Source organism: Punica granatum, chromosome 5 (assembly GCF_007655135.1).
Source record: "Punica granatum isolate Tunisia-2019 chromosome 5, ASM765513v2, whole genome shotgun sequence".
In the NCBI taxonomy this organism is placed as follows: Eukaryota; Viridiplantae; Streptophyta; class Magnoliopsida; order Myrtales; family Lythraceae; genus Punica; species Punica granatum.
This window is the reverse complement of record NC_045131.1, coordinates 28,770,323-28,899,318: the sequence shown is the minus strand read 5'-3', so window position 1 is coordinate 28,899,318 and position 128,996 is coordinate 28,770,323. Positions and strand designations below refer to the sequence as shown.

At 37.1% G+C, this 128,996-nt stretch overlaps 11 protein-coding genes, 1 long non-coding RNA gene and 1 pseudogene across 19 annotated transcripts; 8 read left to right on the top strand and 5 right to left on the bottom strand.

Annotated features, from left to right (window-relative positions):
- The first annotated feature begins 19,076 nt into the window (after positions 1–19,076).
- LOC116208824 (probable 2-oxoglutarate-dependent dioxygenase AOP1.2) lies at positions 19,077–19,848 on the top strand. Its single transcript, XM_031542386.1, has 2 exons — positions 19,077–19,344; positions 19,494–19,848. The coding sequence occupies exons 1-2, from the start codon at positions 19,078–19,080 to the stop codon at positions 19,740–19,742; spliced, it is 516 nt and encodes a 171-aa protein (XP_031398246.1). The 5' UTR covers position 19,077; the 3' UTR covers positions 19,743–19,848.
- A 14,257-nt stretch (positions 19,849–34,105) lies between these two features.
- Positions 34,106–35,857, bottom strand: LOC116208835. Its single transcript, XR_004157133.1, has 2 exons — positions 35,629–35,857; positions 34,106–34,865 (listed from the first exon to the last, which is right to left on the bottom strand). It is a non-coding gene; the product is annotated as an uncharacterized LOC116208835 (long non-coding RNA).
- Positions 35,858–36,733: 876 nt separating this feature from the next.
- LOC116206891 (thioredoxin-like protein CXXS1) lies at positions 36,734–38,280 on the bottom strand. Of its 2 annotated transcripts, none has more exons than XM_031539724.1 (3): positions 38,049–38,280; positions 37,490–37,612; positions 36,734–37,065 (listed from the first exon to the last, which is right to left on the bottom strand). In XM_031539724.1, the coding sequence occupies exons 1-3, from the start codon at positions 38,139–38,141 to the stop codon at positions 36,913–36,915; spliced, it is 369 nt and encodes a 122-aa protein (XP_031395584.1). In that variant the 5' UTR covers positions 38,142–38,280; the 3' UTR covers positions 36,734–36,912. The 2 variants fall into 2 exon arrangements, with proteins under 2 accessions (XP_031395584.1, XP_031395585.1); XM_031539725.1 differs by lacking the exon at positions 38,049–38,280 and adding an exon at positions 37,862–38,005.
- A 6,272-nt stretch (positions 38,281–44,552) lies between these two features.
- LOC116206628 (kinesin-like protein KIN-14C) lies at positions 44,553–51,977 on the bottom strand. Its single transcript, XM_031539407.1, has 17 exons — positions 51,685–51,977; positions 51,273–51,500; positions 51,041–51,164; positions 50,542–50,651; positions 50,334–50,453; positions 50,029–50,232; positions 49,735–49,944; positions 49,582–49,656; positions 49,339–49,485; positions 49,126–49,261; positions 48,642–48,751; positions 48,386–48,538; positions 46,355–46,575; positions 45,931–46,012; positions 45,735–45,839; positions 45,526–45,630; positions 44,553–45,017 (listed from the first exon to the last, which is right to left on the bottom strand). The coding sequence occupies exons 1-17, from the start codon at positions 51,730–51,732 to the stop codon at positions 44,838–44,840; spliced, it is 2,358 nt and encodes a 785-aa protein (XP_031395267.1). The 5' UTR covers positions 51,733–51,977; the 3' UTR covers positions 44,553–44,837.
- An 11,227-nt stretch (positions 51,978–63,204) lies between these two features.
- On the top strand, positions 63,205–64,377 carry LOC116209717 (oxygen-evolving enhancer protein 3-2, chloroplastic-like). The gene is made up of 3 exons (XM_031543451.1): positions 63,205–63,600; positions 63,698–63,993; positions 64,128–64,377. The coding sequence occupies exons 1-3, from the start codon at positions 63,306–63,308 to the stop codon at positions 64,224–64,226; spliced, it is 690 nt and encodes a 229-aa protein (XP_031399311.1). The 5' UTR covers positions 63,205–63,305; the 3' UTR covers positions 64,227–64,377.
- A 1,958-nt stretch (positions 64,378–66,335) lies between these two features.
- Positions 66,336–67,866, bottom strand: LOC116208654 (STOREKEEPER protein-like). Its single transcript, XM_031542191.1, has one exon. It carries the CDS (start codon positions 67,763–67,765, stop codon positions 66,509–66,511), a length of 1,257 nt encoding a protein of 418 aa, XP_031398051.1. The 5' UTR covers positions 67,766–67,866; the 3' UTR covers positions 66,336–66,508.
- A 284-nt stretch (positions 67,867–68,150) lies between these two features.
- LOC116208917 lies at positions 68,151–68,666 on the top strand (annotated as a pseudogene).
- Positions 68,667–69,568: 902 nt separating this feature from the next.
- LOC116206685 (protein HEAT-STRESS-ASSOCIATED 32) lies at positions 69,569–71,976 on the top strand. The gene is made up of 5 exons (XM_031539483.1): positions 69,569–69,814; positions 70,530–70,721; positions 70,821–71,031; positions 71,311–71,534; positions 71,627–71,976. Exons 1-5 carry the CDS (start codon positions 69,692–69,694, stop codon positions 71,735–71,737), a joined length of 861 nt encoding a protein of 286 aa, XP_031395343.1. The 5' UTR covers positions 69,569–69,691; the 3' UTR covers positions 71,738–71,976.
- A 9,687-nt stretch (positions 71,977–81,663) lies between these two features.
- On the top strand, positions 81,664–83,409 carry LOC116206972. The gene is made up of 2 exons (XM_031539815.1): positions 81,664–82,493; positions 82,639–83,409. The coding sequence occupies exons 1-2, from the start codon at positions 81,878–81,880 to the stop codon at positions 83,268–83,270; spliced, it is 1,248 nt and encodes a 415-aa protein (XP_031395675.1). The 5' UTR covers positions 81,664–81,877; the 3' UTR covers positions 83,271–83,409.
- Positions 83,410–98,272: 14,863 nt separating this feature from the next.
- On the top strand, positions 98,273–101,183 carry LOC116208810 (anthocyanidin reductase ((2S)-flavan-3-ol-forming)). 2 transcript variants are annotated; one of them, XM_031542369.1, is made up of 6 exons: positions 98,273–98,708; positions 99,563–99,729; positions 99,851–100,051; positions 100,177–100,336; positions 100,482–100,695; positions 100,791–101,183. In XM_031542369.1, the coding sequence occupies exons 1-6, from the start codon at positions 98,576–98,578 to the stop codon at positions 100,936–100,938; spliced, it is 1,023 nt and encodes a 340-aa protein (XP_031398229.1). In that variant the 5' UTR covers positions 98,273–98,575; the 3' UTR covers positions 100,939–101,183. The 2 variants fall into 2 exon arrangements, with proteins under 2 accessions (XP_031398229.1, XP_031398230.1); XM_031542370.1 differs by having other exon boundaries at positions 98,280–98,708; positions 100,794–101,183.
- A 5,180-nt stretch (positions 101,184–106,363) lies between these two features.
- Positions 106,364–111,152, top strand: LOC116206630 (alpha-farnesene synthase-like). Of its 6 annotated transcripts, none has more exons than XM_031539411.1 (12): positions 106,366–106,839; positions 106,939–106,971; positions 107,186–107,222; positions 107,364–107,415; positions 107,519–107,625; positions 108,256–108,410; positions 108,510–108,795; positions 108,914–109,322; positions 109,473–109,691; positions 109,802–109,943; positions 110,070–110,318; positions 110,521–111,152. In XM_031539411.1, exons 6-12 carry the CDS (start codon positions 108,285–108,287, stop codon positions 110,821–110,823), a joined length of 1,734 nt encoding a protein of 577 aa, XP_031395271.1. In that variant the 5' UTR covers positions 106,366–106,839; positions 106,939–106,971; positions 107,186–107,222; positions 107,364–107,415; positions 107,519–107,625; positions 108,256–108,284; the 3' UTR covers positions 110,824–111,152. The 6 variants fall into 6 exon arrangements, with proteins under 6 accessions (XP_031395274.1, XP_031395271.1, XP_031395270.1 ...); XM_031539410.1 differs by having other exon boundaries at positions 106,939–107,020; positions 107,519–107,607; XM_031539409.1 differs by having other exon boundaries at positions 106,939–107,020.
- Positions 111,153–113,265: 2,113 nt separating this feature from the next.
- On the top strand, positions 113,266–121,374 carry LOC116209142 (BTB/POZ domain-containing protein At3g22104-like). Its single transcript, XM_031542697.1, has 4 exons — positions 113,266–113,380; positions 119,536–119,612; positions 119,734–120,849; positions 120,937–121,374. The coding sequence occupies exons 1-4, from the start codon at positions 113,266–113,268 to the stop codon at positions 121,279–121,281; spliced, it is 1,653 nt and encodes a 550-aa protein (XP_031398557.1). The 3' UTR covers positions 121,282–121,374.
- A 2,659-nt stretch (positions 121,375–124,033) lies between these two features.
- LOC116209141 (pentatricopeptide repeat-containing protein At3g13150-like) lies at positions 124,034–124,676 on the bottom strand. The gene is made up of 2 exons (XM_031542696.1): positions 124,347–124,676; positions 124,034–124,270 (listed from the first exon to the last, which is right to left on the bottom strand). Exons 1-2 carry the CDS (start codon positions 124,674–124,676, stop codon positions 124,034–124,036), a joined length of 567 nt encoding a protein of 188 aa, XP_031398556.1.
- Between the last annotated feature and the right edge of the window lie 4,320 nt (positions 124,677–128,996).

Sequence of the window (128,996 nt, the reverse complement as noted above, 5' to 3'; positions counted from 1 at the left end):
GAATGTGTGGACCACTTCTCTACATTCTCTTAATTATCGATGCAGTAATTTGTTCGTCTTTCTTTTTTCTTTTTTTTCAAATGTGAAGTATTATGATTGAGCATTATATCAAGTGAGGCACCCATCCAATTCGGTCAAATTATTCCTCTTATGTACTCACAATGTGTATCCGGTTCGATCAGCTAACGTGACTCTCCTAGAAAGACAGATTGTGTTGGACCTGGAATCCCGGTTAATTATTTTATTGGATAATCGAAATATAAAGAAATAGTATTATTGCTCCAGTTGTGCAAATGTTGAATACCTTGAAGTAATACTAGGAACATGTATTATTATATTCGATATTGTGCTTGATTATTAGGTCATGCAATTCATGACATTCATTATTACAGATTTAAAAGAGAAAAAAAATAAGATTCTTAGGTCATGTTATCCATGTAAGATCAAAATATAAATAATGAAAAAAAAAGAAGCTAAATGACTGCGCGAGCCATGTGTAGAGAAATCTCATATATCTAATCCAAAAATCTCATTCAATGTAGTTTCTTGCGAATTAAGACCCATTTTCCCTGATCGAGTTGTTAGCCTCTCCAAATAGAAATTCTTTAGTGATAGTATAATTTTCACGTGATGTGAAAAAGTATAAATTAAAATGCAATAAAGAAATAATTGAACTTATAAATATATGAATAATTGACTATAAATATATATATATATATAATGAGAATTTAATTAATTTTTAGTCGTCATGTCACTGTGAAAAATGACCATTCAGAATTTTCTCTAGTCGAACTATTATTCACCGTGTATGGATATTATTTTAACCAGCTGTCTATTTTAAAATATCAATAAATAGATAATTCATGCTCTTATACATTTAGGGGGGCAAAGTCTCTCTCTCTCTTTAATTAATAGACGTATTTTTATGTGTAAAATAGGGGTTTTGGGAAGGATTAGGAGGGGCAAAAAAAAAAAAAGAAAAAAACCCAACCAGCCACTCTCTCAACGATTTGTCCCTCCGTCCCGGCATAATTTAATATGAATTTATTAATGTTATGCATGTCCCTCTTGTATGTGTTAATAGCTTGAATTTGAAGCATCATATCATTGAATTCACCAAATGAAATATACTTTAATAATACGCTCTCATAACAATGAAAGCTTATGGAGATTATTGTAATCTTCATCTTTTTAGGGAAAAAGAGGCACGTTACTGTGGAACTCATTCTTAACAAAAAATCTCAGATTTTGATTTATAAATTTTTAAAAAAATCAATTCAATTCTTCTCAGTAGGATTCTCAAGCTAATTTTATTTTTCACTTTCATTATTTATATCTTCTATATAACAAAAGGACAAAAAAAAAGTAGTCGGGTAATTTTCCGTTATTCTGAAAATACCCATTATAAGAGTAAAAACTGTAAATTGTAAGGGGAAATTTGCCTAAAATGGCCTATGGTTTACTCGTTTTGTCAAATTTATCCCATGCTTTTTTTTGTCAAATCTATCACATGGTTTACTTTTTGCATCAAATCTATCCCGGCATTATCTTTTCCGTCGACATCTAACGGCCGTGCTGACGTGGCGCCCACGTGGCAAGTGTGGTCCACTATCTCTCCACGTGCCACGTCAGCATGGCCGTTAAATGTTGACGGAAAAGATAACGCCGGGATAGATTTGATGCAAAAAGTAAACCATGGAATAGATTTGACCAAAAAAAAGCATGGGATAGATTTGACAAAACGGGTAAACTATAGGCCATTTTAGGTAAAAACCCCAATTGTAACTATTCAACTTATGAAGCAGTTAAAAGGACATATTAGTAATTTTATTACTTTTTTTAACCGCTCATTTCATCATTACACCACTATTTTCTCTAACTTCCACTCTTCCCGTATTATCTCTCCCTCTCTCTAGCCTATGGAGTGGCCATACAGTTATTTTTAGACAAAATTCACATTTTGGTCCCTGAAAGATGCAATTTTTGAAAACACGTCCCTGAAAGATATTTCTTATACTAATTGAATAAGGTGTGTGCAACGTTTAGTCCTTTTAGCCCTTCCGTTGAAGGATGCAGTTCGTCCCTGACAAAAAAATGCTAATATGGCCCGTTATCCTGTGACATGTAACGTTAAGTTCCACATAGGCATTTTTCCCCCGAAATAGCTTAATAAAGAAGAGATCTAGCTCTCCTCCCTCTACTTTCGTCAACCCTCAAATTGAATAGAGGAACCCTAAATCCTCAAATCCTCAAATCCTCTCCATTGTTCTCCTCTCATCCCATCTCATTCTCTATTCGCTCCATCAACTCCAATCGAAAATGAAAAATGCAAACAAGTAACCCATCTCTATCATTCTTTCGATCCATACCCATCATCGATCTGTGACGAGCAGGACAATGGGAAGTGAAGGAGCCATGGTGGAGGGAAGCATCAACTCCATCGAACATTATCAATAGTGGAGAAAAGCACTAGTGCTTCCTCAGTTGGAGACGGGATCAATTTGTGTGGATGTGGAAGGAGACTTTTGATGCAGACATCAACGAAAGAGCAAAGCTATGGTAGGCGATTTCTTGGTTGTCTTTTGTGGAAGAGGAATGACCTTAGTTGTGTTTACTTCCAGTGGATTGATAATGATGAGCAAATTGAAGTCCAACAAGCTTCAAGGTTGCCAAATGAAGGTTCATTTCAATCCTTTGAACAGCCAGCAAAAGATGAACCAGATAAGAAGTTGATGAGGAAGAGGAAGAAGAAAATTCAGTTGTATGAGTAGCAAATAAGAATGCTACAAATTGCTTGTGTTACCTTGGTGTTGATCCTTGTTTTGGTATTGCTTGGTGTTGTGTGTTAGAGTTAAGTAGTGTAAAATGCTTTTATTATGTGTAAAATGCCACACTTTTATGTAAGCATTGAACTTGTTCTTAACTTACAAATGGACAAGGTACCTACTTCTCTATGTAACTTCTATTTGCAAACCCAGAGCTGGAAAAGGGAAAGAGCAAAGAACATAGTTCCATTATCATAACTTCATATATTACAATTGGATTCAACACAAAAAGTATAACCAATATCAATCATTTCCCATGTACAATCTCACGTAACAACCAAACTAAATATTCTATAGTGTCTATGTCACCATGTCGTTCCTATACCTTAACCATATCAACAAAATGAATTTAGTATCCATCACCATACTGCCATGCAGACACAAACACAGTGCCATAAGAATAAAATGAATACTGGTGTCCATATCACCATTACATCAGTAAAGCCATTCCATATTAACAAAAGAACTTCTCACATATCATCAATAGCATACAGAATGAGCTAGATATCCTTAACCCCATCACGGTTACTTGTGGATGATCCCTGATATGAGAACAGTTGAAAAGGCTCCTCAAAAGTTGTTGGAGCTGTTGAAGTTGGTGCAGGTGGCTTGGAGGTGGTTTGTATATACGAGAAAAGGAAGCTGTCAGCATTTATGTTAGTGGCCTAGAGGGGGTCATCCTTGGAGCTGCACTGAATGGTGTTGGAGGCCTCCAAGAATGTGTCATATTAGCAGGCATTCCTATTCCCGAGCTAAATGGTCCTATGCCCATCGAGCAAAAGAAAATTCATATATAGTCATCTAAATTTTAAATACAAGTATTTAACAAGCTGACATGAAGACAAGAAAGTATGATATATACCAGTGATTGTACATGAGAAGCAGATATAGTGATCCTTAATACTCCTGAGCTGGAGCTTACTATTTGGACCTACCAATGATGCCTTAAGTCAGTTAAATATATAAAAGTTTTCTCGCTTTTTAATCTATGTCATTAATAACCTCACATGAGATGGTACATGCAAATCAGATAAATTGACCATCCTTATCCCTGAGCCACTTGGTATTTCAGCCTACAAACATAATAGAGTATGCGTGGATAAAAGGAAGATGACATTGATAAGTAATGTGAGAAGTAGACTAAACAATCATACCTGAGATTGTCAATGTAAATCTCGTAAATTGAGCATCTCTATTTCTGAGCTACTTGCTGGTACTTCAACCTACCAAACAGGAAAGAGTGAAGTAATAGTTAAATGTATTTCCTGTCATTGATGAGTAATGTGAGTCATACCTGAGATTGTCCCTATTCAGTAAAAGCACTGGCAGCAACCATTCTTGAGGCTTGTCCATGTTCAGTAGAAGCACCACGTCCTCGACCAAGATTGGTTCTCGAACTGCGTTTGGTCCTTCTTTTTGCAGTTTGTGCAGTGTTGGTAGGTACTTCCTTACAACTCTTGGAGTTATGTCCCGGTTGACCACCCTTGCTACAATGTGCCTCTCCGTACTTTCTTTTTGCTCTGAATGGATCCCCTTGTCCTTATGTCTTTCCTTTTCTTCTCTTCTTATGCGGCCTTCCACTTTATCTTTTGAGCACTGGTGGTTTAATTGCTGCCAATTCTGCGCGTGGCCAATCATCTTCTCCAGCAATTAATTGAATATATGGGACATAGATTGCCCTCCATCTTTCAGTTGAGTACCATTGATGGACATAGTTCTCAAGGGGCAAATTGTTGTGGGCCATGCAGGCAACATCATGCTGACATAGAATCCTAGTGAGCTACCACATTCTGCAACTACATGTCCTAGCCCTCAAGTCCACTACCTTACACTATGGCATTCTCCATACTTGAAATTATAGCCCTCTACATCACCAGTCCATTCTGGAGTCTAGTTTGAACTCTCTCTTTTTGCCTTTTCCAATCTATTTTGGGCCATTGGAGTTATTGGACCAAAATAATTATGTGCCCTTAACCTATGCTTATTCATTTTCCCCATTATATAGCACTTAATGTCCTCAAGCATGGTTATGATTGGCTTACATCTGTACCTGACTATCTTGGAGTTGAATTGCTTACAAGGGTTATACAACATGATATTATTCTTCGGTTATGTGTCGAATGCAGCCTTGGTCCAAGACTTGGGGTCCAACTTTTTCAACCAGTTATATGCTACTTCGTTCTTCACCCTTATAACCCTCATGTTCTCTTCAAACTCCACAATTGTACAACTCCTTGCACATTTTCATAGTTGCATGCAAGTCATGGTTCTTGAAGTTTTCAGCGAAGTTCCTCCAAATGTGCAGCACACAGTTCCTATGAAGAGCATTATGACATAGTTCATGCAATGCCAAAGCCAATCCCTACAAAAAAAAAATACACTTAATCATCAAGAGCAGTTCATGCAATGCACACAATTCCAGTTGATGCATCAGGATATAGTTCAGTAAAGTTACCTTTTGCCTGTCTGACATAAAGTTCCAACCATTCTCTTTATAATCATCAATATCTTCAAGAAGTTTGCTTAGAAACCACTTCCACACCTCCCTATTCTCTTGGTCTACAACGGCCAAGATAATGATATAGAAGTGTTGGTTGCCATCTTGACCAACAATAGCTAACAATTGTCCTCCGTAATAGCACTTTAGAAAGCAACCATCTAAGTAGATGACTGGTCTACATTCTACTTTGAACCCTTGCACAGTTGCATTGAAGCAAATGTATAATCTATCAAATCTTAGAGCCAACTCTAAAGTTAGTCTTTCCACTTTGACTTGAACTATTGAGTTTAGATTCCTCATTCGCAGTTCTTCACAATAATCACACAACTTCCTATACTGCGACTTTTCTAAACCCTCAATTACTCTTCTAGCCTTCTCTATTGCTCTGTATATCTAAAAGTCATCAACATGGACTCCTCGATACTTTTTTAACCAGTCAAAAGCATCATGGCATGACATGTTTGGGTGTACTTTGAGTTCATCTTCAAGTTGTGCAGCTAGCCACTTCCTATTAACCTGTTTATTCTTGAAACCTCTAACACAAGTATGGGGCTCTATAAATGTTTTCAATTTATAACTCACTTCATTACACCATGAGCAAAAGATCTCCCATTTGCTCTCACCCGATGCTTATCATTCTTGGCAAACTTGAATGCCCTCCCCAAGTGTACGTTGTAATCTATCACAGCTCGCTTAAAAGTAGCTAAGTTTGGGAATAACATGTTGAGCTGAAACTAAACTTCCCCAGACTGAGCATTCTCATCAAACTAAGGATATGTAAGCTTCTCTTCCTCAGACTTGTCATCATCAGAGACACCTATCATGTAGCTCCTCTAAATGGTAGGCTTCATCTTCATCACTTGAAATGACACCAGCAGGATTTGTTGTTGCTGCCGGTCTAACAGCTATACCTTCATCATTAAGCTCTACTTCAACCTTAGTAGAGCCCCTCACAAACTACTCCTCATCATGCTGCATATCCTCAGTAACAGGTTCATCATTATTGTTATTATGCTCATCATCATCACCAATATCCTCATGAACATCTTCACCCTCTGAGTCATCATTTGAATTAGACAAACTAGGTCTAAAACCACTGTCCTCTGCAGAGTCATAATCATCATGGTCATCACTGGACTCAACAGGTTCTTCATCTTCCTCCCCTTCAGACAATTCATCAATTTGGATCACTTCTACTTGTCTAGCTTGGTGTCTCAGCAACTCCTTTTCAGTTACAACCTTAGGATCTCTGATAACAGGATGTACAAAGTACAACTGAATCTCATCATATACCTTGCATGCATCAAATATATCATGTATATCAGAGTCACCTTTCACTTCTCTTAATCCCTCATGCAATTCCAATGCAGGATTTAACTAGTAGCATTTCTCAACACTCGAATAACCATGGCTCAACACTAAATCTGAAATTTCATTCACACTTATGTAGTCCACTTCCACTGTCCATACATTTGTTTCCCCATTAACATATATTAGATCATCACCATCACTTTCGAACCTTCCCCATGGTGAAAAACCAAATCAACAGCTTTGCTCCTACATAAGAAGAAGTAAGCAATAATATATTATTAACCATAAGTATAAAACAAAAGTGAAAGCGATACAAAGACAGCCTATAGTTGTTAGGACCACAAAACAAACAGTCAAACACGCACCAACCCTTCTTGTCGACAAAAGCCATTGCTGTGAACCCTATTCACCAAACATAGTAACAACTTTCACATTTCTCAAAGGGAATATCCACAAAAGCCAAAGTACTCACTCGGCATCCATTTACGATGCAAACCTCCTGCCTTTTTAACATATTGTTCGACTATCTCGCTGCATCTTCTCGCGATCAATCCCCAAACACTGGTTATCAAACGGATTGGAAGGATCGCGAGGAGATACGAATTCGAGATAAGATATTACGGTTATGGTTAGGGATTTGAAGAGAATTGTCGTTTCAATCAATCGAGAAAGATCCAAAGATGTCGAAATTTGGGGGGAAATCGAATTAGGGTTTTTTGATTTTGGGGATTTCAGAATTTGGGGGGAAAAGCGGATTAGGGATTTGAGATTTTGGAGGAAAATTTGCCATCGTCGAACTTAACATTCCAAATCACCACTTAACGGGCAATGTCAGCATTTTTAGTCATGGACGAGTTGTGAAAGGTAACGGAAGGACTAACGTGTTCTAACATTTCATCTGTTGATCATGATTTATCTAATGAAATTCTTTTAGGGACTAATTTGTATAGCTCTGTATCTTTCAGGGACCAAAAAGTGAGTTTTGTCGTTATTTTTATATCAAAATTGATTATGAATTAATTTTTAAACAAATGAATTAATTAATCATTTTGTCAAATGTTATCATTCTTTGATATCTATACTAGATCCCTTTTTTTTTGTCATGTAAATTTTGCGCATAGTGCATTTACTCTCTTAAAAAACCCGTAATTAGTGAGGGCCAAATTACTCGCTAACGAGGCTTAGCGAGGAATTAGCGAGGGGATCCACATCCCTCGCTAATTATGGCCTCGCTAAATCCTGCGAGGGATCCCTTGCATTAGCGAGGGAATCTTTCCGATTCGGTCAAATTGCTCGGTTCGATTGGCTAACATGACTGTCCTAGAAAGACAGGTGGTTTGGACAGGGAATCCCCATTTAATTAATTTATTGGATAATTGATATATAAAGAAATAGTATTACTTCAGTTGTGCAATGTTGAATACCCTGAAGTAATCCTAATAACATGTATGATTATATTCGATATTGTGTCTGATTATTAAGTTATGCAATTCATGATATACATTATTACATTATTACTGATTTAATAAAATAATAATAAGATTCTTAGATCATGTGCTTGATGTAATTTATAGAATAAAATATAAATGAAAAAAAAAATTTCTTATAAATTTGACATTCAGTCAATTTTGATCCTATAAAATTAAAAATTAGCGAATCGGTCCTATATATTTACTCCGAAAGACGATTTTGGATCTTTTAAGTTTTGAAAAAGACATTTTTGATCATATAAATTGGTTTTCAATTAAAATAAGTTTTGAAAATGAAAGATATTTTTGATCCTGTAAGTTACGAAATTGACTAAAAGTACCTTATGAAGCAAACTTATATGACTAATTCTTTATTTTTGAAATTTAAAGAATCAAAATTGATTGAAGATCAGATTCAAAAATATCTTTTTTCTAAATATAAATAATAAAAAACAAAGCTAGATGACTGGCTGGTCGCTCGCAAGCCATGTGCAGAGGAATCTCATATATATATATATATATATATATATATATTATAATACAAAAATCTCATTCAATGGGGTTTCCTGCTAATTAAGACCCGTTTCCTAATTGTCCTTATTAACTTGCAACTTTTGGGTGAGTCTACGGCAGTTGATTGAAAAAAATTACTGTGGTTATTTTCATTTTAGCTGTTAGATTTAGTATATAAAATTTGAACCGTAAGCGTGTTTATATTTTTGTAATACGAATATTTCCTACCTGTACTTTTTCTTTTTATAAATTTGACCACGGGTCTTTTTGCCAGCGCTCAATTGCGCCAGTATATTTAATTGAAAACAATTGAAATCTCGCAAGGTGCATCGGGTCCAGTATGTAGACTCTATGCTTTGTGATGTAATCTCTGACACAAATGATAGAGAAGTTGCGGATTTAAGAGCTTTTCTAGAAAAACTGATGAGGAAGAATCCATTTGCATTCGATCTTTATGTCACAGTTCTGCTCTGGCCTCTCAGCCACGAAATCCATGGAAGCAAAATATCAAACTATCTATCAAATCAACACTAAAAAATGAAAAATAGTTAGGTCACGTTTGATAAATTAAATACTTAATTAATTAAGAAAAAAAATATATAGAAACAATGGATGAATGATGAGGATGAGAATATGTTATGTGAAGGAAAAATGGTACCAATAAGTGAAAAATCACTTATTTCATTAAGTTAAAATTTTTTACTTAACTCATTAAACAGCTTTTAATTTAATGATTAAGTAGTATAGAACCTCATTTCTCATTTTTTATTTTTTCTCCCATTAATTTTCTTTTATAACTAACTGGAACTTTTAAGCACTTATTTTTATTAAGTTGTAACAAACATGTCCTTAAATCACTACAAAATAGCAATAAATCAGTCAAATCAACCCTAAACTGAGACGAAATTAGAGAAGGTAACCACGAAAATGATCAGTTCATAAATCGAGAATGTCCGTTGAAATCAAAAAATTAGTCAAAATTATATAGATTACCCAATGAATTCGACAGTTCTTCGTTCATCATCGGATTCTCCGTCTTTCTTCCCTATTCCTTCGTTTCAAAGCTTCAAAAGGTTAAGAGAAGGCTGCTAATTGTTTGCGCTTTACCATTGCGGAGAATAAGGTCGAGTCACGGAGCGTTGATGATGCTGATTTGCTGGCTTCTCTCTAAATGTTGATGATGATGATTATTTGCCCGATTGTGCTGAATTGCGTTTCTTTTTATTTTACTTTTTAATTGATATGTATTGTTTTTATTTTCAATTTTGAAGGCCATAATCTTTTTTTTTTAATATAACTTTTGATGTATTGAACCTGCCAATTTGGGCTGGAAGTGATACGAACCGAAATCGATTTATTTTCGGACTCAATCAAGCGTCGTCGAAAAGATACGTGACCAAACATATAAAAAGCAGCAGTATGAGAGGGGAATCTCCATGTAATAAAAGTATGGACACGTATTCGATTCATATTTGACCTATTGAAATCTAACTGTTAAAAGAGAAAATAACTACCATAATTGTTTTTTCAACCAACCGCAGTAGAATCACCATATACATATACAGAGGAATCTCATATATATATATATATATATATATATAATCCTAAAATCTCAGTCAATGGAGTTTCTTGCTAATTAAGACATGTTTCCTAATTCTCCTTGTTAACTTGAAACTTTTTATTATAGTAAAAGCATGCGTCCTGGCACTAAACCCACGTACATTAAAATAGAATTACATAAGGAAAGTGACCACCTTTTTCCTCAAAATGTGTTGTGGAGATGTTTGGTCAACTATTTACCCTAAAAATGAAATTTTTCAGTGTGAATCTTATATCTAGAAGCTCAATTGCCGAGTGGGCCAGGGGTATCGCTCTCCCAACATGAATTTTCTCTATTCACAATACTCGATCTCGAGATCTTATTTAAGGAAAACAAATATCCAACCGCTTAAATCAATCCACGTTGGTCCTAAAAATGAATTTAATATTCATATTACTCGAACCACACTACAAAATCATCTTTATTGAAGAGACCTTGCATCTGAGCGATCATATGAAAAGAATTACTATTAATATTCAAATCACTCTTTCCTCAAAATGTGTCGTGGAGATGTCAAAAATGAAATTTAATATTCAAATTACTCGAATTACACTACAAAATCATCTTTATTGAAGAAGCCTTGCAACTGAGTGATCAACTGCAAAGAATTACTAATATCTCGGCAGTTACTTGATTATAAAATTTTAAAGATCTTCTTTAGTTAATCTATTGAGTCAATTAATTATTTTTACGATGAATTTAATTAAATACAAATTTTAAGATTCAATCCTTAGTTAATCTATTTGTATTATAGTAAAGTTGACTCATCGCGCTTGAATAGCGAGAAGCACCCGTTCATTTTATTGAATAAATTAATATTGTACTATCTTCCCTTCTCTGGAATTCTCTCCTTATTGGCCCTCTCATCCCTCCCATCCCAACTATATATAAATCATATCCATGAAATCTCACTGCTTAACACAATCAAGGGACCTAATATGTCACCAAACCCTCCATCCGATTCCTAAAGGTCAAGAAGTATGCTGAGCGAATCGGCGCTTGCACTTCTGTCTACCTCGCCATCGTCCTCGAGTTTTTCGCCGCTGAGGTAAGGATTGACATTCTTCACTTTTGATAATTTAATTTCAACCTTTTTGCGTGGATTTCAATTTGAGATTAATGATTTGATTGATGTACTCGGTTCGAGGTGGAGGTGGCGGCAGCAGTCGTAAGGTCCCGAAGTTGGCGGGGAACATGAGGAGGGTAACATGAAGACGCATATCGTGCCTAGGCACATTTGGTTGGCCGTGAGGAACGATGAGGTGATGATCGCGAAAGATGGCATTCGGCGTTCTGCCGAACATCCACAACATGCTCCTCCGCAAGAAGGCCTCCCTCGGGTCGAAGTGCGACCACGCCGACAACGTTGATTGAGCCCCTTCTAGATCGTTTTTGTTCCCATTCTTTGGTTCTTTCCGCTTTCATGTATGACACTATGGCCATGTAGTTTGACTTAACACTAGAATTAAGAGATTGTTTTTCGCCGTGGATTAATTGCGTGAATTTACTCACTTTTTTTTTTGACATGACAACAAAATTGTCTAATATTGGTGGATCGGGTTAATCATGTGGACTCAAAATTGCTATCGAGCTATCAAACTATAAGATTTTCACTTTACAATGGTATAAAGATGTTGGTTAGTTAATAAATCAGAAGAGTTGAAATATGTGTTATACTTGAATTATTAGGAATAATAATAATAAACTGCGCAAATAATAAAATGTTATTTTCATAAAACAAAAAGTGATAGAATGCTGAAAAAACAAAGAGAATTAATTCTGGATTTGCCTTCTCAAGGGTTGCTGAAGTTATTTCTTCAATTGTTGCCATACTAATTGTTGCTGGGCTTGGCTCTATCAAATTTTCTTATCAATTGCTTACAAAATATTAACTGAAATATGACTCGCGCTGGTTAAAGGACTAATCTATATACATACCAGGGAATGGATGCCCGCGCTTCATGACAAGATAACAACTATTTTCATTAAATATAATTTTAATCAATTATAAGACATTCAACTATACGAATAAGCTTATTGTATATTTAATATGTAAAAGTAATGTCATTTTTACACTGTTACATTATTATATATCATTCTTGCATTATTGAATTATCTTCTTGAATTATTGACTATACTTCATATGCCATATAATATATGTATAAAAGCTACGAAATCCTACTCACTAAATATTAAAAGAATAACTATTCACTTTTTGGGGAGTTCAAATTTAGATCTCAACACCTTGGAGTTAACTGATCTCAACACCTTGAATACCTGGGTCACCTCTGGAATATTAACTGGAAGATAGTTAAACAAAAATTGATTTTAATATAATATAAGAAATAAAAGTCATACATATATTTTTATGATAGAGTAGTAAAATACTATTCATAATGATAATCAAAATATGAGCGCGTTCATCTTTAAAATGAAATTACGATAGTACTCATGCTATATTAAAAATATTAATTAATTACTAAATAATTGATAAAAGACCAGAGAATACAAAGATGACAATAATTAGAAAATATCGACATTTCCACATGATTGTATTTCTTTTACACTTGATCTCATCATTTCCCCTTCTCTCTTTCTTGTTTAATTAAAATAATCTCGCTTTGTAAATGTGGTGAAAGTGGAGAGAAAGAATAGGACTATAAATTTAATTAAAAAATAATAATAACTAAAGATGAGGTAGAAGGGCTAGTTTGGTTATAAAACACCTCCAGAAATTATATAACTGAAATACCCTTCATTTTTGTTTCTATTGTTATTTTTTAAATAAATTTAAAATTACTTTTTAATTATAGTTAAATCATATATACAGTTTATAGTTTATACTGTCTTATATTATATATTAATTAATTTATTGTTTATAGAAATTATCATTTAGCATTTTATATTTATATCTATATGTAGTATATATTAATGCAAGGAAACAAAAAGTCTCTCCATCAGATCTTCCCAAAATTGCCCAAACGCTTATGTGACACATTTTCGTAAAACGCAAAGAGAGCCCTCTCATTGTAGGACACCGAGAGCCTATTTTCAATACCTATAACAGATAGATTGTTAGTGTTGGTTCCAGAATATCGTAAGCAATGGAGATCACCAAGAGCTAGCATCATATGTAAAAGACTGGTGAACGTGCCATTTCGCAGAAATTCTTTAGTAAACGTTGCTGTTGCCCTCAATTTTCAACGTTAGGAAGAGTTGAGCATTGTCATGGAATGTTCAGGGATGAATCCCACAATTTATAACTTCATGTATACATACATATATTATGACAGATAGATGCACGGTGAATTAAATTTTGATGGTTTACGGGGGACAATAACCCACTAATTATTGGTACGTATCACTGACCAAATTAAATTCAAATAATCCTCTCTCATAGGCCGCGCTGACCTAATGCAGTACATGATCTGCATCCTATAAATTGCTCTTCACACCCACTAGCTGAGCTCTCACCCCAAACATATCATCTCTAAGTATCTATGTATCTTTCCATAACACCTTCTCATTTCAAGCCAGGCATTTCGATTTCCTATTAAAGAGAGATATATAAGGAAGGAAGATGAGCAAAATTCCGGTGGTGGAGTTCTCCCACGATTGCCTGAAACCGGGGATTGAATCCTGGCTCTAGGCTACCAAGACAATCATCAAGGCCTCGAAGACCATGGCTACTTCATAGCCGAGTACAAGGACGACGTCTCTCTCGACCTCCATGACCCCATCTTCAGTGTCACTGAGGAGCTGTTCTACCTCCCCATGAGATCAAAATCAAGAACACCAACTTCAAACCCTCCCACGGATAAATTGCCAATGTGAGGACCCGAATTTCGTTTCGTCGGGGCCCACATGCTCGCGTTATCGCACGGCTTGGGAGTGTTCACCTTCCCGTGGGGACACGTGTCGAACACGCGTGAGAAGGAGTCGCCACTTGTCATTTTACGACTCGAAGATTGAGGGTCGGCAAGTTACCCGAGCCTAGGAGTACGGGATACACCTAGTTGCTAAGGCATTGGTCTTACGGAACAGAAAATTCCAGACCCGGGGGTTCTATTAGGTGCGGGCCTATATCCCGCACGTCCTTTCGATACTCTATTTGTTTAGGGTTTGCCGTTTTATTTCATTTACCGCGTGAATTAAGTTACACATTCCTCACCCGTTTTGACACCGTAACTTCGATGAAACACTCAGACCGTCTGCTCACCGACCGGAATCCTTACAACAACTGAATGAAAATACAGAAGACATCCTTACAATGTGCTCTCAAAATACATACGCGATACAGTACATGGACCCGGTCAGTTTGCATTAGGCCAAATATTCCACTCGTACTAACCGCGTGATTTTGAATGACCAAAACCGAAATTAAAGCAACGCGAGCTCAGAGAGCCGGGGGTCGGGTCCAACCGAACCGACAGATAACAGAAGAGTCGTTTGACTCTCGTGATAGCCATGGGATCAGTCGAGTTCCCGGGTCATTTTTGGCCACGTCTTACCTACCCGATCCGAGTCATCTTCCACATAGGCACTACTAGGAGCGAAGCAGTAAGTCGAGGCAAGACCCAATTCCACACTCGGGTTGCGTGCACTCGGTGTGCATGGGCGTTGGACCCTTGATCGACAGTGAGGGACGTTGTACCCCACGTGCATCGTATTCTATGGACCATGTGCATCATATTATATGGACTAGGGCTCGAACCGCGATAAAACAGGTAAAAACGGACAAAAACATATGACTATAGACAAATTGTGTATTAAGCGTCAAGTTTACGTGATTAGCCAATTATATACCGGGATTGTTTGGCAAACAATTTCCTAGTCTAAACAAAACATGAACAGACGCAGAACAATGCTAACTAAGTATGTGTAGGTCTGTTTCAAATTGTTATGCATAGTGACAGTGCGCCTTTAACAGATTATGCAAGGAACATATTTTTCATCTGAAAACCCAAAGCCTAACCATTTTGCCTATTTGCTCACATTTGATTATGCCGAGTGTATGATTAGTCAATTTTACGTTTTATTCAACAGATAAACCCATTCAAAAAATTATCGACGCGATTACCGGTAATTTTTCAATTTCATGCATTTTGCTTAAAACCAAGTGATTCATTTAGCCAAGTTATACGTCCCTTCCCCGTATGTGGAATTCTTTTCGGGATTATTGTCCTATGCCTCGGATACTACGGGTTTATGAAGCGATTTATGACATGAAGACCAAGACGGGTCCCCGAAGGCCAAGGACGCCTGGTCAAATGATGGCTGATGCGCTCTTGGACCTTTGCGGGCCCGAGATAGTCGCCGATATACAAATCCATGCACATTATTTAAAACTGACGCGTTTAACTTACGATTTATCATCCTACCAATGTCAAACAAAAAAATACGGTTGCATGCAATCACAATTATAACAGATATTTTATAAAGCCGACGCCGCCATGATCACGAGAAACACATGCAATCATGCAAGCATACACAAACATAATATTAACGGAATCAATAAAACGGCGCCGACTCATGGAAATGGGGAAACATACAAACACGTATTGCCATTTCATGTACGCATAATAAATGAGACAAGAACTTATTAAACGAGAACATGCGTATTGTCGGTCGAGGATCCAAATGGGACGGGTTGGAAGTCCTTATTATTTTATATTTTTTTCTAAAAGAAATTGTCCAAGGACTGAATTGAATAATTTCAAAAGAACAGGGACTGATTTGAAAATTCGGCTAAAACTCTGGGGACTGATTTGGAACAGCTCAAAAAGTCAGGGATTGCTTTGAAAATGTCAAATTCGACCAGGGACCATTCTGGATTTGTTAAGAACATCAAGGACTGAACTGAAAATGGTGAAAAGCTCTCTGGACTGATCTGAAAAGGTGAAAAGAGTCACAGGGACTGAACTGAAACAGATTGAAAAGTTTTCTGGACTGATTTGAATCACCTGAAAAGTTCAGTGACTGAAATGAAAATGCTGAAAATGGCACAGGACTTGATTGAAACAGATTTGAAAGTTTAGGGCTGATCGAAAAAATGAAAACAGCGGCAGGGACTGAACTGAAACAGTTAAAAAAGTTCTCTGGACAGATTCGAATCTCCTGAAAAATTCAATGGCTGAGCTGAAATTGTTGAAAATGGCCCAGGACTTGATTGAAACGGATTTGAAAGTTTAGGCTGATCGAAAAAATGAAAACAGCGGCAGGGACTGAACTGAAACAGTTAGAAAGGTTCTCTGGACTGATTTGAATTGCCTGAAAAGTTCAATGGCTGAACTGAAAGTTTTGAAAATTGCCCAGGACTTGATTGAAACGGATTTGAGAGTTTAGGGCTGATCGGAAAAAAACGAAAAGGGCAGCAGGGACTGAACTGAAACAGTCTGGAAAGTTCGTAAAACCGAGTTTGAAGTAAATCACAAACGTTTATTTCACGTTATCACCATTTAAATAAACATTAATATATGAAATTGAGGCCCTAAGCGTGCTACTAAGTCAGGATTTATACCTAGCCTCGGGAGAAAAGAAAATCTGGAAGTCGGGTCGGGCACCGGTCGGGTCAAGACAGACCCGACTGAGCGGAAAATGCCCGGAAAGGAGAGCTCGCCCGTCCGTGCAACTCGGGCTTGGCTCGGATGGACAAGGGGGCTACGTCCGAGGGCTCCAGGCGATCTGAGGACCCCTAGACGGGGTGTGAAACGGAGCTGCAGCGACCGAAACCTGAGACAACCGAGAGATACAAAGAAAACCGTGAAAGCCGCAAGAAAACTGAAAACTGAAAACGGAAGGGAAGAGTGGACGGGTCGTGTGTGAGGAGCTGGGGAGAGCGAGAACGAGCTGAGGGGGATTGGGAAGAGAGTGAGCTGTGGGTTGAAGTCGAACTGAGGGCTCTATGGAATCGACCGAGAGGGAGCCGAGGGTATGAGTTTCAGAGGGAACAGAGGAAACGGGTAAGTCGTTGAGCTGTGGGGAGTCGGTCAGAGGGAGTGAGTCCTTGATGACCTGGGACGGGAAAACGTGAGCTGCGGGAAGTGGGGACCTGAGGGCAACCGTGAGAGAGAGTGAGTGATCAGCTGAAGGGGACCAAAATGAGTGAGGGCGTGGTAGTTTGTTTAGCTGGGGGGGATCAACTGAGCTGGAAGAGAGGCAGGATCGATGAGGGAACAGGCGTGAGCTGGGAGTTGAGAGGAAAAATGAGCTGCGGGCCACGATGCAGTCAGCTGAAAGGAGTAAAATCAGAGGGAGTGAGGGCTGAGCTTCCGTGAGCTGGAAGGAGGAAAAGGAGAAGGACCGGCTCAGCTGAGAGTTTTCCGTAAGGGAAAGATCCAGCTGAAGTGAGCTGAGAGAGTCGGTTTTTGTGAGCTAAGGGGAAGTTGGTGAGCTGAGAGTTAAAGGAGTGTGAGTTGAGGGAAAGGAAGAGCCACGTTCCTGAGCTGGGGGGCTCCCGTTGGAGCTGAGGGCAAGCCGGGCCAGTTGTCTGAGGAGCTGGGAGCCCCTCTGTCCATATGTCCCGAGGGGAAGAGAAGCAGAGAGAGACAGCGAGAGGAAGAACGTGAGGAGACGTGATTTCCTCTGTTGTCTGGCTCTGTCTGTTCAGTCTTCTGCTGCAGGTTGCAGACGTGAGGAGAAGGGGAGAAGCTGCAGGTTGCAGACCTGCATCGGAGGAAAGGAAAAGAACGAAAAAGGAAGGGTTGGTCAAAGGAGCCAACCCCTCTGACTCTTTTTTTTTATTATTATTTTCGTACGGGGAGTCGTTTGGGCGAAATTCAACTTCTTGGGATCTGTCGATATCTTCTAAATGAAAGCTTTGAAATTGAGGAATTCATAAAAATAATAGGCTTTATGAGGATTTCAATTTGCATCAGTGAAGATCAAATCTCGACAAAATCGATATCGAGCCTACTGACGCGCGTCGATCGTAATTGTTCGATTATTCCTGAAATTTCATCTTTAAAATCCAATATCCAAAAGATAATCTGAAGTTGTATTCAGAAAAATTCAATGATCGATATTATATGGAAAAATACTTATCAATCCCAAGCATCGGCTCGAATTTTGAAAGAAATTAAGATTGCTGCACGTAAGGCCCGAAATTTTTATCTTTTCAACAAAATACCCAAAAATTGATCCGAGACCATCATTGTATTCAGAAAAATTCAGGGATCAATATTATGAAAAGAATTATTTTTCGGCCTCGATTTTCGTTCAGGATCTTGAAAATTGAAGGTGATGTCCGTGAAATCCAAGCACGTCCCGTAGAATATATATTTTTTTTCTGAAAAATGTAAAATTGGATTTAAATTAAGAAAATGTCCCATTTTCAAAAGTTGAGAATGCTCGAGCAGTGAGTCAAAAATACTTCCTTCCGATGAATGACAAGAAATGGCGATTTTGTCCCTCTGGAACCAGTGTACCAAAATAGGATGCTGACAACTAAGGTCCCTAGGACTCCCCTCGTCGAAGCCCTTAACATCGACCATGCTGAAACCCTAGAGGAATGCCAAAACTTCACCAATCTCATGTGGCCTGCAGGCAACGATCGTTCCTGGTAAGCATTTAAGGGTGCAATGCCCAACATAAGGGGGCACTTTATAAAAGAATTATTCTATGAAAAGGAAAAATAAAAAAAACACCAGAAATAATCGCGTACAAAATCTCTTGATTTTCAATGAGGACGTGTGTGCTACTACATTACAACACCTTTGTCTATTAGTTAATAATTTAAATCGTATCATTAATGTATTTATGCGTCAACAACATAGCTAATTTAAAAGTAATTGTCTTGAATGCCACAGCAAAGCTGACCATTCATACACGGAGTTTATCGAGAGGCTGGAGGCAATGGTGATGAGGATGGTGTTTGACAGCTACGGCCAGAAATGCTACAAGTCTTACGCGGATGCTGCCACATTACTCCTCCGCTTCTTGAAGTACAAGAAACCTCACGATGTCAAGTCAAACATAAACCCGATCGCGCACACGGACAAAAGCTTTATATCGTTCTTGCACCAGAACAACGTGAGGGGACTTGAGGTGATGACTAAAGATGGAGAGTGGTTCACCTTCGAGCCTTCTCCTTCTTCCTTCATGATCATGGCTGGTGATGCATTTGTAGTGAGTCGTATGACCCCTTTCTCTCTTTATCTGTCCCGGTCCGATGTCAGCTGATTCAATGAATAAAACGAGGAAAGAAAATTAACTTTTGTGAAGTTGATCATAATAAATATAGTACTTATTATGTTTGTGTCGTAATGGACATGTAGGCATGGAGCAATGGGAGGATCAAGGCTTGCTACCATAGAGTCGCAGTGAGGGAGGAGAATGAAGTCAGATACTCGCTCGGGGTGTTCTCATATCAGAAGGGGATGATAAAAACACCGGATGAGCTCATCGATGAAGAGCGCCCGCAGCAATTTAAGCCATTTGATCACGTCGATTTTCTCTGCTACCGTGATTCCAGCGACAACCGAGTTAAAGCCCAGAGCCTCATCAAGACTTATTGGGGGGTTTAGGACCCGGCTCGATCCACGTTATGGTTTAGTCGAGAATAAGTTCGAGGGAGTCTTTCTTTCTTTCTTGTTTAGTCCTTCTTATAAAAAATAAATCCACTTTGCCATCTACTTTGCTCAGATGGAAGCCCTCTTATTATGGGAAGATCTTCCCCTAATACCTCTCATCTCATGGATGTACTCTTTTTCCTTTTTTTTGGGTGAATTCGTAGATGTACTCTTTGCCTGCAACGTTGACAAGGAAGCTTGATTGTGTACTCAATAATGACATATTAAGGAACAAATATCTACTATTTATCTATATGTACTACAAGAAAATTTTCTTTTAAAAGCAATGATATTTGCTTCTAAAAGTCATTTATTTACCTTTAAAGGTATTAGAGACGCAAGAGTAAATTGCCCCATTTAGATTTATAGAGGCAAATTAGCAACAATTAATAAAAGTCGCTAATTCATATTTTTAGTATCAATTAAATTTTTCTCCAAGATGAGATATAACAACAAATTTTGTTACTAAATTTATTATTTTCAACAATTGCAATTGTCTCTATAAAATTTTTTCAAAATAAATTTGGTAATTATATTTGATTATTATCTCTCTCATATCTTTATATTGTGACTTGAACCCAACTCGAATCCTTAACCTCTAGGGTAGTATTTTTAGTCTCGCTCCTTTACCATTTCGCCACCAATCTTTGAATTGAATTGCATTTAATTTATATGTAATATTTTTGTCAAGACTTAATAAATATGTAAAATTTTTATTTATATAATTATTTAAAAATAAGAAAACAATTAATATCCATATAATATTAAATCAAACATTGTGCATATATATATTGTTAATTCTCGAGTGGTAAGTTGAAGATTGTTATATTATCCAAACAATTGTGTAATAAATCATATATAAACACAAGGGGTATTTACCTAAAATGGCCCATGGTTTGTCCGTTTTGTCAAATCTATCATATGCTTTTTTTTGTCAAATTTATCCCATGGTTTACTTTTTACCTCAAATCTATCCCGGCGTTATCTTTTCCGTCGACATCTAACGGCCATGCTGACGTAGCGCCCATGTGACAAGTGTGGCCCACTATCTCTCCACGTGCCACGTCAGCACAGGCCCCACACGAGATCTGATGACAGGGAGCAACATCCCATGTTTCTTGCGGACAAGCAAGAAATTGATTCCACAGCAGTTAATTTGAAGAATAATGATGCGTCGACGTCTAGAAGCAGTAATTGCAGCCGCAAAGCGTGAAGAACATTTTGCTTACCTTCCTGTAAAATTTCCACATGGTCTACGAATGATTAGGTATATTTTGAACTCAAAAGTTTAAATCTATAAGCTGTGATACTCAATTATAAACTTCTGATTCTCTCATTAATTTTTCAATATTGGAGAACAGCTGTCGAGGCTTCATTTATTGCTCTATGTATTAAATAGTAACTTAGCTCTATAAATAGAGCTTCGGCAAAGGGCACCCAAAGAAAGGGGGCAGAACACCTCAAGCAAATCTAAGAGAGAGAAGTCACGTACGTGACATGAGGAAATATCAATCAAAACGTATGAAATTAAATACTTGGTACTAATTATTCGGATAATTATTATAATTATTCTTCATTAAAGGATTCTAATTAGTTTTTCCTCACCACATCATTTGAGGTAGAATCATCTAAAATTTTCTCGAAGATTATGAGCCTGTACGTGGGAGACGGAAGTGTTGGTCTAAGTGATTGTGAACTCCACAAAAGAGAATACAGAGCAAGTACATATATAGTAATTGGGGATAGTTTTCGGAGAGTATGGTGATCAGGTCTCTACTTAGAAAGAGCGGTCAATTCCTGAAAATAAGTTTCTAGTCAATTATTGACGGTCTATAGAATAACTGTACGTGCCGATATAACGAGTTGATTACATAGGGGATTATTTGCCCATCGACCTTGTAGTTTTTCCCCTCCACACTTCGAGAATTTTTCAAATTAAAAATCTCAGTATCCTTTTTCCTTCGCTTTACTTCCACCCCAATTCTCTTTTTTACTTATAATTAATATTATTATTTGCCAAGTCATGACTTGATAAAATGTGAATATCCTCCCTGCCCAACATTATTAGTTGTACCTGATGGTGTTTCCATCTCTTTGCCTTGACATCCATGATGTACTTTGAAAATAAAAGTAATGTTACAAAGTGAAGAAACTTTTTTTAAGAACTTGTGTTCCTGAAATTGAAAAAAAAAATGCCATAATCTTCTTATAAAAAGCGTTTTTGAAGTAAAATTAGTAAAATAAATGTTCAAATAAATAAATAAAATTTAGTTTTATATGTGGCTCAATAATACTAAGGATATATGGCTCAATTCTAAAACCTTGAGTCCATTAAGATGAGCAAAAACAAAGTTTGGCAAATGTATATGTATATATTATGTATAGTGCAAGCACAATTATTAATAAATCGTTTCCTAGCACGTTTGGAGACTTTCCATGCCATAGGTAGGTGTGGAAAATTAAAAATCTCGAGAAGAAACTAGAAAGAGCTTCCAGTGTACTTAATGGAATTACATCACGTGAGAAGAAGCTACGAGTGTACAGAATCAAATTCTATCACGTAAATCATACATTATATATTATAAAATGAAAGAAAGAAAAGACACAATTTTATATATAATTATGGGAGAAATTAGATTATCAAAATGGTAGTTTCATACCTTGAAATAGTAAAAAGGGGAAGAAGATAGAATAGAATAAAATATTATTTTGAAGAATATCATTATTAATTTCGGTCCGTAATTCCCTGAATATATATATATATATATATATATTGAAGAAATGAGGTACCGCATGATGAGGTTTAAGGCACACTTATAGCAACTAATATATTTTCATTTAATTAAAATAAGGCCGAAGCTATTCGCCCAAAAAAAAATAATAAAAGGCTGAAACTATTTCTACCACTAATTAAATATGCTAATTTGAGGATGGAATCTTAGCAAAATGGCGCAAAATACCAAATCAAAACTAAGAGATCTTGAGTTCAATCTTCATTAGTGGAAATTATGTGTCCCTTTTATTTCTTATCATTTTACTAGGTCTTAGATTTCCCTTATGATCCAAAAAGAAAATTGATAATCTCAAAACCTCCAATTGTTTGAATTATCAAATGCCTCTAATTTTATAGGCTCTTCGTAATTTATATTTCATCTTGATGGAAAGAGCATATTTATTGTAAAATTTATTTTAAGCACTTTTCTTTTAAGAGAAAAATGATAAAAAGATATGGAATTTTTTATTTTAAAATTATTAATTTAAGTTTTGATGGGTTATGATTTTCAAGTATTTTAAAGTACTAATACTCAAACTTTTGAATAATTATTTAATTTTCATGTCTAATGATATCTAGTAACTAGCATATTCATATAATGGACTAATTTTTCTAATGTGCGATGAATATTTTTCAAAGATTTTAAATAGTAAACTCTTTTTTCCGTAATAATTTTTCAATCCTACTTGTATTTGTCTTTTGATTATTATTACTAATATGAAATTTAAAAAGAAAAGTTAAGATTGAATCTCCTTGATCTATTCAATAGCTTCGGATTTACTTACTTTGAAATTATTTTCCTAGTGTATAGAATTATATAGTAAAATCAGACTTAATCAGAAAAGTTTAGCAATATGAATTGAGTAGTGAGACAACTTCATATTGCTTTCCTTAATTTTCTCCCACTTCCATTCTCTCTTCTCTCTGACGTTCTCTCTCTCTCTCTCTCTCTTTCTCCCCTCACACTCTTTCCCTCTCACTAGCATCGAACTCATTCTTTTAATATTTTAAATTCATTTGATCAATTGAAATTTTCAATTGATAAGATTATTTCAATCCCTTGCTACTAAACAAGACTACTACATTTAAAAAAAAAAATTGCATAGTATAGCTCGGGTATGACTCTTGTATTACAAAACGGAATAAGATGACAGTTAGGACAACTTTTCTTATTCCGAAATTGCTCATATTAAGAATGAAAATTATAAGTTTAAATTACTTAAATTATGAGGAAACTCCTTACCAAAAAAAATATTAGGAAGTTAAAATGATATATGTAAAATAGTAACTTTAATATTGCTTTTAACTACCCATTTAACCACCTGTTTCCAACTTCCCTCTTCTTATTTTTTTCTCTCTCTCCTCTCTCCCTTCTTCTCTTTCTCACGTTCTCTCATTTCTCTTTTCTCTTCATTCTTTTTTTTAATTGTTCAATAATTAACCGTTATAAAAATTAAAAAGATAATTACATTCTATCGAGAATTTTCAACAAAAAGAAATTATGACGGACCGTGCACAACACGGGCATGCATCTTGTACTTACAAACTATGATACTCACCAATCGAATAGGAACTGATATTGGTCCGAGAGATGAGGGCGTCTTCATTCTTTATAACTACCTAACTGGGGTCCCTCACTCAATGGGCCAGTGGGCTCTTGGCCCATTGTTTGGGCTTGAATTGTTTATTTTTTAGGGCCCACTTACCCCCCCACCCCGCCCTCCCCAAACGCCCCGATGCTATGGCTTAACCGAAACAATATTCTTGGAACAAAGAATTTTTTCTTATTATTTAAATATTTTTTAATTAATATTGAATACATTATAATTTATTAATTTCCTCACACGCCCCAATAACAGAAGACCATTTACCGAGTCATAATATCTATATCCATGCTAATACAAAAGCGAGAAGGTGCTTTTGTCTAACATTTCATTTCCAGTAATGGCCATTGTAAATATTTTTTTTTTAAAAAAAAGATAAACTTAGGAGCATTGGATGTCGAGGGTAGAATAGTTCAGTTTAGTCAAGGTCGTCTATAGATTGATAACTTGATTGAGGATGTGATTGATTGATATAACCTTAACCGATCGAACTGACAATAAACATATATATGTTGTCAATTACTACCTCAGGGCATGCCTCACAGGAGACCTTCATCTAACAAGGACCGTGTACCCACTTTCCAGACTGCAACAAGCATTGCATAGATGCCGGGTTTCGCTCTATACTGACCGAAAATGCATGTCCTTGTGTGGAGGACCCAGTGTTTGCTATTGCATTGTACACTTATGAGTAAATCGATTTTCGTCATCCTTAACTTCCTTTAGTTCCCGCAAGGGTTTAACTATCGATCCTTTGTTGTATCGAGAAAGGAAAGCAAATATGCCCAGCTTCATGAATAAAATCACCGCATTATTATGTTTTCTGTATTTACAGTGGTACAATAGATATACAAGCATGTTATCAAGCATCTAATTGATTAGTTTTGTCCAAAAAAAAATTTGAAAATCGGTTACAATTTATTAGTCTCACTCTCTGGCATATATAACCCAATTTAAAAATGAATAATTCCGAGTACAATTGCAACCATGTATATTTAATACATCTGCGTATAACACGGGTGGATCTCTAGTGGTAAAGTATGTGACAGTAACCGATTTCCTCTAACCTTTGAGAAATATAAGTTTTTCTTTATTATTATTTTACGGTAATAGAGAGAATAGTGTACGTAGTATATGTAGCTATATGATAGTATGTCTCTTGAATAAAATATTCACATGGTATTTTCAAAACCAGGTCATTAGATTTACTGTTTCTGTAAATAATCAAATGATAATTGTTTATCGAATTCAGAGACGACCTCCTTCTGGCACAACCTAAAAGTTAGATTGTTGGAATCGGCATCTTTTTTTGGGGAAGATATTTTTTTTTTCCTCGGGGGGTAAGAATGGAATCGGCTTCTTGATTTGTTGATGTAAATACCGTAATAGGCATGGGACAGCTGCTTGAAAAGTTGATTATATTTCCAGCTAAGTTGCTGATATCGATGCCCTTGATTCCATTCCTTTCCTATGTTATTTTGGACCTCTCCACATCTTTAATCTATAGAAACTGTGTGATGATGTAGAGCATTGGAATCGTATGCGTACGTAAAATCTAGAATTGAAAGGTCTGGTGCAATGAAAAATTACTAGTTGACTAGTTTTCTTTCACGTGCGTTGCATGAGTTTATTTTTCATATATTCCTATACCATTTGTTATTGTAATAATTTATATGTTGAAACTTGAAACACAAATTTTCTAATTAAAAATAATTAAAATTATCAATTATCAATTATAATTTCAAATATTTATTGTAACATTTTTGTTAAAAATTAGATAATTTTTTTTTGCCACATAACAAGTTAATTGTTATAATATTATTTTGAAACTATTTATTTCAATTGATATGCATTGTCATATTTTTGTTAATTATCAATATAGATTGACATATATAAAGTTCAGTAAACTAGAATAAAACTTCCTTTCGCTTGTTCTTTTAAATAATATTTATGAGATTCTTAGTTTTAAAAATTTTATATTTTTATTATATTTATGAGTTTAAGCTTGTAATATTTTTCATTTATAAGATCATAACTTTTTTTAAAATTACATTTTTATTTATGAACATAAAACATTTATATATCACTTTGTAACAATTATTTTGAATTTCGAAAAACATATCGGCTTCTTAGAACAATAAAATATTTTTAATTGTTTTAGCTTCTTTCACATGCCGATAGTTTATGGTTTTGTCCTATATATGATCAATTAATTATTTTTTAATATAACTTAAATAATAATATCTATTTAAATATTTCATATTTATATAATGATAAATTGACTAATTTAATGCTACTAAGTATGATCATATTTAATGCAAAGTGGCGTCAACCCACTAAAGAATAAATTCTTCCAATAATGAATTTTCTTAATTCACAAAACTCAACCTTACACTACTAAAAATACTGGGATTATCGAGGGATATCCTCTTATCCCATCCCACCATCCCACCTCTCTCATATTTTCCTTAAATTTTTGAAGTCTCGATCCCAAGACCTCCCACCCCCCATCTGCCCACTCTTCATGCCATCCCCTTAACGATTGAGCTACAGGCATTGTTCTTCTCATTTCTCTACACTTAATTATATTTGTATTACTTGTCTTTATATTTTCAATTTAAAAAATCAAAAACTTGTAATATGAATAAATTTGCATTGATAATATATACATTTAATAATAAATTCAACATTATTTATCTATATAATGCATGTGATATTTAATTGAAAATAACCACATAGTTCATTTGACCGACCTAAATAGATTTAATGTAACATAATCGAAAATTTTATGGATTCTCCCTTACAAGTTCGAACATGCTTTCCACTACTATTTATTTTGAAGTTTATTTCTAATACAATCTATTTCATTCATTCTTTTATTTTTTTTAACTTTTCATGTACAATATTAAAATGGTAAGTAACTATAAAATGCATCTATTTATGACTCGCACTACAAGCATAAACATAATCTTAATTGTAATGTTTACGCGCTCTGAGCATAAACATTATATTTATATACTTATATCTATATTTTTTTCAAAAATTCAAAATTTTAAATATTAAAATTAATTAATTTCATATTTACTATAAATATTTAACATTTTCAATCCTAAATTAAATTAATTTTATATTTAACTTATAAGATAATATTCTCTTCAAGAAATATAATTTATATGTGATATATATCTCTATAGTTGTTATTGCAAAACAAATATTAATTTTCTCATTTGATATTTTATTTTTTAACTTTTTATTAAATAAATTGATACTTTTTAATTTACTGAGGAATTTTTCCCTCGGTAAATCTCTCAGTAATATTATCGAGGGATTTTTCCCTCAGTATATTTTTTAAAAATAAATAAATTTTTAAATTTTACCGAGGGAAAAATCTCTCAGTAATCCATTGGTAATTTATTTTTTAAATTTTTTATTTTACCGAGGGGATTTCCGAGAGAATTTTACCGAGGGACGCAATCTCTCAATAATTCCCTCGATAATCCCAATATTTTTAGTGGTATCGTGACTTTATTTATGGGGAACAAACATCGAACCGTTTAAGCTAAACCACATTGCTAAAAATTACTAGTTCATTCCTTTTTCTTTGTGAACTAAATTACACATGTCATCAAATAAGTGGTCCGGAAAATAAAAGGTCTCTGTAAAATACCAAAGAAATTATCGGGTATGTCATCCACTTTTTTTTTGGTGGATTATTTTTTGGTGGATAAAATTGTACAAGATATTACTCTCGCAATTCCAGGGGATCAAGCATCAGAGATTATTCATTATCCCAACAAGTGCGTTTATCGGGGCTTAAACTTATGCACTCCTCCGTATGGAGACTACAGCTATTTATTACTCACCCAACACTTTGTTAGTTGTCATTCACTTATTTATTTGGCACATAAAGTGTCTTTTCTTTTTTCGATTACAAATGGTCCATGTATGGAATATATGGATCCCTTAAACTGATTAAATGAATTAAAATAAATGCACACAAAAAGTGATCTTATAATGAGAGTCAATCAAACCTGAAAATTCTTGATTTCAAGTGAAGCGGGTGTCATTAAAATATGCACATAAACAAGTAACTAAATATGAAAGTGAAAAATCCTATTTTCTCTGTCTATTTTATTCAATTTGGGCAGTTGACGATATATATGATGTATTTGTTTTCGTCGGCAGGTAACATAACCATATATAAACACCTCAGTTTGCCTAAGTTAGGAAACCTTCGATTCCAATACTCTTCCCATTTCAGCTACAAAATTTAGGATATAATATGCTGGATATTATTGCTATAGGTAAGATTACTATGTATATCTTCAAAATAATTTTACCAAAACATACATTAATTTGACCAGTTATGCAAATTTCAATGAAATAACAAAATTATTCGGAGATTACCATCCCATTCATGTAGTGCTGTCACACCCAAAAAAGGCTATGTCATTACATGGTGAAATATTTTTCTATCTTGTAATATTGTAATTACCAAACAATAAACACAGAAAAGGTAATATAATCTACAATATTGCTGTTGATATATTATTTATTAGTAATATATTTTTGTATAAATATATCAACCCTGAATTAGAATTTTATCACATCACTAGTCATCAAAAGAACAAAGTCGGGAGAAAGAAGGTGAACCGATGGCTTCATCGAGAAACTTCGGCCTGAAGAGATGCCTCTTGATTGGATTTCTATGTGCCGCTTTGCTCCTCAGTGCAGGCAAGTATGCTTCTCTAGCAAGCCAATTAATATTCATATATATGATCATACATATAACAGTCGTTCGTGTATTATAACTCGTTCGAGACTTGATGAACAGTGAAGGTTTTTATGTAGTGTGTATATTTTAATAAGATCCACTTGTGTCGCACTCTTGATCTAGTCTACGGACATAATATCGATCATAAAACAATTATTCAATCGAGCTACATGACCAATACCACCAAATATGTTACTAAATTGCGAGAATTATACTGCCAGTTTTTATATTTCGACAAAAAAGGATGCGGCTTGGGATAGTTTTATTATTAATTTGAACCTCTTATCTTTAAATTAACTGATTCATCTTGCCTATGCAGGGCATGTGGAAGTGGCAGCCGCAAGGGAGATTAGGACCGACGCAGAGGTGCACTATGCATACCTAGGACCGTGCAAGCAGTACGTGAATTGCAGTGAGCAATGCTTCAATCACGGATTCGTAAAGGGAGGGAAGTGCATGACCCCTCAGGCTGGAATGGAAGTTACCTGTTACTGCTTCTACTAATGATGCTTTTTGTGGCCTTCATTTAGGCTTCTTCGGTTACATACATTAGTTCAGCTACCACATCTTGTTATAGCTTTGATCATTTCTGTTGTTTCATTGGGTGTCTCATGGAATACTGCTGATGTTGAATATCAATAATGACTATTTTAGACGCATGAATGTTTTCATATGCATGTTGATTTGAGCTACTCTTTTCACTTGCAAAATCTTCTTTGTCAGAGTGAAATAATTAGTGTATTTGGAGGAAATTCAAAACTGATGATGGAGAACCGACATTGGTCCGTTCAAGTTCGGCAAGTCTTCCTTTTAAATTAACTAGGTCTGGTTCGATTCTTGCAAATAAAGAAAATCCACTGTTTAAGGATTTTTACGCTATCCTGGGCCATTCTTGTGAGATTTTGAGGTGATACGACCGTGTAATCTAAAATGTTAATCTTCTTAGATATAGGGTGGAGTATTTATTTATTCGCTCATACGCGTGAGCTGGAATAGTTTTGAAGACCAATCGCGTGGAATTTCATTAAATAGGGGGGGTAAATACATGCGCAGTCTCGAATTTGTACTCTGATACCATATGAGATTGTGAGGTACCACGATCATCTAATCTAAAAGGTTAACTTTATTAGATAAAGAAAAAACTATTATGACAAAACAAGGCCCATGCAATATGGCAGATGTAAATCAGGCCCAACGAGGCCTGTAGACCCTAGCCCCGAGAAAGTGATGGAGAATCGGTATAACAAGACCTGGTGTGACGAGAAATTGAGCCCGGCGAGGATCGTGGCTCTGCAAGTCCTGAACCCGGAGTGGCCCTGTGAGCCGAACTTGCGGCTCGGATTGCCAAACCCCATCTCCTGGCAGGGAATTGTCAAGTACTGGCACCTAGAGGGGGCCCACCCTTTTTTCGTTATAGGCGTCAACCGGGCCAGGACTCATGGTCCGACTAGGGTAACCTCGGTTACAGCCCGCCCATTGGAATGGCCTGCTCGATCCAATTATCGAGATATAAAGCAAACCTACAACTTTCCAAGGATATTTTTCCTGGAACTATTCGATGCTTGGGAATTATGCTCGAGTCTCCTATTGATGTTTTTTTCCCACTTTGATCCATGGTTCAACAATATCAAAGACTCTGCTGATGAGGAAATCGTTGAGTATGTTTTAAGGAACTGTGATATTCGTTATGTTGATACTGCTAAAAAATATTAAAAAATTTCTCATGTTTTTTTCCACATGAACATGTCAATATGAAATTTTGACATGAATTATTAGTCACTTAAACAATTAAACTAGCTTTCAATCCCCGTGTCTTTCACGGGTTTAGTTACATATGGTAATTATTCAAATCTATAAAAACGAAATTACTTCTTATGAACGGTAAGAAATTCATTAATTAATTTCTATTTTTAAAAAATAATATCTAATACGTTAAACTTTACACTAATTTTAAATGATTTAGTGCTAGTTTTCTGACTAATTCTCATATCTAATTTGCTTTGTATATATTTATTTAATCATTTGTATATGATCTGAGGTCGTTATATATATTTAGTTCAAACATAGAAATTTGATTTTGTAATATTATGATATAATGTTTTTTAACAGTTTATCGTGACGTTCCCATTTAATATACTTAATTAAAATATATCGAAATTTTTTTGATAGATAATAAATGGCTTTTTATTTAATCATTTATTTATTATCAGAGATAATTATATATATTTAATTCAAATATAGAAACATGATTTTTAAATTTTTTAATATAATATTTTCTAATAGTATATCGTGACCAGTATTATCAAAATCGGACCGGATGATGAACCGGAAGGGGTATGAGGTCATGGGTTTATGAGTCCAACCAGGTGTTCGATGGGTCGGACCGTACGTTTAATTAAAATAAAATAGATATTCATATTATTAAAAAATTGTTATAATTAAGATATAAGTATGATGATTTCAAAGAAATATAAAATAGTGTAAAAGAATATCTATATTTAATATTTCTTACTCCAAAATAAATATTGGATTTTAATAAGTACTTAAAAGTAGAGTTTAAATAACAAGAAAGTAGTGGTGGCTTGGCTGGTAGTATATTAGTATGGAAAGCAATAAGTCATGAGTTCAACTCGTTATGCAACCAAGCAATTTTTACACTAAATAAAAAGGGTTAATTGCACCATATAACTTAACGTTTGAAGGAATTCTTAGTTCTAGTTTAAAAGTTCCTTCAAACGTTAGGGTATATGGCGCAATTATCTTAAATAAAAAACTCATAAAACCGGCCGGTTCAATGGAATTTTGCTCAAAACCGACCGGTTTAATGGGACCGAGGGTTCAAATTTGCAATTTCAGGCGAACCAGACAGGACATGGTACCGGTTCCCGATCCGACCAATCGAGCCAGTCGGTTCGGTCCGGTCCAATCCGATTCTGATAACAATGATCGTGACGCTCTCATTTAATAACTTAATTTAAATCTTTTGATAATTTTTTAATAAGTAATAAGTGATTTTTAGTAATTTATATTTCAATTCTATATGTGGAGTTGTATGGATAATAATAGAATTTGCTGTATGATATACTTACTTTTACCTACGTAAATTAATTATAATAGCTATACATATATATATATATATATAAGAAAGTAAGATACGAAGTGGGCCTAGCCAAATAGCATTAGAACACTCCGTTTCTGAATGAAATTTTCTCGATTTTTTAATTTAAATTATCTTTTATTATAAAATTAGCAACAAAATCTTCCGAAATAATTTTTTGTTATAATATTTCACTTCAAAAAGACCAAAAATATCATAAAATCTTTTGAATACTATGACGGTCTCCAATTGAATGCGATATAAATTTTCTAAATGGAATTTTCTGGGGGTTTATTTTTTATTTTCGAAACTATTTTTAATAAAAAAATATTTTTTAAAGATATCTCATCATAAAATCTAATTTCTTGATTTCTTTAATTTTTATAGTATATATAACATAATGTACTTAAAATAGATGAGAAGATTTTATTATATGTATAGTATTATTTACTACTCTTTAATTTTTTCAAATAAAATTAATATTTCATCACATCAATATTAACAGGAAAATAAGCATGTATTAGTAAATATATTTATACATAATATAAATATATTAACATATGGCTATGTGGACAACCTTCAGTATATATAGAAAGAAAAAGTATCTATAAATTATATGTTTTTATAGAAATCTCTTTTTAAAAAATACATTAGATAATATTTTATAGATATATATGAACTATATTTTCTTTTCAAAAAACAATTAGATTTGTTCATGAAAAAGAAAAACAAATCAGATTATATTTTATGTAGATTTTGTATGATAATTATAAATAGGAATTATCATACACATATATATGAGCTTATTCAGCTCTCAAACAATACATTTACAATAAGATGCGAGTTCTCAAAACGTATTTCTCGAAACGTATGTCTATCCTTAAATGCTAGTGAGTTAGTGAGTTCACTAAATTTATACTTTGATTTTCTTCTTTCATTTTTATCGTAATTTTTCATTTTTTAAAAATTTTTCTCTATTTTTTCTTTTTTCTCATAGTCTTTATCAATATTGGTGATGTGAATTTCATCTTTTGAAAAGCTACCCCTATACGTAAGCTCTCAGAGTAAGTTCTTCTAGATTGTTTGTTTATTTTATTATTTTTGTTTCACTTTTAATTCTAAAAGGAATTTTTATTTTTATTTTTTAAATATAATTTCCTTTCAAGTTGGTTTATTGTTCTGTACAACACATGGGCTCCAGGACTAGTATCTATGAAAACGAAGCACAAGCCGAATTCTCACGCCGCCACCTCATCAAACAGAGCTCTCTCATTTTGTCATGTCGTCACTTACGTATTGGAGAAATTTTTTATGTTTAAATTATATGGTTTCCTTATATAATAAGAATCAATATATCTCAAGATTTTGTGTGTGTGAAATTCAACGTGTATATATATATATATATATATATCACAAAGATTCAAAATAAACAAAATAGTATGGTTGAAATATATATATATATATGGACTAGCAATATTAATTGTTCATTACTGCGATGACTTTTACACCCCCTTTTTTTTTTTACAATTTTACTCTTATCATGATGATAAATTTGGGTTAGTCTGATAGGACTTCCGCTTCGGGAGAATATAAGGATCAGATATTCAATATTCTAAAAAAGACAAAAAATAATATATTTTGAATATATATAGATTAGGTTCGTATACATGCACGTAATATTTATACTTCCTAATATGTTAAAAAGAATATTTCTGTTATTTTTCACTTTAATGTCCAAACTCGATTCTATAAATAAATCTAGAGTTTGGTTAATTATGTACCTTCAATTCAAAGCTTAATTACTCATAAAAAAAACAAGCATGCATATATTTTCTAGGGTTTAAAACCTTCTTTGCCCCGGTCAGTCTAGGTTTTCTTGCAAATTTTTAGAAAGAATGCAGAATCTCACCATGAGGATATTGTTTTGTGTGGTTTATGTAGTTGGACTTTATTTATATCGTGGGAATCTGAAATGCACTAAAAACACCTTCAGAACAAAATCAAGTCGATTAGCCACTAAATTCACCTGTATCTCCCCAAGAAAGAAGGTTAGGATGTTTGAAATCAGAGTAGCGGGAACCGGAATGAATATTACTTAAGAATACCCATTTTCTGAAATTAGATGTATACACATTTATGAGAACTGTTTTGAGTTGACATTTATAATGAAGCATAATATTTTTTTCCCCTTTATATTCACCATCAAACGTCCGAAAATCCAATAAACCATAACTAATTCAAATTCCATGTGAGTCGGTCCATTAATAGTAAAATTTTTCTAATCCAAGATCTTTTTTTTTTGGTCCCGTTGGTTATGGAGTATGTGTATACATCTACTTGCTACCTCCCTTCTGAAACAATGAAATGTATCCTCCTACAAGAACCGACTTCCTGTCCCATTCTTAGTTATCGTGCAACAACTAAAACAGTTATCAATCATAAGAGGTCAGAATTTCATCGGACTTCAGTTGGATAGAGTATTTGGGACAGAACAGGAACCAATATGTGACAGCTTTTTACTTCATACCTGCAATGTTTAAGCCTAATATGGAAAGATCATGTTGATATAATGTGAGCGACATCACATGAACTAATCAAACATCAAAACACAGCATACCAACATTAATCCATTAGCAAGGACAGATTTAGGAGAACACTGGCAACGTATTGTAAGGGCAGGTAGAACAACTAACCTCTTCCATTGTGGCAAATGATCTGCGGGTGTATGAGGGGGAGTTGCGGTAGCACCGGGTAGGCCATCATGAGCCAATTCAGAGGAAGTGAATTATTTACTTTTCGGATGAGAAGTGCAATGAATATTTTAGAACAGCTGAATATCAAAGACAAATCAGATGGTATGTTTGCCAAAATTAACGAACGTGTTTTCAAAATAACAGTGTAACATATATATTTTTTATCCTGCAGGTGAAGTATACATGTCTTTTATGTAACGTAAACCTATTTAATAGCAGCAGCCTCTCAAAAGGAGTCGGACTAAAACATAGGAAGAGGCAATTCGAGCATTTTCTAGAAACCAGACTGTTTATTTTCTGCTCTGGTAATTTCAATTTAACAGCTTTTCCTAGATGAAATTAACATGGCACATGATGTTAGAGGAATAGTCCGATATTTGATGCTTGTTCTTGGTTATCATTGTCTCACTTTCATGTTCATGCGTATTTCAGTATTCTATCCTATTTCTATAAACAAAAAATTCGACCTTTCATGTGGTAATCTCTGGTGCTCTTTCAAATGCTCTTAAGAGCCTCTTATTGTCAACAAGATGCAATCGACCTTTCATGTTGTCAAACTGCAAGTCATTCGTACCTGGAACTGTCAGTTTCTAGTGAGTGCATAAGGATCCCCAAACCCGGAAGCCATTGCAAAAACCTGGAGAGCCTACTTAAATAACCTATACTCTTGATTGTTCGGCAAAATATGCACCGGAATTTTCTTCTCCACAAAAGTGATTCTCCTTTTGTCCAATGGCCATCTATGCTATCAAATTTCAAGCATACTATATCTAGATATTGATTTTTATTTTATTTTGATTTAACGATTAATACATCCACGGGATTTTCTGAAATTCTTACCTGCAGACATTCTGCGGATTAGCACTTGCACCCAGCACGGCACTGGAGAATCCGATAGACCAAGAATTCTGCACAGGATGTCGACAACGACATCCTCCGGTACAGCCTCGAAGAGATCCTTGCCCCTTTTCGTGAAGAGATCCATTTCTGAATAGATAGAGGACAGCCAGAGGTTGCTGAGAAAGAGAGGAAGAGCGACTGACAGAGAGAGTAGAGCAGCTTTAAGGGGCTGTTTGTGTTATGAGGATTCCAGGAATCTTTCCAGATTACGCATGTATATAGGAGCCAACTATACATATATGTATGTATGTATATATGTGGTGTAGTTTTGCTATCTATACATACACCTTACATTTAATTTTCTCAATCCAAAATGAAAATTGGAATTTCCAAATCTCATATAATAATGTCAAGCAATAGTTGATTTCCTAAAGATGGTACTTTCTTTGTACGTTCGACTTCTCTGGACGATTAAGGAAATCACAGTGTAAGAACAAAGTCAGTAGAACAAATAGAGAATCTCTGCGACCGCCATCATTTTAGATTGTAATTCCAAAAGCTTGTCATTTAAGTAAGCACTCTCATATACAGATTCCTAATTTTTGTTCATTCCGGAAAAGGCTGATTTCAAAAAAGTTAACTTGGTCGGGTAGGTTCTTCGCGCTCATTAGCTCTTGATTGGAGCTCGCAGTCCGAATGTAGCATGCAAGACGAAGGGTCAAGCCTTCATATGTTACTTCCCCAAAAAAAAAAACAAAGAAAGAAAAAAGGCTTTCCTCTTGTTATAAATCTAAGCATAAATATATATATATATATATATATTTGTTTACAGATGATATAAATTCAATTTAGAAAACGAATCTAATCAGTGGTGAAGCTCAAGATCTGCTCCCAACCTCTCTATGGCTGGAATGACCATGTCAAAGTGCGAATCTTAAAGTTTGAATGGACTATCAATCCCTTTTCATTCTTTTCCTCCACTGTCCCTTTAATATGTAAAGTCTAATGGGAGGTTTATCTATTGAAACAAGATGGATGTTTCCTTCTTTGTGTGAGCATGAAGCCCTTGCAATCTTGACAATTTTAGCAGTCTTCTCAATTCACATGATTGAAAACCAATTAACAGGTACGCATTTTCAAGAGATTTGTTTGAACAAGATCACACCCACAAGGGAACAATCGCCGACCTATTGTTAATTTGGTATTTCTGGTAGAGAAGGGAACATAGAATGCGAAAACTTTGCAAACCCAAGAATGTACACAAGTCTCTAGAAACTCGATAACTTAAGCAATGTATTCGCGAGTGGACTGGACAAAGGAGTCGATCCGTTTCCTGATCTCGTCGGGGTTGGCGCCTACGAGCTTGTCCACGGGAGCACCGTTCTTCATCAGCAGGAATGTTGGCATCGCCTTCACCTCCATTCTGCTTGCAACTTCCTAAAACAATCAGAACGAGGAGTAATCAATCTCGTATTCTTCTACAAGAACAGAACCTCGTGTCCGATTCTTAGGTTACCGTGAAACAACTAAAGCAGTTACCAATCATAAGATATGAGGTCTGAATGTCATGCTGAGTTTCACTTGGAAAGACTATTTGGGACAATTCAGAAACCAATATGTGACAGCTTTCAACTTCATATCTGCAATATTTAAGCCTAATATATAAAGTTTATGTTGATATAGCGCCACGGACTCTAAATGAACTAATCAAACATCGAAACAAGCATAACAACATTAATCCATTGGCAAGGACAGAAAAAAGAGTATGGTCAATAGCACTTGATTGAACCAAACAGTTTACCATCTGTTCTATCCTATACAGGGGACTCGGAGATTGACTGAGGTGTTTCGGTCTCTTTACCTTGACATCATCAACATCGACCGTGAGGAACAGAACATCCTGGTAGCTCGAAGCAAGCTCCTCGAAGAAGGGGTTCATGGCCACGGAAGGTATGCACCACGATGCAGAGAAGTGGACCACAATCTGTCACACCAACACAAACATTAATTTCAATGTGAGTGATAGATTTGCCAAGAAAAAAAAGGTAAAACTCCATAAGAAGGCAGATTTCCAGTTCATGTATATCATCAGCACAAACAATCATCACCAATTGCAAACCCGAACCAAACCAACATGCCGATTGATCATCAGATAAGCAGAACCCGCAAACAAATGAATCTTTACTACTAACACTTTATATCTTGAATTACAAGAAATAATAACAGCCACTACCTGATTTGGCTTCTTGAAATGAAAAGGAAAACAGAGATTGACCCACATAGGATCCTCACACCCAGAATCCGATTTCCATCGGAAGTAGACACCTTTAATTAGTGGCAGAGAGCGACTGGCCAACGGATTGAATTGGAAAAGACGGGGGGGAAATCGATGCGGAGTAAAGGAGGAAAATTGGACTTACTGGGCAGCCTTCATTGACATAGGAATCCCATGTTTGGGCAGAGTCAACCTTCACGACCCTTGACTTGCTCTGCTGCTCTTCTGCACCCTCCATCTCAATCAAATCTTCGACGACCTTCTTCTTCTTCTTCTTCTTCTTCTTCTTCTTCGAGAACGAACCAGAAAGGCTATTGCAGCGTCAAGCCCAATAGCGAGAAGAGGATGGATATATGAAATCGGGAAGGAGACTGTGCCTCTGGGACCGACCCAATAATTTTGCGGACAAGATATAGATGAAACTGTCAATTTGGTACACGAGGTTTGCCCCAACATTCTACTCGATACATGAAAATAATTTGCTTTTGATTTGATACTTGAAGTTCTATTCCATCTATCAAAATGATCCGCATTAGACTCCCATGACCACGCTGCTTAACGTCGTTAAATCGAATCAAAACGATACCGTTTTTACACTAAAATAAAAAATCAATTTAGAACATTACGAGAATGAGAACTGCGGACGCACGAATTGAACCCTTAAATCGGAAAACACACAAAGTAAAAACACACCAGTCAAGTGCACCTTTCTTTATATGATTTAATTTCACGGTACACAACGATATTTTAAAATTTTTCACCACATAACACATATCGTTTTAATTTCACCAAATCGAGCAATATTTTGAAAAAATTTCACGTCATAGCACGAAACGCAATAATTCCACCATATGACATAAAATTTCAAAAAAATTTCATGTCATAAAACGACGTTAATTTTCCATCAATGACCTAACGGAGTTTTCTCCACTCTCTCTCTCTTTCTCTCTCAGACACACACAGAGATATATATATATATATATATATACACCGTTAGGTCATTAACAGAAAACTAATGTCGTGCTATGACATGAAATATTTTTGAAATTTCGTGTCATATGTTGAAATTATTGCGTTTCTTGCAGTGCCGTAAAAAATTTCAAAATATCAAGTGATTTGATTAAATTATAACAAAATGCACTACGTGCTGAAATTTTTCAAAATACCGTGATGTAGGATGAAATTAACCTCTTATTTTTTTGTATAGAGTAATAATAGATTTTTGACAAAGAATCGAGAGAGAAGCTAGCGATGCTGCTGGAAGGCTACGAAGAAGCGAGAGGGAAGCCATGGAGACTGCTGAAAGCCTACAAAGAATCGAAAGAAGCCAGGAAGGTTGTCGAAAGGCTATAAAAAAAGGGAGAAAGAAGCCAGGGAGGCTATTGAAATGATTCAAAAAAACAAGAGAGAAGCTAGGGAGGCTGCTTAAAAGCTATAAAGAAATGAGAGACAAGCCAGGGAGGCTACTAAAAGGCTACAAAGAATCAAGAAAGAAGCCAAGGAGGTTGTTGGAAGGCTACAAAGAATCGAGAGAGAAGCCATGGAGGCTGCTGAAAGGCCACAAAGAATCGAGAGAGAAGTCATGGAGGCTGCTGGAAGGCTACGAAGAAACAATATAGAAGCCATGGAGGTTGTTAAAAGACTACAAAGAATCAAGAGAGAAGTCGGGGATACTACTAAAAGGAACGAGAGAAAAGTCAGGGATGCTGTTGAAAGGCTTCAAAGGAACGAGAGAGAATGTAGGGAGGCTGTTGAATGGCTACAAATAAAAGAGAGAGAAGCCAGAGATGCTGCTGAAAGACTACAAAGAATCGATGGAGAAGCCAAGGAGGCTGCTGGATTGCTATAAAGAATCGAGACACAAGCCATACAGGTTGCTGGAAAGGCTACAAAGAAATGAGAGAGAAGCCATAGAGGCTGCTGAAATGCTAAAAAGACTCGAGAGAGAAGTCAGAGAGGCTGTTGGAAGGCTACGAAGAAGCGTAATAGAAGCCATGGAGGCTGCTGAAAGGCTACAAAGAAAGGAGTGGGAAGCTAGGGAGGCTGTTGAAAGGCTTCTTTAAAGCTACAATGAAAGGAGAGAAAAGCCAGGGAGGCTGCTAAAAGGAACGAGAGAAGCCAGGGAGGCTGCTGAAAGGCTACGAAGATTCGAGAGAGAAGCTAGAGAGACTGCTTGAATGATACAAAGAATCGAAAGAAAAGCCATGGAAGCTGCCGGAAGGGTACAGAGAATCAAGAGAAAAGCTAGGGAGGCTGTTGGAAAGCTATAAAGAAACGAGAGAGAAGCCATAAAGGTTGCTAAAATGCTATAAAGAATCAAGAGAGAAGCTAGGGAAGTTGCTGAAAGGAACGAGAGAGAAGCCATGGAGGTTGCTGAAAGGCTTCAAAGAAACGAGAGAGGAGGCAGGGAGGCTGCTGAAAGGCTACAAAGAAAGGAGAGACAAGTCAGGGAAGCTGTTGAAAGACTACGAAGAATCGAGAGAAAAGCCACGGATGTTGTTGGAAAGGCTACAAAGAAAGGATAGAGAAGCCGTGGAGGCTGTTCAAAGGCTACAAAGAATCGAGAGAGAAGTCAAGGAGGCTAATGGAAGGCTACGAAGAAACGAGAAAGAAGCCATATAGGCTGTTAAAAAGGATAAAAGAATCGAGAGAGAAGCCAGGGAGGCTGCTGTAAGGCTACAAAGAAAGGAGATGGAAGATAGATAGGCTGCTGAAAGACTTCAAAGAAACAAGAGAGAAGCCAAGGAAGCTGTTGAAAGATTACAAAGAATCGAGAGAGAAGCCAGGGTGGCCACTAAAAGGAATGAGATAGAAGCCAGAGAGGCTACTGAAAGGCTTCAAAGAAATGAGAGATAAGCCAATAAGGCTACTGAAAGGCTAAAAAGAAAGGGGAGAGAAGCCAGGATAGCTGTTAAAAGGCTACAAAGAATCGAGAGAGAAGCCAAGGAGGCTGCTAGAACGGCTACAATGAAAGGAAAAGAAAAGCCATGGTGGCTGCTGAAAGGTTACAAAGAATCGAGAGACAAGTTAGGGAGGCTGCTGAAAGGCGATGAAGAAACGAGAGGCAAGCCACGGAGGCTGCTGAAAGGCTACAAAGAATCGAGAAAAACTAGGGAGGCTGTTGAAAGGAACGAGAGAGAAGCCAAGGAGGTTGCTGAAAGGCTTCAAAGAAATGAAAGAGAAGGCAGGGAGGCTACTGAAAGACTACAAAGAAAGGAGAGAGATGCCAGGGAGGCTGTTGAAAGGATATGAAAATTGAAAGAGAAACCAAGCAGGTTGTTGGAAGTAGGCCCGTGCAAGTCTAGGTACCATGTTTTTTTATGATAACCGGACCCTACCATATAAGTGACAGGTTCCAAGATTTTGGAACCGGACCTTACCTTATTGAGTTTTAGAACCGGAACCTATACTATACCACAAGTTCCGGATACCCTATTGAAACCTATAAATTTTTTTGTCTCGCTAAATAAAACCGAAAATATCTCATTCATAATAAATAATCACGTAAAACAAAATGTCCATATAAATTTAGATTAATCCATAATACATTTATAGCAAAGAGTAATATATTTCATCAATCCATCCACAAAAACTAAGTATCCGTTATACGATCTCATACAACAAAACAACACAGAGAAGACCACAGAGCACCACATGACACTACAGAGGCACAACCACATCACTCGACAACTCACACAACAGATAAACAATACACCATAGACCACACAAGAAGATGCATGCAGTCGAATTGAACCTCAAAGAGAAGCAACAGTCGGCACCAGCCACACCACACCACAGACCACAACACCAGCCTCGAATCGAACCTCAAAGCGAAGCTACTACCGACGCCACACCTAAGGAGAAGAAGCAGCGGTCATTCGAAGCTCAAAATCTTGCGAATAATCAAAAGGAGAAACAACAGATGTCGCCGCCAATTAGAAATTTGGAACAGAAGGGGGACGGGAAAAGGAGAAGGGGAGGGGAATCGTACCGTACTTGTCGTCAACGGAAGGAGAACGATGGAGTTGAGTCGAGGACAGTCCCAGGGGAGTCGTGCAGCTCATGCTTATCGGAAGGAGAACGATGGAGTCAAGAAAGGGGGGAGAGAATGGAGAAGACTGAAGAGACGAGAAGAAGAACAATAGGATAGGATTAGGTTTCACATTTAAAAAAAAATTAATGACTATATTATTCGAGTCCGGGCATTGGTTTCGGCTCCAGTTCTGGATACCTGGTATGCAAAACCGGAACCAATTTCCATGTGTTCTTTATCTCAATCCCGAACCCTACCATATTTTCAATGAGGGCTGCCCGAAGCCTATCCTAATGGGTAGGTTCCAACCAGTTTCGGGTATACTTGGTATCCACACACACCCCTAATATGGCCATTGAGATCAAACAAACAAGCTATTAGGGTCTTGGCTGAGCGTTTATTGTAGTGAAATTCTTTCCTTGTTAATTTGTATTGAGTTTTGAATAAAGATACCATCCTTAATCAAAAAATTCAAAAAAAAGAAGAAAGAATTATCGTCATCTGTAGTACTTCAGAGTACAAATTCTTGTTTGAGGGTGTGGAACTCCAAACCTAGATGAACCTGTTAATGTCATAATATAGATGCATATTTGAGCTCTAATCTCGCATCTAAATTAGTTTTTACAGCAAATTTAGAAAGGATGATAATATATTCTTTCATTTATAATCTTCACTTTCCCATCACGAACATGATATGAATTGTTTTAAAATATGCAATATTTCTTAAATAGGATAACTGCAAATTCTAATAGCACTTTAGGGAAGAAATACAAACACAGGGCGTTTATAAGTTTCAGCAAGATGAGGATTTCCATAAGCATATAATTTTTTTTTTATTCATCATAATTGACTATCAAAGTATTATTATGATTAACAAAACTTTTATTGTCTTGTTGTCTATTTAATCGTATGTAGCTGAATACGCGGATTTGAAAAAAAGATATGCCGTGAAATTTATACATATTCTCCACGTGCAATGCACGTGGGTATCTTACTAGTTTAATAAATAAGTGCATGCTTAATTTTCACTAGTGTCAATAGTAAGATTAATAAAATTATTATTAAATAATGTTTAAAACGTTAATATAATTGATAAGTTGTAAACTTCGACCATATTATGTAAGAAAAGAATCATATTAAATATTGTAGCTTAAGACTATTTAAAAAAATGCCAGAAAAATCTTAATGGTAAATATTCTCTAATTAGAATACTTTAATTTTTTATTGTTCTTTGAAAAAAGAAATAAAGGAAATTTGACGTGCAACAAAGTGCGAGTCTCTCATCCTAGTTATTATTATTATTATTATTATTATTATTATTATTATTGGCACTATTTGGAAAACAGTTTGGTTAGGAACCCAAACAAAAAACAAAAGATGTTTCAGAAGTGGCCTCTAGAAACATATTTTTAGACGCCATTAAAACATACCACATCTCGTTTATTACTTACTTTCTTATTTAACATATAGTTCCAGTTGTTTATTGATTTTCCGCATGTGATGTTCGATTTTTAAGTGATCTGCCTTGAAAATACGTCTTAATTTATAAGTTATTGATATTCAAAATTTAGAAACTATTTTTTAATTGATTTTGATAACTTCTTTCATCAAGTAAAAGAAATAAATCTTTTGAGCCCAAAGATTACACATCTTAGAGCCAAAGATTTTGTTGTCCATTGACTTTGCTACGGTCAGGACTCAACTGTACCTTAAAGAATGCAACTTTTTCGCTTCAAAATTAACTTTTAAAGAGTGAAGAATATTGTCATATCCAACTTAAAAAAATTCTCTTAATTAATAAATCCGGATACAAGCATTAGTTTATACGATCTCAAAAAACTATTTGAAAGTGTAATTACGCTTGGATAAGTGCTTATTTCATTGAGTTTTAAGTAAAAATAGTAATTAGTGAATTATTTCAAACTATAATATGGTTAATTTCAGCTGCTGAAAATATGATTTTCTCCAACATATTAATAGATACTTTTAAAAGTTGTTTCTGTTTATTCTCTATTTTAAGTATTAATTTAAATTTTAACAATTTTAAATATCTTCCAAACGTTTGTGTTTATTATACAACACTTATTTTTCAACAATTATATTTCAATACATTCGTTCGACAACTAAACCCTCAAACCAAGCCTTAGTGTAAAGTGTATTATTTAGCATAATTTCGTTCTAAACCTATCGCCCCCATAACATAAATAACCGAATAGGCTCGGACTATTACATGTATTTTTACCTTTTGGGATTAATTCCATTTTACCCCCATTCTTTTCCTTCTACCTCAATCTCCTCAATTAATATTTTTCTGTCTCACTGTAACCCTAATTTCAACCATATGAATGAATAAACTTAAGACCAGGAATCCTCGCAAGGCATTGCTGTTGTCAGAAGAAAAATCCTCATCGTGAGCAAGAACTTACTGTCGAGTCTCTGAACCTTCACCTAATCAAGGCCGAGCACAAGGCCAAAATGGCTCGACATAAAAGATGAATTAGGTGTCTCAGCAAAGTCGAGCCCCAAACGAATGTTAGTAGGGTAATTTTAACTCACCCATGGCTTCCGAGTGCATTTCCAGGAGATCATCCCGGTACCACGTCAAGACACTTGAAATTAATGAAACTCATCAGGCATTAGATGAAACAATTTTCAGTAATTAGACCATATTTTTGGGCCACCACCAACTGGAAAGACCCTGAGGAGTAAGCAAATACTATAAGCAGCTGAACACCCTTCCTAAAGATATTATTAATACAATAAGAAAAAGGCACAAAAACCTTAAAACACCTCACTAATGCACAACCCTCCCCTAGAGGATAGGGGAGGCCAAACACTCTTTCAACTCTCTGTTACAGACAGATTATCACATGACTACTTCTGGCATTTCAACGGGCCTTGTTACCCGCAGCTGAGGCGAGAGTCCATGGGGCGCATGGCGGTCTGCCTCCTTGGAATCCCAATCTCGCAGGCGTTCACCCTTGCTGCGAACCGAAGGGAGCATAGGGACTCGCCGGTGGAAGAGGGCTCAGGGGAGATGTTGACAAACATGAGCGTCTTTGAGTCCCCTCCTAGACACGGCTGTCGACAGATTACATCGAACTAAGTCAGACAAGGTATCATGGTGACATCCGGTTCCCCAATTATGGGATTGTTAGCCCGGCCATACAAATATTTCAGTAACAAAAGGTGTAATAGTTGCATTACATATATTAGATATGAGTTTTTGCTGCAGAAAACTGTTCGAGTTTTTTGGTTTTTTAGCTCAGAAACATGCCATTTAAATTCCTTCATTCTTCAAAATTTTCGAAAAAAAAAAAAAGATGGATAAATATTGTCATGGTTTTATCACAAAACATCTATGAACTGCAAAAATCTGATACGTCAATGTTTCATCCTGGAAAAGTAATACCAAGAAAACTGAAACAAGGAACCATTTCCTAAATGAGACGGCACCCTTAATGCATTTACGGGCAAGAGAAAAAAGGCAACTGTCATGTTCTGAGTACAGCTTTATCAGAGTAACTGCAGTGCTGAAGAAGGATTCATAAGTAAAATAGAACGAGTAACTGAGTAACAAGAGCATTACCTGCAGTAGATAAGTGAGCTTTGAATTCCTAAAAGGCACATGGTCCTCCTTCTTGGCCAAAGCAAAAATAACATCGGCCAATGATGATAGGCTCTTATTTATAGCCTGATTGTGACAATTCAGACATAAAGATGATAATCGTACTCTGATTCTAAACACCGATACTCAAAAAGGTTAGGTGAAGAAAAATCCTTGACATTTGAGGGTACCTGAGTTTCCTTTAACCGTTCTCCAGTTGCTCCACTCCTCGATAGTCGCTCGCTTCCAGCTAAATCTATCAAATTCAGGACACCTTGCACTTGTTGCTCAGTATTCTGGAACAAAGATTGCAGTAAGCAACAAAGATAGGAGAAAGATGATTAAAAGGTAAAAGGATAGAAGTTGCGCAAAAGTTGAATTTTCTACCTCGTTTACTCCAAAAATTCGCAAAGTAAAAACAAAGTGGCTTCTTGACGACTGTTCATTCATTTGGGTCTTCCCAACAGACCTTGCAACACAAGAAGAAGAGACCTTTAGACAATGAGTGAACTACCCAAAGCAATACAAATAAGCGTCAATTCACCGGTCATACTATGCTAGGTTATTATCACAGGCAACACTAATAAAATTGTTCTGCACATTCTGCTGAGTACTACTACATACATACAATTATAAGGGAGAAATAATAATACATCAGTAATTTTTAGGACTTGCATTGGGAAATTCACTAGTAAAGGACAGATATGATACGCAAAAGTAAGTTTCCACTCGCCAAAATAAAATAAATAGGGGCAAAATATCTTTAGCCATGACTAGTTTTCAGAATGTAACATCTACTGAGATGTATTACCTGCTTTGTGCTGCCTGCTCTAGCAATGAGGAGATCTCCCTGACACTGCAGACATCCACTAAAGTTAGGTCCGACACGTGTGTGTTCCCATTCGCATCGTGCTTGATGGAGTATTGCTTTCCACCCACCCCACTGTCACTTCGAATCAAGTCCAACCCATTCGAACTTCTAGGAAGCAGCAAATCACGAATTGTCTCGTTGTAAATTTCCAACATAGAAACCTACATCACAGAGAAAATCAACCATTTGTAACAACTTCTCAAACAAGGAAAAAGAACCAAAAAAAGAAAAAAAAATTATATAGGAGGATGCACTTGACACGTTTTGTTGCCGATGATTTCATTGTATATTCTGATGGAACTCCTCAGCCTGTTTATCTATTATTAGAGGGTGTTGGAAGCTACTTATCAGCTTTTTAAACCTTAATTCTGAGAACAAATTGAGCACCAAATCTTTAAGAGGATTCAGACAGGGTTTTCTTTTCTTCTCATAAGATGCCAGGGTCTTCTTGTGACAGAAAAGATGTCTGATAAAGGATTATGGTGAATACAATCATAGCTAGAATAAAGTGTAATGCAGCTAAATGACTCGCACATTCTGCTACCCTTCAACTTCTTGATTCTGGTTTGTTGCATGGAAAATTATTGGTGTGCTAGTTTCGTCCTAACTAAGAAGCCAATCAAACTGGTTAAACAAAGATGATGTTCCCCTTTCTTGGGAAGGCACTGATTCTGTTAAAAATGGGCTACAATCAATTAATCTGATCTTTGTATACCAAAAATAAAAAGGCATTAGGAGTGTGAAGAACTAGAACTTTGGAAAAATAAGCACATTTTGAGGAATTTATGGCGCTCATTCTATCGAATCAGAATACTTATGGGTAGCATGGGCTAAAGGAATCGCTTCAAAAATAGATGCTTTTGGCCATTGAAACCACAAGCCACAGTTCATGACATTGGAGGAATGTATTGAAACTCAGAAAGATTGTACGAACTTATTAATCTTCGGTGAAAAAGTTGGATATGTAATATTGAAAGAACTCAATCTATATGGTAAGATAGTGTCCATTCGAGCTGGCGATGATCCCATTCTCTATTATGAACAAAAGTTGATAGCTATAAAGTTTGTAATGGAAAGAAAATCTGCTTTTAGTATGACATTTTCCTCTATTCAGGGCCCCTTGATGATAATTGCAAGAGGGGTTTGTAATATTTTCCTTATAATAAATATATGTAGAAGGTGAGTCAAGTATACAGGTTACGTTCAGGCCCGAAAGCTATGAGTCACTGCCCAAGGGGATTCATCACTTGGTTACTTCATCTGCTAAATTTGCAGAAGCAGATAACATCGGGGAATTCTCAAATGAGATTTGGTGTTTGTACAGATTGGGAGAACTAAAGATCTTCTAGGCAAGGCTGCAAGGGTGCTGTGGCACAAACTCTGGTTCGCAAGAACTTCCCTCGTGCATCTTTATTGTTCCTTCTCTTCACTTACAGTTTCCACCACTATAAAGCTAGAAATATCTACCTGGGGATGTTTCAAAGGATTTGTTGCCTGTGGTTTTGATAAGAAAATGGGACTTGGGACCATTTGTTTTTCAAATGTAACTTCACCAAGGATGTCTGAGTAGCTTTTTAAAGGAAACCTGATCTTATAGGAGGGAGGCAACAGGTATGAAGAGGTGCAATTTGGTATTTTGAAGGGAAGGGAAGGAAAAGGAGTCAAAAATTAAAAAGTGGTCTCATTTCCTAATTTTACTAATAAACACCAGACTCTTAACTTCCAGGCTTAAGTCCCTCGAGATAATCTGAGGTTTCATTTTCTATTTGTATCATATTATCATGAGCTTGTGTTTTGCCTATAGCTCTGATAGTCCCTTTTTTTCTGATACAACTGGTAGCCTGTGATGCATCCTCTCTACTTATTTTATTGGGCCTTTTCATCGATGGTAATAATGAAAATTCACACTTATTCCAAAAGGAAGAAAACGGAGAAAGTTGATAAATTTGAAAATATGCACATAACTGATACCTGCAATTTGTACTTCCAACCTTGAGCCTTAAGAGCTTGGCTAGTTTGGAATATCTGTTCTAGCGATCGAGGTATCAGACCCTTCTGGTCATGCTTCCCCATCATCGTATAAGTTTTTCCAGAGCCCGTTTGACCGTAAGCAAATATGCAGACCTGCCACAGACCAAACCATTAAAAAAAAGTGACGATAGATGGGATTAGACCATCGAAATTGACAACTGCATGTAGAAGAAAAGAAAGATATGAAAGAAATCACCTTGTAACCATCGAGCGCACTCTGAACCAGCTGGGATATTTCCAAGAACACATCCTCCTGAGAAGCCTCGTGGTTGAATACCTTGTCAAATGTGAAGGGATATCTTTGTCCTGCCAAAGTTCATATATCAAGTGAGAGACATAATAGTTAAGAGATTGATATCCTATACACAGCCAAATGTAAACTGATTTCCCTGCTACATTTCAAAGTTGACGACATACAGAAAAGCAGCATAAATCTAGAGATCTAGTTGGGTACAACATCATCGAAGAAGGATTTTTGTCCTGCCAAAGTTCATATATCAAGTGAAAGAAATAATAGTTAGCAGATTGAAATCCTATACACAGCCAAATGTAAACTGATTTCCCTGCTACATTTCAAAGTTCAGGACATACATAAAAACATCATAAATCTAGATATTTAGTTGGGGGTACAGCATCATCGAAAGAAGGATTGCAAAACAGAGATGCAAATGTTTTTGTACCGCTTTGCATCAGATCAATGCCTCGGCCAAGAGACTCAGCAGCAGTAGGATAAGAGACAATGGCTTCACTGCCAATGCCTTCATCCGGTAATGATGGGCGAACTCGGCAAAAGACACGTATATTCCCTTTCAGTTCCTGCAAGGACAACCGTGAATAACTATCCATCATTAACTATACACATGGTTCGCGATTTAGGAAGAAGTATATATTACCAAGATAGTGTTGTGCAGTTTCTTCCTTAAGGTTTCTCCATCAATGACCTGCTGCTCCAGATCTGCCAAATGACCTCTTAATTCACTTATAGTCCTCTCATGCTCTTCATGTTTCATCTTGTTCTCTACTACAGAGAGATCAGCCATCTGAAACAAGGCATAATGGTGTATGTTTAAGGGGGTCCCATTAAAAAGCTCAACATGAAGAATGTTGATAATGAATTAGTGAATCAAAATCTCCACCTTTAATTTCTCATTTGCAGCAGCAAGTTGAAGCTGCAAAACACGTATTTGTTCTGCCTGGGAAGAACATGTTTCCTGCAAAAGTGACAGTATAGATCACAATTTTTCTTTAAATAGGCACCACTAGTTGGGTAAGAAATGGTTGCAACAAACCTGTAAGGCTTGTGATTTTGCTGCCAAGTTATCCAGCTCTATGATAGACTTCCCCGTTGCTTCTTTGTACCTAAGTATGTCAGTTGTTAAACCTTGTACTTGCGTGACTTGACGATCCCGATCCTCTCTAACCTTTTGGAGTTCTTCTCGGAGGCACTTTAGTTCGTTCACTAATGATTCTTTTTGTTTTACAGCATCATCCAGAGCAACCTGAATTATTTATAACAATTTCCGGGGTTACCTTAAGGACAGAAAGCAGATGTTTCTGTTAAGTAAAATCGAACAAGGACTTACTCTGGATGATGTTAACTGATCCTGTAAGCTGTTGTAGTGACCCCTCAATGTACTAAGGTTCTCCACAATAGCCAACTTTTCCTTCTCCACCCGAGTTAGTGACTCATTTGCTGATGACAAATCTGTTTGAAGTTTGGTATTGTATTGCTGTAAACTTGTATTATACTCTTGCAGTCTCTTGTAAGTTTCTTTTAGTGAGACAACCTGCATGTCCCTTTAAACTTAGGCACCTAAATGGATATACATTTCCGAATGTTTGCCAAAAAAAACCAACCCGGTGTATGTATGAGATCTTCAGAAATAACCTGCTGATCAGCAACTTGTTTCTCCTGCCTGATTTTTTCCAGATCTTCTGAAAGAGAGGCTTGTAGCCTTTCAGCAGCAACCCTGGCTTCTGCTTCCATTCTATGAAGATCGAGTGCATGCTGATAGTCATCCACACAAATATTAGATAGGAAATGTTACAGGGCTTAGTTCACATTCTTGAAGCCTATAACTGAGTAGCGAGCTTACCAACTTCTCTGATGATTCTTTTGCAAGTCTCTCATCCAAAGAAGCATTCTCATTCTTCAAATTAGCGAGATTCGAGTTCAATTCCAGCACTTTTTTCTCCATTTCAGTCTCTACATGCAGCAAATGGATTTGCATTAGAATTGTTCTTGCACCAAAGTTTTTACTTAATCCCAGGCTAACAACAATCACATGGGACATGATGATAATGGTACGTGTTCTATTAACCTACACATGATGCAATTTATAATCCTAATTAGATATCATCACAGGCCACATGTTCTAGGTTAAGGGCAAAGAAGAGAAAGATTATGCCATAAGCTAAGAATGCAAATGTGTTATATTGATTCTTATAAATGCTCCATAAATATATCTAATGGATCTTCAGTATCAACAACAATCCTAAATGCAATGAAGTGCCATGAACCAGAGCTGCTCTCAGTGCTTTAAAACAGAATCTCCACATTATGTATATTAAGAACAGCATGTCCAGTGAGTTTACCAGTATCTGCACACTTCTTCTGAGTAGATTCCAAGTCCATTTGCAACCTTTCCTGCTCCTGGAAGGACCATTTCAGGCCAAGCTTCAGCCTCTTATTCTGGTCCGTCATCAGCTGCATATTTCCCTGCCAAGTCACTAGCATCAGAACAAACACTGAAAGCCCAATAGATAAATTCAAAGCCACAACAAACGAACGAAAAATCTAAGTGTCAATGAATGTAGATAAAAGAACCTTGGCATCGAGCTTCTTCAACTTGAGCACTTCATTCAACAAGGCCTCCACTTCCTCCTTCGTGAACACAATGTTGGCATTCTCTGAGGCCTTGGCACTGGCCGCGTCACTCCCACCTGCCCCATCCTTCTTACAGTTTGCCTCCACGAGAGGCTGCCTTCCCGTCGTTCGACCAGCACCAATCTTCCTACGTTTGTCCATCGGAACTTCAACAGCACCACCCTTTTTCTGGGAACCCAAAAAACAGAGCGAAAACATTAAAACCTCGACAAGAAACAGGAGCCATAAAATTTCAAATCGACCCGAAAATGGAGAAGACAACCCCAATTTGGGCGCATTTCTTCACAGATTTCTACACTAATTTACGGCGCACTAAAACAGAAAGCGGAAGAAGGGAGGATTTGAGGCTTACACCGGTGGGACTGCGAGGAGCCCTGTTCTGATTCCGAGTAGACATCATTAGGCAAGTACAGAGCAGAGAAACCTCTGAATCTTCACTTCAGGAAGCAAGGCTAGGTTGAAATCCGAAGAGCAACCCCAGTGAAGTAGCTTGAAGAGATGAATTGGAAGGCCAATTGGGGGAATGGATCGAAGGGATTGCTACTCAGAAGACTGGGAATTGGAAAATTAGGGTTCGGACAGAGAGATGGAGAGAGAAGGAAGAGAGAGAGAGAGATTGAAAATTTGAAATGAGGAGCGGGCGGGGTCTCGTACGAGGGGAGGCCACGTCGGAAGAGAGCCGTTGGAAGGTATTGGGCCATTTCGGCCCATTTCGTCCGGAAGATGGAAAAGGTAAAATTTCAAAAATTCGATCATAGACTTTTTCTCTTTTAGTAGTAGTTAAGTCAAACATTTTGTAAGAAGGTAGCCACTTGAACCGAGGATAGAATTTAAAATCGGGTCGGTTTACATCACTACTATGTATAAACTAAATGTCGATCGGTTACATACATCACTAGTACAAAATCCGTGCATCTAATTTTACGAGGTATATAACTCCATTTGAAATCTCATATTGTACTTAACTGATATTACTCATTGTGGGACCATTTACGGCCCGTTTGATTTTGCAATTAAGTTTTTAAAATTTTAATTTTAACTTTAATTACACTCACTACATAACAAAAATCAACAACACAATTATTATATTTCCTTTTTTCTTCAATTTTTTTAACCATTCAATTCAATTTTTAATACTAAATTCTTTCAACTATCCATTATTTTTTCTAAAATTCAATAATACAATCATTACTTTCCTTTTCTCATAATTCGACAACACAATCATTACAACCCAATTAAAATCAAAACTCAACTCTAGTTGACTCTAAATTAGGAGGCTTCCTTATGTTCTTAGTCCCAATTACATGTCAGTTTTTGGATACATAGAGTTACTACAAAGAGGACCAATAACGACCAATCGAAAAAAGAAAGAGTATTACTTGCCAATATCTTGTTTTGAGTGCGGGGTAGAAATGCTTATAGAGGATTATTATACAAATTTGAATAATAACCTTCAATATCAATACTTATCTCTCCATAACTCTTCATACTCCGCAATTCAAACAAACTATAAGGGTGCAACTCCAAGCATAATGACTTGGTTCTGACATGAGCTGCGGTCCTTGCTTTGATCTTGAGATGGGAGAAATGGCGTCATTGTGATTATCTTTGTCGATGACAAGTTTTCTCTGTGAAGTTTTGGGCCTTGAGGCCCATTTGTGTAGTGATTGGGCTAGGCCCATTTGATCCGTACGATGGTGAGTCCGTTAAATAGATCAAAGACTTTTTCTCTTTGCAATAAGCTAAAATCGGACTGGTTTATATAGCTATCATGAAAAAGTAAATGTCAATCGGGTTACATAGCCCGTCAATCCAAAAATCCATGCACCCCTACAATTCTTACTGATATTTCGTGATTATATCATGCTCTCTCATATATGTGCATTGTGGACCTTGCACCCTCTCTTTTTGGGATCCAATCAATTTGAAAGGTTTCTAAGTTTTTAGATGTCAAGGTGCACGTGAAAAAGGAAAAGGAAGAGGATTCACTCACTGTGGTTCTGGCTCAAAGCATCGTACTTGGGTGTAGACACGAGCCATAATGGTCTCAGCAGTGCTCTAGAGACGAGAGAGCTGGTCTTACTATGATTATCTTTGTCTTGGTCAATTTTTTTGGTTAACTTTTCGGTCAATAATAATGTTTTGGTGAATTTTTTTATGCAATATGTAACTCGTCAAATTTATATATAACATATAATTATTGCAAAAGGAGAGGGAGGATTAATATTGTTGCTTCAATCTCCAAACTCTCATATCCTCCTACATCATTAATCAATATCAATATATATAGTGAAGTAGAATTGGCACATTAAATGTGCATTAAAATTAACCCTTATTTTATTATTAAATTAAATAAGATTAAAAATATATAATATATATAATATCCATATAGTATTTTAAGTATTTACACTCCATAAATCATGAGAAAAAGGAATTTATGGCCCTAACAATATATTTTTTATAGATTGATTGATTAAAAAGTTAATATATTCACTTATTTAATTAAAATTCGTAATATCCAAAACATTTAACTAAAAAATGCATGCAATATTTAAAACATGTTATATGCATTAATATTAACCCTTATTTTATTATTAAATTAAATAAAAATATAAATATAACATGTGTATAATATGCATTTAGTGTTTTAAGTATCTACACTCTATAAATCATGAGAAAAAGGAATTTATGTCCCTAACAGTATATTACATATAAATTGATAAATTAAAAAGTTAATATATTCACTTATTTGATTAAAATTCCGAATATCCAAAGTATTTGACTGAAAAATGCATGCAATATTTTCAAACGGGTTATATTTAAATAACTAAATCAATTGGATAATAAAAGTTACAATTTGTGCCTCAAAATTATAATTTTGACAAATTAATTTATTGGAATAGCAAAATATTGTTGCTAACTAACTTAAAATCGAAATACACAAGTACTTGACCTTGCAAATATCTAATATGCTAATTACTTTTATAATTTATATGATTTAAGATATGCATGTCTATGTATATCAATTGCATTTATAAAGTGTGTGGTATAGGTAGAATACGTATACCATACATAAATATATGTGTTATATCTATATCAAATGAACCACGTTAGAAGAGTTTTTTTATATTTATAAAAAAAATATTACTAAGATAATTATTGAAAAATAAAAAAGAAAAAACTTTGTAATAATAAAGCTTAAAATTTTTCTCTATTTTATTATATCTATATAGTTATAAATGAATTCAAGTTAATTATGCATTGGAAGGATAGAAAAGCTGCTATAGAAATTAAATCATGTCCAAAAAAGGTTCATGGGCATAGTATACGAAATCAAGCTAAGAAATTATATAATAGTATTATAAATATAATTATTTTTACTAATTTTGTTAGTAACTTATATAAAACTTTCGGGTAAACACTAGTTTAGCATTATATAAATAGAGTGAATAATTATTACATTAATCACCAAATTAATAACCCACAAATTACAATAAAACATTAATTAATGTTTTTGCCTCCAATTAATTATGTGTTGCGGTGACACCCATTAACCTGTATCTGGCATTCAATTTAATTTAGGTTGGGAAAGAAAAAATAAAACAAAAACAATTAATGTTTTGGCATCCTTTTTTTATGATTAAAATATTTTGATATTTTAGACCAATCTATGTCTGTTCGAACTCCTCCAATGGGAGCTTCGCAATCGTGAGATAGAGAATTTTCACATAAACTGTTTGGCTAATCTCTCAGGCTATAATGGACCTACTCTTCGTGTCTCCAAAGTAAACATATACATTGATTGTTTCAAATGTCTCATTTATATATCTACATCAATATATATATATATATATATATATATAAACTTGACAACAAGATAATAAATAGGGTTAGAAAGGTAAATATTTAAATAATGTAGGGTTAGAAAGGTCAATACATTAATAAATACTATTTATAAGAAAAATATAAGTTCGATATTTGATAATGCATTAAATGCAAAATACTAATAGAATATTGAAAGAAAATAAATATATGAAAAATTATTTTAATATAATATGCAATTTCATTTTAAAATAAATAATAATATATTGGTTAAAAAGACTCAAACTTAGGATTAAAGTAAACACAATATAGTCAAATGTTTTTAAAAATTTCACCATATCTATGTATCAATAAACATATATAAGTTTTACTTCCATGTAGTTAATAGGGGTAAATATTAAAAAGATTCAAACTTAGGATAATATAGTCAATTGATTTTAAAAAAAATTTCGTCATAAATATATGTCTATCAATATATATAAGATTTACTCCTATGCGGTTAATAGGGCTAAATCTATATATATATATATATATATATATATATATATGAAGTTATAATCAATGCATTAAATAAAGGTAGAAAAACTGTCAAAATAGTATAGGGGTAAAGTGATAAAATATTTACTAATTCATATGTTAATATACTATATATATTATAAAGAAAATATTCAAAAATGTATGAAAAAGTATTTCAATAACTTATTATCATATCGTTAACAAATAGAAATATATTCATCATTTTGAGAAAATAACCAATGCATTAAATGAGGGTACAAAAGAAAATGTCAAAATAATATAGGGGTAAAGGGAAAAATCTTTACTAATTCATATTTTAATATAATATACATATTGTAAAGAAAATATGAAAAATATTTCAATCACTTATTATCATATCATTAACAAATAAATATATCCATCATTTTAAGAAAATAATTAGGATGTGTTTGATTTTGAAGTAATATTCATGACTCTACTCTATTTTAACTTCATTTATATTCAATTCAGTAATACAATTATTACTTTTTTATTTTTCTTCAATTTTTTTTATCTTAACTATCATTCAATTTAATTTTTAATACTAAATTCTCTAAACTATTAATTAATTTTTCCACAATCATTACTTTCTTTCAACTATTCATTATTTTTTCCAAAAATTCAACAACACAATCATTATAACATCAAATAAATATAATTATTTATAGTTGGAATGGAGTTGAGTTTCCACTACATTCCCAATCAAAGCCTAATCAATTATACTTATATAAACTTAAAATTAATTTAAAAAATTTAAGCATTATAACTAATCTTATAAAAGCTTAATTAAGTAAAACTCTCATCCCAATATTTGGGTCATTTTATCTTAGCGTTGTCAAATTTATAAAACTTAATATATAGAATATCAATCATAATATAGACGCACAAGCACATAATGAAGTTTAAAAGTTTTGATAGATTCTAAAATTCTTATTCATTCAAAAAATAAAATTAACGTTCTTATTTAATAGTATTCAAATTTTAGATTAATTTTTCTTGGAAATTAATTTGATAATTGCAGTGTATATATTACATAAATACCTTACTTAAGAACTTTTGATATCTATTTAAGGATTTTTATACCGTCCACCGTCAGTGATAAACCAATTCTTTACTACCAGCTTCTCAAATTGTGCCACATATCCCATCTAACTTCTGAGACTAACGGAAGTTAAAGGCAATTTTAGAAGACAAAATTTATAGTTCGTTTGATAATGAAATCAAATTAATTCAACTTCATTTTACTTTATTTTTTCATAAATTCAATAACATAATAATTACTTTTTTATTTTTTTTCAAATTTTTCTCATACTTTTTCTTTCTATTATTATAATTAAATTTTTTCAACTACTCAGCATTTTTTTCCTTAATTCAAAAATATAATCATTAATTTTTTTATCTTCTTCTTCAAGTTCTTTCACATGCTTTTTCCAACTATATTTATCTTTATATTCTCAAATCAATGTAAATCAAATTAAATCAAACTTGATTTCGTTATCAAAAGTGACGTAAAACACTTCAACGAATAATTTTTTTAGGATAAGTAGTCTTGTCAAGGTCTTCATCGGTATATGAGAAGAGAATTCGAACCCACTATCTTGTAGATTATTTGTAAACATGCACTATTAGTAGCATAGGGAATTGAAACCTTGCTGGCAAGGCTGTCGAATTCGAGAAAACACCTGGAAAATAATTGAGAGCAGTGAACATTGGATTTACGTGAAAACTCTATCACAATGAGGGAAAAAATCACAGGCAAAAAATGGATTTATTGTCGAAAATAAGAGATTACAGCCTTAACTATCAAAGAAAACTAGAAAAGTCTTAAAAATCATTTTAATTCTCACACTCAACCCTCTCACTTTACACTTGACTCTAAGACAGTAATCTAGATCTCACTCTGATCACATCGCATGGTGATCACGAATATTACACTCTCTAAATCTAGAGTAAACTCAAACATCTATTAATCTATCATATTAGTCTACGGAAAAATTATCATATTAATAAATATATATTGTTGATGTATATATTTCGTCATATTCGATTGTTGCCTTAGTGAATTGTGGTTGAATTAGAAAGTTAATATTGTAAGTAAGACAATTAGTATATAATCATAATTAAAAATAAGAAAATAAAGAACTAACACCATTAGTCTTAGAAATTAGATGGGACACACGGCTCAATTTGTGAAGCAGACGAAGGAGAATAATTGATTTACATCGTCCGAGAACGGTATAAAAATTCTAATTTGAAAATCTCTCCATATTCTAATATGATAGTAAGTTTATCCAATATGATAATAAGTTTATGATAGTAAGTTTATCCAATTTGAAAGTCTCTCCATATTCCAATATGATGGTAAGTTTATCCAAATGGTTTTACCCAAATTACATAAAGTTTTGAGAGTCATATAATTATTAATAAAACATATAAAACGGGTCCCTCCATTTCCCGAGGTGGACACGTGTCGCAACAGCAAATATTTTTCCTTTCTATTGTTTATGCTATTAAAATCCATGAAAGGAGGAGCATTAAACACGAGTTTAGCCTTGGAGCAGTCGAAGAGGGAAAGCCTCATTAATATCTGGTCTCAAGTTCGAATCGCCAGCTCTGACTTTCTTCCTTCTTTTTCTGTCCCCTATTTTTCCTTTTTTAATATAAAAATAATTAAAATCTCTTCATCCTTTCTCTTCTTCATGCATGATATTTTTACATATTTATATAAAATTAGGTACAGATCCGCACATTACGCGGTTGCTTGACCTCGTAAATTGGAACAGCATGCTAATGTTTAATTTGGTTGTCTTTAAAGACATGAAAGTGATCGAGATTCGCCATTAAGAAATTTCAAATGCAGTTCCATCTAACAAAACTACATAGAATCCCCTTCGAGTCCTGCCATGTCTCTCCCTCCGAGTCCTGCGTTGTGAGCAGAGAGCTGACTTGCCTGGACAATGTCGAGAGGGAGGGGGTGAGAAGAGGAAGAGGGAAGACTGAATAGGGAGAATGGCCTCTCCAGGGATTGAATAGGAAGAAGTCGATGCGTATAAGTATATACATAGGTGCATGCATGCATTATGATGAAGATATTTTTTACATGCATGTATCAGGCTATATTCTGCTCGAAAAATGCGCCGAAGTCTTTTCAGTATCTTAAAAATATAAAAAAATAGATTCAATTAATATATCATATATGGCGGGAATACGATATACATAGAGGGGGAATTAATAGCCAGAGATGATTAAATACGATGTTTTGAGCCAGGGGCGGAGCCATTAAGGCTCCAGGGGGCAATTGTCCCCCGACTTTTCCATTTGTTGAAAATTTAACATACAAATTTATAAAAATTTCAACTTTTACTCTTAAAAAAAACAATGTCCCCTGAATTATTTTATTGTTTGACTTTTGCCCCAAAACTTTTACTTTATCCCCCCTAAATATTATTCCTGGCTCCGCCCCTGTTTTGAGCATAAATTAATACATGAGATTGTTCAAAACGATGTTTCGAGCAGGCGAAGAGTCCACGTGTTGAAGGTTTTCAAATGAGAGTATCACGGAAGTGCTTTTCGGCTTATATATATATAATTTATTAAGTGGATTAAATTTTGCATAGCTAAAACCAATCTAGGTCAAGTGTTATTTATAAAAATAAATATGAAAGATGATAACAAATAATACAATAAATATGTCAGCTTGGTTTATAATGACTAAATAAAATCATTTCACAATATCAATATGACTAATAAAAATTACATCACTATCCATATTATATTTATATTATAAATAAATTATATGTTTACCATTAATAATCATCTAAATTAACTTTTAAAATCTCAATTTCTTCACGCATTCCAAAACATAAGCCTATAAGATTATGAATGGCCTTTCCTCTTACATATTATATTTAACACTCGGTGGAAGACCCACACTTTTTGGCAAACAAATTTAAAATTTATCACTCATATTAAAATGTGTCTGTATAATTATTTTTTATGTGTTGACTGAAACTCAAATAATATGATTGTAGCCTAATATGAAGTATGACATAGTAATATAGAAATGATTATAATAGTCTCAAATATAATGAAACTATACGCAATTTTTTAAATATAAGAAGTCACATGAAATGTTAAACGAATGAGGATAACAGTTTAGTTAGAAATCTAAATTAATTTAATCAAATAATTTTCCTTTTGCTTACATATTTACTCCTTACTTTAATTTTAAATACATATATTTCAGAGATACTAAAATTTTAATTATAGAATACTTTTAAATTCCGTATGGGTCCCTTAATTTAATTTTGCTTACATTCTCCCAAAAAAAAATCCCAAAATTAGCATGTCTTACCTAACTTTGCAATCAACTAAATATGTCACTTATAGAAATCATAATTAAAATTTTAAAGCACATATAAATATAAATAATATAGCAGTATTATTGACGAATCTTTCACACATCTGAATCTGAATAATTAATAAGATAGCATCATAATATATCGTTTCTCTAACATTCACAAAATAAAGCATGTTTGACAACTTAGAAGGACACCTGAAATAGTTGAGGGATGATAATGCAAGTTAAACTAGAGAATCTTATATTAATTGATAACATGGCAGTTTTACGTTCTGCATATATGTGGTATTGATTGCAAAACTTATATTTTTAATATACCATGAGTTTTTTTATAAATTATTATATGGTTAGTAATCTTTGGTAATTCTCCTTGGATCATGCTCTACAAAGCAAATTTCTTCCATTCATAATTGCATAAAATCTTCAAATAATCTATTTATTCTTGGATTTCATCAAGAATAATAAAACCACGGGTCAAAAAAAAGGTTACCATACTCCTATATATAATCAAGACCCGACCCATTATCAATAAACCAATTAATTTTGTATATGTTATTTTTCAGAAATATAATGGTTGTCAAGGACAATCTGAAAAAAAAAAACAAATGAACATCTTCTTTGGTGGATATAAATTGATAAATCTATTTCTTTTGAATGAATTGATAAATGAAGGGGGAAAAAAGGGGGTGCCATGAGGTATGATGGAAAAGAGACATGTGAGAGAAGAGAGAGATAACAAGGATGGACCCAAGATTCAGATTTAGGGGGCGAGATTTTTGAGTAGACGAACTATATGATAGTTTTTTCGAGTTAGGAGATGCATATGAGATATTTTATTAAAATTTGACGGACTATATGTATATTTCTTTAAGGCGTGAAAATTATAGGGGACGACTACCACTCTAACCACCCCTCGGTCCATCCTTGGAGATAAAGGTTTAAACGTGAGCAGGGCGATAAATGTAGGGGAAAAAAAGGGAATGCAGGAAGAGAAAAAGAGAGAATATTTATATATACTAAAATATCCTAAATTAGTTTATTTTTAATTGATGATTACTTGCTTTTTAAATACTCTATTATGTAAGCATGAGCGTCTCCCACTTTATTATAGTATAGATAGATAGATATAAATAAAAAATGGGACATCTATATTTAAAAATTACGATATTATTATATAATAATTAAATGTATTGCTTTCAATTTTGCTATGGACCCGCGCGGCCCCGCTCCCTATCGTACAATAAAAGCGGAAGATATAATTATAAACTAGTCCTCCTACTTTTCAATTTTGCCATGGACCCATGCTGGCCTTTACAAATATATTTTTTCACTAATATTTTTTAAAATATATTTTTGAAATACAATAAAATTATGATTTATGATCTTTGAAATACATTAGAATTATGATGTATAATATTTTTAATTGATGTTTTGTAAATTACATTTACGAATTATAATTTTCGAAAATTGATGAGAATAAATTAATGAATATTTCTTTTTTCGTTAATTAGTTACTTTCATAAGTCTATGTACGCATTGGGAATGCAAAGAGACGAATGACCATGAGCTAAGGATTACCCATCGAGCCTATTTGGAGGCTTATGTGGATACTTCTCCTTAAAAAGAATGGAGAAATCTCCTTAACCTAGTTTAAATGAATATATATATATATATATATATATATAGATTGTACAAATTATAATAAGAAATTTTTTTAAGCATGCATAAATCACATAGTTTGATTAAGTGTTGGTTATTTTTTTAAAATAATTTTAAAATCCTATTATAGAAACCTATAAAAATATCAATTATATATCATAGTTTGATTAACTAACATGAGTTAGTTCAAGCGGCTCGACGCGTGTTCCTCTTAAGCAAGGTCTCAGACAAGATTACTAGGATCGCCATTCTAACTAGAATCAGTCGAGGGTCGTGGAATCGTGAATTGTAAAATTGAATAGTGATTTGTAAGATTATACATGTAATTAAATATATATATATATATATATATATATATATATATCAAATCACAGTTCATAACTCAAGTCTCGAAATAGAAATAAAAAGCAATAATATGAGATGAACAAACAAATCAAATGTCAACCAAATGTCCATAACCAACACCAGCATCATCAATGCACAACAGAGCAGCAACAGAGAGCTCGAAGCAGACAGCAACACACAACAGTGCTCGAAGGATGACGATTACAATCGACAATTTCAATAGGAGAAGGCAAGATTTGAGCGATGAGAGAAGTTAGGGCTGGAGTGTTTTCTTTCTTCGAAATTTTGATAGAGTTCAGAAGTCAGAAGTCAATTCTCCATTCATTCGTCGATTAGTAGAAGAGGTTAAAAAAATCCAGTTGGGCTGCTCTATGGACCAAACAATTGGACTGGGCTTGATCCAATTTTTAGTTTTGAGCCTAATGTAGGATTAGTTGAATTGCACCGATTCTACCATTTTACGACTTTGGATGCAATCCTATCACGATTCCAAGATTTTGATTCCTAGGGTGAAATCAGAATCGCTAGTCCCCCTATGAATCGTAGAATCGTGGAATTCCACAATTCAACTCGCGAGTCTAATAACCATGGTCTAAAGTTCGAGTCATTGTGAATGTAGAAAATCCATACTGAGAGAGATTTATCTTTTAGTGGGCCATTCCGACTAGACTGAATTAGTCAGTGCCCAATTAGGCTTTCGGATACTAGGGTTCACGCCGAAAATTCTATAAAAATACGTGATTTTAGGACAGGGAGGGTCGGACGATTTTTAACCCCTTGGATTTATCCCTAACGTGACCATGTAACGAACTAATTCGAAGCAATTCACTGGGTTTGCTTACGCTCCTATGAGCCTATAATAATAATTCATCTCGAGAAAGCTCGAATTGTGAGAATGACAGCAAGCTTACGCAATGCAGCAAAGCAAGATATCGATAATTTTGATGTTTCGGCCCAGGAAGGTGGTCCCCCAAGTCCACGTGTCAAAACCAGAGCTGCCCACAGTAACACCCAATCCTACTTGTCCCGCGCAGACACACTCTGGTCACACGTGGCAGCCTCCCAGTGGCCATGGCCATATCCAGCTTATCCGACGATAACATGTCAGATAAGGTCTCAACCCCAAAATTAGCTTCGCACCACATAACCACAACCCACCAAAAAAAATATATTCCCGACAAAACTCGATACCAATAGAGTAATTTGATTGCCAGTGATTGCGCTTCCTTGAGGCAGTTCATAGAAGGAAGAAAATGGCTCAGGCTATGGCTTCGATGTCGGGTCTACGCGGCTCGTCCCAGGCGGTCCCCGAGGGCAGCCTCCAGCTCAGCGGATCGACCCGCCTGGCCGTGCCGAGCGGCAGCAGCCGGGTCACCGTGAACCGGGCTGGATTCAGTGTCAGGGCATCCGCCGAGGCAGAAACTAGCCGGAGGGCCGTGCTGGGCCTGGTGGCCGCTGGGCTCGCCTCGGGGTCGTTCGTCCAGGCCGTGTTGGCTGAGGCCAAGTCCATCAAGGTCGGGGGACCTCCTCCCCCCTCGGGCGGACTTCGTACGTACTCTCTCGCATGTCATTTTTTCGCATATGATCTCTCATGTTTGATGGCAACCCGATCGAACGTATAATCGGGTTTTGGAATTTGTGACAGCCGGGACATTGAATTCGGACCAGCCGAGGGACCTGCAGCTGCCCCTGAAGGAGAGATTCTTCCTGCAGCCGCTGACCCCCGCGCAGGCAGCAGCGAGGGCAAAGGAGTCGGCCAAGGACATCATTAACGTGAAGGAGCTGATCAACAAGAAGGCGTGGCCTTATGTGCAGAACGATCTCCGGCTCAGGGCCGAGTACCTCCGCTTCGACCTCAACACCGTCATCTCTGCCAAGCCCAAGGACCAGAAGAAGCCCCTCAAGGACCTCACCGGCAAGCTCTTCCAAACCATCAGCAATGTAAGCCCACACATACTTAACTCCGAGTTCTACCAACTGGCCACTTCACATATTTGATTCAGTTACGGGTTTGTGTCTTGCGAGCGGTTGGAGTCTAATGTAATGTTATTTGCCTTTCTGTTTTTGGTTGGCAGTTGGACCACGCAGCAAAGATCAAGAGCACTCCTGAAGCAGAGAAGTACTATGCCGAGACCGTATCTGCCCTCAACGATGTTCTTGCCAAGCTAGGCTAAACCAAGAGACTCTGTGTATTAATTTTCTTTGCAAGTCTTTTCTGTAAGGATATCCATGAGACCCCGTGTTTTAAAAAGCTACTTCGTATTCGACTCAACTCTTGCTGCACAAGAACGATTATATCGACCCGTTCCTTAAATTTTATAAAAACTCCCCATCCCAAGGGATGCAGTCCTTATGAGTGGCATACCATAATAAGTGTTTTCCCGAGCTTAGGCTAAATGCATACAATTATCGAAATGCTCAACCAGAGCAAACCGATGCAGGAAGAACTTTGAAAATTTTCCTTGGCCACAAGTGCATCCACTCCTGCAAACGGTGCTTCAAAGCACACTGAATATATCCACGGAAAAAGAGGTCCTCACCTCCGCAGTTGTACTTCAAATCAAACCTTAACATTTATGAGCAGTTCACAGAGTATCTAACTACCGATGAAACTGACTTTGCTGGGCCAGCTATAGTTAGTAATCGAGGACAATCAAATGTCACCGACACTAATAAATCCTTACCTCACTCGCGTACAATATAATCAGCTTCTTGAAACGTGATGTTTTTAATCAAATTTAAGAAAGTTCATAAATCAAGTTTACAAATTTTAACAACAGGCAAGATTTCAAAATAAAACATACTGCCCATTCCATTCCTGTAAAGAAGACCAACTCAATCTAGCAACTAAACAATGAAAATGATCACCGTACAGGAATTATGCGACCAAAAACACGAGACACATCATTTCCCAAACAAATTTCACACAAAAATTGTGTGATAAAGCCACAGCTAGTAGTAAGTAAGCAAGCAGAAGAATGCAAGATAAAAAACCGTAGATTACCCAACATTTAAACAGAGAACCAGACATGCCATTAACTCTGCAAGATAGTATCTCCAAACCATAACCTTAGGTGACCAGTAAACAAAACATTGATTGTACTATACATTTGTCGAGAGTAACATCTCTGTTGAAATACTACGTACAGGATCCATATAACTCATACACAACAGCAAACTTAACTATCCTATATTGCTATGTATGTCCAACACTTGGTGAAAAGATAAGGATGCTTGAGGTTTGCTAGAGGACTAGAATCTGCCGGGCTCTCTCCACTACATAGTTGACGTCTTCTCTTTTCACCTAAGCTCACAAGACTGAGTCTTCAGGTTACAAAATCTCCTGACATACTAACCTTCCTACTCAATTGGACAATATGCTTTTATCTTCAATTAACACAACATTCACTGATTTGAACAAAGGAATTAACAGAGAATAACAGTCTCACTCCTAGTCCCTTCCCTACTTTTCACTCCAACTAGCAATAATACGATGTGAGCAATAAAGGAAGTCCAAACTTTTAATAGCAGAAAAGGCAAGAATTCAAAGAATCCACACTGCCTGTTTCTGTAATGAAGACCAACTCAATCTGATAACTACACAATGAAGAATGATCTCTGCCCAGGGATGATACGACTCTCACCACGAGGAAAGACATAACATATACAGCTGCCCATGGACTGCAATTTATGAGAAAAGGATATCGAAGCTCAAAACCTCCGTTCAAATGCACCAGACATAGCATTTCCCAAACAGATTTCACATGAAAATCGTGATCAAGCCACAAAGCTAATAAACTAAACAGACTGCAAGATCAAAAGCATGGATGATAACCAACATTAAAATTGAAAATCAGACATGTCATTAACTTTACAACTAATATTTCCCAACTATAACCTCAGTCCACTGGAAAACAAAAACATTGCACTTAACAAGCTATACAATTCTAACGGGTAACATCTGTACTGCAATAATATGCAGAGGATCTATATAACTCAAACATGCACTAAAAATTATATAACATGTTTTTGCTATGTCCAAAATTAATACAAGGATGTTTGAGGTTCAGTAGAGGAGCTAGAATTTGAAGAGCTCTCGACTATATCAACCTTTCTACTCAAACAATGTCAACTCACAACATAGGCAAAGGATAGTAATGTTTCTACCTATGTTAAATGCAACATGTCGCTTGCTTGAATTAGCCAATATAATTAGCCATACTCCTGACAGGAAGACAAGAATGTGAGCAATAATAAAGTGAGAAATCTAGCAGATGGACAAATTATCAAAAAAACAAGCATATTAAATTAAAGATTCAAAAGTACATCGATAAGATCATCAACCTCGGATAACCGACACTATCCACATGGTTCATATAAACTGAGACGGAAATACCGAACAGTGAGAGGCACAGAGTAAACCTTTTCAAGCAAAATCTACTAACCAACTCGAACATTACTGATCAGATTTATTGTACGCATTCATAATCAAGTTTGTATGCTCCTGAACCAGCCGAGCCCGATTTGCTTGGAGATGCAGCTCAGCGACTTGCAGCTTCTCCCACTCCTTTTCCATCTCTTCCCTCTTTGAACCGTTGATCGACTCCAGCCCTCTCCTCAAGAAACTACAATTCAGACGGCCGCCCGAAAATCGAGACAGCTCAACCTCGCAGAGGGACATTGAGGTGGCATCACCGTGCTGGGTCTCCGCCATCTCATCCTTGCCTTTAACCTTCGTCGGAGGCGAAGGGGGAACAACCATGGCAGCCGAGGTGTTCCCTGCAGTCTTCTTCTTCTTCTTGGTAGCAGTCCCATTGGCCTTGGGGACGCTCTCTCCGATAATCCCCTCTTGCGAGTCCCAGAGCTTCTTGGAGAGATCGTAAGCCCTCTGGTCGTTGGGCCTCGAGAAGACCCGATCCTTTCCAATCTTATTCATAAATTTCTTCTTGCAATTCCTAATCTTGGTAACCAGTTGCCCCTGAACAACGTCGAAACGGAGCCTATCCTTGATGAACTCATGAAAGCTGTTGATATTTGTGGAAGGATCGACGCCCCTCTTCTCCGAGAACTCGATCATGCCCTCGAGGAGGGCTATCTCATCTTCCTCACTCCAAACCCGCTGGAAGAGCGTCTTCTTGGACGACTCCTCGCCTGTGCTGTGGCTGCTCCGAGAAGTGGCTGTAGACTTCTTCGAAGGGGTCTTTGCAGCATCCTCTGCTGCAGAAGTCGTCTCACTCCGCGGCCGCTTCAGGTTCAGTTTCTTGGACTGCGGGGTTCCCTGGATCTCCACAGGCTTCGCCGCAACCACAGGCGTGACATCGGAATCGGACTCCGAATCGCTTTCAGCCGGCTTCCCCTTTGGCTCGTCGGACTCGGAATCCGACTCGGAAGAAGCAGCGGACTTCTGCTGTTTAGGGTTTGGACGCGCAATGAGTTTAGCGGTCGGCTCATCTTCAGACTCGGACTCCGATTCGGACTCGGAAGAAGAAACGGGCTTCTGGGGCTTAGACTGAGCACGCGGCGGTAGAGCGGAGGAGGGTTTGGGTTGTGGACCCTTCTGTTGGGTCCCCTTCGGCTCGTCGGAGTCGTAAGACTCATTTTCTTCGTCTTCTTCTTCTTCTTCCTCGGACCTTACGGACTCAGAGGACTCCTCGTCAGAGGAGACGGCCGGTGGCGGCTGCTCGTCGGCTGGAGTGGGACGTTTTGGTGCCATGGAATTCGAACCCTAATTTCGCCGCCGGAGAGAGAGAGAGAGAGAGAGAGAGCAGAAGTCAAGATCCGGTCGGTGGCGGCAATGCGTTTCATTTTCCGTTCGTTCTCCCAATGGAGGCAGCGGATCGGAATAATTTCAATTTGCCCCCTATAGTTGTAAAACATATCAAGAATGACCCCAAACGTTTGATTTATCTAAAAAAAAATCACCGATGAAATCAAATTGAAAATTTCGATCGAACGTAATCTCTCGAGGTTATTTTTGCTAATTCTCTCATATAGATCATCTCTAGCAAATATAATTGTTTAACGCAATCAAATTGCCTAATCAGTCGTCAAAGCCTCCACTAATCAGCGCCATTAATCACTAACCTATCACTTCTACAATGGCGAGAAGAGGGAAAGCCCTGAGCTGCACCGCCATAGTGGAGAAGGGTGGGTCCCAGAGCAGCAAGGTCGGTCTCCAGTTCCTTGTCGGTCGCATTGCCTGATTCCTCAAGGTCGGGAAGTACACCGATTGGATCTGCGTCAGCACTCCTATCGACCTCGTTGCCATCCTCGAGTACCTCGTCGCCGAGGTAAGGATTGACATTTTCCATTTTGATATAATTTCAAGCTTTTCACAGTGATTTTGATTCGAGATTGATGATTGATTGATGTTTTCCTATTAGGATCACTCCAGGTCTTGGAGTTGGCGGGGAACGGATCGAGAGATACACAAGAAGATGCGGATCGTGCCAAGGCACATTCAGCTGGTCGTGAGGAACGACTAGGAGCTCAATAGGCTGCTCGGGGAGGTGACGATTGCGAATGGCGGTGTCCTGTCGAATATCCGCAACATGCTCCTCCCAAAGAAGCCTCCCCTCGGGTCGAAGAGCGGCCACGCCAACAACGATGACTGAACCGCCGTTCGTCTTCTCATTCTTTTGTTCTTTCAACTTTCATGTCTGATAGTGTAGTTTGAATTAACATTACAATGGAGAGATTGCTCTTCGTTGTGGACTAATTGGGTGAATTTACTCTCACTTTTCATTTTTCGCGATAAGACCACAAAATCGTCTAATATTGGTGGATCGAGTTAATTTCATGGACTCAAAATTACTATAAACCGGGCTATTGAGCTATAAATTTTTTCGTTGCACCATGATATAAAGATGTTTGTTAATTGATAAATCAAAAGAGTTGAAATTTGAAATGATTTATATAAGATGGAAATATAAGATTGTTATATATGGTAAATGTGATGAATGATTAGGAATGTAAACTATGTAAGTGATAAAATGTTGTTTCCATATAAAAAAAAAGTGATAAATGTGGTGCCTATTCATAGTTGTAATTTGCGTTAGGTCTTCTACAATCACATGCCATATCTGTTAATCTGGAAAAAGTGATCACAAGTATTCATTTGAAGCACCAAGTATTCATTTGAATTACCTTTAAAGCAAAAAAGATTACAAGTACTCATTTTTCATAATAATCATATATGATGAAAAATTCGAACTGAAACTAAATCAGTGGCTCTTAAATGTTAAATGGAAAACACTACGGTTTGTATACCGACTTGTTCAAATAGACCATTCACTGGATCGGACCATTAGATGACATTGATTCGACATAGGGTCGTATACGATATTACAATTTGCTCAGCTCATGAACCTTTAGAGAGTAGAACTCTCGCGTTTGATCCATAATAACCCGTTGAACCCAAAATCTAAAAAAGAAAAAGAAAAAAAGAAAAAGTTGAAATGGGCCATGATGCCACGTGGCAGGAGATATAAATTGGTCAGCGCATCGATCCCTTTCTAGAAGTAGCTCGAAAGAAACCGGGAAATGATACTAAACTACAAATTAATTTGATCGGAACATCACGTTCGTTCTAGAGGTTTTGATCATCGTCGTCGTCGTCGGGAAAATCTCCGTTGCGAAAATGTCAGCGTACCGGTGGAAGAGCTTCGCGGAAGACGAGGACCGGCCGGAGAAGCCGCGCCGGTACGGCGTGACGGAGATCCGCGGCCCTCACTACTCCCTCTTCAACCAGAGCCTCCTCGAGGTGCGCTCTCGCCTCTCATCTTCTCTCACTTCTCCCTTCCTTGTTTCGGAGCTTATGTTGCGAAAACATGGAGCAGAGCTCTCAAGTAGAACGTGGATATAGGTTGCTGATACAATATTTGCTAGCGAATAGCGACGATCATGTTCGTTACTTTGTGAACTTCTAGGTGGTGTAGTGTGTGATAATGTCGACGCATTATGGTGTAGTTGTCACTCTGGTTAGAAAGAGCTAAGCCAGCAGTTCGAGTCTCTCTTTGATTCCTTTTGCTTAGGTCTTCATCAAGTAGCTGCAGAGCATTTCCCCGTTCTTCTGAATCCTTCCTGCCCTTGAAAGTCCTCGCTATATGAGTGAAGTGATGAATTCGTTGAATCAACCAGATCGAATGAGCTTATCTCTGCGGTTCGCTTATTTCTAGTTTTGTAGAAATTGATTAACCGGTTGAAAAGTAGTTAATGCCTGATGGAGGTTGTGCAATCCATGGCTTGTGCTTCTCTGTTTGAACAATATGCTTCTGCTGATGGATCGTGCTCCTTAACTCAAGTGGAGACCTATATGTATCTCGATCTGGTTTTGAAGCACTTTTACTGTGATTTAACAATTCCATGATTAGACTCGCAAAAATCTTATGGCTCTGGATCAATCAACGAGCTTTGATTATCGTGCAGATTGATAGATTTCCCTGATCATGTCTACATATTTTTGGGATGGAATGCAGGATATATTCGAGTCTATGGGACAATTTGTTGATGGGTTGAAATTTTCTGGAGGTTCACATAGCTTGATGCCAAAGTCCTTTATCAAAGATGTGACTTCTATTGCCCATGGCCATGATGTATATGTTAGCACCGGAGACTGGGCTGAGCATCAACTGAAGCGAGGGCCATCAGCCTTCAAGGAGTATGTCGAGGTGAGTCAAGCACTTCATTCTTGCCCTGCTCAATCTTTTCCTGGATGATTATCAATCAAGATGATTCATCCTGCGTTTGTTCAATATTCATTTTCATAGGAGTGCAAGCAACTGGGATTCGACACGATCGAGTTGAATATGGGGTCCCTTGAATTACCAGAAGAAACTCTTTTGAGATTTGTGCGCCTGATCAAGAGCGGTGGTCTCATGGCCAAACCGCAGTTCGCTGTGAAATTTAACAAGTCAGATATTCCGAAAGGCCAAGATAGAGCTTATGGGGCTTATGTAGTACCGGAGCCTCGAAGTTCTGGTGAGTAACAGATAGTTTTACTAATATTCCTCGTGATTCTTAGTACTCTGACCTTGTAATGCTTACTTTGTTGCTTGAGAATAAACATCTCGTGCATGATGCCAATAGCCACATAGGAAGGAGCACTGAAACAGGTCTGATCATATAGTTTCAAACTAATAATGAGCATTGTTCATATAGTTGTTTCTGAAACTGATCTTATTCTGTTTGTTCTTGAATTGTGGACCTTAGTAACATCGATTCTCATGCCTATGGATCTTGGTACTGCATTTTTTGCAGAATTTGTTGAAGATGTTAATCTCCTGATCAGGAGGGCAGAGAGATGCTTAGAAGCAGGGGCAGACATGATAATGATTGATGCCGATGATGTCTGCAAACACGCCGATTCCGTCCGGGCTGACATAATTGCAAAGCTAGTGGGCCGTCTTGGCCTCGAGAAGACCATGTTCGAGGCATCAAACCCTGGAACCTCTGAGTGGTTCATTAAACGCTATGGCCCTAAGGTAAGCAGCTCCCCTATAAATAATGCTCCTGGAGAAAGCAATGAGAACATCCTGAATTCATCCTTATGATGAAATTGCGATTGCATCTTCAGGTTAATCTTTTCGTGGACCACTCTCAAGTCATGGATTTGGAGTGTCTCCGAGGGAGCAACTTGGGTAAAAACCACGCTTCCGTTCTCAGCTCTTCTTACTTCCTCCTTTGAATTGGAGCAACCATCAACGTGTACATGGTTTGGGCTTCAAGATTCAGCAGTATTCATGGTATTGTGCTATCTGTATGTTCACATGCTAAATATGTTCTCAAATATATTAGAAACTGTGACATTTATGTGAATGTAATCCGTGTCTAGGTCGACATTCCATCCTGGTAATACGATATATGGATAATGTAGAACGGTACTTTCTTGAGTAAAATGGAATTCCAACGTGTGCTTCCATGTTACAAAATGCCTAGGCAACATAAATAAGACAACCATAAGCAGTTCTGTCATTTGCAAAAATTAATGAATCCTCGCGTGGGAGGGAACAGTACCGCGTGCGTGGCATTCACGCGATCGTAACATCCATGCTAGCCAACCAGCTGGCCAATCTGAAGATCGGCTAGCTGCAGCTTCCTGAACCATCAGATTTTCGAAATTATTTTTAAAATAGCCCATGTATTCTCGATATTTACGAAAAGTCTCTTATCTGCCCTTTGTCTATAAATCGAGGGTCATTTTCAGTATTCAAGGGTTTTCGGCGAATTCATAAACTGAAGTGATGCCAAAATTGACCAAAGGATTCGAGCTTTATAATTTGGGTTCGAGCCAATTTTACTTCTATTTCTTCATTTTTACTTGATTATGATATATATAGTGAAATCCCGAACTCTCCTTTCCATTACTTTCCTCTAATTTTTGAGTTAAATAAATGCTTAATGATAGAGTAATGACCGCGAGGTGCTTAAATCGTCCCCGAGGAGACCTCTTGATGCCAAATTTGGCAAAGGATTAGAGACAGGGATGGTTTAAGTAGCTTCGTTATATTGTTATGCGTGTGTTAATATAATGATATCCATGGAATTTATTGAAATATTTCCACGTGGACCTCTTGATGTCGGGTTCCCTAACATTTAACTTCCCAAAATATCCATTATAAAAAAAATGGAGCCATTATAGAAGAGATTGGAGTATTTACAATAAATTCATTTATTTCATGTGTTTACTTAAACTTTGTGTTAAATTATGTGGAATGGACATGTATTGTGAATAGACTCATTCGCCAAGTACTTAGATTTTACTTTTCCATGCCTAATTGGGGTTAGACTTGCTGAGATTAGGCTTAAATTGATTTGCTTAGCTTCGGGTCTTTAGATAGCCAAAGAGTATTAGGTGTTTAATTGGTCCGAAATTGGTTAATTCTTCTTGATGGCTCTCGGGTCTGAGGGTCTAATGTAGTGGCCGAGAGTGTTTGGGTGTTAATTGACCAAAATTGCTTGAAATTGGATGTAGAGCTTGTTTGATAACCTAAAGTAAGTGCTGATTGACACTTGGCGGAATTGTTTTTTAAAATTCATTAATTGGTCTTAAATTTGCTTAATCTAGTCGATTAGCTTTCCGCCATGCGTAAAACAAAAGTCAAGATTGACTAACTCGTCCTTTTGGCCTTAAGGATAAAAATGATCAAATCTGTGAAATGTATATGCATGTGACCGAATTGAATTTTTGTGTCTAAGTGTCAATCATGGGTTTAATTGGTTAATTGAAGTCCAAAATCGGTTAATCATGCATATTTGGCACTTAATTCACGGGGAATCGGGTTTAATTCATGCACTCAGATAAGCGTCATAGGCCTAATTGGAAAGGTTCGAGTAATCTCGAGGGATTAGGACTCTTAGAGTAGGGAAAATGAATCGGCCAAGTCCTCACTTGATCAAAAATGGAAACTCGATTAATTAAGTGTCTAATTTAGTGATTAATTAGGATTAAAATTAGCTAATCACTTAAATTTGACATTTAATTCCATGGATTTGGGGTAATAAACTCACTTAAAAGTCCTAGGGAGAAATTGAATAAGATCTTTTTGAGGTCTTGAGAGACGTAGTATCTTTTTAGATTTTGGGGGCATAAATTGGATAATCGGGTAAATATGGTCTTAATAAATTGAGAAAAATGGAAAAGATAAAATCTGCTATTAAAATGTGTAGACTTAGGAAAATTGACTTAGTATTTTCCAAAATAGGGATTCTAGGCTCACTTTCTCATTTTCGAGCTTATGCTAAATGCATACCTCTGATCTCGGACAACCCACGGCCGACCATAGTATCCTGAGTCCTGGACATACAATAATAACGAAAGGCTCAACCGGTGCAAATGCATCCACTATGCAGATGGGTGCTTCAAAGCACCTCCTATGTCAATGGGAAAAGAGATTCCACCTCTGTAATTGCATTTCAAGCCTTTATGAGCAGTTCACAGTTTATCTAACAACCGATCGATGAAATTGATAGTTGGTGTGTGCAGTTGCCCCCAAACTCCATTCTCGAGCCTTACTTACATCACAATCGTAAATTTGTTCAAATCCAAATGCATTTTGAAACATCTCTTCCAGCAATAGTTAGTGTGTGCAGTTTCCTTTTCTTAAGAAGAAAATAATTAAATGAATTATTATATATAGACATATAATTAATTTAAGACAAATACAACCTTGTTTTGTGGTTTCTTCACTAGTAGGCCCAAGAGAAATTAAGGAAGCCTATCATAAAGAATAACTAGTTATCTAGTCCGCGTGTTGCACGGGCATTGCATTATATATTTTTAATTAATATTTTTTTAAAAATGAAAGTCGTGAAAATTTATAGGATATAAATCTAGACCTGAAATTGAAGAGTCGTGGGATGATCGTTCAAGTTAAAACATACAAATTTTCGATCCTTGTAAGAAATTAAAATGAAGGATCATCATAGCGAGTTTGAAGTCAAATTACCTAATTATTTTTAATATATATATAAATATCAAGATAAAGTACGAGCTGAATTTTTGCACCGCCTCATTATCAAAAATAAAAAACAGAGCTCTCTGATGATCGTTCATGTTAAAACATACAAATTTTCGATTCTTGTAAGAAACATAGCTCTCTCGCTTTGCCACGTCGTCACTTATGTGTCAGAAATTTTTTATCATTAATTATGCAATAGAATATATATTATTTGTAGAATTGCCATTCATATATCATAGTAATCGAATTGTTGTTCATATAGATTGCAGCAAAATATAGAGTAGGAAACCAATATTAACGATGGCTTATAACATTTATAGAGTTGCCATTGGTATTATGGGCAAATATGTTCTTATAATATTAACTACAATCAAATTGTCGTTTCTATAATATTGTTTGCTCATAATACTACCATTCATATTGTTTCATTTGTGTGTATATATATATATATATATTGTATATATACAGCACGAGTTGAATAAAGAGAGGCACGCAAAGGGAGAAGCAAGTGCACTAAGTAAGTAAACTCTCAATTTATGTGTTGTATGAACTAAATATACTTTAATTTGAGTTTGGTGCATGTTTTTGTTTTTTTTCCCATCAATATTTTGGTTGTGGGTCAGATGTCCTCTCTTCTCTCTTTCCTTTTCTTCTCATAACGCAACCTCAATCTTTAGTAATCGTCGGAGCAACCCGCGGCTTTTCATCTAGTTTTTATATAAAGTTAACCATTTCTAATTTTGTTTACTAAATAATTATTCGTACAAAAGAATCTATAAAATTTTCTGCACCAAAATAAGTATAAGTTTTCATAATAAACCTGTGCTCTAAAATATTCAAGATGTTGGGTGCAGGTTTTATGCTCTTATTTGTATTGTAGTAATTTAAGTATATATAAAATGTATACTAGTGTTTCAACGATAATATAATAATGAAGAAATTTGTATGTCTTATAATATATTTATTATTGCTTTTATCATTTTAGAAATTAGAGTAGTAATAATTTTCAATAGAAAATATATATATAAGAGGTGGTATTTGAATATTGAGGGCAACATTCGTTATAGTTTCCCATATAGCATCTCTGGAATAATTTCTGAAAATCACATATCTATAAATATTATTGTATTATAATCATTGATTAGAAGAAATTAATTTCATAAAATTTTACAATATATTTCTGTATATTTATGATGATACTAATTTCAAAAAATAAAATATAGCAATTCATATGATAACTGGTTTAATTAAGTAAACATGTTTGATTTTCAATTGAAAGTACTTTATATTCATTTGAGAAATTATCTGGTAGAAGAATTAAAAGTATTTTTACCGTAATAATATTTTACATATGTACTTTATTTTAAGTTCTTAAAGCACTCATATAATTTTTACTTTTTATTAAAACAATTGAAATACGGATTTGTTGAAAATAAAAGCTTCAAATATAGTATTCATCTTTTAAAGATATTTTAGCATGCTATTTATTATCATATAATAAAATTATCCTAGATATTTACATAACGCATTAATATAGGACATGTGAAGGGACAATTCATCATAAGCCACGGAATTGCTCAAAAAGACTATGTGGAAGGCTCTTGTTGAACGGATGAAAACTTCTCATTGCACGATACTGGGGAGTCTAAATTAATAACCTATAATATAGATTTAGAGTTCCATAAGTTTGGGTAGCTATCTTCATGTTCTATATATATACGTATATAACATGAGTAAGGAATATATTACAAATTATTTCAAATTAACTCGAAACGCACTTGACTTATCCGATCGGAAAAACACATCTCGATGTGTTGTACACGATTGTTCTTTCCTTTCCTTTGTTTTCATTACAAAGCATGATGAAAAAACTGAAAATTGCTTTGGAGTTTTTCGAAATCAAACAATTCTTCAATTGGATGGTATACAAACAAACAAATAAAACCATTTTTCACAATGTACAAAATAATAGTCTAAATATAGTCATTAAGAAATAAAAAATATATAATAATTGTAATTTGACGGTTACGAATGCACGAGACGCTTCCGTTCGGATAAATGGGAGTACGTGATGGAGTCCGGTTGTGGACAAAGAAATTATATATTGTATATTATATATAGATTCATTAAACATTAATTATAGTCATTAAAAAATTATTTAACAATAATTATAATTTAAAAATTTCACGACATGATATTAATTATTAATCAAGAATATTAAGTAACATATTAAATGTAGTCACTAAATAATATTATGTATAATAATTGTAATTAATCAGTTACGAATGCACTGTAATTAAATATTATGAATCATTAGATAAGAAATATTAACTAACAAATTAATATTGTCTTCAAAAATATTAAATGTATAATAATTATCATTAGACAGTTACAAATGCATGAGATACTTCTGTCTGCCAAATGGGAGCACGTGGTTGAGTTTGCTCCAAAACAAAGAAACTATATATTGTATATAGACTAGGAAAAAAACTCCCGCTTTGCCGTGGATAGATTATATGAAATAATTATACCTCAAATTTACATGTAGAATATATTACCTTAGAAATTATTGTAATTTTCACAATATAATCTCGCCAATATTTATTTTTGCAATTTTCACTTCATCTTCTTCGAAGTCAGATGTGAAGAAGCTAGCTACTACAGAACAATTAGCTGTTGTCATTGAACATGATCAACCGAGCGTTATTAGCGCTTGAGGGGTGAAAACTAGCCCTGTAGTCATCGCTCGTGACAAATGGTCGAGCATCAAGAATGCCCGGGGGGTGGTAGCTAGTTCAGTATCCGCTGCCAGGAGTAATCAGTCGAGTGTCAATAACACTCGGGGAGGTTGTAGCCGGACCTGTGGTTATTGCCCAGTACGATCAGTCGAGTGTCAAGAACGCTTGGCGGGTTGCAGCTGATCTTGTAACTGTGACAAAAAACCATCAACCAAGAGTCAAGAATGCTTGAGAGGCAGCGTCTAATGCTGTAGCCATTACCAAAGTTGAGCACTTGAGCGGTCAGAACGCTCGGGGGGTTGAGGTTACGTCTGGATGATTATGGTCCAGCTGAATCAAAAGCAGTTGAGTAGGTCGTAGCCGGCTACTCAAACGATTCTAGTTAAGTCGCGCTTCTTCGTCCCACCCACCAATGTTTCCACCAATCAATGGACAAGGTTGCTTCATCCAAAGAAACTACAACCGCTCACAAGAACACAAAAGCATCGTGAGCAACGCCGCCGAAGAGCGGAGAAATTAACAACTGGCAAACCTTCAGCTAATCAATCCACAGCTGCTCAGTCTCCCGCTAGCCAGACTTCCACTATTTGGTCTCCATGTGTTCAGCTACCGCTTGTTCATGCTAATAAGAAGCTACCGGCCGAGCAGCTACAGTTGAAATCCCCACCAAAATCTAAGTGCGAGCTAGCTACGAGTAAAGGGGCTGAGCGCACTACAGCCATCGGCTCCATAGCCTGCAAGATTTCCCGAGCACCACGACTAGCTTTGAAGGTCGATTTCTAACTGAATTCGACTAATGGCCGATTTACGGCCAAATGCCTTAAGGCCGAACGCACGGCTAGATGATGCGCTAAATGTACTAGCTGGCTACATAGCCGCTAGAATTATCACCATAAGAACATCCAGCTTAGGAGTCCAATGGCCAAACCCACGACTATCACATTCCATACTTTTCAAGGATCAAGCTAGGTTCCTGTGACAAATTATAATTACATGTCTAGCCCCGCTCGATATTCTCCCACGACTAGACATGCAGGGATATTATTTACACTCATTTTCCACATTTCGCAGTAAATATGGACTTTGACGTGTAATGGACTTAATGGAGCCCACAATTGAACCGATTCAATGGATAGATGCCAAGGCCCATATCATGTTGAGCCTATTAGCTCGCGGCACAACCCGGTTTGGTCCGCTGAACGTGCGAATATGGCAGCTGGAGGAGATGGCATTATTTTCATACTAAGAAGATTCAGACAATTGCAAGTTTCCGGGACTATTGCTTGATTTTGCTTGGCTACTAAGTAAATGACGATGCGTTGCCACAATAGGAGTCGAAAGAATCCATTGATCAACCAGTTCAATCAGTCATTTGCCCTCGCTAGCATGGTTGAAGAATCTCCAAGTGGTAGACGTCCATGGTATTAAAGGAAAGGAGAATAAAAGATTTTCATATGGAATGGCGAGAAGATGTAGACGGCTCCTAGAAGGGTTCGATCATGGGTGACTTTCCTCATTTATTTATATTTATTGCTCCTATTTAGGCTATTAAATATCTAAATAAGTGGAAATTATTTCCACATAATCCTAGGATTAGCTAGTTACTAAGTTTAGTCAGTTATTTCCCTTTTCTTCTATGTTTTGGGCGGTACATGTGTCTAACCCATATAAGTCGTGTCCTTTTACTGTATTTTCTCCCCTCGGCACATCAATCAAACTCGCACTTATCTCTTTCTATCTTTACTTTTATTGCATGACACTTTCAATATCTAAATTCCTCGCACCCTTTATCTCTCATGCACTAAGATGCTTTTTGAAGCAACCTTATCGACCTTCTGGGGTCACCCTACCGCCGATCAGTCGGCTACCACAACAAATCTTGGCTTCCGGATCAAGGTATTCTCCGAGCTAAGGTTCCGGCCTTTAGCTCAAATCTCTCGGTCATCCGTAGCTGAAACCTAGTAGCTCACAAGCCTCCTTGGACCGCGAACAACTAGCTTCAAGGCCGGCTTTCGGGGCGTCTCCTTTGAAGAGTTGGGCTACACAATCACGCGCACGTTGGGAGAACCAAAGCTGCCTTTCCCTCGTGGCCGCAACATCATCTGACGTTCATCCAACCATTACGCACCCCGACCTGCTCATCTCCGAGGAAATCCAACCGCCAGCTAATCCTTCGGACCTCAAGGACCGAGGCGCCACGCACTAGACCGGTGAGGACGGTTGGTGGTTCCGCTATCTTGGGACTGTACCTTAGCACGCTTGACATCCTGATAACTCTATGAAAATAGAGTTGTGGTCCACTTTTTATGGGCATAATTGTGGCTAGTGTATCGAGTTTAGGTTTCTTTTGGTGGTATTTAGTTTAGTTTTCGTTCATAAGCATTTTGATAGGTTTTAGTACTTTTTATTAGTTTCGGCCCTTTCGGGTCATTTTATTCGATTTTGAGTCATTTAATTGATTGGTCATTGCAGCCTCTTATTTCACTATAGCTTTGGACAGGTTAAACTTGATGAATTTGGTGCAAATTGCATATGGTAGGAAAGCTTGTCCAATCAGGAGCGCAAGGGTTCAAACGGTTCATCATTTCAAGCTCGAATGAGAAAGATATAGCAAGTTGAAGCTTAACGTGTGGAGTTGGACAGAACTGCTGATGCTTAGGCGCCGAGTCTGGAGCTGCAGCGCCATTGTTGCTTGTTAAAAAGATTTAGGAAAATATGGTCATATAAGGAAAGGAGATCTGAGGAATTTTGGGGATTGTTTTGAAGAGTGGAGAGCTGGACGTTTCAGAGCAGAAAGAAGCGGCTAGAGGAAAAGAAAAAGGGATGAAGAGAGAACAGGAGATCGAGAACGAAGAGGAGCTTCGAGTGGCTGGGCTCGACTCTTGTTTACTTGATGTTCATGTTATCTTCTCGATCTAGAATTATGTATTTTATTATTTCTAGCATGAACTAATTTCTTTTGCCTAGGGTTAAGATGGATCTTGACAAATAATCGAGAATTATGAACTTTCTCTTGATTTTATCGAATGAATTTCAGTTGTTTATTCCTATTCATGCTTAAATGTGTTTCAATTGATTGGCCACCGATTGAGATGATTTGGTAATCTAGATGAACTTGGGCGGGGAATTCTAGGTTTAACCGTGATAGGAATAGTCTAAGTTAGTCTTGGTCGGAAGACGGGATTATTAGCGAAAAGGATAGGAATATACTTGCTCGCCTTAGGTAGTCGAATTAGGATTGATTCGTAAGGGGGTCTCACTAATTGTCTTGCCTAGGAATAGAGTGAGCAATTATTTACAAGAGAGTATGTTCCTATCATGATCGGGAAAGGGATAGGAAGACGTAAGAATCCTATATTAACAACTTGCTCATTCGATATTATTAGGAGAGAGGGATTGATTTGAGATTAATTGTTACGTGAAAATGTATACCCTAGGTCCATTGTCATTGATTTTTTATCTCGATTAATTTGCTTGCTTTTAACTAGCTTAATTAGTTTAGAAAAATCATCTGAAATTCGACTGTTTGGATAAAAATCGGCTGACACAATTTTAGTACTCGATAGAAGTCTAGTAGGTCTTTGTGGGAACGATACTCTTGCTCTCACTTTGTTTCTTGAGCGATAATGTGCATTTGCATTGATACGTTTTTATCGTAACACATACTAACCGTCATGCCCGTATGCCGAAGTGTTCCCGCAGAACATTTCCGGCGGACCAGGTTCTATCTCGAATAAAATGGAATTCCGACATGTTCCATCTCACAAAATGCCCGGGGCTGAACATCAATAAGACAACCGTAAGCACAGATTTATAATTAAAGATCCAAATTTGATTGTTTCTTTTAATATTTCAATTCCCATAAATCAATGGCCAATATTCACGGGAATGTCTCCGATGATGCCGTTGATTACGAGAGCAGCAACCGAGCTCGATGCAAGACTCATGTAACTTTCTGACTGTTTACTCATCGAACCAGTCCAATCGAGGACTAGATTATAAACCAATGTGTTCGGGTCAATATTTCGTGCTTTGTTTAAACCGAAGGTATTGGGGTTTAACAACCACGTCCTTGACGTTTTGCTGGAGCAAGTCAACAGCGTGTAGTTATATAATCAACTTAATTTGGCAAATGTGTATAATTAAGTATAATATCTTCTAAACTCTAAAGGGTTTGGTCTAGTGGTTAAGGAGGAACTCCAGTATCCACCCGATCCCGGGTTCGAAACCCCTTGGAGTCACCGGAGCGCCTTTGGCGTGATTACGTACTCCGTGCATCACCGTGAATTCACGGAGCCCCAGGGATTAGTCGGGTGAAATCTGGATAACCTAGGTTAGCAAAAAAAAAAGAGTATAATATCTTCTATGAATTAGACCATATAATAAAAAGAAAAAGAAGAAATCTCTTGTATTTCCCACTGGTCCCTTCTAAGTTTGCTCGTTCCATTTATCCCAATCCATAATTCCCTGGATTCATTTTTTCTTTCGTCAAAGAAAATTTCTAATCTAAATAAGATTATAAAAAGAAAAGAAAAATCTAAGGTTGTCTTTTGGATCAGTCAGACCGTTGCTATAAGGTCGAGTCTGCATTTTCATACAGTGATTGATTGTACAAGTAGGAAGAAAGAAATGCGTGCGGCAATTTGGTTTGCTCTGAGGAGATCATTCCACTGCAGTACCGACCCGGCGGAGGTCTCGGGCCCAGCGAAGCATCAGAGGACTACCAAGTCGAAGGCCCGTTTGAGAAGTTGCGGCTGCTCGAGGTCGATATCGACCCTGAGGGATGTCGTTCAGGGCAGCAGCAGGAGGCACTCGGGGAGGCCACAAAGCTGTAGCCCGAGATCGATTGCTAGCAGCGAGTTCATGAACACGATCACACACGAAGTCGTCTTCAAAGACTCCAAGTGCGAGATCAAGATCCTCAGCATCAACAACGGCGGAGGGAAAGTGAGGACTGGGAGTCTGGGTTCTGGTTCTGGCTTTGTGGGCTCTCTCACGCCAGGGACTCCCGGGCCAAGAGGCCTGCATATAGTCCCAGGATCGGGTTATGATCATCCTCGAAAGCAGACTGTTGGTACTCCAACAAGGAAGGGCAGGAGGGGCGCTTCCCGGAAGACAAAGGAACGCCCTGGAGTCAGGTCGGAGTCCGTTGTTGGGAACTCTTTGGTGCTTACGTGCCAGAAATGCGGTGAGGAGTTCAAGAAGTTGGATGCTGTTGAATCCCATCATCTTTCACAGCATGCTGGTAAATATCCTTGCCGATCACCAATATGTTCCAGTAAATGTAACCGATTCTAATGGAAAGGCCAACATTCGACTTCAATGATTTTGAATTTCTCTGGTTATTGTGATATTGTCTGCTGAGACAATTCTGTGTCTCTATTGTGCAGTCACTGCACTAATTGAAGGAGACTCGTCGAGGAAGATAGTGGAGATAATCTGCCAAGCCAGCTGGTTAAAATCCGACACTCGGACTGGCCACATTGATCGAGTACTGAAGGTCCATAATATGCAGAGGACCCCAGCCCGATTCGAAGAGTACCGTGAAATGGTCAAGATAAGAGCCAGCAAGCTCTCCAAGAAACATCCTCGATGTCTCGCCGATGGGAATGAGCTTCTGAGGTTCTACGGAACGGTCCTCGCTTGTTCACTGGGGTCCAAATCCTCGGGCCTGTGCGGGTCCGAGAACTGTGGGGTCTGTCGTATCCTGAGGCGCGGGTTTCCCTCCAAGAAGGAGCTGAATGACTCCATAGGAATATTCACAGCCTCGACAAGCGGAAGGGCCATCGAATCGATTTGTCTCAGAAAGGAAGACCAGTCTCTGAGGAAGGCCCTGGTGGTTTGCAGGGTGATCGCCGGGAGAGTCCATAGGCCTCTCGAGAACTTCCAGGAAGCTGCCATTAATCCATCAGGGTTCGATTCTGTGGCCGGCAAAGTCGGCTGTTTTTCAAACATCGAAGAGTTGTATGTGTTGAATCCAAAGGCGCTTCTGCCTTGTTTCGTGGTAATATGCAAGCCGTAATCGAGCAAAATCCCTAGGACATCACATTAGTAAAATCTGTCTTCCTTGTTAACACTTTCCTTTGTAAAATGTTCTTCTTGTCAGAGATGCAATAATATACACTGTCAAGCCTTATATGTGTATAGTGCATGGTTATGTTCATCAGAGTTTTACTGGCTTTCCAAAGCGGTCAATGGCCATTGAATGTAGACTATGGCATAGAGCACAATATTCTTTTAAAAAGGTTGGTAGGTAATTATTTAAGTGGTCATAGCTGTTCCAGTCATTGTCAAATTGACATTATTTTTCGTCAAATTATGTGAACAATAAAATGGGATTTGGACCAATAATTTATTTGGGAAGAAGAGACTAGGGACCATATTAGGACCAGTAAGGGCAGTCTATAAATCGTGATTTAAAAAGCGGTATGAAATTAAAGATTCCGAGGTCGACTCCTATGGTAAATGAGTTTATTATCATATATATATATATATATAGTCTCGAGTTTGAATCACGTTAAGGGGTCAAGGAAAGTTGCTTACTTGTATAAGCTGGCACATATGCCCTGTCCGGCATGTTACTAATATCCCTGGAATATTATTCACTAATTGCTGTAATTGACTGGGTTGATATTTCATTCCACTGATCTATCCCTCGTCTCTTCCCGTCAAATCGGTAGACTGTGTTTCTCTAAAATTGCGATGTCACGTATCCTCCTCGTCTATTGAAGAGGATGATCATCGGCATATCTAGTAAGTTCAGGGGATCACGGGTTATAAGTTTACAGTAAAGTGCAGTTCAGATAAGATTAACCAAAATGGAACAGGTTGGCATTGATAGTCAATTGGGGAAGAGTTTCTTTCATGGCAGCTACGTACCATGTGACCTAACTCCAAGAGGCCATTGAATGAAATGAATAGCATAGGGGCGGGGGACCATTATGTGGATTGGGGCATTGAAGCATACAAGAGAAGAATGCGCAGGGGAATGATATTGATGGGAAACTGTAAATTTTAGAGAAAGGAATACTCTATATTCTCTTGTCGCTCTGGTTTATTGTACATCCATGACTTAATATACACCAAAATTGTCTAGAAGCTTAAAATAGGAAAGACCAAATATAGCAAGCTAATTCCAGTGGATATGGTAAGATACAGGGTAAATAAAGATACAGAATTAATAAGCAATATATCCGGGATTGACTTCCCTAATACTCCCCCTCAAGTTGGAGCGTGAAGATCATGAATGCCCAACTTGTCGAGAAGAAATTTAAAACGATCTTTTCCAAGTGCTTTAGTGAAGATGTCAGCTAGTTGTATCCTAGTAGACACATGAGAGGCAATGATGGTTCTTGACTGTAGATGTTCTCGGATAAAGTGACAGTCGATTTCAATATGCTTTGTCCTCTCATGGAATACCGGATTTGCTGCAATGTGGAGAGCAGCTTGACTGTCGCAGAATAACTGTACAGGTTCGGAGTGATCAATCTTGAAGGACCGAAGTAGACTCTTCAACCATAATATCTCACTTGTAGTAACCGCCATGGAACGATATTCCGCCTCAGCAGATGATTTGGAAACCGTGGTCTGTTTCTTGGTTTTCCAAGAGATAGGACAGCCCCCAAGAGTGATAAAATACCCGGATAAAGAACGGCGAGTCATTGGACAGCTAGCTCAATCTGAATCGCAGTATGCTTTTAACTGGAGAGATGATGGCTTGAGTATTATTCCTTGACCCGGTGTACCTTTGAGATATCGAAGTAATCGCATCGCAGCATCCCAGTGCGGTTGTCTTGGATCTTGCAAGAATTGAGACAAGATATGAACCGGATAACTTAACTCCGGTCGTGTGATAGTTAAGTATACTAGACGTCCGATGAGCCTCCGATACTTTCCAGGATCCGAAAACCTCAACCCCTCTTCAGTAGACAACCGGAGCTGTTGCTCCATAGGAAAAGTGGCAGGTTTAGCTCCTAGCATGCCAGTCTCTGTCAATATATCCAATGTGTACTTGCGTTGACAAAGAAACATTTGGCCTCCTTTACGAGCTATCTCAATACCGAGAAAGAACTTTAGATAACCGAGATCCTTGATGCGAAAATGACGATTGAGAAATTCCTTGATGGCTGTGCAACGAGCTGGACTGTTTCCTGTCAAGATAATATCATCGACATAGACAAGAATGGCAACAAAATCGTTGTTCTTTGACCATGTGAATAATGAATGGTCTGCTGCAGATTGTTCAAAGCCAAAACCGCGTAATGCAGAAGTGAATTTGGAAAACCAATTACGGGAGGCTTGTTTCAAGCCATATAGAGACTTTCGAAGACGGCATACACGGTGTCGATCAGTCAAGTCAAAACCTGGGGGCAGCTGCATATAAACTTCTTCCTCGAGGTCCCCATGAAGAAAAGCATTGTGGACATCAAGTTGATGAAGATCCCAACCTCTAAATAATGCCACTGTTAAGAAGCATCGAACTGTAACCATCTTAGCAACAGGAGCAAATGTCTCATTGTAATCAATTCCTTCAACTTGCGTGAACCCTTTAGCAACAAGGCGAGCTTTGAATCGCTCTACGCTTCCATCGGCTCGACGCTTAATTTTGAAGATCCATTTACATCCTATCGGTTTCTTGCCCGGTGGTAATGGTTCAAGAGTCCACGTATGATTACTCTCTAAGGCACGTATTTCATCAAGCATGGCTGCTTTCCATCGTGGATCACGGATAGCTTGCCTATACGTGCTCGGCTCAACGTCAGAGTCTAGTGATGCTATAAATGCTTTATGAGAGTTTGAAAAACGATCATAAGAAACATGATGCTTGATATCGTAGGCCATACCTGAGTGAGATGAAGGAGCAGCATTCTCCGGGGGGGGGGGGGGGGGGGGGTGTGTGGCACTCGAGCATGACATATGTAATCCTTCAATCGAGTGGAAACCTTTGTTACCCTTCCTGACTTCCTCAACAGTTCCCTTGTGCCATCAGGTTCCACAGACTCCTGCAATTGTTCTCCATGTTGAAGTACTTGCTGAGATGGTTGCCCACCGAGTTGATCAGTATGAGAAGAGCTACTGCCTCCTATATAGTCTGCAGGCCGAACTTGCTCCTGTGATTGTTGATCAGAAAGCGCACCAATATTGAACTGTGACTCCCTGCTTGAGTTATCCCCTGGTGGAGTTGTACCATCACTCCCCCTCTCGTTGAACTCAGTCTCTTGCTCATCATTATAACTGTCAGGATGTCCACTTGCAGCTTGAAAATAAAAATATTCATCTCCACCATCAGTTGGAGGAATTAATCTCGCTGAACTCTCCTTACTTTCCTTGACCGTTGCAGCAAAAGGAAATACATCTTCATAAAAAATTACATCCCGTGAAACAAACACTTCTTCGGTGGCTAAATCGTATACTTTCCATCCCTTCTTTCCATAGGGATATCCAAGAAACATACACTTTCTAGACCGATCTGCAAACTTATCTTTATTCTTCGGTTTGTATAATGCATAGCATAAAGACCCAAAGACACGCAAGTGTCCAATGTTAGGACATCGACCAAACAATAACTCATACGGACTTCGTCCTCCTAACACTGATGTGGGTGTATAATTGATTAAATAGCTTGCAGTCAGCACACACTCTCCCCAGAAAGTTATAGGAAGTTGTGCTTGAAACCGCAAAGCCCTGGCCACATTCAGTACATGTCTATGCTTGCGCTCTACCCTGCCATTTTGTTGTGGGGTCTCAACACATGTGGTCTGATGGAGAATGCCATTGTCAGTGTAAATTTTTTGCATTGCTCTTGAAAGTAATTCAGTTCCATTATCTGTCCTTATCACCTTAATCGACTTTTCAAACTGTGTTGCCACCATACGATGAAATTCAAATAATTTGCGCTGTGTTTCAGCCTTCTCGCGCATTAAGAACACCCATGTGGCTCGACTATAATCATCAACTATTGTCAAGAAAAAATGTGCTCCTGATAGAGAAGGGGTATGATATGGTCCCCATATATCGCAATGAATAAGATCGAATATCTGCGTGGCGTTATTGGAACTATAAGGAAAAACAGCTCGAGTTTGTTTGGCTCTAAAACAAACATCACAAGCCTTATTCTCAGCACTAAGTAGTTTTATTGCAGGGATTAAAGACATTGCCTTCCGTGACGGGTGTCCCAAACGCATATGCCACTTCTCGAAGTCTTGTCCTTCGAAAGATGCCAGAGCTGAGTGAGTTGCCACACACCCGAAACAGTAGAGTCCCCCAAGTAATTTAGCCACTCCAATCACCTTCCTCATGGTTTGGTCCTGCACTATGCAAAAATCAGAAGAAAAAGTGACAATACAGCTCATATCCTTAACCAAACGCCCAACGGAAATGAGGTTGCAAGTGAACTCAGGTATGTAGAGCACATCCTTCAAAAACAAATCAGGTCCTAGTTGAACAGTCCCAATTCTCTTAGCGTAAACAGACCTTCCATCCGCAACCCATATTGGGTATGGCTTTTCAACTGGGAATGATTCGGTCATAAAATTTATATTTCCTGTGATGTGTTGTGTAGCGCCTGTATCTAGTATCCAGTTTGAGCCTCCCACAGCCAAGTTAAAGGACATACCAGAGACTTGTTCAAGAGTAGTCTTGCTGTTCTGTCCTAGCATGGCCAGTAAATGCTGAATCTGTTGGACTTGTTCTCCAGTGATGGTGGCAGCAGCTCCCCCTTTCCATGAGCTTACCAGAGGATTATCATTGGCCAGGTATCCAGTAGACCGTGCCCCTTCTCTCAGCTGGTTGTCTGCCTTTGATTGCTTCCATCCTTCTTGCCTTCTTCCTTGATAATTTGTGTCTTTCCTGCCAACACCATTTCTTCTTTCGCCCTTATCAGCTGGATACCCATTCAACCGATAGCAATCTGTTCTTTCATGCCCATTCTTCCCACAATAACTACAAGACATTAAACGATAACATTCAGCCCTCTCATGACCATTCTTCCCACAATAACTACAGCTTTTCCTTCTCGGTAGGTCACTGCCCATTGCTGCGAGAGCAGTACCTTCCATGCTAATATCCCGATTTCTCGTGGACATCTTTTGACTCTCCTCCAGGATCATCATGTTATAGACCTTTGCCATTGATGGTAAAGGATCATATGTCAAAATCTGGGATCGCACAGTCCCAAATGTTTCTGCATTCAGCCCCATTAAGAACTGATGAATCTTCTCTTCTTCCTTTTGCTTCACAAACTCAGCCACAGCAGTACATGTACACTTTGGTATTGGCGAGTAGTCATCCAACTCATCCCATAACCCTTTCAATACAGTGTAGTATTTCCCAACTGTGAGTCCATCTTGCTTCAGAACACTCAATTCTGCCTTAATCTGCTGAATCCTTGTTGCATTCCCTTGAGAAAAACGTTGCTTCAGATCATCCCAGAGTGCCTTAGCCTCACCTGCATAAGCAACACTGGCGTGTAGACTCGTATCTAACGAGTTAAAAATCCAAGCAACAACAGTAGCATTGCAAATTTTCCATGCTCCATACTCCTCTGCTGTCTCTATAGGTTTCACCAGACTTCCATCGACAAAGCCGAGTTTATTCTTGGCTTGTAAGGCGTTCAACATGGCCCTTGACCAGGTCGAATAATTTGTGCCCGTGAGCTTGCAAGTCACGAGTACGGCTCCCGTGCCATCTGCTGTACTGAGAAAATATGGCGAGGTGATATCAATCATCTTCCCCTTGCTGCTACTCATTATCTCACTCTTACACAAGTCTCAGAGATCCCTTTTACTCTGATACCATGTAAATTTTAGAGAAAGGAATACTCTATATTCTCTTGTCGCTCTGGTTTATTGTACATCCATGACTTAATATACACCAAAATTGTCTAGAAGCTTAAAATAGGAAAGACCAAATACAGCAAGCTAATTCCAGTGGATATGGTAAGATACAGGGTAAATAAAGATACAGAATTAATAAGCAATATATCCGGGATTGACTTCCCTAATAGAAACAAACAATCTCTTGCCCCTGAATAAATTGTTCTACTTGAGTGTCGGATTATTACAATGCAATATTTACATTTACGGTTACTAATTCTGTGACTGTTTGGAAAGTTCTTAAGATGTGATCGTCCCCTAGAGCAGAGCGAGGTGACACCACCCGAGTGTGTACCGATACACGTCCATGATATGCAGCTATGATTTTAAGATGTGATATGATTTTTCTCTAAATAATTGAAAAGATAAAATGAAAGCATTCACTTTTTTGCTCAGTTTTTTTTTCTTAATCTTCATTTGGCAAAACTTTTCGGTACGACTTATTTCATTACTTAGCATGTGTTTATTTGGACTTAAAATTAAGTATTGAAATTTTAAGCACTTAATAGAATAAGTGTTTAATTGGTTGAATAAAAATTGTTTGGTAAAATAAGTAGCCAAAAATGAAAGTTTCTTTGATAGTATATATATTTTGTGTATTTTTACTTTGACTGCCTTTTATTTTTACAAAAAAATAAAAGAAAATTAAAAAAAGTTTGATCAGGTTTGTGATTTGAGCTAGAGGTGGTGGATTGTCGGTCTGCCACCACCGTCACAGATGAGGTCATCGACAAGCATAGAGCCCGCCAGTGACCTTGTCATGAGAGGTGGTGGTCGGCTGACAAGCCACCACTGCTCATATCTCTTCCCTCTCTATGAGAGAAGGGAAGAAGATTCGAAGAAATTCTCAGCGGTGATGGTTTAATTGTCGGCCAACATTCCTTATGCGAGATTGTGGGATCTAGGCGATCTCACTCGAGGGGTGGTGGCCAGTGATTAGGCCATCAACTTCGGGAATTTTTCCGGATCTCCTCTCTCTCTCTTTCTCCACCACCCCTGCGACTTCGCCCGAGGGGTGATGGGCAGCGGTTAGGCCACTACCGTTGGGAATCGATGGTGGCAAGGCGGCGGGCACTAAGTCGCTTCTCCCCTTTCTCTCTCTATCAGGTCTGGGTGCATTAGGGTGGACTAATTTGAAAATAAAAAAGCTTTTGAGGGCACCAGTGTAATAAATGAAGAATAGCCCCATGCTGAACGAATTAGTAATGTTGCGTTTGGTTTTAAAGTAGGATTTTAAAATCAGATTTTGATTTTGAAAAAGAGTGATATAAATGGTTATGTATGGGGCTCACCCTTTGACTTTGTATGAGTTATTTTGTTTTGTTGTGGAAAAACTGTGGTATAAATGGGGCCCATCCTTTGACTTTGTATGAGTTATTTTGTTTTATTACGAGTAGAATTAAGTTAAAATGTGATTTTAAAATCACACTTTGAAACCAAATAAGCCATAAAAAACTGATTTAATGATTAAGCAAATCCCCACCTACATCATTTAAGGTGCGTTTGGTTTCAGAATTAAAGTAACTTTAATTTTGATAGTGGAAAAGGACAAATATTATATAGTGTGTTGAGTTAAAGTTAAAGTTCAAATTTTTAACTTGGGAAATGCGTATTTTTATTGTGTAGTGTGTTGAGTTAAAGTTAAAATTAAAATTTTTATGATTTTAACTATGAAAACAAACCGGCCAAGCACCTTTTTGACTTAACTCTATTAAGTGGTGTCATTTTTTTTATTGTATATCGCAAACTTAATTTTATTAAATGTTGAATGACTAAATTCAACACTTATTTTGTGTTATCAAATACATGTTTAGTTTATATATTTGCAAAAAATTAGATTGACATAAAGCAACATGTTTTTCTCTAGCCATCATTGTGTTTTGTAAATGTAATTGTACTGATCAACTTTTTGGAAAGAGAAACATCCTTGGGAAATGAAAATTGGCAACGGTTCATTCATGATTCCACAGTAATTTTGGAATACCCAGACCTTCTCTTGTAAAAGACCTGTTCCAACAATATGGAACCGAGCCTACCCTGCAACTTTAGATACCTAGAACCTATACGGAACCTGTGAGATACCGTCAGTTCCGGATACTTTTGTGTGTGTGTGTGTGGTCCTTTGCTTAGTCGAGCTCAGAGGAGAAGAAAAAACAGAAATGTCATTTGTAGATCAAAGTAAAAGAGCTGTACCATCTCAAGCAAAAGAAATTGATAACTTCACTTAATCGATCGAAGCAAAATCGTTTAATAAAAAAGCGGCAATTTTCTTTAACCTACATAAAGAAGAAACAACACCAAATTTTTCGAGACAATAGCACAAGCAACTTTGATTCAGTTGGATCAAGAGTTGGAGAATAACAGAAACAAGAAAAAGAGCAATTGAAACGAATTAAGTTATAAACTTATTTAATTTTTAAAGAATGTAATGGTGAGAAATTAACAGTGAAGAAGACGAACTCAATAAAAAAAAAAAACTAAGAAGGCGGAGAAGAAGAAGCTGAGAGAGACCACAGAGAGGAATGATGGAGGAGAGAGAAGGGAAAATAATCGGATTGGGGAAACGCAAGCCAACAGTGACATGTATTATTATACACAAATAATATAGCGAGTTCGACTTTTTTTTTCCAGTTTCGGTTCTAGGTACTCGGGATAAAGAACCAGCCGGAATTTCTCAGTTCTTGGTCTTGGGAGTTGAAACCTACCTATTTTAAGATAAATTATACTCAGATCCTACCAAAATGAGTAGGTTCCAATCGATTTCGAATATACTTACTATACACACCCTTATTCCACAGCCCAAAACATTACTAAATGGGTTCATTGTCCAGATGATATACCACAACTTTAAGTGGGCTTCATGGGCCTCCATTAATTTCCTCTCCTTAGTTTCTTTGACCGCTCTAATATATATATATATATATATATATATGTATAGAGGTTGCCCGTGTATGCACTGAAAAACTAATAAAGAAAATCATACACAGTATATATATATATAAAATATATATATAATGAAAAGTATTCATTACCTATTTCATAGTTAAATTCTACTTTAATTTAATATAATCATTATAAAGCATTTGAAAATTTGACAATTCAATAGCTTTACTAAAAATACATGATGTATTCTTCGACCAACTTTTATTATGTCATTATATTGATGTATCTTATCCATAATATTGTTGGTTTATTCAAGTTTCATAAGTAACAATCTTTATTTAAATACTTTATAAATCGGTCTATAAGACTGAATTAAGAACAATTGTATTATATTATATTATATTATATTATTATTTACTTATTTAATTCATGATTAAGTAATGTCTATATTTATATTAATTTATTCGTATTTTTTTTATTATATTATATTATAATTACATTTTTAATAAAAGGGAGGTCTTTCTGGTCATTGAAGATTCCTGAAGATTGTTCTTGGAGCTGGAGGAAGATATTGCAACTCAGACAACAAATGTTTCCTCTTCTCCAATATCAAATAGGCTCAGGAGAGAAGGCTTCATTCTGGGCTGACCCTTGGCTTCCTATGGGTCCATTGGTAAGTTAATGTTACCAAGGTTTTCAATTTTTCCCCTTTATACCACCGAATGCTGCCGTGAACCATGTGTTGAAAAATGGGGGTTGGATGTGGCCTTGAACCTCTGACCTTCAAGCTATTGAAGTAAAGAACATGGCTGAGGCTTTGTAGCTTTCTGAACAGTATCAGGTGGTTTGTGTGGCCCATAAGCATGGTAAGTTCACCTCTCATAGTACTTGGGAGCACGTCAGACTTGAAAGTGCCAAGGTATAATGGAGTAAATCCATATGGTTTGTCGGAAATGTACTGAGAGCCTTGTTTATCTGCAGACTGACACTAAGAGATATGTTGAACACAAAGAATAGATTGGCTCGTTGGGGAATCTATGCTGGTTCGATGGAGTGTGAATTTTGCGGTTGTAAAACAGAGACAACGGAGCATCTCTTTTTCACATGTGTTGTTATAACGGCCATCTGGTTAAGCTTGCTCAACAGGATTGGTATTCAGAAATTAGACGAGGATTGATTTTCTGAAATCGGATGGGTTGAAAATCTGGAAGGCAGAGGTTTGGATGTCACCATTCTCAAATTGATGTGGTCTAACTATGTCTACCACATGTGGCTTGAGAGGAATACAAGGGTTTTCTAGAGGGAGGTCTCACCAGTTTCAGGAATTATAAATAGAATATTTGAAGATGTCAAGATGAAGGTTATCACACTGGCTAATCGCTCTTTTAAGATTACTTAGTCTGAACTGGTTTTTTTCTTTAATATACCAGGAAGTTTTGATGTTTAGTGCTCTTTGTTTTTAGGGCTGTTCTTGGATAGGTGGATATTTGTAGTACGTTTGAAGTTTTGATCCAATGAGAATTACCACTTATCCAAAAAACAAAAAATATATATTATATTATATTATTATTTTATGACATCATTTTACATTATTATTATTATTATTATTATTATTATTATTATTATTATTGTTACTTACTTACTTACTTCATGGTTAAGTAATATCTATATTTATATTGATTTATTCGCATTTAAAAAAAAAATAAAGTATAAACTCGAGAGTATGAAAAGAGAACGTACTCTACTCGAGAATTTCCGAAATGTTTTCGGTTTATCTAGATATCTAGATACACATATATTTTAATTTCGATTACATGAGAGATTCATGTGTCTAATATAAAAAATAAATCTAAAACATTTAATTGATGGACACGAATAATCCGAATAGCAAGAACTGAATCCAAAATCTAAATTTTAAGTAAACGCGTGTCACTGCACTACATTTTCTTTCTCTAATAAACTTCACTTTTTTTGTGTGTGTGTGCGCACCATTGATAATTGAAAGTCTAGGGGAGTACGACTAATCCATGTTTGAGTCCGATCTGTGCACTAAAGAATAGCGTAAGAATTCTGGAAATCTCTTTGCATTTAATAGCCAATTACTTAAATTACTCACCTTTTTTTCTTTTTCTTTTTTGGGATAAGTTAAAACATGTGGGAGATTGGTCACATTTAATAAGAGTATAAGACCGTCCATTGCTACCATTCAAGATTGTGACACAAGTATCCCAACAGATATATTGATTTTCACCATCAAGATTTAGACCTGTCTTATCATAGATTAAAGAGAATCAGTACACACCTATCTTTTTTTTTTCCATTTTCTTAAATTATAAGAAAATCTCATGGATCTATTTTCTAATAAAAATAAGAGAAGAGAAAATAAAGAAATACGAAAGAGAAAATAAAGAGAAAATAAAGAGATACTCAAAGGATCAAATTCAAAATCTCTACTTCCTTTTTAAATTTTTTCTTTTTTATGGATATAGAATTGAATAAAAATATTAACAGTGCCTTGTAATGGAGGAAGACAATCTTAGCTGGTTGTCGTTTGTACATTTATGTTTAACATTATCTGCTCCAAATACTTGGTTTAACAATACTAACCAATTCACTCACACTTTACGTGAAATTGTAATTTGTGACAGAATTTAGTATATTCTATCATTTAATTTGATTATAAAATATTAATTGGTATATAATCATATATAATTTACTTCTTGATAAGTTTCAAATTAAAATTGAATATAAAATATTTATTAAATACAAAAAATTGAACTAATTTTATTAAATACTTAAATAGCTAAATTTACATATTTTCTAAATAAATTAATATAACATTGACTAAGGTTTGAACTCAAAATATTGATTTACCTAGAATTTTAACAAAAAATTATTTACTCTTTTAATAATGATACATTTTAGTTTCTCAATGCATTTAGTTTTTACATGAAAATTGGAAATGTTATTAACATTTTTAAAAATATTAATTAGTTTATGATTATATAGAATTTACATCTTGATAATTTTCAAGGTAACATTGAATATAAAATACTTATTAAATATAACGCATTGAACTAACATTATTAAAATGATTAAATAACTAAATTTATCTATTTAAAAAAAAACAATGTAATCTGCCCAAAAAGTAACACCAGTAAGAAGGACTTTCGGGAGAAAAGAAATCAATTCGCCCAATCAATCCATGTGAGGAATTCGGACTTCCTATTCGTAACTTGTTTGGCCAATGAATCTGCAAAACCATTAGCTTCCCTAGGAACATGAAAGAAACTCAGCATGGTTGTCAAACTCGAGAGTTTACATAAAATTGGTGAAGGCCCCCTAAACTCGTATTGTAAACTCGTAGAATTTATGTTTTAAGTAAATTTAACTATAAATATTTTATTCACCTGAAGAGACCATGAATTTCTCTCACTAAAGACCTAAAACCATAAATTAATTATGACGAATATATTCTCATATAATAGCAGATAACATAGTCAAGTCCAAATTCACAATCAACCGTCAAGTTCAACCATCCATAGTCATACTCCAATTCTCCAACTGAATTACACGTCATTCCCCTAATTTTATCAAAATTATAAACTGTTTGTACTATGCTGAAATAATTTTGAAATATTTTGTATCATCAAGTAACAAAAAAAAAAACATTTTGTACCATATTGAAACATTTGTAAAACTTTATGGACTTACCCCCTCTCTCTCTATATATATATATTCATATTCTATCGAAATCATGTAGTATTCTCGACTAATCCTCAGATGGAAGTTAGACTAGTTGTTTCTAATAAGTTTTGAAATCTTCAATTATAGATAAAGTTCATTTACCATATATAGAACGTAACTTGTCAATTACCTAAATTTTTCGATGTGGCGGATTAACGCAGAGTGATAAAAGAATTAGGAAGTGGTAGGAGTAGGACTCACCTACCCAGCTCAGTCTTCCACGTGATAGGCTACCTGCTGCTGCGTGTAGCTAAACATCCACTCCTAATTCCCGCTCTCAAAAAATAAAGAGTCGACCAAAGAAATAAAGACACAAGTAAATTTGCATTTCCATATGGAGGGCACATTATTGTCAATTGCTTTTTAAAGCACTTTTGATTGAATCTGCTATACCCTCTACAAAAGAATAAACCATGTTCCCGAAATCTCTAGCCGGTTAGGTCGTCAGACCATTTATCTAACCGGTTTTCTTTATTTTTTCTCTTATATGAATCTTTTGATTGTACATGCGCAAAATGCAACATCCCATTCACATGATATAATTTGGACTCCTAACATCCATTCCAACTATTATTGTGCTGCACCTTCAACGATGGACTATAAAGCGGCAAACTTTTACATTATCGGGTCTTTCCGCATGTTGGCCATTACCACACACTTTCGGTGCTGGCATCAATTAGAACTTTATTTACATAGTTTTGGCATGATAGAGTAACCACTTGATCCGAAAAATATTCGTATGTCGCGATTAAAAATTCTATGGGATAAATAGTGGAGTGACATGCATGCTTGCTGTTACTGCAACATATGATTATTAGGTGAGATCGATGTACTTGACACTGACATCTTTTGACAATAAATTTTGTAACCAAAAAGGACGATTGCATAAATTTTAATATTTTTCTATCATTTTCCCAAGTAGAGAAGTTTATAGAGGGTTTTTCTTTTTCTTTTTCTTTTTTGTTCTGTTTTTCTTCTTATTTTTCCGGCAAATTATTAGATTCCACGTCCACCTTTCCTGTTTTTCTTCTTTTTCTTTTTCTTGTTTTCTGTGGTGTGTGACATCCGGTCTATTTCAGTGGCATCTAATGACGAAGTGAGGAAAAAATCGACCAGAAGAACAATTATTTATTCTAAACTATGCCAACAAAGATAATAGACACATTCATTCGGGTTTGATAGACCATAATTATTACGGTTCTCGAATATTCTAGGATATCTTGTGTATCTTGTAATTATGTACATTATCCACACTTTAGGCTAGTTTTTCTATTTTCCTAGTTAGTTACCGATTTATCGGGATTTTTCCTTTTGGCTGATGATGTATTCGGCCCTAAGAATGGTATACAATAAATAATTATTTTCACAGATCATATGAGATGCCAAAGTATTTATCTTCTTTAATTTAAGAAAAAAACATGTCTACACCATCCATTAGAAATTAAACAGTGACGATCTTCATCTCATATTACTTAAAAGATCAAGTGAAAATCACCCTGAATATACATATAATGAATTTTGGCCACAAATATAATTGATGAGATGAATAAGATCATAGGTTTGGTCAAGTTTGGTCAAACGGAATGGAATTGATAGGAAAAATAAAAAAGAAGAGGTTATCCACCCCAAAAAAAATTTCACCGAAAAAAAGAGAGTTTAAAAATAGTATTTCATGTACCATGCTCGCGAGAAATAGTATTCGTGATAGTCTAGTACTTAATTTTGTGTGCTACATGACCCACAACGTGCTCTTTTCTTGCCGAACAAATCAGAATTAAAGTGAGCTAGAATGATGTCATTGTTGAAGGGTCTTGTGGTCCCTGCCAATTGAGCGGCCCAACCATCGATATTAAGTTAGCAAATGATAAAATGTCATTTCATTTGATCACATCATAGAATTTCATATAAAGAGAATTATTGCTTATGAGCAACCGATATTGCTCTCTTCTCAATTTACGGAATGAAATCTTTAACATTATTTTTCTTCCCAACTAACGTGATTCAATAGAAATTGATGACACTTCTCACTCATCTTATAACTCGTTGGTCAAGACGATTCTTTTCCCGTGTGATCTTGCTTGGCCTATTTAAAGTCCGACTAAAGCCCAACAAAATGAGCTCAACTCATCCTCAAAATTGGAGGGATAAAACCAACACATTTCACATATTTACTTGAATTTCGAGAAAATTACTAGAAATTTTGTTCAAAGAAATGGGAACGTGTCAATCTCTCATTGATTGGAAAGAAACGGTATTACACGTCCTTTGAGGCAATTGTGTCATAGACTTTGGGCACCAGGGACGATCAAATATCCAGTGAGTGTTATTTAGCCGCTTGACTCAGTAACATTTAATCAGAATGGTGATAAAAGGGGTCCACACGGTCGTACTACATATTCCCCACTTACGGCGGGGGGACAGGAGGACGAAAAGGACAAGAACGGAGACGAATGACATTAGGTTGAGGTTTGAGTCGCTGGTAGTGAAAGAGGGGTCACGTGCCTACCTTCTTCGTCTTCTTCGTCTTCTTCCCTTCAGTTTCAAGGAGAGCAATCGAAGTAGATGGACACAGTCAGTGGATATGGAATAAACTCCCCCTCCTCAGTCCTCAGCGATCACACAACAACGCTTCATCTCTTTTTTCTATTAAAAAAAATTAAATCAAATTAGATCATATCCCCGACCCTTTGAATATATCTCCTCCTCCTATTTAAGGCGCCCTTTCTTCCAGAATTCTTTCATCAATCAACAATCCCACAGAAACCCTAATTAATAATATTAGTCCTCCTGTCAGTTGATACAGATTATTCATATATATACATCGATGGCGTCGGGGGACAATGGTGCCGGGAACAGGAAGGCCTGCGTGGTCGGGGGGACTGGGTTCGTGGCGTCGCTGCTCGTCAAGCTGCTGCTCGAGAAGGGCTACTCCGTAAACACCACCGTGAGAGACCCAGGTAGGATTTGATCTCTCTCTCTCTCTCTCTCTCTCTCTTCTTCTTTATTCCGCGACATGCTATTGCTTGTTTTTGAAAGGGGAAAATGGGATGGTGCTGATGAGGAGGAGATGAAGGCTTCTTGTCCTGTCCCTACAGACAGACAGGAAGGGGGCTGTCGAAGGTTTGTTTGGACGATAATCTTTTTTTTTGTTTTGTTTTGTTTTTGTTTTAATGGAATTTGCTATTTAGTCCCTCAAATATATATATATTTGATTGAATAAAATATAATGAAACCTCAGTCAGGTCCCGTCACGGCCGGGAAATATGGTCACAGTCCATTTCCCGGACAATTGTCTCGGTCATTCTCGGCTGTCAGATCAGCTCCGATTCCATCCTCTACTGCTGATTTGATGATCCAAAAATTGGTAGGGACCGTCAGGGAAATGGATGGGAAGAGTTCTAATATTCTTAGCCTTTTATTCTTAAAATATAAACTAAAGAGCTCACTCATTTCGGTCGATGACTGATCCGAGAAAATCGGAAAATTTGTGTGATTAGAGTGGATTCCTAAGACGGGTATTTACATAGAGAGGTATACGTTTGAGTTACAAATGATGAAGGGTACTGAAATGAGATATTGTCTTGAATTTTCCATTTCTAACCTTAAAGGGTTGTCATGGTGTCCACTAAGTGGACATGTTTTAGACCATGAGTACAGCCCATGAATATATATATATATATATTTCCAAATTTTGGCAATGAACTCTGTTTCGCCTTCCCAATAATTTTATGAAAATTTACCTTTTTTCCAGTAAATTTTGTTGTGGTGTCTCTTATAAATTAATCTTAGATCTTTGGTTTTTCGGGTGCAGAGAACCAGAAGAAAGTGGCTCACCTTGCCGAATTACAGAGCCTCGGCGACTTGAAAATTTTCCGGGCAGATCTAACCGACGAGGACAGCTTTGATGCTCCTATTGCGGGCTGTGAATTCGTCTTCCATGTCGCGACCCCAGTCAACTTCGCTTCACAAGATCCAGAGGTTAAAAGGAAAAAGAAAATTCGGCCCAGTCCATTTTTCCCAAATTACTATGCTACAGTCTGCGAAAAAAAAAAAAAAGAATTTAACATTTGCTTTTGTAATTATGCCTCTCTGGATTTAGAATGACATGATCAAGCCTGCAATCCAAGGAGTCGTGAATGTCCTAAAGGCCTGCGCGAAGGCGAAGACTGTCAAACGAGTGGTTTTAACGTCGTCAGCAGCAGCTGTGTCGATCAATACGCTTCAGGGGACAGGTTTAGAGATGGATGAGAAGAACTGGACCGATATCGAGTTCTTGACTTCCGAGAAGCCCCCAACTTGGGTAGGAAGACAGCATGGATACTAATTCATGAATTGTGGAGGGAAAGCTGCGTGTGATCTCTTTATCTTTTTAATGGAATTAATGGAATACGGAATGTATGACCAAGTTCGTGATTCTTTCTTCAGGGGTATCCAGCTTCCAAGACACTCGCTGAGAAGGCGGCTTGGAAGTTCGCGGAGGAGAACAACCTCGATCTCATCACTGTTGTCCCAACTCTCATGGCAGGTCGATCCCTCACTCTCGACGTCCCCAGCAGCGTCTGCCTTGCCATGTCTCTGCTTACAGGTCCGTAACTTGTTAGGAAGCACTTTTAGGAAAATTTTCTGAAAAATAGGAAACTGAGGAACTTCTCTAGAAGAAAATGCACCCTGAACTACGTCTGAGCCACCGTTCTAACATCCTTATTCGAATGCTCCCAAAAATTTTGCAGGGAATGAATTCCTGATAAACGGTCTGAAGGGAATGCAGATGCTGTCAGGATCGATCTCAATAACACACGTTGAGGATGTCTGTCGGGCACACATCTTTGTGGCTGAGAAAGAATCTGCTTCAGGTCGGTACATCTGCTGTGCTACCAACACCAGTGTTCCCGAGCTTGCGAAGTTCCTCAGCAAAAGATACCCACAGTACAAAGTCCCGGCAGAGTAAGTTAGCATTAGCGCTAAGCCCTCGAGTAGCATTATGGTTAGGTTTGGAAATCCAGTACGCACATGACTTATCTCCATTGGTGATTCCCTAGCAGGTTTGGAGAATTCCCCGCAAAGCCCAAGCTTGTATTATCGTCGAAGAAGCTAACCAAAGAAGGATTCAGCTTCAAGTACAGTATAGAGGACATCTACGATCAGTCTGTGGAATACTTTAAGGAGAAAGGGCTGCTTCTCGACTGAAGCGTTGCTTTAACTTCGGGTTCGGCAGTTACTAGCTAATGGCTTGTGGGAGGTCTCAAGTCTGGTTCTTGCTCACTGTCTTGTGAGTAGCATTTCGTTCGAAATCATAAATTATGTAGCTGGCCTAACGTACGCTCCTTTGAGCGGAAATGAAGGGAGTGGTACTGTTTTAAGATGTTAAGGTCTATGTTATCTCTGAGATGTTTGGTCAGAGGAATGAAGAGATCAATAATTCATGTTTAGAATCTTCCATGCCTCTTCTATTATAAGTATTTGTCACTTAGCTAAAACCGAAAATCAAAGCAAAATAAATAAATAAGTATATAAAATGTATTAAAATAAAACAGATGAATTACCTTCATAATTTTCAACTTACTTTTACAACTATGCAGTGTATTATTTTCCCATGGTTATCCTTAATTTCCACAAAAAATCATTTGAGTAAATAGATTAAGAATATCACGTGGTTGCATGTGAAAAAATAAAAAAGATATATAAATAAAAATGTTGTATCTCTTGCAAAGTTGTCAAAATCACGACTCTAACTATAATCAATCGAGGGTCGTGGAATCGTGAATCGTAAGATTTTATCTATAATTAAAAAAATAACATATATATAGAAATCAAATCACAATTTATAACTCAAAGTCTCGAAATAAAAATAAAAAGCTAATAACATAACATAGGATCAACAAACAGATCAAATGTCATCCAAATATTCATCGCCAATACCAACATCATCAATGCATAGCAGAGCAGCAGCGGAGAGCTCGAAGCAGATATCAACACACAATAGTGCTCGAAGAACAACGATTACAATCGGCAATTTCAACCGAAGGAGGAAGGACGGCGATTATAATCAACAATTTGAATGGGGAATGAAGGCAATTTCAACAGAAGAATGCAATATTTGAGCAATAGGAAAAATTAGGGCTGAAATCTTTTCTTTCTTCAAGAATCGAGACTTCGATAGAGTTCAGAAGTCAATAGTCAAATCTTCATTCATTCGTCGATTAGTAGAAGAGGGAAAAAAAATCCAGTCAGGGCTGCTCTATGGGCAGAACAACTGGACTGGCTTGGTCCAATTTTTAGTTTTGAGCCTAATGTAGGATCGGTAGAATCGCACCAATTCTACGATTCTAGATGCGATCCTACCACGATTCTAAGATTTCGATTCCCGGGGTGAAATTGGAATCGCTAGTCCCCTATGAATCGTAGAATCGTGCAATTCTAGATTCGACTCATGATTCTGACAACCATGATCTCTTGGCCATAACAATTTCTTTTTATCATTCAAAGGCACATTCAAGGTCAAAAGCTTGATTCTAGGATAAGATATTAACTTAATTCACATGGGAGGAGAGAATGTAAAAGCTCTTGATGCTAACACAATATTGACAATTTACAGTTCTGATTCCAATACTTTCATAAGCTGTTAACACGTAATTCTAAAATATATATACGGATAACGAATAGTAAATTTATAAGTGAATCACCAATCTATACATTGGGCCATGTTGGGCCGGAGTGGCACCGGCCTGTTATCCTTCCACTGCCAGGAGCGGCCCAATGAAATGAAGCCCATGTTACTGAGGTCGGGGAAGTAACCTTTAAGAGGATTGGTTTTGCTGACGTGGGATTGCTTGGTTGTATTCCTGGGAAAGGAAAGTGTGACAAAATGTTTCTTGTGACAGATCAGAACTAGTTGCAATTTTTTCATTTTTCCCTCTTATTAGGCCAAGTATGTACCAAAGTGCAAAAGCATGAAAAATACAAATATTGACACATCCATTAGGAGGAATACACCAAAGAGACCTCTGTCGTCACTTCTCTTGACCTTAAGCCAAAGTAATGCATAAAACATTTTTCAAGCATGGACAGTTACCTAACCATATTGACCACATGAGCTGGACCACCAAGTTGGATGATGATTCAAAATGTACCTGGGTTTTTTAAGACGATTCAAAATGTATCTGGATTGCTTAAGACGATTCAAAATGTATCGTGATAGTCCGAAAATGTATATATGCCTGTTGTTGTTATTACCTCTTGCTTTCCAAATTATTGACTGTGCATCTGAATAAAAATACAACACATGTGGACCTGTGTCTTGCCATCACATCTAACCCGATATGCGAAACCGTTATGTACGACATTCGCGTGAAACACATATATAAATCTGTCCGCGTGATCACATTGTGACGTTTCAGTTAAGCAATACGGGTGTAGAAAAATATTAATGCTTATCGCATCGTGATAATGTGGACAGAATTATGTATGTGTACCTTACTTTTAGGTACATTAATGTTTTGGTAGAAAAATACGTGTGTTTCATTCATCATATGTACTGCGAGTTTCTTTCTTGATGATCTCTCTTGAGTACTGTCATCTCGTCTACGTGCAATGCGGATATATGGTTATTCCAAGGATACGCGCATGAAAAAAAACTACGAATTGAATGAACTTTCTTCCTCTATTTGAAATTGCAAAGGAATTGATACAGTTCAAAATACCCAGAAAAACCAAATTATAATCAAAAGTATGGAGAGAAAGGTTAGAAAGGCAAAAAAAAAAAAAAAAAAAGAGGGCAAAAGACAATCAAATAACATCTTGGAACCAGGTACTATAATATTAAACATAAGTACCATGTATTTATCAAAAGATTGTGTAATATAATGGCATACGTTCTCGCTTGGTAACCATGAAATTCCAGGTTCGATATCTAATGAGACCACCGAACCACTTTATTAGATATTAAGATTTTTACTTCTTTGTATTAGGCTCATAAACCTCTTTTGTAACCGAAAGAAAGTACAATATATCCTAGATAGATTACTTATTTTTAAAATTAAATATACATGCTAATTTTAAGTTAATGTTCACACATCTAAAAATATTGATCGAACCTCCCGAGTCCCGAGAAATCGTCATGATCATCAACAGGGACGGACCCATGATTTTTAAAATTTGAAGAATTATATATGAGTTTCCGTAAAGCGCAGAAATTTAGGAGGGACCTGGCAAATATCTATTCCTGATCGTTGGGAACCGCAGATATGACTCTAGATGAGCTTGGGTTGATGACCGATCGTGAGCCATTCAAAGTGATGAGCGAAAGTTTTTCTCGCTTTCAAACAGTTGACGGGCATATCGCACTAATGTTTATTTGGAACTTTACATAAGTAAGACAGATAATAATACGTGAGGGTCAGTGATTGGGCCACGTCTCACGTGATACAAGAGGTTGGGCTCACAAGACGATGAATTACAGTCAAGGTGGGGCCTTCTGTCGGGCTCATCCTAAGTTTCCCCGAAGCACCATGGGAGATGAGATGGCCCACTTTTGATCGATCGATCCTTCCAAAATTTAATTATTTTTCTCTTCTGATTGGCGCGATTACAAAGGAGGCATGAGTGAGTGTAACGAATATGAAAACGAAAAACTTGAAAAGAATAATTGCTCAAATAGTTTAGCGCTTATTGTGTTCAAATAAAGTATTGTATTCGAATTTTGTAAATAGAAAAAATATTTGATTGAGAGAATTTTATCTTATGGTGACTCAATTTGACTAGAACTGAATTAGTTATAACCCATTGAATTTTTGAATGCAAAAGTATACGCTAAAAAATGTGAGAAACAAATTTAGAATATCTGTTTCACGGCGGAGGACAGTGTCGCTCCGCTAAACTACTCCATTTTCTTTCTATCTTCTCAAAACTGTTAAGACCAATTAATTTGCAAGCATATCGACTGGCCTCGTAAATGGTGCGTATTTTAGATATTCTTGAACACTACAGCCGACCGCTTTCTACTTCTTGGGTGGTCCCGTAATAAGCTTAATTGTCATCTCAATTAATACCCATGTGCTCACCATACCGTGATCACAGGCCGACCTTTTTTTTTTTTTTCCCCTTACTAAATTCAAAGATCCTGGGTTTGAATTCGATGGAAGATAAGAGATTATGAGATGTTCTCATAAGACAAAAGAGGCTCCGTGCCCGTAATGTAATTCTATCTTCTCAAAACTGTTAAGACCAATTAATTTGCAAGCATGTCGACTGGCCTCGTAAATGGTGCGTATTTTAGATATTCTTGAACACTACAGCCGACCGCTTTCTACTTCTTGGGTGGTCCCGTAATAAGCTTAATTGTCATCTCAATTAATACCCATGTGCTCACCATACCGTGATCACAGGCCGACCTTTTTTTTTTTTTCCCCTCACTAAATTCAAAGATCCTGGGTTTGAATTCGATGGAAGATAAGAGATTATGAGATGTTCTCATAAGACAAAAGAGGCTCCGTGCCCGTAATGTAATGGACTACATGGAAGCAATTTTAATAAGCTTAATTGTTATCTCAATTAATACCCATGTGCTCACCATACCGTGATCACGAGCCGACTTTTTTTTTTCCTCACTAAATTCAAAGATCCTGGGTTTGAATTCGATGGAAGATAAGAGATTATGAGATGTTCTCATAAGACAAAAGAGGCTCAGTGCCCGTAACGTAATGGACTACATGGTAGCAATTTTAATAAACTTAATTGTAATCTCAATTAATACCCATGTGCTCACCATACCGTGATCGCGGGCCGACCTTATTTTTTTTTCCTCACTAAATTCAAAGATCCTGGGTTTGAATTCGATGGAAGATAAGAGATTATGAGATGTTCTCATAAGACAAAAGAGGCTCAGTGCCCGTAACGTAATGGACTACATGGTAGCAATTTTAATAAACTTAATTGTAATCTCAATTAATACCCATGTGCTCACCATACCGTGATCGCGGGCCGACCTTTTTTTTTTCCTCACTAAATTCAAAGATCCTGGGTTTGAATTCGATGGAAGATAAGAGATTATGAGATGTTCTCATAAGACAAAAGAGGCTCAGTGCCCGTAACGTAATGGACTACATGGTAGCAATTTTAATAAACTTAATTGTAATCTCAATTAATACCCATGTGCTCACCATACCGTGATCGCGGGCCGACCTTTTTTTTTTTCCTCACTAAATTCAAAGATCCTGGGTTTGAATTCGATGGAAGATAAGAGATTATGAGATGTTCGCATAAGACAAAAGAGGCTCTGTGCCCGTAACGTAATGGACTACATGGAAGCAATTTTCATCATTTGTATTATTTGCTTGAAAAGACTTGCTATGAGAGAAATTGGTCTAACAATGTACGACATAGTTATAATGACGTTACGATTTCCTAGTGCACATAGGGTCTTCGAACCTATATTGCCTTTCAAGATTGTCAGGATCGCGATTCTAACTAGAATCGGTCGAGGGTCGTAGAATCATTAATCGTAAAATCGAATCGCGAATCGTAAGATTCTACTTGTAATTAAAAAAAAACATATATATAAAAACCAAATCACAACTCATAATTCAAAGTCTCGAAATAGAAATAAAAAGCTAACATAACATAGTATGAACAAACTGATCAAATGTCATTCAAATCTTCATCGCCAATACCAACATCATCAATGCACAACAGAGCAACAGTGGAGAGCTCGAAGCAGACAGCAGCACACAATAGTGCTTGAAGGATGACGATTACAATCGACAATTTGAGGGGGGGATGAAGGCAATTTTATTATGGAAAGGATTTCTTCGTGTTCCTCTGGTTCGACTGCTTTGAGCTTGGATATCCATGGAGCTGGTAGCAGGTGGCTCAGTGATGCTCGTTTCGCCCACAGTAATTGCAAAAAGGACAACCGCGAGACCTGAAGTCGCCTCTGCTCGAGTCGCCAAAATTAGGGTTAATACTTCCCCCCTACTTCATTAACGGTTTTGGCTACAAAACTGATTGCTTCATTGTTGGAATCCCTGCCTTGAGCAATAGACTGCTGTGCTTCATCATGAGCGGCCATGGAATGCGCTCTGTTCATGTTCGGTAAGGGGTCCACGCTCAAAATTTGCGATCGAATGGTAGAAAACTCATGATTGAGCCCGATTAGAAACTAATAAACCTTTTCTTTTTCTTTGAGGGCAGTAAGTTGAAGTCCAACATCACAAGTACAAATCGGTAGGTCAAGATACAAGTCCATTTCATCTCAAAGACTCTTTAGCTTCGAGTAATATTCTGAAACTGACCTTTTATCTTGTATGAGCAAGCAAATTTTGTCCTTAAGTTGATAAATTTTTGTTTCATTACCTTGAGAGAATCGCTCCTTAAGATCGTCCCATAATGTTTTTGCAATGTTTGCCCCTGTAATTGAATTTTGTAAATCTTCATCTAGGTGGTTGAATATCCAAGAAACCAACATTAAATTGCAGGTAATTCACTCCTCACAGTGTAGTTCTCCTTCTCCTGGCTGTGCTACCTTGCCTTCGATAAATCTGAGCTTGTTCTTGGCTTGAAGGGCTGTTTGCTTAGCCTGGGACCATGTATTATAGTTCCTGCCATTTAATTTGTAGGAAATAAACTGCGTGCTTGGACCGTCTGAAGGAGAGAAGACAAAGATCGGAGGTAAGTTTCCAGCTGAATTGCTATTTTCTATGCTCTTTGATATTTTAGCAACATAAGAAATCAATGGAGTGGTTGATGACGCTCAGAATATAATTACTGGCAGGATGAAGCTCGACCAATTTGGTCGGCAGAAAGAGTTGCCCTCAAGATCGATGCTTTGATACCATGTCAGATATCGAGGGAAGAATACCGGTAGGAGACAACAATTAGGTAGAAGAACATAATTTCTTATTCAATTGTCTGGTATGTATACAAGAATTCTAATGAATAAGAAAGAAAATTGCTATCTACTTCTATACTAAGGCTATCCTATGTATAGTACATAGAGATACATGCATAAAATGCAATGGTAAGAAATAGGAAGAAATCCTTTCCAAAATAAATTTCAGTGGCCAGTTTTCGTTTTCATTATTAGATTATCATTAATATATATATATATATATGTATGTATGTATAATGCCGTCTACGGATTCTAAAACTGAAAATATGGCGCGAGGAGTTGACCAATCTTAGAGATGTAAAAAAAAGAAGACACAGGAAGGACCTAGACCAACCTCGTCCACTGATTCTTTCTTTGTCGGGCTAGAAAATGTGAGGAACGTGAACAAGGACAAGTCAAAAATTGTTGCTTACCATAGTGCCATGAAATATCTGATGCGTTTTTGTGGTGATTATTTCCGTTATGAGGTCGACATTTCCAAAATCGTTGGGGTCCATGCAAAACAATCTGCCTATATAAGAACGAGGTCATGTTGCCCCGTAAAGGCATTGGTATTTCCATGCAATATAATTTCTTTTGCATGCATTAATTTAAATATTTATAACCACTTAATTTCTCAGCTTCGAGAGACTTTACTACATTCAATTCGATGGAGTCATTCGAGATGAACAACTCGGCAATCGATAAGGATTCCTCGCACCTGAGGCGATCAGCCAACTATAAACCAAACATATGGAAGTATGATTTTCTTCAGTCTCTCCACAACAAGCATGAGGTGAGATTCTCAGTTGCTTTTCTCATTATCGATTGGCTCTGCATGCATCTAGCTAGCTTAAACCTAATGATTTTCTCTCTTTCTCTTCTTTCTTGGAAGAGTGAAGGAAACGCTACTCGAGCGATGATGCTTGTTGAGGACGTAAAGCAAATGCTCATAGAAGCTGTGAGCTTAAAGGCCAATCTAGAGCTAATGGATAACATAATGAAGTTCGGCTTAGCAACATTATTCGAGAAGGAAATCAAGGAAACCCTTGAAATAGTGGCCATGATGGAGCCGAACGATGAGAAAAGTCACGGTGATAGTACGATTGAAGAGCATGATCTCTACACCATTGCATTGCGCTTCAGGCTCCTCCGGCAGCATGGTTATGAAGTTTCAGAAGGTATATATATATATATATATATATATATTTTCAAATCTTTTGTTTCTCTTGTTCTTACTTATTTATGTACATTACTCCCTATCACCTTGTTGGTTATAATCAATGTATGTGAACTCAGATGTATTTAGGAGCTTTAAGGACAAAAATGGTGGTTTTGTAAGAGCCAAGTTTGGAGATACCAAAGGGGTGAGAGAGCTATTGGAGGCAGCACATTTTGGACTAGGAGACGGAACCATAATGGAGAAAGCCAAAATTTTCTCTATGGAATCGCTTAAGAAGATCTGCAATAATTCCGTTAATAATTGTGGTGGTATTATTGAAGAAGTCCCCAATGATAATCAAGTGGTCCATCATGCACTGGAGTTGCCATTGCACTGGCGGGTTGAGTGGTTCGATGCAAGATGGCAGATCCGATTTCACGAGAAGGAAAAATCTGGGGACGTGAACTGCAGTATGGTCAAGCTGGCTAAGATCCACTTCAATGCGGTTCAAGCTACCCACCAGAAGGATCTCAAGGAACTCTCCAGGTAGAGTGAAACTGAATGAGAATGAAACATGTATATAAATATATACACACACACAGACACATTCATATGTGCATTAATAATTCCATATATATTGATCACTTACATGCATACGCCTAAGGTTGATATCTTGTTTGTAATGCAATTTATTAGATGGTGGAGGGATTTAAGGCTCGTAGAAAACTTGAGTTTCACCAGGGATCGGCTGGTTGAGTGCTTCCTCTGTGCTGTAGGGCTTGCGCATGAGCCGAAACACAGCTCCTTCCGAAAAGCTCTCACGAAAGTCATCATCTTCGTTCTTGTGATAGATGACGTGTATGATCTTTATGGTTCCTTGGAGGAATTACAATGCTTCACTGCCGCTGTCGATAGGTCCACCTTGTGAACTCTCCATGAACTAATCTGTGCACATTCATGAACAACAATTAATTGTTATTTCTTATTTGGTTACTGATATTATCTCTTTTTTTTTGGGATAACAGATGGAATTTGGGGGAAATGCAACACCTGCCCGAGTGCATGAAGTTATGCTTCCAAGCCCTTGATGACGTTACAAATGAAATTGCTTATGAAATTGGCGCAGAAAAGGGATGGATGCAAGTCTTACCACATCTAAGAAAAGTGGTAATCGAAGAAAAGGCCCATTTTACCCTTTATAACAAAAAAGGACCAAAAAAGAAAATGGACAATGTTGATTGATCAATTGTTGACGTATTTTTTTTGCTACTTTTTTTTTGGTTTAAATTACAGTGGGGAGATTTCTGCAAATCATTACTCGTGGAAGCAAAGTGGTTCAGCTTGGGTTACACTCCATCACTGGAAGAGTATTTAGAGAATGCATGGGTTAGCTCTTCGGGTCCTCTGATTCTGACCCATTCCATATTCTTTCATGCCCATGAAGATTTAGACGGGGCAAAGGACTTACTCGAGATGAACAAAGATCTCGTGTACAACTCATCCCTCATAATTCGACTTTGCAACGATTTAGGAACCTCAGAGGTACTATTCTTTCTCATCGACATATCTGGGGATTTCATATACCCCATTTCCTCTTATGCCCTTCTACACAATGAATTGTAAACTACTTGGCTTCTAGGAAATTAATTATTTACTCTATTACCTTCTTAAAACATTCGAATACTATATGATGACATAGTACGTATCAAATAAATTAATTGAGCATAGTTCTATGTAATTACAGGCTGAAAGCAACAGAGGAGACGCGCCATCGTCAATCCTATGCTACATGCAAGAGGAGAATGTTTCGGAGGAGGAAGCTTTGATGCACGTGAGAGGGTTGATAGTCGAAGCATGGAAGAACATCAATGGAAGATCCATTCTCGCGCAGCATTCTCCATCTCTCCAGTCACTTATCCGTCTCTGCTCCAACGCGGCGCGTGTTGCCCACATGCTGTACCAGTCTGGCGACGGATTTGGTGTCCAAGACGGTGACATTCGGCAGCAGATCCTGTCATCCCTAATTGAACCGTTTGCAATGGGCTGATTAATAAGCCATAGATCGATATTTATAGCTCTAGTTGGCTCTCTCGTTCCCTTTTCGGAATAATAAATGCATGTTTTGGGACTAGTACTGGAAAATGCGTTGGAATCTGAAGTAGAACATATGCAGCACATATTGTATGATGGCAATCGAATTCCCTTTTCATCCCACAGTTGGACTAGATGACTCGAGTACATAAAATATAGCCTAGATTATATTGTGTAGTGTGGTGTGGTGTCTCGCACACGACCTACAATATAGTTGCACCACTGTTTGATTTGAGGATTGATCCTGGATTTTCCAATCAGCCTCGATAAGTTGGCTAGAAAAAATAAAAATGATTGGCATTGTACTCCCATTTGATAGATTTATAAGTCTGATCACTTTGAAAACGTGCTTAGAATGACACATGATGGTTAACAACCGATGAGAAAATTCGATTGAGTTTTATGTTATTGAGGGAGTATATTAGTTAGGCCCACCATTGACCCAATTTTAACTGGGCCTGAGCCTAACAGCTGAATTGAGGTATTTGGTATTGTTAAGTTCCCCACCTTGGCCGCAACATGCCAATGTCATCAAACAATTTTTGTGCCTTTTCTCAATCTTATTTTGACTATAGTTTCAGAGGTGGAGCTGAAGAAGAACATTTCAAAGTAGAGAGTATAGAGATGCATGAATCTAACTCAAAATTAGATTTTAGATCCCAGAATTACATCGTAATTGCAACGACATATCAGCCTACGATCTAAAGCAAACGCAGGAGCAGCCCGCATGCTCTATTGGCACAGTGAGACTATGTCAGCGTACAAGAGAGGCGCCGCAGAAAAATCCTATTCTACTCGATTGAGGCTTTTTTATATGAACTTGATTTTTACTGGTGATAACTCTATTTTTTGGCCTTAATTTGTACGTTTAATTGGGAATTTACAAGAGGTAATAGTAAGTGGTCCTACATTAACGAAGGGTTGTCAATCATATTATTAGGATGCCAGACATAACTTTAAGTTGGAATCCAACCTTTCTCCAATCTGAAGAAAGAGTGACAGACTTTCCATTTTATCCATGCCATCAAATATACGGAAGTCTCAACCTTGATGATACTAACATTTATCAAAAAGGGATTAGCACAGTGGGCACGCCTTCACATGTAATTAAGAAATTTCAAATTCAATACTCATTATGAGACTACTCTTACTTCTTTATTAGTTTAAACAGTTTGGTTATTATTCTCCTTAAGTAAGGTCTTGGATTTGAGTATTGTGAATAGAAAAAATCCATGAGCTTTAGTGCTTTAGTGTGCCGATCCAGTTCGAATTGGATTAGTTGGGACCCGGTGAGCTTTCGAATACAGGGTATACATCGAAAAAAAAAGTCTATCAAATTACGAACTGGTCTGGTAATTTTGAATGATATAAAAATCAAAATTCGTTTTCTCCTTCTTAAAATTGACAATATGACATGAGAAATTTCCCGGAACAATACATTGTATAGAACTCAAAGAACGAAGACAAAACAAAATATCATCCTCGTCCTACCCTTCTTTTGTGTGTGTGGGGCCGTGAAAAGAGTAAAATTTCTCATTTTGCCATGAAACATCTAATCGATGAGTTCTATGATGACGTTTGCTTAAAACTTTTTGTTATAACGTGATTGGATGGTCTTTTTACAACGGAAGGGAATAGATGTACTGATTGGCTAGTAAATTATGCGCTCTCGCTTTCTCTCTACATTCATAGTTTGAGTAGCTACCTGTCTAGGCTTGATATCTTGTTATTGGTTATATCGTAGGGACATCGTACCTCACTTTTGTGTTATACTTGATCATTTTATTTAATGTAATTGGGCCTTGGCCTCGTAATTCATGAAAAAAAATCCTAATAGCTATTATGAAGGCATCGATAATCCCATAATTAAAATTGAATCCGGATGTTCTTGACTATTCCTATCTCTTTGGGGCCCGTGCAAACAATATCTGCTTAAATATAAGTACGAGGTTCCTGTTGCTCCCGTAATACACTATCTTATGTATGTAATAATAATATCAGAGATTTACAACTGAATTTCTTTGCTTCAAATACCTTTATAGCATTACTAACGCGAGTTAACTTAAGTGGTTTGCCGTTTATTTCACTTAATCAAGACCTCGGATTTGAGTCATTGGTGAATGCAGAAAATCCATACTGGGAGAGTTTTACCCTTTAGTGGGCAGACCCGACTCGACTGGATTAGTCGGGGCCTAATTGAATTTCAAAATACTAGGGTTTACACAAAAAAAAAACCGTTGCAATGTAATTTATTTTGAAGGATCGTGACAGCATATTTCTGGCATTCGAGATGGATGAGCGAAAGGGCCAAACTAGAGCTAAAAGACAACATAAGTAAGTTCGAGTTAGCACATTATTTGAGAAGGAAATCAAGGAAACCCTAGAAAGACTGGCCTTGATGGAGATGAAAGAGGAGAAGAGTAACGGTGATAGCATGACGGAAAAGCAAGATCCCTACACCACCGGATTGCGCTTCAGGCTCCTCTGGCAGTATGGCCTCGAAGTTTCACGAGGTAAATATGAGTGTGTGTACATATTCTTTTTTTTCAAATTTCTCTCTCCACTTAAATACAATTAGATTACCCCCATCACCTTGTTGATTATAATTAATGTAAGTAAACTCAGTTGTATTTAGGAGCTTCAAAGACGAAGATGGTGGATTCAAGTTTGGATGTACAAAAGGGGTGACAGAGCTAATGGAGGCATCACATTTAGGCAGAGAAGACGAAGCCATACTAGAGGAAGCCAGAATTTTCTCTACGGAAACGCTCAAGAAGATTTAAAATAATTCTGTTAACAATGATGGCGGTATTATTGAAGAAGTCCCTGATAATAATCAAGCAGTCCGTCATGCACTGGAGTTGCCGTTGCATTGGCGGGTTGAGTGGATTGATGCAAGATGGCAAATCCAAGCATATGAGGAGGACAACGTTAGGGACTGAACTGCAGTTTGGTCGAGCTAGCTAAGATCCACTTCAATGCTGTTCAAGCTAACCCCCAGAAGGCTCTCAAGGAACTCTCCAGGTAGATAGAGATCAATTCCACATAAGAAACACTTACATAATTAAGCCTAGCTGACGGTTATATATTGTTTGTAACGCAGTCAATTAGGTGGTGGGGGGATTTAAGGCTCGTTGGACACTTGAACCAGGGATCGGCTGGTCGAATGTTTCCTCTGTGCTGTAGGGCTAGCCCATGAGCCGCAATACAGATCCTTCTGAAAATCTCTCACGAAAGTCATCATCTTTGTTCTTGTGCTAGACGATGTGTAGGATATTTATGATTCATTTGAGGAGTTAGAATAATGATTCACTACCGCTGTTGATAGGTTCGCCTCGTGAACTCTACATGAATGAAGCTATGCATATTTATGAAAACTCTAATATGTAAGACCCAAAAAAAAAAAAGAACAATTATATATTCGTTCATTTAATTACTGAAATGGAATTTTAGGGAAATGCAACACCTGCCCAAGTGCATGAAGCTTTGCTTCCAAGTCCTTCATGATGTTACCTATGAAATTGCTTATCAAATTGGCGCACAGAGGGAATGGATCCAAGTCTTACAACATCTAAGAAAATTGGTATTTCTAGAAAAGGCCCATTTTACCCTCTATAGCAAAAAGACAAAAAAAAATAAAATATATATATCCACTGTTGATTGATCAATTGTTGAAGTAATTTTTTTCCCTTTTCTTTTGGGTCAAATTGCAGTTTAGGGAGATTTCTGCAAATCATTACTCGTGGAAGCAAAGGGGTTCAGCTTGGGTTACACTCCATCACTGGAAGAGTATTCAGAGAATGCATGGGTTAGCTCTTCGGGTCCTCTGATTCTGACCCATTCCATAATCTTTCATGCCATGAAAAAGTAGACGGGGCAAAGGACTTACTGGAGACGAACAAGGATCTCGTGTACAATTCATCCCTCGTAATTCGACTCTGCAACGATTTAGGAACCTCAGAGTTACTATTCTTACTAATCGGCATTTTCCAGAATTTCCTATAGACCTCTTTTTCTCATCCCTTTCCCTTCTAGCTAGACAGTGAATTATATACTTGGCTTCTAAGAAATGGGTTAAGTACCACTTTTTCTTCGCTTATCACATAGCATACCGATGATCAATATGGTACAGTTTTCAAGAATAATTGTGTAAAACGTCCTAATGTTTGGTTTCAATTGTAAATAAATTCAAAAACTTCAATTGCTACACGAAAGACTTGTTGTTCTAATGTTTTGTTTATCTGGGACTGTGTTAATCCTCGATCAATCTCTTTTACCACTTCTCGTGACATATCAACAATACAGGACAGTACAATGTGCAAACTCTGAATCTCTCTAAATTAACTATTGCACGTTATTAATATTGTATCGATTGTATAAATAATTCATGGGGATCTCGAATTTATAGAAAAGGAATCTAGGCACTGGACTTTGATATTGACCTCCATGGAAGCCAGGGTCGTCGAAACTGACCAGTCTGAATTATTTAAATATCCAAACTTGATCTGCAAGGGTTAGGGGATTACAAATGGTATCTGAGAGTTCCATTTTGATTTTTGAAACCATAATTTTTTTTTTCTTGTAGTAATTGAAACGTTGGAAAAACTTTTTAGTTCGCTTAAAGTTCTCAGAATTTCTTTTGCAACTTTCTCATGTTTTTTTATGTATGTACCGAGTTAATTAATTAAGCTCTATTTCTATAAAATTGCACATTGATGGAGAGTTGAATACATGCTGGCTGAAAGAGACAGGGGAGATGCTCCTTCCTCAATCTTATGCAACGTGTGAGTAGAGAATATTTCGGAGGAGGAAGCTTCGAAGCACATAAGAGGGTTGATAGTTGACGCATGGAAGAACATCAAAGAAGATCCATAGGCTTGCAAATTTCTGATCAGTCTCTTCAGTCACTTATCAGTCTCAGTTCCAACATGGTGCCTGTTTTCCGCATGATTTACCAGTATGGGGATGGATTTAGCATCCAAGACAGTGACATTGGCCGGCAGATCCTGTCATCCCTAATCGAACCGTTTGCTTTGGATGGATTAATCAGCCATATAGATTGATATAGCGCTACTTAGTTTGCTCTCCCATTCGTCAATTGGAATTGTAATAAGTGCTGGCAAAATTACAGCGGAAGTCCGAAAACTACGTGAAATTTTGAAGTTCAGTTCTAAATGTATAAGCTTTGCTCAAGCAATCCTAAACATCTACTTTGTGTCACATTCTTAGTCCAAAACCTGTGGAGTGTTAATCAGGTACATATTGCCGCAACAATTCCTTCTTTGCCTAAGCAACTATCAATTTCCCGCAGCGACATGCCTTTTTTGCCGCAGCAACCAGCCCCTTTGCCACCGCAATGTGTCCGCATCAGCTTAATTTGTCACCTGTTTAAGACTCCGCTAGGCTCCATTAGGTTCTTGGACTAAAATTATGTGTTGGAGTAAACGTTTATGACTTGTTGAGACAAATCGATAGTGCAATTCAATTTTTTGCATAATTTTTTACAACTTCTAGTGCGATGTAGCCACTCCTTATCTATTTTAGATCCAAAGCAAGCGCAGGAGCAGCCTAGATGCTCCAGCACAAGTACTGTAGACTACGTTGGCGAATATTAGGGGTACTGTAAATAACCTGAACCGAGCCTGAATCTAGGAGGCTCAAGCTCGGCTTGTTTATTTGCTCCTGAGCTCGGGCTCAATTGAGCTTAAATATCCGAGCTCAAGCTTGATTTGTTTAACAAGCAGAAGGCTCGGGCTGGGGCTCCATAAGGCTCGCCCTAGTGAAGTAGAAAAGCTTTGGCTCATATAGGCATGGTTGAGCTCAAGCTCGTATAGACTGAAAAAAAAAAGAAAAAAAGAAATTCAATTATTATAATATTAAATGGGACAACACTTATCCTTATGGACCTTATATTGTATGGTTTGGTTAGGGCGTGGTGTGTTTTGCTTTGTCACTTGTGTTTATTTTCATTTTGTTTGGTGACCTTATAATAGTTTGCAGTATGTCTGCTTTGAATATAATGGATGACTCTTCAGTCATCCATTCTTTTTCAAAAGATGTCTCTTCAGGCATTTATTTATTTGTAACAAATACCTCGTAGGCATTGTTCATTTGTAATGGCTGCCTCCTGAGGTAGCTTTTTTGCCGTTGTATTATCTGATGGTCCATTAGGCAACTCTATGTATATTATGCTTGATTTTCAATAAAAAGTTATTGTTGATAAAAAAAATTATATGAGCCTATATATATATATATATATATATTAAAAAAAGGCTTGTTTAAGTTCATGAGTTTGTTGAGTTGAATATTATTGAGCTTGACTTGACACGCTCAACTGGCGGGTTCTAGCTCAGACTTGATAAGTTCAAGCTGAATTCGAGCTTTCATCAAGCTGAGCTCGAACCATTTGCAAATAATCTCGTCTCACTTGCACCCCCATTTGCAGTGCTAGATGGGCGGCGCCTACATACAAATTCTGCTCCTCTCGATTGAACCTTTTAATCTGAACTAGATTCTCACAAATAATGAGCCTGTTTCTTGGCCTACATTTCTATGTTTAATTCGGTAATTACAGGAAATAATGGTACGTAGCCATATGTTAGTGAGGGATTGCCAGTCATATTGTAGGGCAGACATAAGCTGGGATTCAAACTTGCCCCACTCTAAAGGAAGAGTTCGGACTTTCTGATCAGCTCGGTCGACTCGGGCCAAAATAATAAGTTCATATTTGTTAGACTTTGTTGACTCCATTTCATTCCTCTGCATTAAAGTCTCAAGCAAGATGCTTTGCGATTTATTTTCAGTCGGACCACAGTTTTATTGAGCGGCCGAAGTACTGTTTGTTTTGCGTAATTGGTTTTCAGAATGTGTGGTATCGAACAGGTCAATTGTTTTAGTACCTAGCCCTCCCCAAAGGCCATAAACTAGTTTAATTTCGAATTGAAGTTAACCCCATTGAGTTATTGCTACCGTTATATAAATTAAATAGGCTGCCTCCACCGACGAACTTGGACCTTATTTGAGCTAAAATTGTCCAGTTAGCCCATTCATAAATTTCCAGCCAAAATGGTCTGAAACTGAAAGTAATGTGATTATAAATTGCAAACTCTAATTAATTACAATGATCAATACGACTGAGTTTTGGTTCATTGTTTATGCTCGTGCAGCCAGTCGAGTGAACATCAGATCGGGGTCCGGTTACAAGAACAGGTTAGACTCTATAGTACAGACTGTAAGGATGAACCATGCGAATGACCTACTAGACCAAGACGAACCGAATGTGTAAATTTACACGCACTAAGTACATGGATAAAATTTCCCTAAGACTACAGATTTAAGACAATCCCGGGACACGGGACATTAAGGGCACAAATGTTGGTAGCTATGCTAATAAAGAGCAGGGGGACTACGTCATTGTTACTACAGCAATCGGACGGGGACGTGGGCAACCATTTCTCAAGATATGCAGATATTTGGCAGTAGCCAGCATAATTGGTCGATTTTCGTTATATAGGTCGGTTTTTCCTTAATATACAACACGTGAGTTTTCAATCATCAAATTTGTCAAGATCAATTCACAATGATTGACTAATTACAGTAATATTTCCTTATGTCTTGAAGTCAGCTCCTTCTTTCCAGAGTCGTCCATCGCCGAAGAACGGGAGAGAACTCAGAACTTTTGTTCCATAATAAAGATTTTTTTTCTATTTTCTCTTCCATGGTGGGATTTGATGGGAAAGCTTCCATTAACTGGTAAGCTTCCCGAAGTCAAAACCCCCTATAAGACGTTGGCGCCATAAGTAACGGGGAAAAGGTAAAATTTGGTCAATCAATAAGATGGGCTCTACTCCTCCAATTATCCTTTGATGAAAAAGTTCTCAGTAATATATATAAGGTATCCTACTCTATTGGCAGAACCTAATCCTGATCGAGCGTCGATTTGGTCTTAGCCAGATTGTTGACCGTACCATTTTAATGTAGAATAATAGATTTTCGTTAGGTAATCGTCAAATCAATAGTTCTTGTGAAGTAAACTACAATGTGATAAGTTCTATCTGGCATCCATTAGTTAGCATTCAGACGGTCCAACTTACTAGAGCGGATTCCTAACAGAATTCCACATGAGTAAGATCCACGAAGAATCCCTAGTCTTTAAACTGGTATACATAAAATGAATACACCTCCTCTAACCGACTACTGCCTATAAGAAAAAAGAAGGAAAAATGCTCCGCAGAAACCCGAATTTTGTTATGTCAAGCACAAGAAAGTGTGAAAATCAGAGGGAACGAATCCCTGTACTGCATAGCCATAATCGTATGGATCACAAATGGGTTCCATTCCGATCGGCTCTATCGATCAGACCATACTAAGCACATGAACTCGAAGAAAGTACTTGGCTAAGTGCTTTATTTTGGAATCGAAAGGGCTTCCCCAGCATCAGATTTGCTCATTTCCAAATGATATATGTAATCCGTGCCTCTGTTTTAAATTAGGCCTTATCTCTGCTTCTTATTCCCTCCTCTGTCTCTCTTCTAACGCCCACTGTCAGCTTGGCATATAATATTCCCATCTTGCCCGAACCAAAACCTCAGATTCATCTCTCTCTCTCTCTCTGTAACTTCTTCAATGGAGCTTTAAATTAGTTGGGCATTTCTGTTGGCTTTGGCAGCAATGGAGGGATTGGGAAGCAGCTGCTGCGTCCTTGAAGTAGATGTCAATGGCCAAGAAACTTTCCTGGTGGACATGGTAAAAAGTCGAATCTTTCCTTTTATTTCGTACTTTCACCATTTCCAAGTGCTTCTGGAATGACTTTCGGAGTCCTCCTAGCGTAGCTGAGCGTCCATTTCTGTTCCCGACCGATTCGCAGGAAGTCGTCTCGTCTTTCTCGGGGAGATTTGCTAGATTGTTCGGTGCGAAATCTATGAGAAACTCCGGGAAAGTAAAGGTGATATTCCATGATTTCCCAGGAGAAGCGGAAGGCTTCGAGCTGATGTCCATTTTCTGCTACAACAATGGGAAAGTTCGCATTACTCCCGATAACGTAGTTTTACTAAACTTGGTTGCCCACTACATGCAAATGGAAGACGATGAGACGAGCTGTATGACGCCGAACTTAGTACATCAGACAGAAACTTCTCTCAGAGGAATCAGCTACTGGTCTTGGTCCGAGCTCTCGTCGGCTCTGAAGCAGTGCCAAGATTTGTTCCCTGCGACTGATTCCTCGTTTGTTAGCCGGAAAATCACAGAGTCCATCGCAGAGAGGCTTAGTTTGCCTAACATTGCGGCTTCATGTACTTCGTCCTCGGACAGCTCGAGCTACCGACTCTCTATCGACACACGAAGCACCGAGAGTAGAAGAACTGATTGTCTGGGTTCGAAGAGCTGGTGGTTTGAGGACCTTGTGATCCTGAATGTTGATTGGATCAAGAGGATTGTCAAAATGATGCTTTCCGAGGAATTCAATCACGCTGTGATCACTCGGTTCCTAATCTACTACCAGAAATCGAGATTTGTCGGGGCCACTCCATTCCAGAAATGCGGAATCATAGAATCTATTATCGACCTGTTACCGTTGTTGGACCAGAGCTCTCTTTCTTGGAAGTGTCTATCTGAGGTTTTTCGGGTGGGTTCAGGATTAAACATCAGGACAAGCCATAGAATACTGTTGGAGAGACTAATGGGTTCAAGGCTCGATCAAGCCTCTCCGGATCATCTTCTATTTCCTTCTCCAAGTGGAAAACGTTATGCTTATGATGTAGATCTGGTTGTTCGTCTCATCGAGGCCTTTTTGGGCGAAGGACGCTCTTCATTATCCCCGGATCGACTGATTAAGGTCGGCCATTTATTGGACTCCTTCTTAGTGGAAGTCGCGTCCGATGTTGACCTAAAGCCTTTGAAGTTCGAATCTTTAGTCACCATCCTGCCTGATGCAGCCAGAAAATTGCAGGATCTGCTTTATCAGTCCATAGACTTGTATTTTGAGGTACTATGGACTTTTTGGGGTAATTTATGCCCTCGCTATTTTTTTTCCGATGATTAGTAGTAATTAATATAGACTATTATTACACAGGTCCACAATCATTTAACTGAAGAACAAAAGCTGGGAATATACAGAGTACTGAACCATGAGAAGCTCTCTGCGGCAGCTAGAAAGCATTTTGCAGAAAACACGAACTTCCCCTCGGACTTCAGAGCAAATGCGCTGCAACTCTTCAACAAATCCTCGTATTACGGCTTGAAAGCTAGAAAATATGAGCAGGCCACCGGAGCTCACTTGCAAGGACTCCATCGGAGGATTCTGGAGCTAGAGAAACTATACAAGATTATGCAGACCCAGATGGCAAATCTGGTGAAACCGCAGAAAATGAGCGGTCATAGTTGTGATTCGTATTTGCCAAAACTATGTTCATCTTAGGATTTCGTTGCTTTCTATTAAATCCCTTTTATTCTTTCTCTTTTGGGACTACAGTCTTGTGTAAAATTTTGGGTTAATTCATCCCAATGACCAGTTTTAGCTTCTCTATAATTTCACACAGTGGATGAAATTCGCAGCTGCATCAATTTAGACTTCACGACCTCAATGTCTTAAACAGAGAAATACAAATAATGTGGCTTCTTAAGACTTTGAGGCCCACAGTCTCCGTGAACACCACCCAGCAAGATCACTGAACAAGTCAGTTTAGCCACATAAACTGGCCACCCTTCTGTTCCATATCTCGTCAACAAAAGTAGAAATCTATGAAGACATCATTAAATACGCATCATCATTGCTTTTTGCGTAGGATTTATAGTGACGGATGGTCGTGTGTCTCCAGATTTGCTTACCTATAGTTTTTTTTTTTTCCTTTGACGACTGTATATTTTTTGGGGCGACTCGACCATAGATCTTTTACTAAGGAAGTGTCGCCCCTTAACCATGGAGCAAATCTAATTTTAAATTCTGTTTAGATAACAAGATGAAAACAATTTTTTGAGTAAATCTACTTTTTTTAATGGGGAAGTACAGCCGTTTTTGTGTGGAAATTGCGAAGACAAGAAGAGGGAAAGATTACTAAAATTGAAGAGAGGGACAATTTCTAGGTCAAATTTGTCTAATTGGATATCTCGAGAGGACTGGGAGCATCTCTGTCCTTTCTGCATATTACGAGAAATGGCTCATTAATGTAGCAAATGAGAAAATCAATGGATGTTTCTAAAGAATATTCGTGCAAGTAAATTACCAAAGATTGGACCATTAAGGGTCTCATTACATTACAAACATATAAAGACAAAATAGAGTTTCTAACATCGAAGTCTTTTGGACTTACGTGCAAGTTTTGCTGATTTTGTGGCTTCATGAAAGTGAGATTAATTTTTTAATGGGATTGACCAAAAATTTATATGAGTGACATAACTGGAATCAAAATGTTCTTCGCTGAACGTGAGCCTGTTCACCCATAAACCGATGGGGAAAATTGATTCCATTAGGGTTCAATTCCTTTCATTCGTGATTTTGATTTTCGTTGAGACCTGGTGCAACAACCGAAGTGAACCACAGCATGGATCTTTTATTGGTTAAGAAAAGCCGATTTGAGATAATACATCAGTCTAGCAGACAACACAATCATAATCATATATCGGAATTGCAGTCGAAAATCCAAAGCCCGTGAGAATTAGTCATGAAACACAACTACAACCACGAAAGGAACATCCTTTAGGTTTGGTTTTGAGGTACCATTTGATTTTTGTGGTACTTCAGTCGAGAAAATGGAACAAAAATCATGCACACCGCTACACTTTACCCTGCTTCCATCAAATTTTGTTCTTTGTAAGAGAGAGAGAGAGAGAGAGAGGGATATTGAGAGTGATTTTGAATAGCCATAATATATATATATATATATATATATATTACGCTTTCTGCTAGTTGTCTCATATATTTTGGATAAGTATTATGTCATATAGTTACAAATTATTGAAATTATAAATTTGAGCTTAAATAATTAATCATCACATGCATGTAAAAAAATTCGTTTAATTAATAAATTATAACTTCGAGAATTACTATAAGATATTATATATAAATTTCATGGGGTCAAGTGAGCCATTAATGCAAATCTTAGAAGATAGTAAGAACAGAGTGACATCTATACTCGATGTCTCCATAGACAGACATCATCGGTATATGACATTGAAGCTTTGTTAGTTGAAATTAGCACAGACATCAATTTTTGCCAGTTTTCGGAATCTGGATTTTCATTAATTAACTAACGTACGTGAAAACTTACTACCCTAAAAAAAAAGTGGAAACTTACAAGAAAAAAAAATGGTTTCTATTAATGACGACAAGATTAGTTATTTTGAACCTTCTTCATCCGCATTCATGCTGCTAGTAAATGTTTAATAACGGAATACTAACCTTTAGACTATCTCTTGTAACGATTGGGGTCCTATTGGCTTTGTTTTGAATAGGAGTAATGTTTGATTGGCCTCCTTTTTAAACAATTCTCCGGTTGCACCCCAATGAAAGGCTCATTGTTTGGAATTAGATGACAATATCGTTTTTGAAGTCTCATTGTTTGGAATGACGTACTTAATTGGATATCTATACTACATATAAAAGTATGACAATTTTTTTTTTTTTTTCAATATTCCAAAAATGCTCCTATACCCTCGTGATTTTTTTCGCATATTTTCGGCTCGTAACTTTTGGTTGCACATTTTCAATGTATATATATATATATATATATATATATATATAAACACCGACTCTTTCTATTTATTGCTCATTTTCGATGTTTTATTACCTCACATATCTCTCAACTGAGTTAGCCCTTCATCCATGTATGTTTGTTCTATTATTATTGGGAAAAGTATACATTTAGTTCTGTATGTTTACTTACTTTTCTGTTTTTGTCATTTTTCTATTTTTTTTTATCGTTTTCATCCTCTAGCTTGCATTGCTTTTCTATTTTAATCCTTCGGTCGACTTTTCCGTTAAATGTGCTGAGTTGGATTACCTTAATTGCCACGTAAGTGACACATCATCAATATTCTATTTCCTTACTTCGAACCAACTCCTCAGCTAACCCCACCTTCGACTGTCGGAGAAGATTGTCGACCACTGATTGAACCATTTCTGAACTAACCCGAAATGGCTTATTCATCATGTGAGCGTAAAGCTCATAAGCCTATTCAAGATCACCCTGCTTGCGGAAGAACGAAATAAGCGTAGACATAGTCATCCAATCAGGGGAGCAATCCCTCTCCACGAGTTTCCGGTACCATCTCTTGGTTTCCTCTGCATCTCCCTTCTTGCGGAAAGCAGAGATAATGGCATTGTAGCAGTACGTGTCGATGACATTATCCTTCTCCATGTCAGAAAGCAATTGAATGGCATCGGTTAGTTTGTCATTATATACCATTGCCTGCAGTCTTATATGGTAAGCGATAAGAGTACGGGGAGACATTCTTGCTCTCCATCAGATCCCATATACAATCTACTTCCCCAAAGCAGCCACTCTTATAGTACGTGTTAAGAAGCGAAATGACCGTAACACAATTGGGCTCTAACCCATTCTCGGAGATCTCATCGATCATAGAAAGGGCACCATCAATGGATCCCATCCTGCAGTAAGTGCTTATAATGGTGTTGTAACTGACCAAATCCGGCTTCAGTGATAGCTTCACAAGCAAGTCCCGAAAGAGATGTTTGACCTCATCGAACCACTTTGATTCGATGTAGGCCTGTAACATGGAGTTGAGGGACCTGGCTGTACAACGGTAGCTCATTGCAGGCATTTCGTTGAACGGCTTCCGCGCATGATCAAACATGCTCGTGGTGCCATAAAGCGCAATCAGTGTTGAGATATGAGCTTAGGTCCAACAATCTATTAGTTTAAGCTTTTGGGTTGCAGATAGACTCAAGTTTGTGTAGGCTCAAGTGTGAATTTCTTATATGGTATCAAAGTGGATTATGCCTCCGTGCGCTCGTGTGGGCTAAAACTATGCCAGATTTTGTTTTGAGGCAGCCAAGAGTGCGCCTTATGTTAATCAGGCCCGAGAGTGGCCTGGTTCAGTTTCGAGGTAGCTAAAAAGGTGCACCTCTAGTTAGGCTCGAGTGTGGAGCTCGAGGCTAATTTGGTATTTGTCTCCCCTTACCCGAGCACGAAAGAGAATGCCCGGCTCGTGGTTAGTTGTTAAGGACGGATGTTTAAGGGCACGTGGCACGTGTTAGACCTAACGTTGCCACGTGAGGATGGGTGTTGAGATATGTTGTCTTACATGAAAAAATTGAGAAAGAAACCACAACCTTATATTAGGCTTTGGATCCAGCAACCTATTAGCTTAAGCTTTTGGGTTGCAGATGAGCTCAAGTTTGTGTAGGCCCAAGTGAAAATTTTACAATTAGGATAGCAACCAATTGCTTGTCCTGGGACCGGATGTCCTGCTTGTGGTGCTTGACGATGTCCTCGACCTGGGATAAGTGGCCGGCGGAGGCAAGGCACTGTACGACCTTCTTGAAGAAGGTGGGGGCGTCTTTGGAAGTCGTTGGAGGACCTTTTTAAGCGTTGGACAAGCAATTCAAGATGCACCAGCCCCTTGGGGGAGCTTGCAACCGACGTGTCGTGGATTAAATTGAAGAAGGGTTATATTGTAATAAATAAAAAGTATTGGGAAAGTAATGGGAAGCTAATATCTTAATGGTGTACTTTCAATTTCTCTTAGTTAGTAAGACAAGTTTTATGCGTAAGAATATATAGAACTTCATTCTCTGAGCTCTCTTCCTCCTCTTCTTCTTCTCTCTACTGTCTTCTTCTTCTCTCTACTGTCTTCTTCCTCTCATCGTCTCCTCTCTGGTGCTTCTTTCTCGCTTCTGCTCCTTCTTTCTGTTCAGTCCGTAACAACTGGTATCAGAGCCTCTTTCCTAGCGCCATGGCTACAAGAATTCGAGCAGAGGATCTCAACAAATTGTCGATAGCATTACAAGAGCGAGAGAAGGCCATACTCGAGTTCAAGACCCATACCAGCAGCAGGATCGATCAATTGGTCAATTAGATCAGGGAACTAACTTCTCAGTAGAATCGATTGATGAGTTTATGGCAAACTGGTAAGCCTAAACCCTCGATTCATGTGCCCGCTGGATCGGAGTTTCGACAGTATTCTGCTGGTAATAGGATCGAAAAACTGGAATTCCCTCAATTTTGGGGAGATAGGGTGAATGAATGGTTGTATAGGTGTGAGCAATTTTTTGAAGTGGATAAGATCTCTAATGAATTTAAGCTAAAGCTAGTAGCAATTCATCTAGAAGAGAGAGCCCTGCAATGGCATCAATCCCATATGAATTCACTGATTGAGGAGAATAGGGTAGCAAGCTCGACTGAATATGTAGCAGCAGTAATATCAAGATCTGGAGACATTGGTTTTGAGGATTCGATAGCTGACTTGATGAATTTGAGGCAAATTGTGTCTCTACACAAATATATGGATGAATTTGATGAGGTTGAAGAAGGTTTCTATAAAAGAAGTTGATGCTCTTAGCCATTTCCTAGATGGATTGAAAACGAAGATTCAATTAACTGTAAGGATGTTTCATCCCACCACTTTATCTCAAGCATACTCTCTAGCCAAACTACAAGAACATGCTCATGTTGCTGTCCATAAACCTGAATTCCCTGCACTTAAATTCCACAGCCTCTTCTCTCCTACCAGCAACACCACCATCTCCATTGTCTCAACGCCTCCCGCTAAAATAACCACCCCCTTAACCATTAATTTTGGAGGAGACAAGGTGGAGCACTTGAAGAATTATGCACCTATAGCAAGAGTCTCCACTTATCCAAGGAAACTTGAAGCAGTATAAGATTGGGCTTTACCTCAAACTGTGAAGCAGTTGGGACGATTCCTATGTCTCATGGGGTATTATAGAAGGTCTGACAATGATTATTGCAGCATTAGAAGTCGTTTATTGATCTCCTTAAGATAGACTCATTCCAACGGTCTGATGTAGCACAAGAAGCCTTTAAGAGATTTAAGAAGGCAATGATCACCACAACTGTGCTGGCACTTTCCAAATTCCCAAAGAAATTTGTAGATGGGATAGATGCTTTAGGAGTAGGAGTTAGGGCATTACTGTTGCAAGAAGGACATCCTTTAGCTTGTGTAAGCAAGGTGTTAACTCCTAAGCATTGAGCTTTGTCAGTCTATGAGAGAGAGCTCTCTACTATATTATGTGCAGGTTCCTTCAACAAGATTCGAAAAAGCTGGGATCCTGGCCCTAAGGTTCGACAGATAATTTAATTGGCCTGCAAAAGGATCCAAGGACTCACCCAGGTACACTTAGCATGGGGGACAACTAAGAAAAAGGGAAAAGTTGATGTTTAGACATGATGCTTCCTTACATAAGGAAATCATTTTGGTTTACCATTCAAGTGTTGTGAGAGGACATTCAGGGGCTCAGACTTCCCTGGATAACAATTTCAAGTTCCATGGCACGCCTGAGTCCATCATAGAAGAGGAATTGTAAGTTATTAATAAGTGTGTTGAGACCATAGGGACAAGAGAAGACAAGAGAAGGTCTGACGAGGAATTTGCAATGGGTGACATGGTCTATTTTAAGCTGCAGTCACATAGACAAAGTTCAGTTTATGTTCGAATCTTCAAGAAGTCCATAGGGACAGCAAGTTCCACCACTCAATTGCCCCACCCATCAACAACATTACAGAAAGATCACCACAGCCAGTGGCTACATTGGAATTGGGGAGGGTGAAGAAAGGCAACAAGGTTGCAGCTAAGTTACTTATCCACCAGTCCAATACATCGCCATCGGAGCTACTTTGGAGTCGCAGATAATCTCTGCATCCATCCATCCTTGAGGCAAGGAATTTTAAGGGGGAGGGAATGTCATGGATTCAATTGAAGAAGTAATGGGAAACTAATATCTTAATGATGTACTTTTAATTTCTCTTTGTTAGTTACGGATCCAATATAAAAGACCACTGATGTAAGACAGGTTTTATGCGTAAGAATATACAGAACTTCCTCCTTGGAGCTCTCTTCCTCCCCTTCTTCTCTTCTCTACTGTCTTCTTCTTCTCATCGTCCCCCTCTCTAGTGCTTCTTCCTCCCTTCTACTCCTCCCTTCGGTTCAATCCATAACGAAGTAACCGCAGCGGGCCATGACCATGATGAAGAGAAGACACCACGTAGCCACCGCAACACTAACGACATGATCACCGTTTCGGCTGAAATCCTTAATGGCAACTTCTTCTAACTTTCTACCTACCTTTTTTGTTTAAAATTAAATTCAAAATTTTAGGAAAAAGATTGGCATTTCCTCATTTCTTTTTCTATTTTTTCATATGTAACTCTCAATGTGGGGTTTTTTTTTTTAATATCTCTACTGTCTTCTTCTTCTTCTCATCATCTCCCTCTCTGGTACTTCTTCCTCCCTCCTACTCCTTCCTTTGGTTCTGTCCATAACATGATGACATATTTTATTCTTTGAAATCTCAGGTTAAATCCAAAAACTATTAGAGACAAAAAAGGGTGAAAAATGTGCTAGACTTGAAGTAAAAGGCCTGCTTTGTCCGATTAGAAGATGGATTATATCGGGTTTTAGTCTAGGTGATAGTTACAATTTGAGTTCGAGTGATGACCGATTTTTAGGTTATGGCAGAAGAAGGCGAGCTCTCAAGCCCAGTAAAGCACAAGTATATGATCATCGTACATGATACACGTTTGAACAGAGATTTCAAGTTGTTATCAACATTACACTTCATAGGGTCATTCTCGACTTTTTTTTTTTATGTTTTCCTGGTATTTGGATTAGATATTAGACTCTTTTTTGTTAAATGAACTTTTGCAAATTTATGCATGACTATGACTATTATAATTTAATTTTTAATATGATGGTTGTACATATATATATATATATGTATAATTTATGAAAAATAACTTCTCATGGTGTTAAAATTTTTTTTTTAAAAAAAAATATTGGCTTGCAATGGTATTGGATATGGAATGGTATGCATTTGGATTTCCAGCTATTGGTGTCAACGTTACACCCCGAAAGTGTTCTCTCAATTGGAGCGAGTTGATAATGCTCATCAATTCCAAAAATACCAAGGTAAAACCGATCTAAGCTGGAATTTTT

Coding starts and splice junctions, on each gene's coding strand:
- LOC116208824 (XM_031542386.1), top strand. CDS start 19,078: ATGAGGATGGTGTTTGACAGCTACGGCCAGAAATGCTACAAGTCTTAC. Junction 19,345..19,493: donor TGGCTGGTGATGCATTTGTA/GTGAGTCGTATG, acceptor ATGGACATGTAG/GCATGGAGCAATGGGAGGAT.
- LOC116206891 (XM_031539724.1), bottom strand. CDS start 38,141: ATGGAGGGTGCAGAAGAGCAGCAGAGCAAGTCAAGGGTCGTGAAGGTT. Junction 37,613..38,048: donor ATGTCAATGAAGGCTGCCCA/GTAAGTCCAATT, acceptor TTGGTGTGACAG/ATTGTGGTCCACTTCTCTGC. Junction 37,066..37,489: donor TCGATGTTGATGATGTCAAG/GTAAAGAGACCG, acceptor TGATTGTTTTAG/GAAGTTGCAAGCAGAATGGA.
- LOC116206628 (XM_031539407.1), bottom strand. CDS start 51,732: ATGATGTCTACTCGGAATCAGAACAGGGCTCCTCGCAGTCCCACCGGT. Junction 49,945..50,028: donor ATCAGTTAACATCATCCAGA/GTAAGTCCTTGT, acceptor TAAATAATTCAG/GTTGCTCTGGATGATGCTGT. Junction 45,018..45,525: donor AGCTCACTTATCTACTGCAG/GTAATGCTCTTG, acceptor ATCTGTCGACAG/CCGTGTCTAGGAGGGGACTC.
- LOC116209717 (XM_031543451.1), top strand. CDS start 63,306: ATGGCTCAGGCTATGGCTTCGATGTCGGGTCTACGCGGCTCGTCCCAG. Junction 63,601..63,697: donor TCCCCCCTCGGGCGGACTTC/GTACGTACTCTC, acceptor AATTTGTGACAG/CCGGGACATTGAATTCGGAC. Junction 63,994..64,127: donor TCTTCCAAACCATCAGCAAT/GTAAGCCCACAC, acceptor TTTGGTTGGCAG/TTGGACCACGCAGCAAAGAT.
- LOC116208654 (XM_031542191.1), bottom strand. CDS start 67,765: ATGGCACCAAAACGTCCCACTCCAGCCGACGAGCAGCCGCCACCGGCC.
- LOC116206685 (XM_031539483.1), top strand. CDS start 69,692: ATGTCAGCGTACCGGTGGAAGAGCTTCGCGGAAGACGAGGACCGGCCG. Junction 70,722..70,820: donor CCTTCAAGGAGTATGTCGAG/GTGAGTCAAGCA, acceptor TCATTTTCATAG/GAGTGCAAGCAACTGGGATT. Junction 71,032..71,310: donor ACCGGAGCCTCGAAGTTCTG/GTGAGTAACAGA, acceptor CATTTTTTGCAG/AATTTGTTGAAGATGTTAAT.
- LOC116206972 (XM_031539815.1), top strand. CDS start 81,878: ATGCGTGCGGCAATTTGGTTTGCTCTGAGGAGATCATTCCACTGCAGT. Junction 82,494..82,638: donor TCATCTTTCACAGCATGCTG/GTAAATATCCTT, acceptor TCTATTGTGCAG/TCACTGCACTAATTGAAGGA.
- LOC116208810 (XM_031542369.1), top strand. CDS start 98,576: ATGGCGTCGGGGGACAATGGTGCCGGGAACAGGAAGGCCTGCGTGGTC. Junction 100,337..100,481: donor TGCCATGTCTCTGCTTACAG/GTCCGTAACTTG, acceptor AAAATTTTGCAG/GGAATGAATTCCTGATAAAC. Junction 100,696..100,790: donor CAGTACAAAGTCCCGGCAGA/GTAAGTTAGCAT, acceptor GTGATTCCCTAG/CAGGTTTGGAGAATTCCCCG.
- LOC116206630 (XM_031539411.1), top strand. CDS start 108,285: ATGGAGTCATTCGAGATGAACAACTCGGCAATCGATAAGGATTCCTCG. Junction 108,796..108,913: donor TGGTTATGAAGTTTCAGAAG/GTATATATATAT, acceptor ATGTGAACTCAG/ATGTATTTAGGAGCTTTAAG. Junction 109,692..109,801: donor TTCACTGCCGCTGTCGATAG/GTCCACCTTGTG, acceptor TTGGGATAACAG/ATGGAATTTGGGGGAAATGC.
- LOC116209142 (XM_031542697.1), top strand. CDS start 113,266: ATGGAGATGAAAGAGGAGAAGAGTAACGGTGATAGCATGACGGAAAAG. Junction 113,381..119,535: donor TGGCCTCGAAGTTTCACGAG/GTAAATATGAGT, acceptor TGGCTTTGGCAG/CAATGGAGGGATTGGGAAGC. Junction 120,850..120,936: donor CCATAGACTTGTATTTTGAG/GTACTATGGACT, acceptor ATTATTACACAG/GTCCACAATCATTTAACTGA.
- LOC116209141 (XM_031542696.1), bottom strand. CDS start 124,676: ATGTTTGATCATGCGCGGAAGCCGTTCAACGAAATGCCTGCAATGAGC. Junction 124,271..124,346: donor AGAGTGGCTGCTTTGGGGAA/GTAGATTGTATA, acceptor ATAAGACTGCAG/GCAATGGTATATAATGACAA.